The 144,179-nt window shown below is 40.1% G+C and overlaps 1 protein-coding gene and 1 long non-coding RNA gene across 3 annotated transcripts; one reads left to right on the top strand and one right to left on the bottom strand.

Moving 5' to 3' along the window:
• Positions 1-67,967: 67,967 nt before the first annotated feature.
• Positions 67,968-143,838, bottom strand: STIM2 (stromal interaction molecule 2). 2 transcript variants are annotated; one of them, XM_063309706.1, is made up of 13 exons: positions 143,542-143,838; positions 104,862-104,992; positions 89,316-89,430; positions 81,863-81,974; positions 80,529-80,644; positions 78,607-78,784; positions 77,992-78,169; positions 77,186-77,353; positions 75,811-75,911; positions 73,390-73,563; positions 73,325-73,347; positions 71,020-71,254; positions 67,968-69,367 (listed from the first exon to the last, which is right to left on the bottom strand). In XM_063309706.1, the coding sequence occupies exons 1-13, from the start codon at positions 143,792-143,794 to the stop codon at positions 68,887-68,889; spliced, it is 2,265 nt and encodes a 754-aa protein (XP_063165776.1). In that variant the 5' UTR covers positions 143,795-143,838; the 3' UTR covers positions 67,968-68,886. The 2 variants fall into 2 exon arrangements, with proteins under 2 accessions (XP_063165776.1, XP_063165775.1); XM_063309705.1 differs by having other exon boundaries at positions 73,325-73,563.
• LOC134501770 (uncharacterized) lies at positions 78,100-79,390 on the top strand. Its single transcript, XR_010068386.1, has 3 exons — positions 78,100-78,176; positions 78,627-78,747; positions 79,226-79,390. It is a non-coding gene; the product is annotated as an uncharacterized LOC134501770 (long non-coding RNA).
• Positions 143,839-144,179: the final 341 nt, after the last annotated feature.

Below are 144,179 nucleotides of genomic sequence, written 5' to 3'. Positions count from 1 at the left end.
AATGGAGAGGGAAGTAGGTGAACCAGCACTGGAGAGCATTCCTGTGCTTCCCGCTGTAGGTACCTGGAATCTCCATTTAGAGGAATGATGGATTTCTGAGTACATCCATATTCCAGAGTAAGCTGGTACAAACTCCCCTGAATGCATGAATAGGGCTATAGGGAAGGATGCATGTGTCATCCTTTGGAGTATGTGAGGACAGAAAATAAATATCACAAATAAATAGTGTTGTCATGTCTTCTTCCTTAGAGACTCATCCATTCTTTCATCAAGGTTATCTCCACATTGAAAACTTCCAGATGATCCCTCCACCAACAATTTCATGTGGATTTTTAAAAGCAAAGGAAACTCCCTTGAGGATACAAGAGAACACTGGAAAAAATACAGTATATCCCAAAGACATCTCTTGGCTGAGTTCACACAACATGCTCAACCATCTCACTTAACCTATCAGCAGATATATTTGCAGACGTGCTAAGCACAGCTAGTTTCAACTTGCCAGCTTTTCTTTTTTTGAGGTAGCCTAAGGGTCAAATCCAGTCTGCTTAACTGATTTATAGTTCAGTGTATTGAGTTACCCCCAAGAAATGGGTTAATTCAGTAACTAGTTTGTGTGTGTGAATCAGCCCTGGTGGCCATTCAGGAAGAACCAGGGCTACAATTATATGATGCTCTCAAAATGCATTTTGGCAAGGTGACCCAGGACAATACCTTGTTTGATGATCCTGATTCATTAGAGAGGATCAAGAGGCTGCATTACTGCAATTCAGCCTCCAGCCTAGATCATCCAGAAGGTGAATCCAGGATAGAAACCAGACAGGAGCAGATCCATATCCTAAGGAAGCATGCTCGCTGATCTAACAAAAGGTCAATAAGGCATGGACCCTATTTCTGTCCTACTTGATCAACCACGCTGAATTGCTCTTCTGTGCCAGTTGTTTGTGAGCATTAGACACAGGCAATAAGCAGAGCAGGAAACTAATTGAGCACAGCCTGAGGTACCATCCTAATTACAGTTATGCTGAAAAGCTATTCCTGGGTCTAGCTTCATTCAGCTGCACATCCAGTGGCAGTTTCAACTCTACAGCTCAGTTATGCAGATGGGGTAAAATGAGGCATTGCTAATACAGCAGCAGGCTGCCAATTTGAAGTATTTGCTTACTTTAAATTGGCATCATGCTGCTGTTTGAACAATGAATCTGATTTTAACTTACCTGCATATCTCTGATTCTAATACCAAGCCAGGTATTAGAAAACTGTCCAGGTCTTCTTTCTCTCCCCCACCTCGCTTTGCTTATTGACTTTGCACAATTGGTAATGCACAAAAGAATAAATGGAAGCACCAATATCTTATCACTACTTGTTGCTCATTTTAATTTGGGGATCACTTGGTATTGAGAAAAGAACGAATTATCTTCTGAAGCACAGATGTTTGGACCATTTCCTATTTCTTGCTTCTGCAATTTTGTAGGTTCAGTCTCCAAATAATTCAATTTCCTCTCCCCTTTTGAGAACAATTTCCTGTTATGAACAGGACTTTGCTTTTTTAAGCCAGCATCTTTCTAGAATGATTTCCATTTTTGTACCACCTAATAGGGCAACTCATCACAAATGATAACAGTTTATTCCATATTTCCCTGACAGCAACTTTTATGTCAATGGTTATCATTTTCTAAGTATCCTTGGGGAGATTTGTTGGGGGTGGGGGAACATCAGAAGTTCCTCACCATGTTTAATAATTGCTTATTTGTGTGATAGTCCACCAGGAGCTCACAAAGTTCATGCTTTGGTGCTTTGCTTTAGAAATCCATGCTGTAACTGAGAACTGTAAACTTCCCAAGCAAATATGAAGTTTGAGTAACATCTGAACAAGCCATGAGGTGGCTATTTAGCAATATTATTTGATCCAATCATGTAGGAAGAATTTCCCTAACCTGTACCTCTCATGACAGCAGGTGACAATTGTAAATTGGAACTGAAAATGGGCCAAGAATTTTCAGGCAACTTTTTTCAACTATTCAGAAACAAGATAAAATTTAATAGGGATGTAAGATATGGGTTGCAGAACTTTACCTGCAGAGAGAAAGAAAACCGCCTCTCCTGTGTTTTAATGGTTGCCCTGACTTTTGCAGCCCACAGATGGTAATCCTAAACTTTTCTGATTAGGAATTTAACATTTACCTACTCTATCTTTGTTTTATAATTTAGCAAAAGATGGTTCCATGGGCACTGTGGGTGGTAGTGTTAGTCCATAAAGTTACAAGGAATCATATGAGTGCAAAATGGTTTTTGGTTGAACTGCTGCCTTTTCAATCTTGGAACTTCAAAGTTTCATACACTCAGGACAGCCTCAAGAACAAGATGGCCATTTCAATATTCAAGTAGGAAGCTTTGTATACATTTGTGTACCAAAAAAAGGCAATTCAGACCACCATGAGCAGCTACAAAATGCAAGAACCCCCCCCCCAGCCTAATATAAGAATGTTAGCAAAGTTCACATGCCTCCTTAAAAGCAATAGGAAAGCACCTCTACTTTTGGAGGAAAATAGAAGTACCCATGAAGATCAAGTACCTTTGATCTTCAAGTACACACACACAAACATGCACAAATGCACAGAGAGAAAGACAGGATTATATGGGGAAACATTCAGGCACTAGTGTTAGACACAGCTTTTGATGGACAAGCTACATTACCTTGGAATTTTGAAATGAACATTTCTCTTATGGAACAGTAAAATGACCCATACCAAGTACATCCTGAAATGGACAATCACCTGAATCCAATCTGATGCCCTGAAATCAATGGGCCACATATTGAAACATGGTAATAAATGTGCCTGAAATATGAGTTAATCCTCTAAGCACGTCTATGAATATTTCCATGCATCCTGTAGGGAATAAGGAAGATGACCTTGTCAGAGATATGCAAGAACCATTACCTAGGTAAAAAATATTTTTAAGCCCTGGGAAATAAATTAATATTCAGAAACAGCTCAGGCAGAAACCTCGGTGATTTGCTGGGATATAAGAAGGGAGGGAGGTACAGCACAGTCAGACTTGCAAGATTCTCTTCTTATAGCCAATCTCAATAAAGTACTTCTAGCCTTCCTGTGGAGTTAATTTCCTTGTCTGGTCTACCTAATGGGACTGACACTCCCATATCATCTTGTCAAACAAGTTAGAAGCCAGCCCATGTTTATTTTATTTATTATTTATTATTCAAATTTTGTTACTGCCCATCTCCCCCAAAAGAGGGACTCTGGGCGGTTCATCTGCCAATCTGAAAACACTACAGAATTGGGAAATGGGATCAGGTGAGAATTCTTTCCAATGGACCTGAAAACAATGGCCATTTTCTAGTTCTGTGAAGCCGCAGAGTTTCAGAGCATCAAGCAAAAAGAGAGCTATGCTGTGATTTCAGGTACATCACCATTAAACAGGGCTGATGTTGTGGAATCAAACAGGTCCAGAGTTGATTGGGAACTGGTGCAAAACTCCCACAAAGGAATGCTTAAAATCATCTGAAAGTAGTGATAATGTCATCTTCAGCCAAGATGATTCTTCAAGGCCTAGCTTGAGATATTGAGTGTAAGAAAGGATTCCCTCCTTACCAACTAAGCAAGTGAAGTGAACAGAAATAGGGGGGAAACAACCTATTTGGAATTACTGCTTACTGTGATCCAAAAATACAGTTAGGCACTAATTGACTGATGAAAGTCAATTAAAAGGAGAGAAAGAAAAGGCTGTCCTCTCAAATCTTCTAGTCTATAAAGGCAAAATCAAATGGGGAAAAATGCTACCAGGTAAAAGATTTCCATGTATGCTAATTCAGAAGTATCATTATACATTCCCTGGGGAGGCTGGGAGAATCCTTAAACAAGAACATAACAAAGTTGTATTAACAGCAACTATATCTACAGGCTTATTACATTTATAGACATGTATTCATCATATCAATTTTGCACACTCCAGCATCACTGAATCTTCAGCTCCAGCTATACATTATTAATGCCACCAAGTGAATTTAGAGTTGGTTGAAATGCAGAAGCAACTAATGAAAAATGCAACATAGCCTTCCTAGAAACATTCTGAGAGATTCAAAATGAAGGGTCAGTAAGTGCTTCCAGAAAGTGGAAGGATAATATCACTCCCCTTTCAGTGAATCCCCTTCTCTACTGTCATAAGTACTGATGGTGAGCAGGAGGGGGCCCCTATCTGGGGGGAAAACACATGCGTAGTTTAGAGGCTTTGAACTTTCCTTCAAAGAAACTCAGAGCAGACCTGCCTTGAGTTTTGGGTTTATCTGTGTGGGTTTCCCACGCTCCTTCAGTCTGGCAGGATTCTATCTTCTAGAGCATTCAATAAACACTAGAGACCAACTCACTGTCTCGGGGTGGTACTTTGCTCTAAGTTAAGACATCTACTGGTTTAACATTACTTTTAGAAACTCTTATTATTTTATTGGTCTGATCCACAAAACTATTATTTAGTAGTCTGATTGGAGGTTGAAGCATTAGCTGAATGTATGAGTGTTCCTGTTGTAATGAATCACTGGTTCAGATTATTATAATAAGGTTTAGTTTATTTTTATTTATTTATTTTATTTATCATATTTTTATCACCCCCCATCTCCCTCATACAGGGGACTCTGGGCGGTTAGTTTGTTGAAGGTAAAGTTCTTTTCAAAAGCATTACTATTCCCTCATAGTTTTTTGTTCGTTTGTTTGTTTGGTTGGTTTTACTCTAACCTCCCTTTCCACCTCTCCATTTCCCACTAGCATTTCCCCAACCCATAATTTTACACTGAAGTAAAACCATCAGTGCTTTACAGAAAACTGTAACACAACATCTAAGGGCTCCTGATGGTGAACTTTCTCCGTAATAGATCTGTGAGCCACAGTTGATTCCATCCTTCTCCTGTCCTCCCCCAAGTCCCATCCTCATGTTTTATGGAGTAATTTAGTCAGGTTTTGTGTTGTTTTTGTTTTGCAGACACAACTTCTGTCCTTCTGCAGCATCTCAAAGCTTTGCAATTTACTTTACTGCAAGGCCACCTATTTGATCCAAAGCATCCAGAATTCAAGATTCTACCAGTTTCAATGCACGAATCTAATATAATCCATTCCAGATATAATGAAGATGAAACTTACCTAAGAATCAGGGGAAACAGAATCCAATGAACAGAATCCAATCAGTACTTGGGAAATAAATGGAGGACGATAAGAATCAGAAATACAGAGGACCATGAAAAACAAGAAGGAGCAGGGAATATTTTCAAGATACAAATAACCTCCCCACCCACCCATCCACGTAAGGCCCTGCTGGAACAATTTCTCAAACATATTAGTCTGAACCAGTGAGATGATGATTTCTCAAACATTTATTTCCACAATTTTCTTCCAGTCCCCAGCATTTTTCTGTATTTGTTTAAATTTAATTTTAAAGGCAAAGTCATTCCCAGGCTGGGTTGGAAAGACAGAAACGGTAACGTGGAAAATGCAAAGAAACTGAAGCAGCCAAATGAAACTTTTAAAACAGATCCCTAATTATTTATGGAACCAAAAAAAATTGGTGGGGAGAAATGGGGTGGGGAGAAATGGAGTCCTAGCAAAGGAAAAAAAAAAATCAGGTCCAGTGCATTTATGGTACAATTTTCATGGGCACTTTGCAAGCTTGAAAAAAGATGCATCTGAAATGCTTTGGGAGTGATGAATTTTTCCCCATTCCCTCCCATTTTTGATCTTTGGTATTTATGGCCTGCCTTCCTTTTTTGTTTCCATTCATTCATATAAAGCAGAATGAACCATCTAATTCTTCTTACAAGCCTTGTAATAGGACATGACAAACTCTCTGTTCTCGATTCCCTTCTCCCAGCTCCCCTCTTGACCTTGCTGACTGTTTCTTCTGCTCTAGATAAGTTCTTAAGTTTTTCTCAACATGCTATCTCTTTGGGCTTTGTAGATTTGGCCTTCCCCATCTTGCAAAGGAGAAGTATTTTTAAAACATTTATGTTTTGCCTCCAGCGCCAGAAGGATGGCAGGGAAGTTCTCACTTGGATGATCAGACCCCTATAGTACCGGACCTTTGGCACAGGGCAGGCAGAGAATTTTGCCCACAGATGCCTGTTTGTCATCTTCAAATAAGATGCAGCATGACAAAAGGAAAAACATCACTTTGAAGTTTTGCCAACTCTGATAAACCTTGGCTACTGTGGCTTTAGAAGCTATGCAAACAGAGAGAAAATTTCCCAAAGCGGCTATCAAAAAATAGATAAATAAAACAGGAGAACAGCTTTTAAGGTACACAAATAATTGCTATCCTCTTATTTTCTTCTAGCAGACATAGGGATGAAGTTACGAGTGGGCATCTCCCAGTGTGAGACTTTGCTCCCTGTTCTCCTCTATCAGATTTTCCAGAGTCAGAGCAAAGTACATAAAACTCACATCCCCTTGAGAAGGGAGGACAGGTCCCATTTATTACTGGTGACATGAAAAAGTGTCTTGAGAAAAGAAAACCAAAATAGCAACATAAAAGTAGAGCAACATTAACAGCATGATCCTTTGTTAGGAGCTTTAAGAGTTTCAGTAGGATTCAGAAGGAACAAAATATCACTGAAACACATTTTATGATGTCTAAATTATCATAACAAGAACTTCGTGCCTGCAGTTGAGGCCAGTTACTGGGCACCCTGCAAAGCTGAAAAAATACACACACTGTAGCTTCTTCCTACACAAATACTTTTGGAAACCTTTCAGACTGAAACTAAATCAGAGAACAATCAAAGTTTCCTATCTGAAATCATATTAAGAGTTGGGTGGTTGTTGGGTTTTTTGTCTTCAACATGTCTTTTAGAAAATTGTGAATATAATTCAACGCACACATCCTAAAAACATACTTATCAATTCATAATCATCTACATAACATTAATTTTATTGTTTCCAACTTAAATAAACACTAATCAGTTCAATACACACGGGGATAGAGGACATATAACACTTTTCAAACTTTCTAAGAGAAACCCTTGCACATGTTCCAAGGGAAGGATTGTCATGACATCTACTTTATAGACATTGATCTTTTATTTAAAGGCATCCTGTGTCCAATTAAAATCCATCTTAAAGTTAAGGAACCATCAGGTGGAAGTGAAATGGCCATTAAATTGTCCATCAACTGTTGGAATTGAACAGAAGTTTGAACCAAGGTTCCCTGACAGGCGTCTTTCTAAAAGTGTACATGTACATATAAATTAGCATGTGGAACTTTTATTTAGTTCATTTAGTTTATTGTTATGATCAAGAGACCAGCCTATTGCCCAAAGGTTATGCAAAACGGTGTCCTTGTTAGGAGTGCCTATGTAGTGATCTAATCTAAGGATCACAGATAGGCCCTTCTTGTCGAGCTTCTTGAGCTGAGAATGAGATCTAGTCCTAGAACAGAAGTGGGAACCTGTAGTATTCCCAACACTGCTGAACTACAACTCCCAGCATCCCTAGGACTGCTAAAAGCTTTAATTCCACAGTATCTAGAGTACAACAGGTTGCTTCCCACTATACCACAGCATAATTCACAAAAATGCGTTGAAATATCAGTAGAGTACTAAGTAGGAGCTAACATTTGATCATTATACCTATCTTTGCCCCTTAATATATATATTTTTTAAAGAATGGCAATCTTATATCAAGCAGTTAAGAAATATACTGCAGACTAGCACTTTGCAGAGCAGCCATGAAGGCCTTGGAAAAGATATTCAAATGCCGTGATGTGTCTATACCTACAAAGATCAGAATCATGCAAACAATGGCATTCCTTTCACTATGGAAGTGAAAGTTGGACTTCAAAGAAGCAGGATAGGAAGAGTACTGACGCCTCTGAACTTTGGTGTTCAGACCACCAAGAAAACAAACCGATGGATCATCAAACAAATCAACCCAGAGTTCTCAACTGAGGCACAAATGACTAGGTTCAAATTATCCTACTTCAGACACCTTATGCAAAGACCCAGATCTCTGAAAAAGGCTCTAATGCTGGGAAAGGTGGAAGAAAAGAGGAGAAGAGGATGACCAACAGCAAGGTGGATGGACTCAGTTATAGTGGCAATGAGTGCACTGTTGGGAGACTTGAAATAACAGGTTAGAGATAGATTGTCATGGAGAAGGTCTATCTAGGTTGTTTCTAGAAGTCAAAAATGACTGAATGGCACATAATCAAATCATAATCAATCTTACATGGCCAAGGTTTTAGTAGGGAGACTACCACACGATGGTCAGACTGTTAGCCTGGTCCATATAGAAGATGAGTATTTCTGATTAGTTGCCAGGCTGTTCAAATTGCTGGAATTGAATTATGAAGTTGTGCTGTTATTATGGAAATAATGTCATTGTGACAGGTATAGGGAGCAGTGAGCAACAGCCATTCCAGACTGGTTAGTTCCTCAAAAGATGTGCAGTCATCAAGGAACCTAAAAATGAGACCTCAAAACTCTGGGCCAGCTTAGGGTTTCAACATACCAGTCAAACTTTCAGGTCATAGGAGATGTCCAGGTGTCGAGCGAAGGCCATAAAACCATACTATTCCCAATCTTAATTCAGCAAGCTTGGCCAGGGATATAAACTATTACTAATAAAACTTGAAACACACACAAAGGTTATATTCCTCCCCTCTACCTTAATAGGTATTGCAACCATAGCAGCTGCTTAAAACAGAAAATGAAACCAAAAGGGTTCTACACCTTCTTTCCTCCCTGGCTAGCCTTCCAGAGTTTTTATACTTCTTTCAGCAAATCTGGAGGCGTTGCCTCTCTCGCACACACCCCCAGTCTCAGTGACACAAAACTACAAATATGTCCTCTGGTGCTTCTAAGACCACATAACTGGCCTGCAAGTTTATAGGCCTTTAGCTAAGCCTTTGAGCTTGCATTAAAAGAAACACACACAAACAACCCATAGTGGGCCAATAAACCTACTCAAAACATTTACAAGCTGTGCTTCATCCAAGCAGCCAACAAGGGGTTTTGACAAATGTCATATAATATGATAAGAAGGTTTGGTCTGGCAATAACTTTGCACAGCTGTATTTTAAAAAGAAATGAAATGCTTTCAAATACTGCTTTCCTTGAAAAGCTTTTATTGCCATCCTAGCAATTCTGTAACCCTTAGAATTGTCTTTATTATCCAAGAGTTGGGACCTATAAAAATGCTACTAGCAATCACCACTGTGCTTGTTCTTATCCTTGTGCAATGCAGTGTTTTCTGTATATGAGACAGAATGGACTTTTTTTTTTTTGCTCTCTCCATTATGAAACAAAGATAACAGTTTGAAGAACTGTCACCATCAATTATTACTGGAAGTGTATTTTTACTGGTCATGACTGGTGGGCCATAGGATTAGCCCTGCAGTTTCACATCAAGACCTACCTTAGTCCAGCATTTTGTTTCTCATGCTGGTCAAGCAGATGCCTTTGAGGTGTTCATATGTTGGAGATGGAGACCGGCCTCCTCCCACTGTTGTTCCCCTGCAACTGGTATTTGGAGTTATATTGTTCCCATCCCCAAGGTATTATGGAGTCTTCCAGACTGATATTCTTCAGACTTGTCCATAATTAATTTATCCAATCCTCTTTTAAAGCCACCCAAAGTATAGGCTATCACCACAACTTCCATGGGTTAGTTATGTGTTGTGGGAAGAGGGATTTAATTTTTTCTCATTCTCAAACTCCTTCTAATCAGTTTAATTAGATAGCTTTTGGTCCTAGTTTTTGAGAGAGGGAGAACAACTTCTGGCCATCTGCTGTTTCCATACCATAATACTTTTATCCATTCAATCATATCTCCCTTCAGTTCCCTCTTTCCTAAGCTAAAAAGTCCCAAACTTTCTAGCCGTTTTTTTCCCCCTAAGAAGTAGGTTTGAGAGCCTTTGACTAAATGATAACCTGAAAGAAAAACATGTTCGTATGGTGTGCGTGTGTGTGTTTTTTCCATTGTAATTGTAGCCAAGTTCACAATTTGTATCTGAAATTTGAATTTATTTTATTTTACTAAATTTATTATGGCTGCCCACTCCAAAAGACTCGAGGTAGCTTACGATATCCAAATATGCAATTAAAACAGTTGAAAACATGAATTTCCACTGAATGTGATAATGTCCTTCTATACCTCCATTTGGTCTCAGTCTCTTTCTCTCAAATACACCCAGAGACAGAGAGACACATGAACCATTTGTCAAATGAACACTGGCACGTCAGGGCAGCGCAAAAATGAACCCTTTGGTGATTCCAATGCAGAACTATTGTTGTTTATTAAGAAAAAGGGGGGAAAAAGAATTACTTTTCAAATCATTTTTGGAATGCTTGGTTTCATGTACAGCAACAGATGTAACTATTTTAATAATTGGTCTGTTCTTGATCCTGCAGTAGCATATCTTTCACGCTGCAGCTGATCTTGGGGAAAATGTTTATCTTTCATAAAGTTGTGTCTCTGATTCCATTCATAGGTTACCTAACCTTCTCTTTCTCCTCTCAACTTTCTCACATAGTGTAATGGTACAAGGGAAAGACCTTGGGAGACTGGGCGAAGAGACACTGCCAAGGGAAGCATCAGGCCAGGCCAGGCCAGGCCAGGCAAGACCAGGCAAGGCAGATAAGAGAGGGCATAGCCCACATCTGGATAGTGGGCAGCGCAAGAGGCTCAAAAGGGACCCTCCCTAGTTTCTCTGGCTGTAAAGGAAACGGGGGGCGGCGGGGAGAGAATTGTACTCTCAGACTTTCAAGATTCTGTCAATATTGTAATAAAGCAGAATTAGCTCATCCAGTTGTGATTCCTGTCTGGTTTACCCCATGAGGCCAACACACACTATAGATAGCCTTTTCCCATCTCATATATCTGTGGTAGACAGACTTACCATCACCATATCTTTCTCACAGACTGACAAAATGTGATCACCCAATTTTACATTGCTCTGCCTATCACACTCCCAAACTCCCAGCCTTGATGTAATGGGATGTAAGAATAACCTTGTGAGACAGGAGGAAGAGACGGAGCCTTTTGGTCAGACAAGAGATACCTCAGCCCACAGAAGGAATGGGGGTGGGGAAAGCATCTCAGAAGGGACCCTCCCTAGGTCTCTGGAAAGTAAAGGCAAGGGAGGGGAGAAGTGCTTTCAGACTTGCAAGATTGTAGACTTACTGTAACTCTACAATAAGGGTAGTATTAGTACTCATGGTTTTGGTTTCCTGTCTGGACTACCTGCCCTTTCATCTCACATTTCTCCCAGCTACCTTTCCTCCTTTTGCATGTGAACTTCAGACTGTGGAAGTAGCTGTGGGTCTCCCCACATTCTGTTGTCTATGTAATTAGAGATATAGGGGACCCCGTTCAGAGCCTTATTCCAGGGCCAATCAGCTGGAGAAGAATATGGAAAACCCATCATCAAAATCACTCTCTCCACAGGCTGAATTATGCTAACGAAAGTTGAGGATGCAGTGAAATTGTTGCAAGAGCTCAGACTATAGCTGGGAGAAAAATTCAGGGAGGGGTTGCACAAGGATACACATCTAGAGATCTCCTAGAGGATCTCGATTTCCCAAGGATTGTTCCTTAGCAGACTAGAAGGAGAGAAGAACTAAGTCCCCAAAATAGATCTTACAAAAGGTTTGCAGTTGGAGGATCACGCCTGATTGAATAACAATGTACTTTCTGCAGCAAACAATGGGAACAGCAAGGATTTTCTCCTCCTCCCCCAGGGCAAAAACAAGAAAGGTTGGTGGCAACAGCTGTCTATTTATTCAGAGCCTGTAGAATGAAGAGAGAACTGCAGTGGTTTAATTTCTTAATACTGCAGCTTCTGTCACTAAGTAGTGGGTACAACAGAAGCTGGCAAGCTTCTTTCTATGTTAGGTAAAGGAGAGAAAAGGGTTTCAACTTATTTTGGAAGGTGACTCCAGGAAGAGAGCCCTTAAATGCTACCAAAAGGAGGATGCTGTGCAGACTTTTCTGTCTTTTCTTCTTAACAGTAAGGAGATACAGAGGAAGAAGTGATGGGGAAGAACATAAGGGGTAGAAAGAGGGAATGATGCTGGTGTTCCCTTCATAAAATCCCAGGTGTAATATTATAATGGAATGTGAGAATGACCTTGGAAGATGGGGGGAAGAGATGCTGCCTAAGGAATGATCAGATAAAAGGGGGAGGAGCCCACAACTGCATAACGGTCAGAGAAAGAAACTTAGAAAGGATCTGCCCTAACTGATCAGGCTGTAAAAAGAGACATTGGGAGATCTGTACTTTCAGATTTGCAAGATTCTGTTAATGTAGCCTAACAATAAAGTAGAAGTAGCTCATCTGGTCATGTTTCCTGTCTGGTTTACCTGTGGGGGGGAGGGCTGACAAACATAGCAAACCTCTCCCCAGAATGATACCAAGTTACTGAATGAAGTGATGGAGGAATAAGTCACTGCTTTGAGATGCAGTGTTGCTGTCTAGTGTGGAAAGCTGGACCTGAAGTATTTCTGTTGCAGTGGATCCCTAGCAAGGATGTCAAACCATAGCTTGGCAAGAGATCTGGAGTACTCCAATACCTCATGGAAGTGAGCTGGGTAGTTTAAAGATGGAGGTTCAGATCTGGTTCAGAGAAGCTTCAATTTCCTCCTCGACTGTCTATTGACTTTTACTTAAAAAGCAATCACTCCAAGCATTCTTCCATAGCTCATATCCTATAGCTCCTATACTATATAACTGCATAGTAAAGGAGGAATAAGTACCAATAATAAAGGAATGAGAAATGAAGACAAATCCCACAGAAATTCATCTCAACATTATCATGCTAATCTGGTGAGGGTGTCTGCTGAGATTTTCTTAAGGATGTCCTCTATTTATTGCTTTGGTCAGACTTTGGCCAATATCTGTAGACTACAGGCTTGTAACTGAGGCAGTTGCTTGCCATCACAATTTCAAAGCTTTCCTTGAAGTGATGTGGAAGATGCACCGTGTAGAGAATACAGAGCCAATGAAGACACTCAAGAGCATTGCAGAGGCGGGAAATGCTTAGCTGTTGAATTAATTTAACAGTTGCACAAAGATTTTGCTTATATGCTGCCCTAGTGCAGAATTTTAAAATATACTGAGAAAGGAGGAGGCTTGTTATAAAGGCTGATTCCGTTGGGGATATTATCTAGATTTCTATTCTCCACACCCCTCCCAAATAGAAGTGACTGAACTGATTTAAAAAATTGACTTGAATCTTGGTAAACAACACATCTGGAGAAAAAATTATTGGGTGAGAGATTCTTTGGGTTCTGGGTGGGATATTCATTTGGGGAAAGGAATGGATCTTATAATACTTTGCTCACAATAGAATTGGTTTGCTGAATCGATCTAATGGATATTGAATTGATTTGAAGAAAATAAATGTATTACGTGCAAATTAATTAGAGAGATTTGGGTGGAGAATTATTGGCTTTAGGTGATACTCAAGTTCTAGGAATAGTTTCTAAATTTCCCCTACAGCATTAGCACATTGACATTTTATCCTAACTTTCTGATCATAGAATCAATGCTCTGAATTTTTAAGGATCTATCAGCACTTAGGTTCAGCCTTCAATCTACATCTCTTTAAGATTAAAGGGTCTATTCAGTGTTTGTGCCCAAAGCCCCAGCATATCATAAGTGTCTCACCAATCTGTCAAACATAACCAAAATGAGATTTTTGGAAAGATGACAGAATCAATATCTGATGAGAACTTCCTGCTTTTTTCCTTTACAGAGACAGGGAAGACAATTGGAACTTGTTAGATGCAAGAATAGGGACAAAGATATAATCTCCATCTTTTTCCTAAATAGAGATACCTTTGCCTACCCATGCCAGTAACTGAACTAAATAATTTTGCTCCATTGTAAGTACTTTGTTGATACAGATAAAATGAATAGTTTAGGAGAATTTATTTTAGAAGTTGTGTCCACGTTTCATTTTCATAATCAAACAAGAGTCTTCCTGAAAAGTCATCAGACAGATTTCATATTGTCTCTTTGACAGGGTAAACCCACAATCTTGAGATGTTCCAAACACCCCAAAACTTATGAAAGAACAGCATCCATTAATAAAAATGCCCAACATTGCAATATTTTTTCAGATGATTGTATGGTTCATGTCTTTTCTTTTTAATCTTCTTGCCCTATATGATGAGAAAGCTGGTTTAAATATTTGAATTCAGAAAGAGCAATAGCCATCTAATAAATTGGGAAGTGAAGCTGACAGGAAAATCCTGTTGGTAAGTTTTTACTGTATGGCAGGTTTATGAAATGCTACCTTTCCATCATAAAATAATGACTTGCTCTAAAAAAAATTTCATGGAACATATACAACTGGAAAAACTCACCAACCCAAACACAGGCTACTGGTCATATATCAGCCCACTAAAGATCAATAAGCTTTCTGTTTTCATTACCAGCCTGAACTACAACAATCCTGCTCCAGGCCAGACACTGCACATGGCTGGTTGTCCTGTTTTATGGCTGCAGTTGCTCTTAAGTAATTGGCATAGCTGCTCTAATGCAGAGAAAAAGCCCAAAGAAACTCCTTCGAATATCTGAGATTAGTAGCCTCTTACAGGTAGCATAATGCGTTGTTTGTAGCTAGGCTCTTTTGCTGGCTGGAATCTTGTCAAAAGGGGCAAAGGAGAAGAGAAGGTCACAAGTCCACCGAGATTGTCAGAGTCTCAACAAGGCCAACATGGTTTTTAACCAACCCATGCACCTGCTTTTTCTCTGTTCTTTGCATTGATCATATGTATTGTTAATAGAGCTATAAGCTTGCTTCTTGGATAAGCAAAATCACCGTATCTGTTGACTATTATGAAGATTATATTTTCCTTACGGGCCATTGATGACTGATACCTTACACCCTCTTTGGTGAAGATGAAACCAACAATCCCATCCCCCTACTCTCATTTCCCATTTCCCTGTGGAAAGGTGGAACACAAACTGCTTGAAAGAGGAAAAGCAAAAGCCAAATAGGTTCAGTATGATGCTGCTGCAAAAAGTATCTCTCCTTCTTCCAAGAAAATGAAAAAAGAAGGGGCATCCTACTGGGGGTAAATAAACCTTTTGGAGGACCCATCTTCCCAATTAATTCATTCAAAGCTGACCTTGTTTGCTCTAGATGATGCTATCAAACAGCAAAATTTGACAAAATGTGTAGCGACTTAGTGTTGCTTTCCAACTGCTTCTGCTACCACTGCACACATTCCAGGCAAGAAAGACTGAGATGGAAGCACCATTAATGCTGTGAAGATTTGTCAGAAGTCTCAGTTCCTTAAAGTAACTTCTGTCTTCCCCCTATTGACAAGAAGAGAGTCCAAGAAATATATCCATGAAATTAGCACAGATGTATTTTCTTTTCTTTTCTTTTCTTTGCAGGCCTGTTTAAGTCAGACAATAGGCTGATTCTGACAAATTAGGATGAGCAAGCCAATGAGAGTGGGAGAAATCTCAAATGCCAATTTGAAAAAAAAGTTTTGACTTGGCCCAGCTTATTTTGGAAAGTGTTTTGCCAAGCACAACAGTCAATTAGTTCGCGGACAATACAGTCTACATTTTCTGGAATGTGTTGGGCCCAATAAAAATATTTTGTATTGGCACTTGGGATTCCTCCTTCTCTGTTTGTTTACTTCAGCAGCTGCCCTCCTTTTCATTATAAAGCTAAGATGAGCCCAGCGCATAACAACAGTCTGTAAATTGCATCAAAATGGCTCAAGGTTTTTATTTGAAATTCCTCGGTTTCAACTAAAATATGAGCAAGCAATTATATGCAAGGAGACCCAGCAAAACAATATAAATCAAATAGATAATGCTATGCATAGACAAAAGTATTGCCTGAAGCATCACGAAGAACACAATGTTTCTCTCACCTTCAATCCTCTGGAGAAGTTTCTCAGACTTCTGTCTCAAGGACCAAAGGACCTTTTGCTAATTCACACCCACTAAGGGCAGCAATAACTAAACTGGAGCTACCCTAATGAGGGCAGAAATATTCTTGCCATCTCACAAAGACACGGGCATCCTTAGGAAATGTAACAAGCAAGGACTGGAATGTGCCAAACATTTGCAATGAACAACGACAAAATCCTTACCATCTGTAGCTTACCAAGGACAAACTGCAATATACATTCATTGCCTTCAGCAAGGACATCTTAGTATGTTTGGAATTAGGTCGTCTGGGGGCCCCACAAAGCAGGCAGGCAAGCTTACTCGTGTTTTACTCTATTCCCTTCAACCCCTGAAAAGGAGCTCCAGTTTTCCTGTCCACAAAGATAGAGGGTTCTTTCAGAGCAACAGACTCATGTCCTCCCTCTGGCATTCTTCTAGATCATCTTCACTCAGTGGATAATTCTGCCACCCTTTGCCATGGATGCAACTGCATAATTTGGTCTACTGCATGCACAGAAGTCAGGAAAAAAAAGTGTTTCTGTGGCAGAGTGCTGGAAAGTGTTTGGCCCGAGAGATCGGAAAACACACACACCAGGCATTTCTATTAAAATAAATGTATTTACAGAAAGCTTCTTACATAAACATATTTACAAGCTTATGCATTCACACATGCTCAGAGAGGAAGGGTGTATAGAAAGGAAAATGAAACTAACAAGCCCAGGCAAGCTGCCCTCCTGGCAAATCAGGAGCTTTACCTTATATGGTCATGCCTTTTCACACCCAAAACTAAGGATACTTAGTTTGACCTGTTCACCCTGCCAGAGTGATTTGTTACCATAGTAACCTTAATTCCTCTACAGCCAAATTTCTTGCAGAAAAAAACAAATACCAACGGTTTCCAACTCACTGAACAAGGTGGCAGTTTCACTCTTGCATGATCCACAAGGCCATTATAAGACCACAAGTGTGCTATGATTGATTTGGGCCAAGAAGGAACTCTACTTCTGGTGCCCCTTCTCCTGAAAAAGTACACTAGGTATACAAAATAATCAGAAAAGTAGAAAATGCCAGCCTAATTACAAACTACAGATAAAACAATCCTGCCTTCTCAACACAATTTGCTTGAACAAGAGCCAAAATGTTGATACTGGCAAGGCCACTTTTGTATTCATTTGTTTACTTGATTCTTTAGTTTTAGAAGATTTCAAAATGAATACAGAGTACTACAACAATAACAGCATTAAACTAATCCATCCAAGAAGTAAGACTAAAGGAACAAAATTAAAATGAGAAGGAAAAAAGAAAAAGAAAAAAGAAGACTGCCCCTCCAACATAAAATTCTGAACAAAATGTAACAAATTCTAGTACTAAAGGATCAGGGTTAGGGTTGAAACTATCTAACATATATGTTGAAAGTATAGACAGTCACTGGTTTACAAAAAAAAAATGTCATGTAATACTATATTATAATCAGATGAAAAAGAAAAAAAGGCCTAATGATAGCATATTTGTGTTCATATTAGCAAATGAGGAAATGTTGCAGCCATATCATCTTCTTTCAGAGATTTACGGCTCATTCTTAATAATTTTCTTCTCAGCCATTTAAAATAAACTGTTCAGATTCAAAGTATTCACTTCTTCTTTGAACACCCAGGAAGGCAACAGATAACCACAGGTTCTCTCATCATGGCAAAGTGTTTTACTGGAGGTTCTTCTCATTAAAAAAAAAAACTATTTTCAAAATGCAAGAAAAGTTGTTAAATTCTCCACAACAGTCACTCTCTCTCTAATAATATTGTCACAAAATTAATTAACTCAAACGTCATTCTCTTGTCAAAGCAGGTGCTCTACAGAAGAGTCCTCAAGCATTGCTGTGTGTTTTGATTTTTAAAAAGTGCTCAAAAGGGAAGCAATCTTTTTTTTCTTTCCCCCAGAACATCACTTTCACAGTAGAACGGAATGAAATGAAGACTCCCAAATGCACGGTTATGACCTTGAGAAAGCAAAATCCTTCTTTATTTTCTGAGTGTGTTTTACCACGTTCATTTGGTACATTCTCAGCTTCTCTAAACATGGGGTAGCTTTTACAATGATAATAAAGACTTGAAACAGATGCTGATGGCATCTGCTTGCAATCTCTACAATATGTTCAGAATCTACAGATGGGAGTGGCGGGATTGCCCAAAAAAGTTTCACTTGTCTTCTTACAGCCTTGCCAATCAGTTCACAAAAGTTACCCATCTGCAAAACACACATTATTCAGAAGAGAGGCTGTCCTCTTCCAAAGATCGCCGATTGAACTGCTGGTCTTGCCAATATGGTTACTCTAGACATTTAACAAGAGGCAGAGGTGACATCCAGAAAGCAATTAGATGCAAAGTGACATTAATGTTTGAACTCAGTGGCCTAATTGATCAACTCCATGACTTTATCTTCCGATACCTGGGTCTCAGGTACAGAAGTATAGGATCTTCTGAAATATAATTGTGGGCCTCCTCAAAACTTGCTTGTTTCTCTCAAAATTCCTAGTATGCTTTATCTGGGCTAGAATCTCCAGATGCCCCCAGTTTTTTTTGTTGTTGTTGTTAACTGGTGGTCATATTCAGCACCATATTTAGTACATATGGTACAATACGATGCCAATGATCATTGGGGGAATTTGAGAACTCAACACAACAATGTTGCCTTGGGCATTACAAGTGATAGTTTCTTAAATCCAGTGCTAGACAGAAAAACAATGGTCAGTCTAAATTAATGGGTTTTTTTTAATACTTGTTCTACCAGCCTCCTATCTTTAAATCCTTTCCTATCCTGTCTATTGTATCATCAGGTGTTTAGCACAAGCTTCAAGGAATCCCTTCCCTAACCCTCACAGAGATAAATGGGAAGCTAAAATAAATGAATCCAGTTGCCAAGAGTTCTACAACCTCACTTCCTTCTTCCTTTTCAATAAATCTGATTAATAAGATTCTGGGAGAATGTAGCTTTCTTGACCACGAGCAATTTGACTGAATATATTGAATTGTGAAATGTGTTGCAGTTGTAAGAAGGATAACATTCAGCGAAACGTGAGGGCCCTAATTCCCCAGAAATTATCTCCTTCAAGATATCTGGAACCACACAGAGTACAGTTTTCTTACTTATGTTGCTAGAATGGTAAAGTCAAAGGCATTCCATGCTGCACTGAGCCATTTAGTGGAAGATATTATTCAAAAAAGGTGGGTGATTTTGAAACCTTTCAGAACCCTGTGAATATTCAAAAGGCCTTTACTCCCCCGCATCCTTTTTGATGTCTTAATTATTAGTCCTGCACCAGATTGAATGGGGGAGGATAAGTGAGTGTCTATACAGTGCCTGTGTTTCTGAACAATAATTTTTACCCCATCGATATTTATTTTCTTAAAAATCAAGCTGCGACAAACACTACGCAGCTCTCTGCATAATCAAATGAGTGGCAATTCTACAGTCAACCGGCCATAATTCTTAAACCCAAGCTATATAAACATTTATCTTAGTCAGGCTTTTTCTAGTCTGGGACTTCTGTTCCTTGGGGCATGGTTTATGCTCACCTGTTCTCTTTTCTCCGAATTTTATTACTCCTTCCATTTCAAATAGCCCGCTATTGCAACCCTGAAACCACTTGTAAATCCTGTTGATTTCAGTGGGATTTATATGTTCACAAGTCATTTGAGGATTGCAGCTTTTATTTCTACCAAGGGACTTGGATTTATGAGAGAGAAGGGGTGTTCCCCCTCATGAATAGGCAGGAACAGAAAAGTAAAGCTCATAAAAATGAAGTTATGGAAAGAGAATGCCAGCTCACAATAGAACATAAGCTGAAAAATAGTTGATAAATGAGACCTGAATACAAGGAGGGCCAACAGAGGTAGTTACAGAAGACATTCAAAAACTAGGAGTTTGATGGTGCCACACAGGGCACACAAACATGAAAGAAAGGTTGAAAAATTAGAAGTTAAGGTTCTAGCTTCCCTCGGGAAGACCTCCCTCTGATGCTTAAGTATAGAATAAACAACCAGGAATGCAACGGTTCAGTGAGACAGTACGAGCCATAAGGGCCTGAAACAATTCCTAAATGACGGAATTACCCATCAGGCTTTAGTTCTCACTAGGCAGTCTGCATAGCTCGGATCTTGTGAACTCTATAAGTCTGGCACAGAAAACTGAAAAAAACAGCTTCTTCTGTTTTCCTCAACTAATTCTCTGCCCTAGGCATCAAGGTATGAGAGGACCTCTTGAATAAAGCAGAGGTACAGTATGCTGAAGAAATGCACAGAGAGACAGTATTCAGAGAAATAGACACAGCCCTTGCTCAGAGTGAGGCACAAACCATCACAAAGCCCAGTTTCAACAATTGTTACTTCTTTTAGCCTTGCCTGAAATGACAGCCCCAAGCATTGTGATAAGAAGGGTTTGGCAGAAACAGCCACAAAGAGATTGTAGAATTCTTGCAATGAAGAGCCGAAGAAGAAGTAGCTACAGTAATAAGAATGTATGTAGTTCAGAGATGGACTGTTGAGTTGTTGTTGCTCTCTGAGCTTGCTTTCTTACAGACATTTCATTATCAGGCTAGGTAGCATCATTAGTGCATGGGAGAGTGAAGTTTACTAGTTGTTTATAAATAGTAGCTTGCCCTGCCAGTCTTGGTTGGGCTGTGGTTTTGCTTTAAATAATTCTTTGGTGGTTTTGCTTTAAATAATTCTTTGGTGGAGAACAAATTTGCTTAGCCTACATACAAATTTCTCCCCTTTGCATGCCTTCTGAAGAATAACCAGATTCAGAGAACATCAAGAACCCAATGAGCAATAGCTAGTTTGGAGGGGATGGTGGGAAGAGGCAGAGGAAGAGAGAGAGATTTGAATGGTCAAGGAAAGAGGACCTTACAAAAACCACAATACATGGCAGAAACCCCAAATAAAGAAAGACTGTGGGATCTGACCACTGGGGTGATAAGCTTCAGTGTGAAACTGTACCCAGTGTTGCTACTAGGAATGGACAATCATCCTAAGTCCAGAGCCTGGGAGATTCAAATTTAATGCCACTTTTTTTTAAAAAAAAAAAATCAGCATAAGGAGAACAGAAGGGTCAAGTGTCCACATGGAGGACGACAAAGAGTGTCTTATGTAAAACACCTTCAAACCTGCCCACGTTGTGTACACTGTGGGGGCCTAGGGATCTGAGAGGACATATTTCAGATTCCTCCCCACCTTCCTATGGAACTATTGTGACCTAAAAAAAGATCCAGAGCTGCTGTACAATAGGGCTAAGATCTTGTTATCTGCATACCATATGGAAGGAAAAGAAGGAAGAGTTGCATATTGGTGATTTCTGAAGTCCTGATGGGGTGAAGACCTTTTCAATTGGAGTTTCCTCCCCAGGGGTCCAAAAACAGGGAAACTGAGTCTCTAAATGTGCAATCATCACAGATATTCTAAGAACCTTTAAGATGGCAGCATAGGATCTCAGGTCTATGAGCTCTTAACAGGTCTGCCTCTCAGCAACTGCCTGGGCTGTGATGGAAGAAGGAACTGAAGCTGTGGAGGATGCCAGATTGAGGACATCTGAATGACAGAAGACTATGTAGAACAGCAGTTTCCTCCTTCAATGACATTAATCAGCACAGTTCCCAAGCATAAATAGGAAATCAGGGCAGGCAGAACTCATTTACTTGCAGTGATTTTTTTTAATGCTTAAAATAAACATAGTTATTAATTGTGGAGATCAAACAGAAATGAAAAGAAATGCCCAGTGGTCTAGGGCATTTGGATTAGATTGTTGGACTGCTAGGAAGCCCTAGATAAACAGCACTTTCTTTACAGCTTACCACAACTGTGCACAATTACTTTTATTGTTGTATGCAAAACAAGGAAGTTATTTATTATCTCAGCAGCGCCAATGTTAAATGAACCACCGGAATCGAATGGGGAACTGCCATTGAGAGCAGCCCAAAACAGAAAGGGGAATGTTTCTTTCTTTCTATGAAGACCTGCATACAAAAATTCAGATGAAAGCAGAGAGGGTCCTCCACCTTGTTCTGGAAGGATATAGAAGCCAACAAACCAAATTTCAGATTGTACGCTCCATGATATGCAGCAGATTAAACTTCAATCTGTCATTTCAAAGAAAAGCTAGGGGGAATCCCTAATTCAGAGTGCAGTCTTGAGAGATCTACAGAGAAGGATCTCATGGAGAGCAATGTAGAATAGTGTCTGCTACTCACCATGCCCAGCTTCCTTAGGGCAGGCAAAATTCCATCCATCTGTAATCTCTGAAACAACTTTCTTTGGGTCTCATTTCCAACTGGAAAGCTGAGCAGTACAACGGATCCAGTTCAGACTTAAGTACTCATACAGTTCAGTTGCAGCGGCACCCCTTTATGATCTAATAAAGCACTGCGCTGTGAAGAAAGTTCTCCCCTGCCATCGTAGAGAATGAGCCCAAGGATGAAAATGAGATTTCTGCCAGGGAAATTACAAAGAAGTGATCTCTTCCCTGTGGATTAATGTTTCCTGGCTTGGCTCTTCACACAAAGGTTACAACTATTTATGTTGTAAGCAGGCCCTGCATAATAATTAGAGGGAGGCCATACACTCTAAATCACGCTACTTGTTAGCCTTGCAATGCAGACATCATTTTTAATCCATGCATTCTTAATGTCAACAATAGCTACTTGAGACTGTCATCGAAATGTTTAATTTTCAGTTGCCACCCCCCAAAAGTAGCTCAACAGACATATTTTGTTCACTGATTACTGTTGTAGATTAGGCCCTCTAGCTCTTGTTTTTACTTTGTTGCTGTGTACTTGGAGAGTCACACGTAGTTCAAATCATTCTTGTGGCCTTGCAATTGTAAAGAGCAGCCCTGCTTTCTCAAGCACAGATAATAAAATCTTCCTGCAATCCATCAGCATTCACAATCTCAGCATGGGTTCGGGGATCTGTTAGAGAAACATCATCCATATTTGGCTGGTAAGAGTTTCTATGAATAGTATATTAAGAACTATATTTAAAAACCACTAAGAGGCCAGGTAGGCATAGAATGCAACTAGCCAGGGACAGGGAAGAGTAAACCTTTCTAGGTTAGAACTAAAATTAGGTGTTAGTTCAGTTCTTGACTGGTTCAAAAGACCTTAAATGTGAAAGCGGTAGATACAGCCAAGTACAAAATTGGTCAACTATAACGCTCAAAACCCTTTGGATTAGAGAAGGTCATGATGCTTTTAGAGCACGTTTATAATTAGACTAATATCAGTCTTCCATGTGGCTTGGCCTTCCCAACCCCACAGAGAGATGAGAAACAATTTAGAAGAATACATCCTTCAGCCTTAGCAAAATTTTAGACAACGGAACGTAACTCAAGGTCTCGTGCATTTTCTAAAAACTTGTCCAATAATCAATCCGGTACATTTCCTTTGGTCTCTTGCTGTGTTTGCAAAGATGTGCAGCTTTTAAAAACAGCATGAATTGAGAACACAGGGAACGGATTATTTCCTCTATCATTTATTCATATGTTTTTGCACAAGGTTAATTCAGTGATTCCGCCTCTCTCTCTCTCCTTCCTTCCTTCCTTTCCTCCCTTCTTTCCTTCATGCATGCATGCATGCATGCATGCACACAGAGGCATAGGAGTATACAGACACTGCCAGCAAAATAAAACACAGTTACTTTATGGAAATATTTTAAGATTATATTGGAAAGCTGCATCCTCCCTCTTGATGGATTTTTTTCTTAATTTCCATCAATGGTATTATCCATGGTATTTTCAGAATAAAGTCTGATAAAAACAGGATCCTACGGACAGTAAATGCCACCACATGCCATCTAGACCCGTGTCCCTCCTGGCTAGTAAAAGCAGGCCAGGAGGTCACATGTGGTTGGGTCCATGCGATGGTTAATACATCCTTGGGAGAGGGGGTGTTTCTGGCAGCCTTTAAAGAGGCGTTGGTACACCCCCTCCTCAAGAAGCCATTGCTGGACCCTACTGATCTGGACAATTTTCGTCCAGTCTCCCACCTCCCCTTTTTGGGGAAGGTGGTTGAGAAAGTGGTGGCTTTGCAGCTCCAGAGGATTCTGGAGGAAACGGATTATCTAGACCCCTTTCAGTCAGGTTTCAGGCCCAGTTATGGGATGGAAACGGCATTGATCTCACTTAAGGATGATCTGTGGTGGGAGCGGGATGGAGGCAGTGCATCCATCCTCGCTCTCCTTGATCTCTCAGCGACTTTCGATACCATCAACCATGATATCCTTTTGGGGAGGCTCAGGGAGTTGGGGGTGGGCGGCATAGTCTTACGCTGGTTCACCTCCTTCCTCCAGGGCCGATCCCAGTCGGTGTTGATAGGGGAGGAGAGATCGGCCCCGCGGCCCCTTCTTTGTGGGGTGCCACAGGGATCAGTACTCTCTCCTCTCCTTTTTAACATCTACATGAAACCACTGGGTGAGATCATCCGTCACCATGGGATGAGGTATCATCAGTATGCTGATGGTACTCAATTGTATATCTCCATCCCGGGTGAAATAAGTGATGCCGTGACCACCCTCTCCGAGTGTCTGGGGGCTGTGCGGGCCTGGATGGGGAACAGGCTTCAACTGAACGCTGGTAAGACTGAGTGGCTGTGGGTTAATGGTTCTTCTGTATCCAGGACATTAACTTCTCTTGTTCTGGATGGGGTTGCACTGCCCCAGACAGACCTGGTGCGTAACTTGGGGGTCCTCCTGGACACACGGCTCCTGCTCGAAGAGCAGGTGGCAGCCGTGGCCAGGAAAGCCTTTGTGCAGCTACGTGCTGTGCACCAGTTATGCCCCTTCCTGGACCAGGAGGCCCTTCGAACAGTCACTCATGCCTTTGTTATCTCTCAGATAGACTACTGCAATGTGCTCTACATGGGGCTACCCTTGAAAAGTATCCAGAAGCTTCAGCTGGTCCAGAATGCAGCTGCACGAGCTGTTTTTGGTGCCCCCAGAAGGGCACATGTAACACCACTGCTGCGCGAGCTGCATTGGGTACCAGTTTGCTTCCGGGTCCAATTCAAGGTGTTGGTTATCACCTTTAAAGCCCTACATGGCATGGGACCAGGTTACCTGAGGGACCGCCTCTTCCCCATTACATCAACCCATCCCACCCAATCGTGCAGAGAGGGCATGCTACAGACCCCATCTGTAAAAGAATTTCATCTGACGGGGTCCAGGAAGCAGGCCTTCTCCACAGTAGCTCTCTTCCTGTAGAACATGCTGCCCCCGGAGGTGAGATTGGCCCCATCGCTCCTGGCCTTTTGGCGGAGTCTGAAGACCTAGTTCTGCCGCCTCGCTTGGGGTGGAGAGGGGAATAGAGTTACACGGGGATGGTTGTTATAGACCACTCCTCCTGTTTTAGATCTTTCATCGCTTGGATTTTTATTCTTTATTTTTATTCCTATTTATAGTATTTTTATTGTGTTTTATTATTCTGATGGTTTTAATCATTTGTTGTAAACCGCCCAGAGGCCTCCGACGGGAGGATATGAGCGGGGATAAATTAGATAAATAAATAAATAAATAAAAAACAGTGAAATGATCAAAATAACACATGCTAGTAGAAATAGAAGCCATCAAGGAAAAATAGAGATCTGAGCCAAAACAAAGCTCTGAATGTCTTTAAACAGGAAGGAGTGTCTTCAAAGATGTTTCTGCTGAGTATTGCTCTCCAAGATTCATGGTCTCATAGTCCCCAGGCCTACTGGTTAGTCAGGGCATCCTGGGAAATACTAATGAAGAGAAAAAACAACCCATTTAAAAGATGACCATATGGATCTTTCAGAAGAAGGTCTGAAACAGCCTCCTAACTTTCTTCTCCAGGGCCCCATCTCATCTGAGCAACCAAATGGCACAATATATGGCCATGTTTGGCGATACTCACTGCAAAAGAGCTCATCTACTGTATTAGTCAAGTCTGGCTCCAACTCTGTTATCTCATACCTGTAGCATCATTTATTGTCTGCCAAAAGTTGCCCTCTGTCCTATGTTGGTACCTTCAAGTCCTTCCTTGTCATGGGAAAAGGACTTCAAGCAAGAAGATACCTCCCCCCACAAGAGGTAAAATGGAATAGGGGGTGCAGTGGTCTAGTTTGCAATGACAAGTACATGACTTTAGCCAAATATGAGCCAAGGGAAATACACTTACATAATTAAATGCAGGGAAAGTGTAAGCTTTTATTGTCAAAGCAGATTGCTAATAAGGAATTAGAACAAAACATATTATTGCTTCCCCATCCCAGACTCAAAAATTCAAAAAAGGGGTTGGGAACTAACAACAAGATTTCTAATAGTGATAGTTAACTTGCTGCTCATGATACAGATGATAGAGCAGGAGTAGGACAGAAACAAGAAATATTATGATCCTGACAGTATTGTATGCTCAAGCCAATATGTTTGTCATGTTCACTGATTCAATGTAGTTTATACATCATAACGTTTCACATGCCATGGCGCTGACGCGCATTTCTGTTTGGGAGGGAACTGCTGTGAAACCTTGTACCAAGCTCTGTATCTATGTTCATTTCAATGGAATGTGTTTGGGTTATGTGCTCTGTTCGAGGACTTTTCCCACAGACCATCAGAAGCTGTTAGGAGCACCTGGGATTGTGAGCTTGGGAAGATTCTACGGGCGGAGGGATCTCATTTGTACTGAGGGTTTTTAGTTTGCATTTGGCACACTTTTATCATTCTCAGCTTTATGTAATGAATGCCTGTTCTAAAACACTCTCAGACTCATGAGCGGGAATGCAAAACGCCCCCCCCCCTCGTGGCGGATCACAGCAGCCAAGGGGGCAGCTGATGCTGTGGAGGTATTCTGCTTCCCGGGAGAGGCTGAAGATGACTCTAAGGAGCCGGTGGGCAATGCCAGCCACCTGCCATGAAGAGAGCCTGCGGGCAGGTGGCGAAGGATGGGTTTTACCAAGCTCCTACAGCAGAGAGAGCTTCACGTGCGGGGGTTGGAAGGGCTGCAATTGCCACGCTGCACCCTAGTTTGGCACATTTAGAAGGCTTGCCCGATTGATACCAAGACTTTGCAGATGTCTTTGGGGAAATGGAAGCAGATCAGCAACCCCCACATCAGAAAACTGACTGTGCAATAGAGTTGGTTCCCAACACTCAATTGCCCAAGCCAAAAATTTATCCAATGACTCAGAAGGAGCTTGAGGCATTACAGGACTTTATTGACAAAAATCTGTCAAGGGGACTTATTGAACCTGCTAATTCCCCAGTTGGGGCCCCTGTGCTATTCCAGGAAAAGGTGGCAGGCTTCGACTCTGTACGGACTATCAGGGGTTAAATTCCATCTCAATTTGCAAAAAGTACCCTCTTCCGCTCATGAAGGACATGTTAGCTCACTTGTCTAAGGGCAAGATTTTCTCCAAGCTCCAAGCCTATTTCCATATCCGCATACGAGCTGGGGATGAGTGGAAAACCACTTTTAATTGTCCACTGGGTTCATTTCAGTACAAAGTCCTCCCTTTTGGGTTGGCAGGGGTGCCCGGAGTCTTCATGCAATTGATTAATGAAGTATTACATGATCATCTGTTTAAAGGGGTCCTGGTTTATTTAGACGATGTTCTCATTTACACTGAAACCGAGGAGGAACACGAACGCCTCCTCAAACAGGTGTTAAGCAAGCTTAGAGATGCCAAACTCTATGCCAAGCTTTCCAAATGTGAGTTTCACAAGACCCAACTTGACTATCTAGGCTATAGGGTGTCTGACAAGGGCATTGAAATGGACCCTGCAAAAATTCAGGCAATTTTAAGTTGGGAACGTCCCCGCACCCAGAGGCAATTGCAAAGTTTCCTCAGGTTCACTAATTACTATTGCCGATTTATCCAGGGGTTCGCTGAGATTGCTTTGCCCCTCACTGATTTACTACATACCAAGGGCTTGGGGGAGAAACGCAAAGTAAAAAACCCTGGGGCAGTGCTGAATTGGACGCCTGAATGCCAGGCAGCATTTGAGAAGTTAAAAACCCTCTTCACTGCTGAGCCTATTCTACAGCACCCCGATCTTGCATGCCCCTTTGTGGTCCAAGTTGATGCTTCTGACTCCTCAGTGGGGGCTATATCGTTACAGAGAGATTCTGAAAATCACTTGAAACCCTGTGCTGCATCACAGGAATTTGGAAGCCCTCCGCACCCCCCGGCGTCTCAGTCCTAAACAAATTTGCTGGGCTCAATTTTTCAGTCGCTTTAACTTCCAGTTAAAATTTATTCCGGGAAAGAAAAACTTTCTGGCCGATGCTTTGTCATGTTTACCTCAGGACCTTGGCCACATGGCAGATGTGGTTGGGACTGTTCTAACTGAACCCCAACTGGGCTTAGTTGTTGTCACCCAGAGCCAGACCCGTGCGCAGGCATCCCCGCCCCCAGCCCAGTCTGGGAAGTGGAAGGTGCAAGTTCTTTGCCAATTACAGAAAGACTTTCTCCGGGAGCTGAAATCTGACACTTGGTTGCTAGCTAATAAAGACACTGTTTCTTTTGAAAACAGTCTGGCATGGGTGCAACACCGCCTTTATATACCCGAAACTTTACGACCTGACATTTTACAGCATTCCCATGATGATAAACTTGCTGGGCTTTTTGGTTTTGTTAAAACATTGCATTTGGTTCGTCATCAATTCTGGTGGCCCACCTTGAGATGCGATGTAAAAGACTATGTGGCTTCCTGTCCTGTTTGTGCAATGTCAAAGCGAAAAGGGGTGAAACCGCAGGGGCTTCTGCAGCCTGTGGCCAGCCTGTCCCATCCCTGGGATGAGATTTCTATGGATTTCATTGTGGATCTTCCTCCCAGTCAGAAGAAAACTGTCATTTGGGTTGTAAAAGATTTTTTTTCCAAACAAGAACATTTCATTCCATGTGCATCCATCCCGTCAGCCCTGCAATTGGCGCGCCTATTTCTCATCCACATCTACCATCTCCACGGTAGCCCCTCCCATTTGGTCAGTGACCGCAGGACACAGTTTACTTCCCAGTTTTGAAAATCATTTTTAAAATTGATTGGCACCAAACAGGCGCTGTCCACCTCATCCCATCCTGAGACTGACGGATCTACAGAGATGTTGAACTCCGCCCTTGAACAATTTCTTAGAGCAACCACCTTTTCGTGTGGTTTCTGGTTGGGAGTTTGTTCCCATCCCTGAGCTGCCACAACCCCCTCCCCAAACATGTTCTGCCTCTGACTGGGCTGTTAAGCTTGCTGATTCCTGGCCGGTGATTCAACAGGCTTTGGCTGATGCCCAGGCTGCTTACAACTTTCAAGCCGATAAGCGTCGTTCTTTGCAACACAATTTCAAGATTGGGGATCAAGTGTATCTCTCTACCAAATTCATCAAGTCCCCACAACCCTCTAAAAAACTTGCTCCCAAGTTCATTGGTCCTTTCCCTATTGTTGGTCGTATCAATCCAGTTACTGTTAAGTTGGACTTGCCTCACAATTTGAAATGTTTGCACCCTGTTTTCCATTGCAGCTTGTTCAAGCCTGTCCACCACTCCTCCCGCTGGCATCCCCAACCTCCTCCTCCTGCTCTGACCATGATTGACGGCCAACAGAACTTTGAGGTCAAGGAGGTTGTTGATTCTCACAAGCTTCATGGCACCCTCCAGTATCTGGTCCAATGGAAACACTTTCCTCATCCTGAATGGGTGTCTGCTCGCCACGTTAACACTCCTGATTTAATTCGCCATTTCCACTTGGCATACCCTTTGAAGCCTGCTGCTTAGTGTTTTCTTTCTTTTGGGGGGGCAGTATGTCATGTTCACTGTTTCAATGTGCACTGTACATCGTAACGTTTCACATGCCATGGCGCTGATGCGCGTTTCTGTTTGGGAGGGAGCTGCTGTGAAACCTTGTACCAAGCTCTGTATCTATGTTCATTTCAATGGAATGTGTTTCGGTTATGTGCTCTGTTCGAGGACTTTTCCCGCAGACCATTAGAAGTCGTTAGGAGCACCTGGGATTGTGAGCCTGGGAAGATTCTATGGGGGGAGGGATCTCATTTGTATCGAGGGTTTTTAGTTTGCATTTGGCGCACTTTTATCATTCTCAGCTTTCTTTGTGATCCTGCATACTATTCTCTAATAAATCAGATATCTTTGCATTCCTGCTCATGAGTCTGAGAGTGTTTTAGAATAGGCATTCATTACAATGTTACCTTTACTGTCCTTCTGCCCACCCTGAAGCTCTGTAGACCAAACCACTCCATGGCCCTGAGCAAGAATATTTGCTGCCATAAACTCTGCGAAGTGCCAGAAGATTAAAATCTGAAGTAAGCAAATATTTAATTTATACTGTGGAAGTTTTACTTCAGCTTGTCACAACATTCTCACATCTACTGTTTTCCATTCTCTGCTGATATCAGAGAATAAGCCTCCTTTCTTTCCACCATAGAGATACCATTTACAGTTACACAGAAAGCTGGATGTGTACTGATATTGATCTGTGGTTGATCCCCTTGCCCCCCAACCCCAGAAAAACTTGATTCTCTTCTTTGAGCAAAACCTACATCTTTACTTAGTTTTTCCTTTTCAACTTCCCTCCTCATAAATGTATCCAATAACACTTGGACACAAGATCATCATAAACCATTTCAAATAAGATAAATGTCTATAGTGAAGAAAGTCAGAAAGATTCTCAGGTTCAGCAGAATGCCTTTTCAAAGTCTGCAAACCTCTCTGGGAGAGATTAGAATGAAAGTTGTTACAGAAGCAAATTAAATAGATCTCAAACTACAGATGTAATAAAAGCAGCTGATGGGGAAAAAGAACATAATGCCAAGAAAACTTTTTCTGAGCAGTTATGTGCTGAAGGATTATAATGAGAATGATAAACAGTACAAGATGTGCTCTATACAAAACCTTTTTTTGTTTAGTTCTTTAAACTAGTATCAAGTTTCTTCCCATAGTTAGACTTTCTTCTGGAGTAGAGAAGTGATGTTTGATGTATTTTAAACTTTTCCTACCAACAAGCCTTAATTATACTATTTGTGTTTGATTCTCACATACAGCTTCTACTGTATGTTTTAATAGAGCTTTTCATTCTTCAAAGTATTCTAAGCAAAACCCGAGTTCTACAGAGTCTTGGATTCAACTTCTTACAGTTTGTTTGTACCAATGTGTTGGTGGAGAACTTTCCCAAAACCAGAACGCTTTCAGGATTTCATTTATTCAGAGCACTCAGAAGATGATTGCAATAACTGCTAATACTAAGGTGACAAATGCTTGGTTCCCTAAGTGAGACCCCTTCAAGGATGACTTGGTCATTCTATTCCAAGGCTAGCAAACAGTTTGTTCACTAGTGTACACTTCCCTTTTCCTTGTAGGTTGACAAATATTCCCTACGAAGTAAAGGAGGACCTTGAGTTATAGCTAATTGCCCATTCCTGACTAATAATCCCAATGTCAGGAGTAAAAAGTTCTCCTCCCTTGTGTCCAGGATTGATCTCCTAGAGTTTTGTTGCAATAAATCATTGGATTTTTCCTAGGGAAATCTTATATTCTATGATGCATGGAACATACAGGCCTAGAACATGCAGACTTTCCAGTGGAAAAAGGCAGAGCGAAACTTAATTAACCCCATTGAACATTTTTTTCCTGTAGCAAGGGGCCCTTTTCCCTTTAACTCCACAGGAGAGCATTGTTATGATTAATAGCCCCAGACAGAGGTAATGGCTTACACTGCTTATAATAAGAAACTATATACTGTAGTTAGCTGAGGTATCTTGACATCTTGTTCCTGCCTAGCTGTCACTTCAGAATTTGACCCAAGCTGAGGAAGGCATCCTCCTAATCTGCTAAAGAATTTCTGCAGTTTTCTTGAAGGGTTGAAAGGCTGTTTACAAACCTTGCTAAAGTAATGCAGGAGTTAGAGTTGCTCCTGCATTCATAGATATATGTTGAGGCTTGTAATGGGTATGTCCAGCTCATTAATTTCTGCAGATTAACTCTCTCTTGTAATGTAAAATAGCTTCCCTTGAGTGTTAAATGGCCTAGCATCTGAAGTCAGAATGAGCAGATGTGTAGATAAGAGCTTTCCTAACAATTATGCTCTCTTTGTACTTTAACATGGGGGAAAAAAATGCATGTTTGCACATCCAGGGTCACCAGCCCCACTAAGGATATTGTCTACATAATAGGATGGAAATTGGAAGTTTCCCCAGATTCCAAATACCTGCACAGTTTATTGTCCTCTCACAACTAAATGGGTAGTTGACTAAAGTATAGTTATTATCTATTATACCTCATGCAAAAGATAGGTGTCCTTGAAGTTATATACCAACAATTGGGAGGCATCATTAAATAAACACACTACAACTTCCTGACTCAGATAATTGTTTTATGCAAAAGAAAAACCAGTCAGTGCTAATAAACAAAGAATATTAAAGAACTGTGCAACACAAACCACCAGGGCTGAATATCAGCACTACGTAATCTATCTTCCCTTTGTAGGACATTCTTTCAACCCTTAAAGCATGAACAAGAAAAAGCTACCTAAACACTTTTTTAAACAGCCTGCTTATCTCAAGAACACAGTTTTGAACATCGGCATAGTGCGGGGATACCTGACAATGGATGAAGATTTTTATGCCCTGAATTTTATTGGTTCTCACCTAGGAAGATTCTAATGTCCTTGCCATCGAGACAACACACCGTAGAAATTAAGATTTGCAGAGTCCAGGCCAGAAGCAGAGCTACTGTCATCATCCCTTCCCTTCCCTTCCATAGACCAATGACCAAGTTCCAAACACAATGGCACAACAAATTCTCTTGGAGGGACAGTCTGGTGATGTGCCCTGAGCCACTGTAGTCCTGGGACAGATATCTTCAGATTCATTCATTTCCTTGGTATGTCTCAGCTGATTCCTTTTAGCAAGGAAGAGCCTTTTTTTTTTTTAATACATCACCCTCCCTTCTCTGGTTCCCTTTCCTCTTCAGATACCTGATGATCAGTCATATGGTCAGAATGTCTTGGAAAAAGAGTTGCCATTCTAACTAGGAAAAAAAAAAACCATCTACAGGTTGTTTTATTTACTTATTCATTACTACTATCCTAAAATAATCAGATTGCCAGACTGTTATTAAAATTCAGCCAAAGTATGCTATGGAAGTCATGCAGAGATAATAAAACTTAATTAAGTTCAAGAAAACCCCACATCAGCATGGCCCAGAGAGGGAATAAAACATTCAGGTGTTCTCCAGAAAGTTCTGTTACTGGAATGGTAGAATTGCACGTGCCTAATACTTATAATATGCATTACGCAAAGACCTAGCTCTCTAGAGAAGGCTCTAATGCTGGGAAAGATGGAAGGAAAGACAAGAAGAGGACAACCAGCAGCAAGGTGGATGGACTCAGTTACAGTGGCAATAGATGGAGCGTTGGAAGACCTGAAGGACCAGGTTGGGGACAAATTGTCATGGAGAAAATCTATGTGGTCACTAGGAGTCGCAAACAACTTGATGACACATAATCAATCAGTACTTGTAATCAACGAAGTTTAATTAAAGTGCTATTAATTAAAATAATTACTCAATATTTACCCCATCTATTTTTATTTAATTATCTTATCAATTATAGGCATAGTTCTATGCAATCTCTCTCAGAACTAAGCTTCATGGAGTTTGTTAGGAATTATTCCCAAATAAATATGTATCAGATTGCAACCTGAAGGTCATAGACCTCATCATTTCATCATTGATCGTTTCTTCCTATAGGGCAGGTTTACATAAGATCTAATAACAGGATCTTCCTAAAATTATTTTACAATAGAAGCTCCATGTTCATGCCAGAGTTAATTTAATGCCTTTTCTTTTTTTTTCTTTTTAGTCAATACAGTTTTCTAAATGGCTTTGTTTTGTCTTTAAAAGGAGGAAGCTAAAGTTCCCTTAATGAAATGGAATGTGCAGTATTAAAACTATATGGATTTGCAATTGGAAATCAAGTGACTTTGATATAGTCATTCAGCTGGGTGCTAAAATCCCATTTACTTAAGGAGACACTGCTGTTCAATAATGTAGTGAGTTTAGAACAAGAACGTAATTTTCAGTTGTCTGTCCAGTTTCAGGGTGTAATTCCTGAAGAGAAAAAAGCCAAAATTGAGCCAGAGTTCCTGCTAAATACATATTTAATTACTTTACAAGTTTAGTTTAGTTTAGTTTAGTTTAGTTTAGTTTAGTTTAGTTTAGTTTAGTTTAGTTTAGTTTAGTTTAGTACAGGGCTGTTTACCTATTTGGTGAAGCTATGCAAGTTGCAAAATTTCCTTATGTTGGTCTTGAAGCTCCCCCAACTGGTTTAAAGAAAAACTTGCTGTTACTGAATAATTATGAGGTTTAACTAAGTCTACAGGAAGAAAATAATGCAAGAAACATAATAATTGAAGTAAAACAAGAACAAAAAGAGGCTGAAAGTATTTCTATCAAGACCAAGAAAAAAGATTGTGCAATACGATCTGTCAACTAGTTTGGGGTGTGTGTGTGTGTGTGTGTGTGTGGTACATACATACTTGCACTAAGAGTTGCACTTGACCTTTCAATGGTGTGCTGGGGCCACAGTCAAAGAAGAGGGTGGATTCAGGACAAAAATTAAATTTGATTTGATTTAAATGCAAGTCATTCAGTTCAAATGTGATTACTTCCCATGTATTTAATCATGGGCCCATTTAAAATCACAGTTCATCTATATTTGGAGGAGCCCAGATGATGAATTTTTAGGGGAAACTATGAGAGAACAATTCCAAATGTATCAAATTTTCAGCCTAATTTTAACTTTGCTGCCAGTACTACAATGGGCCATAATCAATATAATTCATCAGAGAGAGAAAGAAAGAGAAAGAGAGGAAAAGTACATGAAGCTACATCCTAGTATGAAAATAGAGTATTTCTTCTCTTTACAACTATTATTTACATTTCCACCCTAAAGTACAACAACCAATTAGAAGAAGCTGCAATTCAGCTTTTATGGCTTCATTGAAAGCAGCAGGAGTTGCACTTTTCAAAACTCCAAACATTGCTTAAAAAAGAATTAATTGAGGCTTGCATTTCTCTTAATTGCTTGGTGCCTGAACTAGGTCAGGTACAGAAAAAGCATGCATACATTTTTCATCTGAATGCAAGTCTACCCAATTCACTCTTTTAGACAATACAGGACAGGAATCAAAAGACAGATTAATAATCAGAATTTTCCAAATTCTGTAATGCCGTTCTCCATGTACAGTATTAAAAATGTATCTATTAGGGATAGTGCAACAACACTGCAAATATTAGTGAAAATGCATTATTCCAGCAGCGCATTATTTGAGGGGAAATTATTTACAAAAATCAATGTCTTAGAAGGAATTGTGCCTCAAGCTTGAAAAAATGAAAAATGGAATGAAACTTCAGTTGCCACCTCATTTAAGACAGAGGTGAGGAACTTTTTGGTGGCTGAAAGAGCACTTACATTTGAAGAGGGCTAGAGGGCTGCAGTGGGCTAGGTAGTGAAGCAAATGGGTAGGGTTTAGAAATTTACTTTAAAGCCTTTGGGGAAAAAATGCGTTACATCTACACTGCCATTTCTGTTTCTTGCTTCAAAATGGTGGGAAACGATATCTCAATATTTTAGCAATTATGGTTAAAAAGTTTGGGGAGCCATAAAAATGGGGGGGGGTTTCAGTTTTCCTTGATTTAAGATCTAAGGGTGCATAGAGCTACATTGCTTCTAGACCCTCAGTTAAGTTCTAAATACCTCACACCTTGTTCCTAAGCATTGCACAGACTGGTTATGCAGTATGTTATATTGATTATATGCGACATGGTTTAGACGTTACATCGATTGCAAGCCTTTGAAGATGGAATCCATCTGAGTAGAATCCATCTATGCCTGCAGTAATCCAGCCTGTGCTGCAGGGTTGAGTCCCAGGGCTTTGTGCTATCTTCCCACCCCCTTTTTTGTGTCCCCCAAAATCTTCCCTGACAACAAACGCCAAAAATTAGTGGCCTGGTTTCCTGCCATTCTGAGGAGGGGAACCCACAAAAACTGTTTTGTACACAATACAATAGGCTACAAAACTGTTTTGTACTACAATAGGCTTCATATAATTTAGAAAACAGAAAAGAAAAAAGGTACAAAATCATGTCCCTGTCCATAGGAGTATGATACAGTTTCACTCATTTTGCAAAGGGACTTGCCTTCTACCGTGGGACTTGCCTTCCCCAAAATATGGAGCCCAGGCATCTCTGCTCAATTGGCAGAGTAAAGAGAAGTTCAAAAGGGAGAAGGAAGTTGGGCTATAGAGCAGAAAGCTGCCTTTTCAAGAGGAAGCTGTAATCTTCCATGAAGAGAAGAATTTCAAATATTTGGAATGTAGCTTAGCTTTCTCAGTATTATTTGGCCAAGAAAGGCCTAGACAGCTATAACTCAACCAGCTCTGGGGGAATACTGTTAAAAGCTTGAGAAGGTCTTGTTGTCGAAATCACAAATCCATTTATCTATGGAATAAGAGGATAGAAGAAGAATTAAGAAGACTCAGACCAGTATTCAGAAGAGCTGATTTTGATGAACTCTGATTATTTGAAATGACTTGAAAGAGAAAAAGGTCCGAGAAGTTTGGGAATTTCTACAAAATAAGATATGGAAGGGGCAATCAGAAACAATTCCTACAAGAAGAAAAAATGGAGAAAACTAAAGAGGCCAGAGGGAATATACACAGAGCTCTCTGAAATGCTGAAGAAAAAAGGAGACATGGATAGGAAATGGAAAGGGGTGGGGGGACATAACGGAAGGAGAATACAAGACAGTCTCAGGAAAACCTGGGTCAGAAAGGCTAATCCTCAGGATGACCTGAGGCTTGAGAGCCATACCCAAAATAAGAAATAACAGGTTCTTTGGATTTGTTAGAGACAGGAAGAAAGCCAGGGTTGATCTGTCAGAAGGAGCAAATGGTGAATTGGGAACAGGCAATGGTGAGATGGCAGAGCTTCTTAACTCCTATTTGGCATCTGCCTTCTCTCAGAAAAGAAATGGAGCACCAACTGGTCACTGCTAGCCACTGGGGAAATGTGAGATTTTCAGCTGATGATGGACAAGAAACAGGTAAAAGGGAATTTAGCTAATTTAATCTCAGCTTCTCTGACAGCTTACTAAACCGAATGTGATCCTCTTCCAAGTGCAATTCTCTTACAGAATTCTCTTCAGCGCCATTTACTGAGGTGAATGGGAAGAATTAAAGGAATTCCAGTCGCTGAACTATTATCAGTTTAGAACTAATGTACCCCTGTGTACATTGGGACAGAGAAATTAATCCTCTAATACATTTTCAATGAGCTGCTGAAAAGGCAATTGTGAAGTTTGTGGTTACACAACAGTCTCTTGAATCGCTGTTGAACTGGGAAGCAATTCCATAGACAGCTGAGTCCAGTTCTAAGCAGTACAGTCCAAAAAAGACAGTGCCAAATTTGAGGGGAGGGGTGTACCAAGATAGTGATGGGTCTTGAGAAGAGCTCTGGAGCCTCTGAAGAACTGCTAAAGGATCTGGGTATGTTTAGCCGACAGAAGAAATGTCTGAGAGCAGAAGTGATGGAAGTCTTCAAATATCTGAAGGGCTGCCTCATAGAAGAGAGTTGTTCTTATTCTCTGTGGTCCCAGAGGACAATGGATTAAAATTACAAGGAAAGAGGTTCTGACCAGGTATCAGGAGAACATTCCTCACTGTACAAGCTACAGTGGAACAGGCTAAAGTGAAGGGCTGAGATCTACTTTGTTGGAAGTCTTCCAACAGAGATTGGATGGACATCTGTCAGAGATGCTGTCTAGAAGATCTTGTGCTGAGGAAGGAATTGAACTAGATGGCCTCTGAGATATCTGCCAACTCTATGATTCTACCTGGGAAATGGCTCAGTCTTCAGGGAAGACTTAGCAAGCTAACTGGCAATGAAAGCAAGTGGGGAGATCAATCATTGAGCAACAACAAGAGAAAAGAAACTGCTCAATTGACATTGCCTCTAAAGCATCTGACTCTGCAGTAAAATGCAGAGAAAAACCTCCCATAAACTCAAAGCGGGGGGAGACTAATTGCTTGAGACCACCTCAATGGGAAACTAATCATATTCAATATTTAATACTGTTCTTATTCCCCTCTAGGTATTTAGAGCTCCCTGACTTATCTCAATGGATCTTCCTTTATCAATACAGTGTAGGATTACAGAGGATAGCATGGAGGTCCAAATCAATAGGGACATTAAAGGTGTTAATGAAGAACAGACTTATTGTCAGACTATTAGAGCATTTGGAATTCAAGAGGTTGTGACATTCTGAAAAGCTACCCAGGAGGGTTCATTTTTCCAAAGCTGGGTTACAGCATGGCAGGCAACCTCTGTGAATACATGTTTTCCAAGACTGAATCTCCTTGGAAACTACTGTCCATCATTCATCAAATAGATTGGTTTTAAAGAGCCTTACAAATTGGAAAAAATAGGTGTATACACACACGCGCACACACACATGTCTTGAGAATGACAAGAGAATAGGAGGAGAATAGAAAGAGCATGAGAAGCTGGAGAAATACCAGGGAGAGAGAGAGGATGTGGAAAGTGAAAGCCAAAGTGGTCCCAGTGGTGGTAGGGGCACTTGGGGCTGTGACCCCCAAGCTGGGAGAGGGGCTCCAGCAGATCCCAGGAGCAGCATCAGAGCTCTCTGTCCAGAAGAGTGCAGTGCAAGGAACAGCTAAGATTCTGCGCAGAACCCTCAAACTCAAAGGCCGCTGGTAGAGGACCCAAGGTTGAGGAAGGCACGTACCACCCATAGGAGTGAGAAGGGGACTTTTTTTTAACAAATATATACCACCCCCCTCCAGGAAAAAGCCCTGTGTGCACATACCTATGCATTTCAGGGAAAATCAAAGTGAAGAAACCTACTCTAAAACCAAATTACTTTTGTTGCTGGATATAACTTTTAAGAACAGTAAAAAAAATTATGAAACCAACAAAGCATTTACATAGTCAGAATTCATTCCAGAAAAGAATCATCTTCTTAATCTGATGGCACAGACCTTGTCAAACTTGCCTTAACCAAAAGGAATTGGTGTGTGATGGAAACTCTGCCAACTCGCCCTAAGAAAGCAAGACTTAACCCACAACTCACTGATAAAAGTGGTCTGGAAGTTTCCTATCCCAGTTCTCAAGATTCTGTACTCTAACCTTGAATTCTTAGCAGTATAACTCATTAAAGAAAGTTGGTGAGAATCTTGCTTCCTTCATCATGCTCTGCGGTTCAGGGGTATGACAAAGCCCAATGAAATCCCACTGCTATATTTTCATATTTCCCTATCCATGCTTTCCTTTGGGGGCTGCCTGTGTGAGATTACATGTCCACAGCCCATCCAAACTTGCCACCAGTAACTTCACTGGAGACCTGTTCACTATTGACAGTTGGTTGAAATGTTGTATTTAAGTAGCAATGTGTATCATAATTTGTATGCTCCAGTGAAGTGGTTTGAACTATGGTTTTATTTTTGTGAATCAGCGGATTGGCTGAGAACATGGGGAGGCTGAAGATGGCCACTTAGTGGAACTCCACCAACCATTGGTGGGCTACAGACCACAGCTGGAAAATCACTGTTCTCTCCCCCATTGTCTGGCCCATTTTTACTGAGCCCAAACCTAGCTCAGTAGGTTTGGGCTCAGTAATTTCTCTTAATTTGTCTCAGATCTGCAGGCTCTTCAAAGTAGGGGAGAAAAGTGCTTATCAGCTTCTTGAAGGAAATCCAACAATTTTCTAGTTGCTGTAGGCCCGTCATCTGAAATTTCCTTAAGAAAAGCTAACTCTGCAAGGCCCATGAAAGCAATCTGCCAACACTTTTTGGGTTCAATTTAATTTGCCCTGTTGGATCTTTTACAACAGCAACAGCAGAAACCATGATTCACTTTCCCTTTTGATTGCTAAACAGGAATGTCCTTTTCAGGATAATCCTGACTGTGACACAGGATAAGAATGCCTGAAGCATTAAGCCAGCCACCTAATAATAACAAAAGACCCTTCATTAGAGACGCATCCACCAATAAGGGAAATGTAGAATAGTTACCATCATTACAAATTATTGAAATGGATACTTATGGTTTAGTAGCAGGTGTGCCTGCAACAGACTTATACTTAGCCTGCCCAAAAATTAATCCCCAACTTTAATGCACTGCTGCAGGCTCACTGAGTCAGCCGTATTTTCCTAAGTGACCTGATTCTTTAATTCTGTTATGAATATCTCCGGAATGGCTGTCCTTGCTTTACAGTTTCTGTGCTACTAACAGGGAGCCACAGGGCTCAGAAGGGGAAAAAATGTACTACGTCTCACAGGTCTTCCATTAGATTGTTTTCATCAATGTAATCAGAATGGATCACAGACACATTTGACTAATTTTCCATCACAAGCTCCCACTGGTGCTATGCTAGTTGCTATAGCTAACATTTAATTCCATTTTTTTTTCCTTTTGAGAGCTCAGAAAACCTCCTCAGGAGGAGGATGCACATAACATTTGAATTGCGTTTATGGCATAACATGCGTTCGAGCAATGGGACCCTACTTTGGAGACTACATGGCAGTTTTTAATGAGGAAAAGCCACTTAACTGTATACTGAAGATGCAGGTATAATCTCCAAGGACTCTGAAGCTAAGTCGCCATTAATCCAGTCTGAAAGGCTGTCATCCCTTGATTCAATTTGCTGTTTCAAACACTGAGCACTGTATATATGTATTGAGTGGGGATTGTTCACCATATGTTCAACAGCAGCATGGAAAACAATTGTGAAAGAAATAGCACCAGATACACCACAGAGTTAGGTTTCCTCCACACTTGGGTTTGGATCAATGTGGTTCAAACCCCAGCCTTGAACTACAGGTCGACCTCACTTAGCAACTGCCTCAGACAGTGACCATTAAAAGTTACAACAGTGATGAAAAGGTAACTTTGCGACCAATGCCCACATTTACGGCCTTTGTAGCACGTCTCTCTGTCATGTGTTCACCATTACTGTCAGTGTGTGTGTGTTCCCCTGTGCCTAACCCATTTTTTCTTCCCCACCCCCACAAAGCTGCTTTCCTCTGCAGCCTGTCCCTAAAAACTGCTAACGGCAATTTAGCAAGCTCAGCTCTGTGACCTTAATTAGTAGGCTGGCCATATTTCCTTGAGACAAAAACAGGACATTGGGATGGCAAAATGGGTCAGGGTTAAACTTAGGTAATATTCCGTATTCATGAAAAAGTAAGATGATAAAAAATGTTTTGAAGAGTTTTTAAGGTCCATTTGCTGGTCCTTAAACAGATTACTGTTTATATAAAAAGATGTTTGTTTTCATTAAAATGAAGAAGTTTTATTACATGAACATATTGAGCTAATAATTATTCTTCGGTGACAGAACTCATACAAAAATTTAGGTAGATGTAGAGGGGGACTGTATTTCACCACCATCGTACCATGAATATTTCTCCGATGAAGTAATCTTACGCAGCAAATTTCGGTCTTCCAATACCTTATCATAAAACTTCTCACACTCCATGACACAATTTTGTTTTACAACTAACATAGCCCTCATTGTCTCAACACTTCATCTAGATTTCTCCTTTGACCACATACTGTTCAAAACAGAAAATATTCTCTCAACAGCTGTACTTCCTTGGAAGACCAAGAATAAACTCCACAATAGTACAAAAGTCTTGAAAGTCTAGGCATTTTTCGCTCATTTCTGAAAAAATCTGTACCTGTCTATCAGATACAGAAAGGTTTTCTGCATTCCATGTATCCAACTGCCTCACAATTGTAGATTTTATGAGGCTCCACTGATTGAATACATGAGTTTCTTTTCTTTCTGTGTGTGTGATGAGTTCCTTGCTCAGGCTGTCCTGTATTTCTTTCCATTCAGGTGTCTTCCTTAGTAGCACCCACTTGAACTTCTCAGTGTTTCCTATACTGCACTTCCACCTGTTGATATACCCTAAGCTGCTTTCATAGAGATTCTCAACTACCTCAAGAAACTTAGCCTCATTAATTTCTCCTGAATCTACTAACATTTTCAGTTGTTTTTTGACATCATTAGTTACAAACACTTCAATCAAAGCAAATATTTGTAGCCCGGGGTTGAACTGTGGAGTCCTTGGTGCTCTCTGAGCCTTGTTGTTTTCTTGCAGACATTTCATTGCCAGACTAGGCAACATCTTCAGTGCGAAGAGGGAGTGGGCCTTGCTGTCAATTTATATACTGTGGCTTGCCCTGCTTGTGTTGGTGGAGGTGTTGATCTCTCCTTGGGAGTCCCTTGATTGGGCTGTTGTTTGCTGCTTGGTTGATTGCCTGAGTTAATAATTCCTTGATTAGGGTGTATTGTGCTGTTTGATGGTTCATCTGGTGTTAATCCTAGTGTTGATTTTTGCATATCTGGGTGTTGATTGCTGGCAAGGAGGGGTTCTGGTCTTTTGGCTTTTCCACTGTCTCTTTTGAATGGTACGTAAATGTTGTTTACTTCTATGTATCTGTTGATGGCTGCTTTGTCTGAGTGCCAGGCTTCCAGGAATTCTCTGGCGTTTTTGGATTTGGCTTAGTTTAGGATGCTCACAGTTTCCCAGTTGAAACTATGGTTGAGTCTGTCCATGTGTTGTGAGATTAACAAACACTTCATTTTCTGGACTCTAAATTGTTTACAAAATTTTCAATGTTTACGGCTACTTCTGTAGCTGAAATATTATCTTTTTCAATCAAACTACTGTACGTTTGGAACATAGGCACTTGATCTCTTGCAAATGACAACCACAATTTCAAACAGGGGTCTTCAACCCATTTTTGCAACATAACAGGGCATTTTTCTTGAGAAAGAAAATAAGAAGTAAGCCAATCAAACATGCTTAAAATTCTGTCAATTGATGGACCCAAGGACAAAAATCTTGTATTTCCATGCTCTAACAATTTAGCATAATTGTTTCCTGCAAAGTCACAAAAGTTTTTCAGTTCTTCAACTCCAACCGTGTATATATGGAAGTATTTGTATACTTTCACTCAAAACATTCGATATCAATTGGTAAACAGTCAACAGCACACTTGAGACAATTGTGTATAATGTGTGCCCCACAACCAATACTGATAATTGGCCTCTTCCGTTCAGTTTTAAGTTTTCACCACAGATTATTTTTGCCAAGTCTTTTGCAACCACCAAAATTGGTGTTTGTGTTATCTGCACAGAAAGCAACAATTTTGATTTGTAAAGCAAATTTGTCAATTACTTCCTTCGACACAGCACACTGTGGATCAGATGTTTCACCAGGTAAGGAAACAAAGTCTATAATTTTGTCTTGAACACCACAATTTGGCAAAAAGTATCGCACAACGATTGGAAAAAGTTTGATGTCTTCTTTGTTTGATGCATCTAGACTGACTGTAATGCCTTTCGTTTTATTCAAATCCTCTATTACTTTGCCCAATATGTATGGGGATAAAATGTTGGTAATTATAGCCTCTGATTTGGTATGTGCTGAGGAAAATTTTGGTTCATAAATTTGCTTTACCAATGTCGACAAGCAATCATTTGCGCGAAAACTTTGGCCATGACGCACAGTATGATAAGCAAAAACAGCTTCACTTGCTGCAATTTTATCACTTTCACTATCGCGTCTCATAAACGAACTGATGTTTTTAAATGAAGCCAGAGTCCTTTCAGCATCCTTATGTTTCTGGCTACGTAGATGTTGGTTGATGTCATGTCTACCTCCATAAGCAATGGAAAAATGGATATTACAATGTTGACATACCACTTTTGTTCCATCACTGCACAGTTTGTCCAGTTTAATAACTTTGAACTCCTTCTGGAGATCATCATTAAAACTGAAACACATTCGCCTCTTTGTCTTTGGCATTGCAAGGGTAGACTTCAAGATATAAAAAATGTGTGAGTCCGGTCCACGCTGGGTACAAGGCAGGGCTCGAGTCCGGTCCACGCTGGGTACAAGGCAGGGCTCGAGTCCGGTCCACGCTGGGTACAAGGCAGGGCTCGAGTCCGGTCCACGCTGGGTACAAGGCAGGGCTCGAGTCCGGTCCACGCTGGGTACAAGGCAGGGCTCGAGTCCGGTCCACGCTGGATACAAGGCAGGGCTCGAGTCCGGTCCACGCTGGGTACAAGGCAGGGCTCGAGTCCGGTCCACGCTGGGTACAAGGCAGGGCTTGAGTCCGGTCCACGCTGGGTACAAGGCAGGGCTTGAGTCAGCAGGGCAGGACTGGAAGCAGTGGGCAGAGAAGGTGCAGGAAGGCAGGCTTGGGCGGACAGCTAGTTCAGCAGGTCAGGACTGGAAGTGGCGGTGGGCAGCAAAGGCGCAGGAAGGCAGGCTTGTCTGGTGGTCTGGCTGTGCAAGGCTGGGAAGGTCTTCCTGGTTCTGGATTCAACTGGAGTCAAGAGGCCGAGGTCTGGAAGTTGAACCTGAAGAACGGCTGTCCCCGTTCCTCTTTTTTCCGTCCTTTTACTCTTTTTCCTTCGCACTGTTTGGAGATAGCAGCCAATGGGCTTGCTTTCTTTTCGGCACTCTTCCCAACTGTCAAGCTGAGCTTTGTTGCAATTGTTCTGCTATTGCTGCAGAGCTCAGCGTTTTTCCCGCCCTTGCTGCAAAACTCAGACCAGATTCTAACAACAATGGCTCCAACTTTTTTTTAAAAATGGCACAAAATGGACATTTATATTAAAATGACGGGACGGTCGGGAAATGTTAAAAAAACAGGACTGTCCCGTTCAAAATGGTACATACAGTCAGCCTATTAATTAGTCAGCTGGCAACTGCTGGATATAACTGGCAAGACTTCAAGACTTGAATCAGTTTTACACTTTCAGCTTTTGTTTGCCTCCTAAGCAGTTCGCATTCCTTTCCATGTGTATTCCCCATTGTGTGCCCGCTTACTCTCTTGTAATCCCTTCCTCTCCAATGAATGTAAATGCAAACATTAACTCCCTTCCTGCTAATTATCCCAGTGCTAATTATCCCAGAGCATTCCAAAGGGTAGGAAAATGGGGGGAAAAAAGGAAAGCTGAAGTAAAATTTTAAGCACAGTCACAGTCATGTGATTTTCCACTTAGCGACTGCGGTGCTGGTCCCAATTGTGGTCGCCAAATGAGGACTACTTGTAATTATACTTATTCAGCTTAACCTACCTTATGAAGGTAGTTTGTCATGAAGATAAAATGAGTTAACTCCCATTCTCCCAACTCCCAATAAGCTCCCTCAGCTCTTTAGGGGCACAAAGAGATCTAGAAACAAGTGAGCCACCTGTTTCAGACAGGAGGTGCTATTCAGATCCTTAACTGGCAAACTGCAGGGGCCCTTCTATTAAAATGGTGACATCCCTGTGGCTGAATATTTTTGGCGGACATCTTCATCATTTGCAGGACTGGGAGCGGGGACTTAAGAGTCATAAGAACATTTCATTTCCCAGAGGACTTTCACTCCTGTTTTGCATTTTTCAGTCAAAAAAATCATGCCGCTCAGATCTGGCTATTTTGTTGCTAAGTTTCAGTGCTGTGTTCGAAAGCTGCTTTGGAAGTTGCAAATGAGGTGTTGGATGGGTTCCTTGTGATACACTCTGATCTAGTTAATTATCAGAAACAGACTGATTAACCATAGGACAAATCTCAACCTGGCTTTCCCAATTCCTAAACATGGTACCTTCAGATATGTTGGGTAACTACCATCTTCTAGTTATAAGGGTCCCTTTTTTGGGGGGAGATGGGCGGTGATAAAATTTGAAAAATAAATTTAAATAAATTTAAAATATAATCCACCACAATTTAGGAGCATGAGGTTGGGAAAGTCTCTCTCAATTAAAGTAGAATAACAAGCAGGGCATTGATACAACCTGAAGCAAAAATATGCAATAATTGCTAGGCAACCAGTTCACATGTCCAGTTGCAAAATCTGTAATTAACAAGCCAGCTGGCCCAGGCACATACACAGTCGTGGACTGGATGGATGCCTTCACAATTTATCCACAGTAAAATGGTATTAGAAATATATCGCCATTTGTAGAATTCAAGTTGTGGTCAAGGAGAATTCAGAGTTCAGAACTGAGACTTGGGCTTCAGAGCAGTCTAGGAGAACAGGTCTATTTTCCAAACCAATGAACTGAGGTCCAAGCCAAATTGTATTGTTGGTGTATACAACCTTCTTTGCAACCATTGTCATTCTGAAATGCTGTCCTTCTGGCAAGGATAAAGAAGACAAAAGATGGGACGTGTCTCCATTACTAAAGCAACTATGACAGTAATCTCTTGAACTGAAAAACACATATCGGGGCCCTGCAGGCCATTGTTTTCCATAGGATTCGCATTTTGATGCAACTTGCGCACAAAGGGAGCAATATCATGTTTGCCTCGGCAACAGCATTCTATATTTTCTTGCTCCTGGACCCCACTCTGCATTCTTTCCCTGACAGAGTCACAAAATTAAATCATCAATAGTCCAAAAATCATCCCTTTCACAACCAGGCAACATTCATGAAACAATGCAGTACATAAAAACCAATACATACCAGAAATAGAAAGAAACAAGGACATGGAAAAGTGTACCATCACCTGGGCAGAAGAAAAATAAACTTGACTTTATATCTTAATGGAATTCCACTAAATCTGCTGCTTCATGCATTGTCTTGAAGTGTTTGCATGGAAAGGTATAATGAGTGGCGTTGGTGTAAACTAATTTTCCTTTTCTTATCTTGTGCTTTTATTTGACTTATTTCTTATTCCCTTTCTGTGCTCTGCATACCATTGCTTACCCTGAAAGGAAACAGTGTGATGGCTACTTATGGGTACTAACCCTGCCCAGCCCACTAAAAGGGTTATAGTAACTCACAAAGAGAGGTAAGGGCTGGCCAGTTTTCCAAGGAAGTCAAAAGTCAAAGCGGTGATTGTTATTGGTGCTGCCTGAAGCAAATCTCTCCACTTTCTGTACTGTCACCTTACTCTCCTTCATTGGCATGATTCAGGTATAATGTGGCCAGATTCACAAATTAAGGTCTATAAGCCTGGGATAAGCAATGAGTCTGCAGATTCCTTACTTGCTGCACTCGCTGTCCTCTTCTCTCTGGCAGAGAGATCCTGGCTTAAAAAGAAGCTCTGCTAATTTACACCAAGAACCTTGGTGTAAAACAAAGTAGGATGCTCTCTGTGGTTAAGGAAGTAATGTTAACTCTAACTAAAGGAGACTTTGGTTAGCTCTCTTTCAAAGCCATCCTCTCTTAAAACCCTAGTATGTTAAAACTTGCAAGACCTTGGCCTGATATGCATCACTATAACAATTTGGGCAGGTAACTATGGACTGCATTGGGAATGGTATGGATCCCACTGTAAGGGTATTGGCACATCCAACATTTAACCTTATGCCTATTGCTGCCAGTCCTGACTAACTAGCAGGATTAACCCAATCATACCAACCCAATTTCACAAAGACTCTTCTAAACAGATAAGCAGGGTAGTAAGATGCTCAATTATAAAAGTAACTGAATTCCTACACAAAAAAGTTGGTACAGCTAGAGCTACATAATAGACCTATCCAGGGTTTGAAGTTGATCACTGTCTCTTGAATTGGTCTTGTTTGCCCAGCAAGTTAGCCAGGAACTGCAGGAACGATCAAGAGCCAAGAGCAAGCAGAAATGCCCCAAAACAAGATCATGGGGCATTTAGCTAAGCTGTTTGCGGTGACAGTGATTTTGACTGATAGCTGTGTCTGTTCAAGCCAGTGAGGAACAGAACATGAAGGTGTTTCATGTGGGAACAATTAGTATTAGAATTTATCTAAATAGGGGAGAATGAGGAAGGATGCAGCACATTCCTTTTACAGTAGAAGGTCTTCTGTATTTGCAATGGGAAGTTGACCAGGGCATCATTCAAAGGAGGTCAGAAATGATGCATTCCAATTCAGCAGATATTTGAAATATACTTCATACAGAGATCTTTCCAGATTTCCAGGAGATTACTTTCATTAGATCATTAATTATTTTATTAGTTGAGGGGTGGGCAAGTAAGAAGTTTTTCAAGATCCAGCAGTACTTGATGTCACACCAGCAAAAAATTTCCTTTTGTGAAAATGATCACAAAGGAGACATGACACAAGAAGACAGCATTTGGTACAGGGAGACAGCACCAGAAAAGCAGGAATTATCCAGCAATTGAGCAACTGTTGCATGAGGCTTAGAGTAAGACAGCTTTGACCACTTTGATTGGATTATGAGCTCTTAGCCAACTTGGGTTTGCCCTTGTTAAAGATACACTGAATTTTAGAGACACAATTCATCTTTCTCCAATTTCAGTGGTGAGGGAACAGGTTCATTCTGTCATCTTACTTTCACTTTCTCAGTTTGAAAACTTGGATGTTGTACTGGTATGTGGGAATGACCTTGGGAGACAGGAGGGAGAGCCACAGACAGACAACCAGCATGTAAAAGACATCTCAGCCATAGACAGGGGGATAGTGTGGGAGGCGTTTCAGAAGAGACCTTCCCTAGTTTTCCAGAGAGTAAAAGGAAAGGAGGGGAGAAATACTTTCAGTCTTGCAGGATTCTGTGAATGTAACCTTACAATAAAAATAGAGTTAGTACTCACAGTTGTCCTTCTTGTATGGACCTCGAAGGGCTGATAGATACTTAACTTGATGCATCTTTGCCTCTGTAACTCTTATTCTATTCCATTTGCAAGAGAGAAGGAAATTACACAGTCCATAATTGGATAATTAACAAATATGCTTTTCTCAGTACCTATGCACTGAGTACATCAGTTTGTGGAGTCCTTGGTGCTCACTGACCTTGGTTGTTTGCTTACAGACATTTCATTACCCAACTAGGTAACTTCATTAGTGCTAGTGAGGGTGGGGCTGCTCCCTGTTTATATACAGCAGCTTGCCCTGCCAGTGTTGGTGGAGGTGTGGTTTTCTCCTTGGTAGTTCCTCGATTAGGGTATCGTTTTCTGCTTGATTGTTTGCCTGGTGTTAATCCCTGCTTATCTGGGTGTTGGCTGCTGGAGAGGATGGGTTCTGGTCTTTTTGTTTCCTTCTTAGCTTTACTCTACATCAGTTTATCATCTTCTCCCTAGCCCTGACCACTTTTGAATGTCCCCGGTCTCTACCTACTTGCCACTGGGTCAGCTCAAGGTCATCTAAGGGACACCAGCCATCTAAACACTTCTACTGCACAGAAGTCAGAGCACTTCCAATATTCTTGTTTGGAGAGGCAAGTCAGTCCTTCACAGACATGCTTTTGCATTGTGTGTTCCATTCCAGGCCTCCTGCATTTAATGTGGCAGAGGCTCTTTGCAGGTACACATGGCTCTTGAACGTCAGGGAGAAATTCAATGACTGAAGCCTCCTGTATGAAAAATAAACTCCTACTGGAGAAAACTAATGTATCAGGGAGAATACACTAGATTTTTTCCCCCTGCCAACTACTTTCCTATTTTGTGTAATTGCTTCAGACAGAAAAGCACCCAGCCATACAGGCTCTAAGATATAACCTGTAATAGGTTTACATCATTATGGCTATAGTTTTACTTTGACACAAACTATTTATCTTGGGAAGTACATCAAACCAAAATGATGACAGAGACTGACCTTACTCCAAGTTCCAATTTGTTGTACATTATTGGTCCTGTATTATTTTGGTGTTAGGGAAAGGGAGTTTGTTGGGCATCCACATCATTACATAACTGAACTCCATGGACATTCTAGATCCCTTAAAACTTGCATGACGCCAAACCCTGCAAGTCTGGCAAACTCAGGAAACAAGAACTACTTGGCTTTTTAGAAAGATCTTTATTGCTAGTAGGGCAATGTGACAGAATCTTGAAAGCAGTTGTCCCATTCAGCTTGCATAGCCTAATTAAGGCAGAGTTGCTCCAAGTCTCTTTCCCCACTCCCCCTAAATCTCTTTCCACCCCCCATTTTTTTTGGAATGATCCTGTTTCTTCCATTGTTTTCCCAGAGTGTTAGACATTCCATCACACATAGGAGCGAGAACGCACCAGCTCAAATGTAATAAATACTTATTACCCTCCAGATATGCTGGATTTCAATTCCATAATCTCCAGACAGCAAGACATTGCTATACCCCTTTGACTCAAAGTCAATTCATGCTCAGTTGCGCACGTGTAAGGGATTTTGAAATGCTGGCAGTATCGTGTCTGGGCCCATGTATCTGGGAACTCACACACACCCAGGTTCTTTGTGCAAGTAAGAAGTACTCTTTTTTCATGTAGCATCTCTATGCTCTACACCATCTGGCTGGGAGAGAATGCTATGGGTAACCACCTCTAAGAAGATCAGAGTCTCTCAGTAGCAGCCTTTCTCTGTGGAAGAGCTTACCTTCTGAAGGCAGGATGGCTCCAACTCTTTTATTCTTTTATTCTCAGGTCTCTGAGAGCGAGTTGGAAGACAGCACGAGACTTTAGAAGATTTTTAGTATCTCAATATTATGGATGTCCTTACTATACTTTTGTAAGCCACCTAGAGTTGTTTGAGTAGGTGGCACCCAAATAATTGTAAATAAATAAATAAGTATTACATAGGGAGTATAAAAGTTCACAAGAATTAAGAAGGAGCTTGAATTTTAATGGATGAATACCAGGGATTTTAGGAGTAATAAACTGCTTCCATACTGTTACAAGATGTTAAGGGTTTGTGTGTCAAGTGAATTAGAACCATCATGGCAAAATAATCATTTCCAGAATTGGTGTACTAAATGCACGACTATTGAGGACGCTGATTTAAGTATACAGGAACTCAAGCAGGAATGTGAACAGATTGTTATAGAAGAGAACTTGATGAGAATAGAAGACATTGACTGAAACATTCAGGAGCGTGAGCAAGTTGCAGGAGGAGGTCTAAATGGAAGAGTTCGAAGGATGGAAGAAGACAGATAAAAGCAGGATATTCTGCATGGATTAGATTTAGACAAAGTGCTGCCCTTAATCATAGGAGAAACATGCTTGTCGGAAGAGGTGGACAGAAGGATAAAATTGTTTTGACAAAGAATCCCAAACCTTCTTCTGGAAACCTAATGAAATCCAAAGCAAAATGTAAACAGTTGTGAGAGGTACATAACCAAAAACGAACAAGCAAAAGCAGAACCCTGTCGTCAGAGTGCCAAAACTCTGCTGTAGGTTGAGCATGGATAGAAACATGGTCAGCAGAAGGAACATCTCAGGTAGTAACAAAAGAAAAATGGGAAAGCACCCACTGCTTGCATTTTTTCCCCACTAGTCTGGGTCTTTTAACCAGATACCTGCAGAAGAGTTCCTTACAGTCTGGACTATTGTGGTTGAAAGAGATGTTGTGGTTTAAAGTGTTGAATCCACATGGTCAGGTATCCATCCATCTCCAGAGATGAGTGGGCAACATTTGGCCCCTCTCTCTCTCTCCGCCAAACATCACGTCTCAGGGTTGCCATGGCAGTGAATTAAATTCAGGGACACCAAAGTGAGATAGAAAACCAATGAATCAAATAAAATAAGAGTAAATTAGGCCAGAAGGAGGGTGGTTGGCTGCATCCCCTTCCAGAAAGATTGCAACACAGGCTAGCGTTATTTAGGGATAAAGATTTTTTTCAAAGATTTTAAAAAAATCATTAGCTCATTTGGAAAAGGGTTGGAGGGAAAAGGAAAGGGGGAGAAAATCTCAGGGAAAAGGGAGACATCAAGAAGCTTATAGATGACACTGGAGGTCTGGTTTGCAGCTAGGGAACGGAAAACAAGGGACAGTCAGTCAAGATACTTTCAAGGTCAAGTGAGATGCCTGAATCGGTTAATTCAATTACGTGAATTCAGCATATATGTATATGTTTTATTTCCCAGTAATTAGTGTGGATAGATAGATCTGTCTTAAAAGGAATCTGGGCAAATGCATAGCCAATCTATGTTGAAACGGCAGATCTCTGAATACCAGCATCTTAAGAAGGAGCTAAAGAGGGTGGACATGTCCCATATCGAAACCTCCAGAGACATCTACTATATTGGCCACTTTGAAAAGGAGAATGAAGGGCTGTCCATTAAGATACAGAACGATAAGGATGCATTGTGTGCACCTAAACCAGCTTTGCAAATGTTAAGCCCTTAAAACCTCCGCTGAGCTTTTTTTGAATCAGCTAAACTCAGCATCTTCAAAAGCAGACACAATCCACCATCTGCGCTGAAGCTTTTGGGTTACAAGAAACATGCATTCCTGATGAGGCTATATATCCAAGCATGGATATAAACCATTTTGCCATAAACCAAATCCCTTTAGTTTGTAGCAAAATGTGCTAGGCGAGGAACCAGCAGCAATTAATTTCTAAACGCACGTCACACAAATACCCTTTCTGCTACATAAGCAATTGCAGGGTACAAGAAAATACATGCTGCAAAATGCAGCATTAACACAATTCAGTTATTATATTGACACAATTTGCTTGCCTGTTTAATTAGCCTATAGGTCAGTGGATCCAAGATTACAAGGTCGCAGAATCAATCCCCAGTACTGCACATGGATATAGATTTGTGTTTTCCCTCTTAATTACATTAAGGGTAATTAACAAGGAAGAATATACCTTCTGTTCATGTATGTTTTGCATGTAAAAATCATGATCTCTCTGGGTTAGAGAGTTATCTTTTATAACTGATCTGCAATATGTTTGGAATTTCAATAGAAAAATCAACTTATGTAAATAAGATAATTTCCACTTTCAAAAGGAATAAGTAGTTCACACACATATTATCACAATTTTAATTTTCTCTGCCTGCTAGTGAATATAAAGGCAAATTTCTCATCAGTGGCACGTGGAAGTCAAAATGCTAGTCTTTACTCTTCTATTTTGCTTCAGGCACAACAGTTACTGACTCAAATCATAAGCATGTCAAGACAAATGCAAGAGCAAAGGAACTTTTTATAGAGAAATGAATGCAGTACATTTTAATCAACTGGGAACATCTACCAGAAGAAAATAGCTCAAGAGGGCACTGAACCAAACAATTACCCCCCCAAAAAAGACATTTTGGCTTATGCAAGAAGAAAAACAACTTAGTTAGCATGCAAGCATCCTACTACACAGACCAATATGTTAGTTGCACCAGGCAGGGTTGTCCTCAGGGCACGGTCAGAAATTCAGATGGCAATGGTCTGATGGAAACAGGCAGAGCTCCAACTACACCATTATGGCCATCATCTTGGCATTTTTGACCATACTTTGTGGTCACACTGCCAAAATGTCAAGGAAAGACAGGAAGTAGTCAATTTAACACCATAAAGTTTTGTAGCATTTAACCATGAGAAGTTATCAGCTTTCACAAATGATAGTTGGCTTCCTGAATTGTATGAAATATCCTAACTCTTTGGGAATGCAAAAATGGTGTAATGGTATGTGGAAATGCCCTTGGGAGCTGGAAGAAGACCCTCATCGTTAGGCAACAGTCTGATAAGGGGGGAAAGCCTGGGAAGCATTTCAGAAGGGACCCTTCCTAGTTTTCCAGAGACTAAAAAGAGAGAGGGGAGAAATACTTTCAGTCCTACTAGATTTTGTTAATGTAACCTTAATGTAGGATTAGTTCATCTGGGTGTGCTTCTTGTCTGGACTACCTGGCAAGGCTGACAAATGGTGAAGTAAGAGATGATAAACAGTAAAAATATTGACCATTAAAAAAAACCTGTTGTCATAAAAGATATCCTTGCACAGGGGCCATGATGAACATACACAGTGTAATAAGCCTTAAACAGTCTGGAAGAGATGGTGCTAACATGTCTAATGAATTGTAGCTCAGCTGTTTTGCAATGAAATCAGTCTTTGTAATTCATTTGTCAAAGATAACCAATTTGCCACAGAGTGTCCTGGGGAACTGAAAAGGTTGCCTGGCTAGTGTTTGGATATTGCCACTTCTGGAAACACAAAGAAAAGGATTTGTGTCCAGATTTTGTTTTCTACAGACATGTCCAATGCTTTTGTCCAATGTGTAATGGGTGCTGTGACAGATGATGGTATATACAACATTCAAAGATGGATAGATGTGTGCTCTTCTGACATGGTAATGGTCTTTTTTGGATCTGTAATGACATCGTTAGAGTAGATATGAGAGCAGAGCTGGCATCTAGAATTGCTGCAAGGCTAGATTGCAAATCAATACTTTAGGTTTTTGTTTTTTTTAAAAAAAAAACTTGGTACACACAACATGCACATGGGACACAGGTTTTCCATAAAAAGGAACCTGAAAAGGGTAAGGATCAAGCTATTTCCAACCCATGTGTGGGGTTGTAACAACTGCATTTTAGGCAAAAAAAAAAATCAATAGATGTGTTTTCCTCCCTGTGCAGAACTTTTTCTGCAAGTAGCAGCACTTAGCGGACCTTGCAAGCTAAGCCAGATGTGGCCTGGTTAATATCCAGATGGGAAACCATCAGGGCATGCTAAGGCTATAGGTTAGACTGGGAAGCTGGAAAAACATCCTGGAAGAAAGCAATTGCAATTTAGTCCAATGTTTCCAAGAAAGCTATACGGATATGCCCATGAAGTCATCTGAGATCCAGCTTGACTTGAAGGAGTCTTTACTATTTTTTCCTACCAAAAGAACTCAAGGATGAATCCGCAGAACTTCCAGGGAAATCTCTCAACTGGGTAGCATGCAACCCCCAGACATACCTCACTTGAGCAAGATAATACAACGTTTAATGCTGCACAAAGCTCAGGGCCGCAACTAGGGTCTGTGTCACCCGGGGCAAACATGGATTCCACGCCCATTTTGGCACCCCCCAGCGCGGCACCCGGGGCACATGCCCCGCTTGCCCCCCCCCCCCAGCTGCGGCCCTGACAAAGCTTATCCTTTATGCTTGAACTACTCAGACAAGAATTCACAGTATAGTAGATTCACACACAGAGATTTCCATAATGATTCCAACAGAAGAGCATCGCTGTGGCTCAGGGTTGAATTGTGCAGTCCTTGGTGCTCCCTGAGCTTAGTTGTTTGCTTGCAGATGTTTCATTACCCAACTAGGTAACATCATCATCATCAAACAATCAAGCTCAGGGAGCACCAAGGGTTCCTCATTTCCATAATGAATTACCATGAGCAGAAAAGTTTAAAGTGAGGCATGCAAAACTTATGGGCAAGATCAAGCAAGTTCCTGCTTCAGTCCCGATTACACTAATGGTTGTGTCAGGTGGAGTTCTACAAAGGAGCTTCTTTTCTTACAGGCCATGTAGGAGGCCAGTGATGTTTTCATCTATGTAAATCTGTACTTTGGAAAGCGATGTGGAAATGGGAGACAATTAAAGTGACATGGTATGTTAAATCAATCTGACAAGGTCTAAACGGCTCAAGGGAAGACCAGGCCAGCCTGTCAAAACAAAACGTATTTGTTCTAAATCAAACCAGCTCTAACACTTCAAAAGAAACTCATGACTTAGCCGTTGTTTCCTATCAAGATATGACACATCAATTCCATCTGCCACTTTCAGACCTTTTCAGAGGCTAAAAAATTGAGATGTTTCCCAGATCAATGAAGAAAACCATCATATCCAAAATATTCATATTCAGTATTATTTCCCTGAGAAACCCTAAAGGTAGCAGCTCAGTTCTCATGATCTGAATGGCCAAGTCATCCACTGTCCGCTTCTGTTCCCTTCCAGAATGTCACTTACCACTCCACTCCCTTCAAAGGGAGAGATTTGGGAGATTTTGTCTGTTTTTTGTAAGGCTGCAATGGTGTAATAAGGACTGGTGTCACTGTGAGCAAGTGTGAGTTGAGGGGAGTCATGCACATCCCCACCCATTTCTGCCCTTTTTTCACACACTGTACAGCTAAAGGAAGAAATGTAAACCGAAAGGACCACCGACAGTCTCCTCTATGACTTCTCAATTGCAGATGTCAGAAGAGTAAGTAGTGCAGAGACTACAGACTCATGTCCAAGAGGTCTTCTGGGTGTAATTCAAGGTGCTGCTCATCACCTATGAAGCCCTACGTGGCATTGGGCCAGGTTATTTACAGGACCATCTGCTTCCAACCATTTCTGCTAATCTCACTAGATCCAGTAGGATGGACATACTCCAGGTCCCTTCTTTGAAGCAGTGTCATTTAACTGGACCCAGGATCTGTGCCTTTTGTCACAGTGCCTGCCTTGTGGAGCACCATTCCTCCTGAGGTTTGGATGACCTCAACCCTGCAGGTGTCCCAAAAAAGCTCTAAAAACCTTGGTTATTCCCTCAGGCATTAGGCTGGATTTTAGATGTATGGTTCTAGGCTGTAATGACCTTGAGGAGCTTGGCTCCATCGTGTTAACATTATTTTTGTGGTTATTTTTGAGTTTTGGGGTTTGATGGTAATGGTTTTAATTATTGCTAGCCACTCAGAATTGTAGAAAAGAGCTGGGCAGCCATATAAATTGTGCAAATAGATACTATATTTTAACAAACTTGGAGGTTTTTTTACTGTTCATCGATCTTCTGCATTAGGTCCACATTCAATCAAAGCAAGAAAAAGAGATCAAGGTAGCAGTACTCTTCCCATTACCTACTATGCACATTTTGGCAACCAGAAAGAGATTTGCAACTTTTTTCAAGCTCAAGTTTTCGTTTTTAACTTCTTACTCTGAAATAAGACTGTGTTATCATTCCATAATTTCATTCCTTAGATTTAAGCTGAGAATTTATAAACTTTCTTTATAGCAGGCCCTGAAAACGTGGGAAAAAAATTATGGCCAACTTCATATTGGAAATGTAAGGAAAAAAAGGGCTTATATTTGTTTTTAAAAAAAATTGTAACTCGTCTAACAAACAGTTGGCTGTTATATGTCTCCACATTTGCATCCTTTCATCTGCACCTTTTTTGTCCATAATAAAGCCTAAAAGCCCTCTATTATTTTAGTTGCCAGACAGTAATTTATAAATGCTTTTCTTTCTGACTTTATGGGAAGTACAATGTCTCTGTGTAAAGATATATTTTTATATATCTTTAATGAGAATTAATTGAAAATGAGAAACAATTGGAATGTTCTTATTTTCACTGTGATTTTTAGAAACATTCGAAAAGACAATTGGGACAACTGGTGGCTCCTGAAACTTAAGAGTCTATGTATATACACCATTCTCACACACGGAAACACACAAGGAGGCCTACACACCTTTCTCTCCCTCCTTGACACAAAAACACCAAAAAAGACAACCAAACAGGATGAAGATGGATAAAGGGAAATGTACTGGGAAGGAAAGAGAAAGCCGGGGGTAATACTGACTGGAGGTGAGATGAGCAAAAGAGATAAATGGACATGAAGAAAACATTTAGGAGTTTAAGAAAGGGTTAAATTCACCAGGCAAGCAGTTCTTCAAGGCATTCCATGCTCTGCAGCAAAGATGTTCTTTCCCCTGTGTATTTTTAATCACCAAATATAAGACCTTACCCTCATCTATGGATAATTCGGGGGGGGGGGCAGTTCCTATCAAGGAATTGCAGCATATATAGTATATATGAGGTGGAAGGATGAGAGATTACAGCAAGAAGATAAAAGTAATGACTAGATACAGTAAGTACCTTCAGTTACAAAAAAAAAAAAGCCCCAATATACATTTCATGCATAGTGTTTCTAAGAAAAGAAAGGTGAATCTTGTATGTTTGTGGTAAAAGATAAATTCAGAATCAACTCCAAATTAGCCTTCACTCCAATCAGAGTGCCTGCCACTTATATCCTAATGTGGTATTTAATATAATCAAAGGTGTACATGTCTACAGTTCTCAAGCTTATTTATTTTTAAGATCGCCAAAAGAAAACGAGCACTTTGAGAGCAGTTTTGAACTATTGGCTTACAAATGGAGTAGAGTAATAGAGAGGAAGCAATCACAATTAAGCATCAATGCCTCAAAAGCAACATTTCATACTAGCAATTTCCCAAAATTGCTGGGGAGTCAGATCTGTCCAACCTGATTTCCAAACTTTCTTTTTCACCTTGGCACTGAAAGATATGACTTTCATTTTAGGTTCTACAAACAGCAAGTGTGGAACAAGGAACTACCTTTCACAAAGGCCATCATAATTGTTTTGCTCCAGGCAAGTGAACGTGCTTATGCTAACAGAATGCAATTCCTATTTGAGACTTCTTCCTAGCGCTGACCAATATTGGAAAACAAAAACAAACCAACCTCTTCGTACTGAAGCTATAATTTGGAAGCTTCCTAATACTGATGATCAACCTGGAATTTTAAGTTCCAACGTACGGTGAAAATATCCAGTTCTGTGTTTTAGGAAGGGGTTTATCCAAAGCTGTGTCTAATTAACACAACTGTAATGATTTTTATGGCAGATTTATAGAATACTATGATGAAGATGTCTCATATTTGTGTAGGCTCAACTGCTTTTTCATCATCCCCAAATCTGCTTTTCCTCACATAAGGTTCTCTCATTTCTTCTTTTCACAAACTATCTCCATTATGGGTATGAGTTAGGTCATGTCTCCTTTGAGCTCACTCCAAGTAACTTCAATGAAGACATCCATGTAGTTTTCTTAGCAGCAATACAGAAGTGGCTTGGCATTGCCTTCTGGGACATTACTTCAACTTCCCAGCCTAACATACAGCTCTGGGATATTCTGGAGGTCTCCCATAAAAGAGAGATGCACCAAACCCCACCATCCTAGTTTCCAATCCCAGACAAGGACAACAGCAAAATGGCATTCTGACTTGCAGAGAAATGTCAAAAGACTGCAATGTCTAAGGCAAGTACGAAACTAACAAGAAACCACCGTGCATGAGAAGACTTCCTTTAGATCTGGGTAGACAATCTGTAAAGCGCACTCCACCTTAGATCACCAAATCAGTAACAAAGAGATTGTTAATTTCATGCTCCTTTGTGATCTCCAACCTTAAACAGGATGACCAGGATTATGGGAAACAAGCTTTCTTTCCTCCCAGAAATCCTTCTGGAAAGATCACTGGGAACAAGGTTGGTCGGGTTTCCTTCTTCCTGTAACTCAGCGAACCTGCTTACTTGCTTTCCCCTCAGCCCATCTCAAAATCATCACGACTGAAAAACCAGTTTAACTCTACACTGATACTAAATATAGTATCAAAGGCATACTAGTACATTTCAAAGGCATATTTGTACATCCTAAAGATGCTCACTAATTTTTCTTTGTAATTACTCAGCTTCTAGACAAGTGTCTTGTGTATTATTCCCCATAATCACAATTTTAATAAATGTTAACAAGAGATGCTTAAGCCAAGCCAGAATGGAATGTAGAACATAGGCTTGTTTCTTAAATGAGCACAGCGCATCTCAAGCCAACATTAGGGATATCTCGTTAGCAAACAGACTGAATGGAAATAGGCAGGCTGAATAAAAAAATTCTCTTCCCATCAGCCAGGAAATAAGTTGGGAATTTACATCCCTTTAATTGTTGGTTTTAGTAGATGGCAGCACTAGCTGACCTTGGCTGATTCAGAAGCTTAGCAGGGTTGGTACATGGAGGGAGGGGGGGTGCTAGACTGGGAAATTTAAAAAAAAATCCAAAAGGTATCCGTGGCAACCATCATGGACGCAGTCATCGGGAATTAAGTTCAACTTGCAACCATTTTAGTAACACGGGGAATCTTTTTTTTTTAATACCAAAATCTTGCACAGTCTCATATAAGAACATTTGAAATGTTGTGTAGCCTCAAAGAAATCTCATGACATTTAGGCAGTCTTCTGTGAAATTGAGGATTTCATACCAGTTTTTTTTAAGGGCCTGTACTCTTGTGCTGACCCCGGCTTAATCCGTTTCTTAAATGGTAGCGCTGACTCACTTGTTTTGATGCTGTTTGCTTTCACAGCTGCTAGAGCGGGTTTGAAGGCCCGTGCCCATGAAGAATGGGAGGGATACCCATGCACACTAAATTCATCTTAAGCTTCCTTTTTTGCAAAAAAAATGAGTACTATCTCCTACATCCTGCCTTGCTATTTCTATCTCTTGCTGATAAATCTGACACTGGTGGGAAAGAGGTGATAAAGAAGTGAAGGAACAGGAGGGGTGGAATCATGATCTTATGTGAAATTTTGCATCCCTGAATTCTTGGGAATCCATTCGATGGGACAATTCTGCCACCTAGGGGACAAACGCATGAAGTAATCTAAACTCTTCCTAGGCAGTTGCTTTCTTTTCCACTAAAAATTGCGGAGAGGATTTTGAATGCCAGGCCATTAGAGGAAATCAAGTTATGATTATATTAATCTTTGCAGTCAAACTATATGACTATAAATAATGTATTGCACGTTAAGAAAGTCAGAGCGTACAACTGTCAGGACTTCTTGAACTCACTAGGGTAATTAAATCCTCAGCTAATAGCAACTGTGCCCGGCAAGACACAGCATTTCAGAAAAATATACATTTGTGCACATGAGAATCAGTCAAACTTGGTCGTCTAGATTAGTACTCAGATATACATTGCCCCTGTAGTTCCACTGTTTATGTTTAATTTGATTTATCCTTCTATAAAAGCACAAACAGATATGCAGATGATACCACTTTGATGGCTGAAAGCGAAGAGGAACTGAGGAGCCTTATGATGAAGGTGAAAGAAGAAAGTGCAAAAGCTGGCTTGCAGCTAAACCTCAAAAAAACCAGGTTATGGCAACCAGCTTGATTGATAACTGGCAAATAGAGGGAGAAAATGTAGAAGCAGTGAAAGACTTTGTATTTCTAGGTGCGAAGATTACTGCAGATGCTGACTGCAGTCAGGAAATCAGAAGACGCTTAATCCTTGGGAGAAGAGCAATGACCAATCTTGATAAAATAGTTAAGAGCAGAGACATCACACTGACAACAAAGGTCCGCATGGTTAAAGCAATGGTGTTCCCCGTAGTAACATATGGCTGCGAGAGCTGGACCATAAGGAAGGCTGAGCGAAGGAAGATCGATGCTTTTGAACTGTGGTGTTGGAGGAAAATTCTGAGTGCCTTGGACTGCCAGAAGATCAAACCAATCCATCCTCCAGGAAATAAAGCCAGACTGCTCACTTGAGGGAATGATATTAAAGGCAAAACTGAAATACTTTGGCCACATAATGAGAAGACAGGACACCCTGGAGAAGATGCTGATGCTGGGGAGAGTGGAGGGCAAAAGGAAGAGGGGCCGACCAAGGGCAAGGTGGATGGATGATATTCTAGAGGTGACGGACTCGTCCCTGGGGGAGCTGGGGGTGGTGACGACCGACAGGAGGCTCTGGCGTGGGCTGGTCCATGAAGTCACGAAGAGTCGGAAGCGACTGAATGAATAAACAACAACAAAAAAAGCACAAAGCATTCCACACACTCCATGATAAAGAATTTTACACTGAATGCTAAATTATGTCTGCAGGTACACATTTACAAATAATTACTATAACTCCACTGAGTAAGACATGGACTACACTTTCCCTTCTATAAATGAACATTTTGATTTCTGTATCATGTAGCATAGATTGTCACCTGGAAGGCATCTCTAAAAGAAGACTGAACATGTGAGCGAATGCTCTTCAGATGAAGCCATCTGCGAGAATTATTTTTATTCAAACTCAGTAAAAAAACAGCCCTGAATCTCCCATTTAGCAATGGAATGTCTCTGTTCTTTAAGCAACATGTCCTCAGTGTTTCCCTGACAATATTGAAGGGTGAGAGGCATCTTTAAATAATGACGTTAACATACATTTTTCAGAACTGAGGTCCAATCAATCTGTATGGAGAATTAGCGTGTCCAACAAGCTTCCATGCTATGTTCCTTATGGAACAAATTTTCTAAGCTCCAGTTCTTGAATTCTGCCACATGATAGCTTTATGCACCATGAATTTGTTTAATTCCCTTACAAAGCCATAACAGTTTATTGCCACTATTACCTTCTACGATCACGAAATCAGAGTTTACAAATAAGGTGTGAAAAAGCAATTCTTGTGCCCTGAATCTCTTACTATTAGATCTCTTACTTCATTGGATACCTCTGAGTTTTTATAAGATTAAGGAAAAAATCCCTTGTCATCTTCTCCACATAGCCCTTAGTGCTTGCCTCAATTCTAATACAGAAACATTGGAAACAACACTTGCAAAGTCCAAGGCAAATTTGAAATAGCTTGCCACTTTTGCTGCATTAACCAAGGTTCTGCACTAAATGCCATTCCTAAATAACAAGCTGATTTTTATTAAAAAGGCATGCTGATTGAGTTGTCGTTGCAATCGCGTAAGCTTCTTTCGTTCAATTACTGAATTCTCAAAATCTCTGTGTTGTGATGGAGCACCTATTCTTCCAGCATTCAGAGTAGCATGAGGGCTCCGCATACAGCTTTATAGGTTTCCTGTTTGTACACTTTTCCATATCTATCTAATCTTTATTAAGAATTGTTATTATGATAGTAAAATCTAATACAAACTAAGCTTAAAGAAAGAAAAGAGAATAAAGAGAAAGGATAAAAAGTACAAGAAAAAAGAAAGAAAAAGGAAAAAAATAAGAATATAAAGAGAAAATAAATAAATATATAAAGAAGTGACTTCATCACAAGCATAAACTAATTCAGTAACTCTTCACCCTCTTTAAAGTTACTAACATTTCTCTCTTCATCTCATATCCCATCTCCTATCTATAAACAAACCCATAAAACATCATCTTTTCAATCCTGTTGTCAGCAGAAAGTTCATAAAGGGTAACCAGAAGTAACAAGATATCTTATTTTAACCTTGATCAAATAAACCAACTTTATATTCCTTCTTTTTACTTCTAACAGTCTTAATCTAGTTCATTAAAATATTGTAGGATTTGATTTATCTTAATTTCTTCTCTGTCCCATCCCACAGAGTTCTTCAGGACTTTAACAAGCCTCTTTTGTAAATCCAGTAGGAAAAAATTATCCAGGTCACTCTCTTGGTTTGTCAGTTGTATTTCACTTTTAAATTTTAAACCCTCAGCCAGTTTCTTTTGTAGATTCAGTGAAATATCCTTTTCTAAATCATTCTCTTGGCCTGTCACTTGTAAGTCCACTTTTGATACCACCTCTATCTTGTCAGATAAAATTTGTTCTACATCTGACACTTCTTCAGTAACATCTTTTGGACATAGTCTATCCATAGAAGCAGACATCACTACTGACATCGTTGATATTGTGGCAACTATTTTCTGATTCCATTCTTCAAAAGTCTCCTTCAGTATTTTGGTCTAGCGGTTAAGGTGCTGGGCTAGAAACTGGGAGACGGTGAGCTCTAGTCCGGCCTCAGGCATGAAAGCCGGCTGGGTGACCTTGGGCCAGTCCCTCTCCCTCAGCCCAAGAGCCAATCAGGCATGGTACGAGAGTTCTAGTCCCGCCTTAGGCCTGAAAGCCAGCTGGCTGACCTTGGGCCAGTCACTCTCTCTCAGCCCAACCCACCTCACAGGGTGGTTGTTGTGGGGAAAATAGGAGGAGGAAGGAGTTATTTATAAAAATAATAAAGGCTGGATAAAATTAAATAAATAAATAAAAAGTTTTGCACCATCTTGCAGGTTGGTATATATTTCCTCTACCTAAAATCTTTAATCCCCTCTAGTGTCCAATTTTTGAAATCATAAAATTATTTATCTATATCTTGTAAAAAACCAAAACAGGATCTGTTTCCCACAAGAAGCTGTCTGTACTTGATAATTAATTCCAAATTCTTATTGTAAAAGTTTCAATATTTCAATTTTATCTGGACCCTTAGTCCCTTTGTAACTTTCTAAGATTAAAATCTTATTTAGCTTTTTGCTGTTTATTTCAGACTCTTTAAATTCCTGGATACAAATACATATGGTGATGCAAAGAATTATAAAAATTAACATTCAGATGAAACTGGAACTTCCCTTGTTAGGACTTACGGACACTCAACCAGAGAAGGCTCATGGAAGGGTTTTTATATGCTAACTGCAGCAAGGCTATTATAGGCACAAAGATGGAAGACTACAGAAATGCCAATAGAGGAGGAATGGATTGTGAAGATGGCTGAATTGACTTGTTTGATTAAGGAGGGAACTACAACTACTTTTATAAAAGACTGGAAACACTTTATAGACTTTTTGCTGAAAATGGATAAAAATGAACTGCCGATTTTGGGTTTTATTGATTAAAAAGTTTGTTTATGGGAAGAAGGGAACTATAATATGCAGTTTGGGAAGGTGGAGATGGTAATGGCTACATTTGTAACCGCTGCAAAGAAGATTGGAAGTTGTGTCTTTAGTTATCTTTCTTTTTCTTGCTTTTTTGTTATTCCTCACTCTTTTACCCTTTCATAATCTTCCTCTTTCTCTTTCTACATTTCTGTAGTTTTTTAAATCTTTGTATAATGTTCTTTTAATAAAAAGTATTCATAAAAAAAGATAATGTGATGGGAGGCAGATACTTGTTTTACATGTGCCAAGGTAAATTATGGCATATATGTGAGATGGGAATATAAGTACATTATTTTAAAAGTTGCTATACCTTTACAAGATGATTAAAAAAAAAAAAGATACAGCAACATTCCACTTGATATGGTCACCTACCAGAGGTGTAGAAAGGCTACTGCTGAGAATTTTGGTAGCTGAAGTCCACACATCTGGAGGGTACCAGGCAAAGGCTGAATTTGGGGAAGAATGTATTGGGTAATTAGGAAGAGGAAGAAAGGGAAAACATAAAGGACATCTTGTGGATCCTTTAATTTACCTTCTAATGTTCCTCCAGACTGGGAGAAGACACACCCAACTGCAGTTTCTCTGATTTGCACATGTGCAGACACAATTGCCATGCCATCTGCTTCCATCCATACCACAGAGGTCTGCACAAATGGAAAGTAACAAAGATGACATAACTGGAAAAAGAAAAAAACTCCACCTGGTCCAAACCCTGATCTGAAGATTTAAACGTTTTCAACTCTTCAAACATGGTTAAGAACTGCTTTATCATGGAGACTAGGGAAAGGGAGCAATCTGCAACATTTTGATAAATCTTCCAAGCAGCTTACCTATCAGCAAGATAGAAGGACTGGCACTGAACACACAGGACACATTTCAGGAAGAAAGCTGTGTTAGTCTATGGTAGCAAAAAAAAAAAAAAAAAACAGGCATTCAGGAGACTGAATTACTCACCCAACAAAATCAATAGACTAATCAATAGAAACAGATATATCCCCAGGGAGGACGTATCAAAACACAGGCCACAGAAACAGAACAACAGAACATCGCTGGCATCACCTACAGTTCACAGCTCAAACCACTCAAAAAAATAATTAATAAACTACAGCCCATACTGTACTTTCTCAGGATCTGGGTGGCAGGCCCATAGCTGCATAAAGACAACCACCCAGCCTGAAGCAGATTCTCACAAGCAACAACAGGGCAATGACGCCAACCTGGGAATCAGACCTTACACAAACCCGGGTGTCTACTTTGCCCCCACGATTACACCAGCAGCAACATCACAGTCCCCAACAAGTACACACACAAGATGAGAGATGCTTCCTATGCTCTTCCTACAAATTGATATATACCATCATCTGCCAGCAATGCCCCTTTGGGTTCTATATATGACAAAGGGGATAAACTTTGCACAAAAGGGTTAATGGACACAAGTTTGACACTGGGACTCAAAACAAGGACAGAGTAATATCAGAGCATTTCAACCTTCCAGGGCACTCCATTGAAGACCTCATACAGGTGGTCGTTTGGTGACTGCCTCGTTTAGCCACCATTTGCAGTTATGATGATGATGGAAAAGTGACGTTACGACCAATCCTGACATTTATGACCTTCGCAGGTCTGTAAAGCAAAGGAAAGCTGAAGTAAGATCATAAACACAGTTGTGGTTTTGCTTAGCGACCACTTCACTTAATGACTGTGGTTGCTAAATGGGGACCTGTAATTTTTTTGGCATAACAGCACTACTGAGCAAGAAATTGCTGAATTCACTTACAGCAAAAGGTTTCAGTTGATCTCAGAAGGTCTCAAAAAATACAATTGTTGACTGATAAGGCACTGTCACTGTCTCATATCTAGCCTGCATAACCAACTTGTTTTCCCTTCCCTTCCCCCATCCCCATTTAAATCGATTATCACTTTAACCAATCTAGGCATCACAAAAGCTCATGCTTTTTAATAATATTAGTTAGCCAAAAGGGATGCTATGAGACTTTTTTTTTTCCAGGAAACATTTGAATCTCTAATTACTAAATGGCACAATGCAAGCTTTGGGACTAGGACCACCTCAACAAGCAAACATTTCTTCCAAATCATTGTTTTACTAAAGAAGAAGTAATTTTGCAACATTCACTTACCTGAAGTTCTTGAGCAGCTTTACATACTTCTGCTTCTAAAAGGTACCATTATTTTTGCTGAATAAAAATGAGGATGGGTTTAAACGACGAGCCAATATGGCAGTGGATAAATAAAGCAATGATTCTGAAGGCAGGAACCCAGCATCTCTGATATTCTTTAGTTATTTTCAGGTGTCCCTCTCAGCTTGAAATAAAGGCATGGCTGCTTTAAGTCCATTAAAGCACCCACAACTTTTTCAGACTGAAACAGGCTGGCTGCTTTAATGGAATGAATTGCAGAGAGATGCTATGCTCCTGCAAGGTCCAAAACACTTGCTTTGAATCATTTATTTTTTTAATCGTGTGCAGAGATTTACTACCCACTGTTTGCTTTTTTTTTTTGGTGAGGGAAAACTCCTTTTGTTAGTAAGGGGTTAATTTAAACATCAAGATAAAAGGTTGCTGAACATACAGCTGGCTCCTATCTTTCACCTCAGCTTTAACTTCTAAAATGACACCATACTGTAGCAGCCCATGCTTGTTTGAAATTAGCCAAGCAATGTTTTATTCAGTTGTGTTGACAGCTGACTCCAACATTACATTAAAACTAGCAGCATAAAGTCGTGCAAAATATCAAACACAAAGAGATGGGTCAGAACTCATGTTAACCAGCTAACTGGTACATCTCAAGATATCTTGCATGCCTCAATGAGTCCTTATTACAATGCTGGTAGTACTGTTACGTGACATCACTTCATTGCATTTTATCATCTGGAATCAAGATAGCACAGCTAGTGGGTGAATCCTATTTCATGCCCAACTGTGGTTTAGCACCATCTGAGTATCTTCTGGGCTTCTGCCTGCCCTTCAAATGAGAACTGCAGGCCCCAGATTCAAGCAGCACTTTGGTGGAGAAAAACATAAAAGCCTCATGTTAGGCTTGAATAGTAGTAACTGAATCAACAAGGTAAAAGGGAAGGTAGGGAAGTACATGGGGGCTTTACTTCTATAGGACACATTGTCCCAAGCTACATGCAGCTCCTCAGTGCCCCGAGGCTGCCCTGCCAAATTTCAGTGGCAAAACAGCCAAAGCTCAACTGCGTTTTTTTCCCTTCAGAAGTCAACCCCCAACCCCCAAAAGGGATACTTCATTTTGTTTCATTTCTGGATTTTACGGGTGCAAATGGGAGGCTAGAACCCTTTTGAGCCCAAGCCTTCACTCCCCAGGTTGAAAAATACCCTGAAATAATATGATTTGGGCTTATTTGAGGGGATGGAGAAACGATTTGATAATAGTTTGCCTTCTGGAAGCTTCTCACTCATTCACATCCTTAAAACCCCAATAAAAGGGGCCAGAACATTTCTGCCCCGTTCCTTCTAGGGAGGCCACTGTTGCAGCTGGTATGCTGGGAGTTGCGCCCTGAACCCTAAAAACGTGGCCCAGCATTGGTGTAGCAGCCAACTACGGTTCACACGGCATCTAAATGCTATCAGTAGAGCACTTTAAGGCAAGAGGTTTGGGATTGTTTCCATGCAGCACTTCCAATTAACAATGCTTAGGAATGCCCGGCCCTCCTGTCTCATTTGACTATTGGCCCTGCTGATGTCCAGGACTATTTGGAGGGGCGCAGCACTCTTCGTCATCTCTGCTGCACAAGAGAGCTGTATGTCCCCAAGAGAAAGAATGAGATGAAGAGAATATGCACAGCACAGCAAGTAACAGTGATATATACTATGACATGTAACAACAAAAACCCAAAAGTTTGAGCTGGAAAAGGGAACATCTATGATCTGAACAAGTCATTGCACAATAGGATTTTCAATTTATTATCTTTGCCACAGTACAAATATTCACAAATCAATCATCCTTTCACTGTCAAAGTATGTAAACAAGCGCCCACATTTGCCCCTATCCCAGGTTTAAGTTTGTGAATGTCTCAGAAAGTCCTTCGTGGTCAAGGATTGACATTTTATCATTAGGGTGTGGAGTCAGGGGCCCCATCTATTGATACATCTTTCCTACCCAGACCGCCTGTGCAATGCCATAAAATCACAGTGAAAGCCCTGGATAATCATGATCTTTACAACAGGACCCAATCCATTAGGTTAATAAATGCATTTAAATGAGGCTCCAGTTCCAGAAATTAACGGTTAGAAATGCTAGCTTCTACATAAAAACAACCTAAAAACAACAGTGAACCAACCCATCTCTTCCTTTATTTTACAAGTTTAAACAGTTTCACTTGCAAAGATACTTTCCAGTCAGGAAAACAGTAGTGCAATTTAAGTAGTTATACTTCATTCAAAAGTTACTTAAGTCCAGTACACAATGCCACAGCTTCTATGGAAAGATAAGAAGATGCTCTGGTAAACAAGGGAAGAAAAATTGGCAAGCCCATGCAGGCTCACAAGTCCGTTAAAGCTTGTGTTAAAGTGTTGCTTTTTTTTTTTTTTTTAATTTTTAAAGAAGTTTTATATATAAACTAAAAAAAAAAAAAAGCAGAAATAAATAGACAAATGACTGTAAACTGTCTTGAAACTGAACGTTTCTCACTGACAGCTGATGCAAGTTGACTTTAAAACAGAAAAAGAGTTGACCTAAGACGTTTTCTTGCTGTGGCACACAAGCCTAGAAAACTCGGACGACTACATTCTTAATTTAAATAATAATAATGACCACAGAGTCAAATGATGCCGTTGGTGAATGCTTCCTCCGGCAGCCTTACTTCGATTTCTTCTTGAAAAGGCTCTTGATTTTGGATGGTTTTTTGTTGCGCTCTCCGTTCTGACAGAGGTCTTGTGAAATGCTACTTATCCGGGGGACGGGAGCAGGTTCGTGCCCGGCTCTGCTTTTGCTGCTGGTGGATGAACATGAGGTGTGCCGAGGCTTGGGGACAGGAACGCTGCTGGAGAGCTGGTTCATGCTGCAGGACTTCTCCAGAATGCCATTGTACACCTTGCTTGCAGGACTAAAAATCATACTTTTAGTTTCTGTCAGCCCAACACAGTCTGGAGAACCCCTGGAAATATCAGCTGTTAGGGAGGAAGAGTCTCCAGTAGATGACTGTTCTAAGGAGAGGTCCTCCCGGGATATTTTTTGAGGTGACAGGGGTTGATATATTTCAAGGCTTGAAGGGGGCGATTGTTTCCTTCCAACTGAAGAATTGAAGGAGTCGCATTCAGAACCTGTATCCTGAACTTCCCTACAACACAGAGGAAACAGAGTTAGAAGGGATCAAGCTAGTCTACTCAATCACTCAAGTCCATTCAATAGGCAAAGTAAGTTTTATATACCTCATTCAAGACTCCACAGAGCCTAGAAATAAATACACTCTAATGGAAGTCATAGTATGCATTTGCAGCAAAAGACAAAGCAAAAAAAAAAAATCCTCTTCTGACTCACTATCTTCATATGTCTCTTTCCTACCCATCCATGTTAGCAACCATCCTTAAAATGAGGTATTTTCCCCTCTGGTTTACATAAAAAGGAATGCCTCTACAATTTTGCTTCCTTAAATACCTGCATGTATTATAAAAGAGCATGTATGTATGTCTGCAATTCTCAATTAAGTTAAATGTTATATAGGACTGCAGCCTCAACTGAGAATAATTATTTGAATCAATGATAACCATATAAATAAATATAAGAATTCATCTCGTTCCATTGCCAGGATCAAATGACATACTTTTTTCTTTTCAAAATTATATATGGAAACATTTATTTAATCCTTTTGATTAAAAATAAATGTTTAGAAATAGGAACTGCTTTTCTGATGCAAACTACTTCAACACTGATCCAACACCATACTCACAAAACTCTACAAATTACAGAAATTGGTCGATAAAGAGGTCAGAAAAATTTTGACGACACACATTTTCAAGCAAGTTTGCAACCCCCAAACACATCATTACCTTGCAGATCCCGCCCTTTTCTGGATTTTGCAAGTGACTCACGAATTGCATACAAAATGTGTATAATGTAAAAGAAAGATGCACATATTGTGCACGTTATGTAAGGAAACAATACGTGCAAAAATCTTCCTTACCATCCCCATATCTCATTTTAAGGCTTCAAACCTTAGGGAGGGAAGGTGACTGCCTAGAGGAGTGGCAGACAACAATTCCCATAAGCCCCAGCTGGCACAGCTGATGGCATACAATCACAGGAGTGGTATTTCGACTGACATGGAAGTCACTAGATAGTATTTTAGATAGACCTAAAATATTAAGATGGCTCCAGGAAACGGAAAGTCCCTTGCGTTGGGTGTATCAGTGATGATTTCACCTCCACCGCAACAGCCTGAACACTGGCAATTCTTTTGTGATTCATGGCACAGAAATCTACCTGCCTGCTACAGCAGGAGTATCTCTAAGAGCCCTGACATTCGTAGCCAGTAATCCTTGGTTTGATATAGAAAGCCCTACAGACATTAGATCTATATTTATAAGGCCTCACTAGGTGGCAGCACATAGCCAATCTTGTGTAATCTAGAAAGCTATGCAGGTCCTGGTTAGTACTTGGATGGAAGTCTATGTGGGAGTCCCAGGAACCAGACTAGGAAGGTTTTTTTAAAAAAAAAATCTCCCAAGAAGGTAATAATGAATCATTTCTCTATTATTCCATGAAAGCTTCATGGATATGTCCACATAACTCAAGAGGCGTCCAACTCTACTCAAATACAAGCTCACTTTTACATCTAAGAGAATTTCAATGTCTATGCTCATCACAGTCTTTCAGCTCTAAAGCAAAAATATATTCCTTCTTTGTGCTAAATTTTGGAGTGGATGGAGCACAGAGATCGTTCTCCAAACCTGTTTTAATGAAGGCTATACATGAATGTATCAACAGTCATACCATTGCTTGTCAGCGGTGAAGTAAATGGCCTCCTCCTCCTCTTCGGTACGGTACGCAGCAGGGCAACTGGACACCGAAAGGATGTCTGGGTCTGCAGAGTGCAAAGTAGCTTGCGTATGCGCAGCGAGTTGTGTTTGTGCTGTATGTTGCGACTGAGGTGATGATGGCACAACATTGCGCCTGGAGCGACACATGCTGCTACTCCTTGCTAAGGTGCTGGTTTTCACAACAGACCCTGAGAACAACAGAACCAATGGATTCAGAAGTAATTCCTCATTCTAGCTTCCCAGCCAAACCATCACCCTGCTTCAGGAGGACTGAAAAACTCTCTGAAAATCCTTTTTGTTTTCTTTTTTCATCTCAACTATTATACTTAAAATGTATCAGCAAATGAGACAGACAAGGCAAGAGTGAAACTGAGCTCTACTTGATGGCCTTCCACGGTAGGTTTTGTTACTGCCTAATAGAGAAGGCCACCTGACTCAACTATTTAACAGGAACCAATACAGTCCCACTGAATGTTTTGAGTTTCATTGGAAAACAGGAATTTTATTTACATCTGCTATAAAGGTACAGATTGAAACTTTACTTGGCTTAAAAGGTAAGGGGTGGGAAAATGTATTTTCACACAGGCTAAGATAAACACAAGTCCTAGATCGGAAGAAAATAAAATGAAATACATAGAACAAATCCAGTATCCTTTTATTTGAAGCAATACATAACTCAGGGATAAAGAACATGTTGCTGAGCGATTTAATTCAGAGGGCAATTCAGCAACATGTAGAAGACCAGAGGCCTAGGGAATCCTAAAAAAATAAAACAGAAACCAAGACATCTTCAGAATTGAAACCACACTGCGTGAAATGGCTGACTGGATGATTAGGGCTCAATGCAAATAGATTTAAAGACTGTGGTGTGCTTAGAAGCCTAATCACAGTTACTTCTATTATAGTAACAACAATAACAAATAGCAACTACTGCTCCATGAGATGTAAAATAAGGCAGATCATTTTCTAGTGCTGCAGGTACAAACATCTATTGCAAAGCTTCCCTCAGAACTTCCATAGCTTTCACAAAATGGCAGAGGAATGGCAAAGAGGAGTGTCAGGATGCTCTCTGTAGCACTCACAACCACCACCAAAATTCTCAATGGACAGTAGAAAGAGGAAGCATCTCATTTTCCAGTCTGAATAGAATGGGGTAGAAAATGTTACAGCCCAATTAACTGAAGTGCAGCCTTGGGGGAAACCGGACTGCTTTTAAAGCACAATCATTTTTGGCCCTCCCTTCCTCCATTCACCCGTGGGGAAGACGGCTTCCCCTCCAGAAAAAGAGAAGCACGACAGAATCAGTGGGCATAAAACTCTCCTCCTTTGCAATACGGCTTTTTAAAAGCCTTAAAGCTTTTAAAAGGGTCAAAGCTTTTGAAAAGGGTTAAAGATTCTCCCTTTGGATAAAACTCTGATTCTTCAGGCTTATTAAGCAAGTCAGGAAGCAGGTTTCCGTTGGGGCTTCCAAAATGCAGCATTTCCTTTTTCTTCTCCCGAAACAAAGAAAAGAAAGCTTGACCCAAAAAGACAAAACTTGGAGGGAGCTAACAGGAGGAATAGCTGCTCGCACACTAAAGAGCACACAGTCAACAATCTCTTGCTTGGGGCTTTTCCTTGAGAGAAAAGGAAGGATGGGGAGAAGGAGGAAACAGCCTTTCAAAACAGAGATGGGGAAATGTGTCCAGATTCCAATACCTTTGAGTTGATATTTAACTACAAGTACTTCCAGCTGAAGCTAACACGTTCAGTGCCGGGTGTGATGAAAGTTGTAGCATCCAACGTTGCCTATTCCAACTCTAAGCAAACTAGAATAGAGTTATTGCTGAAACTGACTCTTTCACTTCACAATGCAAAGTGTAATTATAAGCATGTGAACAAAAATGCCAGTGTTAAAAGTGCACACACAATGTAAATGACAAACCCCTGCAAGAGATGCAAAGGGTGAACAAAAAGTACGTTAGGAGGGAAGTGCAAAATGTGCATGTAAAATTGCTACTGATTAGAAAGAACTAAACAGTTGGGCATTTTCATAAATACCTAAATCCAAAATCCTTTTGTCTTCCATGAAATATCTCTTATTCCACCTGGTTTGGTGAACTCAACTGCTACTCCAAGAATCTTTGTCCTACTGACCTTCATACATCCCTCTGATCCTCTTTACGTATTTGAATTTGTGTATTTCATATTTCTAGTCTTTAGCCATAACTGTGTGTATCCCCAGTCGTCAATCTCACATGAGATATCCCACCACGTACCATGAAACTGGGAAACAATTGGAGGAGTATCTTCATCAAGGTCATCTACTCCCCCTGCAATTGGATATGGTGGAATGGAAACTCGTGGCATTACCACCCAACTGTGATCAGAATAGAGGGATGAAGTCAGACTTGGTAGTCCTGAGTTGTGTGCTATTTGGAAGCCACAGATCTTCTCAATCTGCTGCCATCGATAGAGTCGTTCTCTCAAACAGGTGGTTAATTCGGAAAGTGCTTTCCTGGGAAGATGTGAGAAATTAAAACAAGCTATTCTGTGCCACCCATCCTCAAGAGCAACGCCATGTAAAATTCCAATAGTATAACTGAGAAATTATAAAGGTATCCATTATTCTATTCAGTGCCAGTCCAGGAAAGAACTCAGCTGACAGAAACACTGAAGCTGGCCAAAGGCTTTCCTGGCCACAGCTTCTACCCACTGCCCCAGCAGGCACTGTGGGTCCAGAAGAAACCTAGGTTGTGCACTAACTCCTTCAAGGGAAGCGTTTTCCTATGAAGAGGAAGTCCTCGAGTTATGACAGTAATTGGGACTGAAATTTCTGTCACTAAGCAATGCGGTCATTAGGCAAAACATCACGTGACTGCATCACTTAGCAACAGCAATCTCAGCACTCCCCGTTGCCATTGTTAATCAAATCCCATCGGTCGTTATGCAAGGATCCACCCCAAGCCAAGCCATTCCTAGCTCAGTCTCTCCCCAGCCTTGGTAAGGTAAGGGACTGCCTCCTCTTGAACATCCCCCACCCGCCTATCTCCCACGCATCTCTGCCCTTTGGGCTGCCCTGCAGTGGCGCTCCTTGGCGGCAGCACTGGAGCTGAAGTAGAGGCTCAGGGCCTTCAGCAGTCTTAGCCACCCACCACCACACCTGGGCCTCAACTTCAGCCCTAAGCCGCCACTGCCGAAGAGTGCTGCCTCGAGCCAGCCACCCAGCACAAAGCCCCCACCACCCTGCACTTTGCAGGCTCTGCCGCACCCAGCTGACCTTCACCGCCTTCTTCCTCCCACTGTGACAAGGTGCGCCCAGCCTGGCCCCATGCGAGGCAGTACTGGCTGAGCCAGACCTTCTGCCCGAGGCTGCTTGCCCTGTTCTCCAAATAGCACGCCCCGTTCTCGCAATGCTTCAGAAGGCCTCAGGCTTTCTGAGGCCTTCTGAAGCATTGTGAGAACGGTGTGCTGCCGTTCTCCAAATAGCACACCATTCTCCAATTAGCACTCTTGGAAAGAAGGCCTGGCGGGGCCAGCAGCTGCCTCGCATGGGGCCAGGCCAGGCACCCTTCGAGAACCGCGGGAGGAAGATGGCTAAGGTCAGCTGGGTGCAGCAGGGGCTGCGAAGTGCAGGGCAGCGGGATCTTTGTGCTGTGGAGGCTGGCTGTGGTGCAGGCTTGAGGCAGCACTCCTCGGGGACGGCGCTGGGGCTGAAGTAGAGGGCTGGGGGCAAAGGTGACTGGCTGAGACTACTGAAGGTCCCAGGCCTCTACTTCAGCCCCAGCTGTGCCATGAGGAGTCCCGCTATGCAGCGTGGCCAAAAGGACAGAGATGGGAAGGGGGAGATGGGGGGGGGGTGGAAGCACCCCTGCGATCCTAAGTGTGTGTGGGCTGCCAAGTGCCTGAATTCTGATCATGTGACCACGGGGGCGCTGCAACGGCTGTAACTTCAGGGACCGAGCATAAGTAGCACTAATTTGGCATCACCATAACTTCAAACAGTTGCTGAACAAACGGTTGTACCTTGACAACTACCTGTAGAACATCCATAGCACCTCAAGGTTTATGAAACAGCAGCCGCACAGGCTGGTTTGGATTTAGTTGCAGCCTGTGCTACCTGATCTATTCCCTGACATTGCTGTAGGCATCACATCAGAGCTTCCTAATATCTCCTGCTTGGCCAGGGTCAAGAGGTAAAACTGGGTATCACCAGCATATTGATGATGCCTAACCCTAAGGCAATGGATGATCTCCAAACCTTGTTGCAGATCATCTACAAGAATAATCAATGCGGTCACCATCCCATGTCCAACTGGAAAGGATCCAGTTAATCCATCTTATCCAAGCCACTGTTAAGCAGAAGCCCACCTGCCTTCTCTACAACCTTACTAACAAAATAGGTTGAAGGGTGAACTATAATTTTCCAGGAAGGCCAGATCCAGGAATGTTTATTTTAAGAAGGTGAAGCACCACTGCCTCCTTAAGGGCTGGAGGTATTATCCCCTGTAACAACACAACGACCATCCTAGATCCATGCTGTTGTGCCCATTCTAGCATCTAATATTACCCAGAACAGACAAGATCTAATTTGTAGGTAGCTCTAGTCATCCTACAGACAATCCTGCCACTTCCTCAAGCATCACCGACTTGAAGGAATTCCTTCAAATTATTTTGAATTTTGAATTTAAAACGTGTGAGCCCCATTAAAAATCAAGCATTCTGTAACCAATACAAAGGGCATCATACCCACTCAATGTCTTACTTTGCTTCCAGAATCTTATGGTCCACTTCATCAAGTGAAGAGCTGTGTGCAACATGTAATGTTCCAAATACAGTATTTCTCTTCTTTTTAATCTTTTCTGCCTAAAATCAAGCATTACAGGAATTCAATACATTCCCTTCTCATGGTCAGTATCCAGAGAGACATTCTGCCTTAGCTGCATCTTCAAAATAGAACAAATATGTTCTCAAAGCTCTCCACTTCTGACACTAGAGATAGACTATGGGATGCTGGTCTGAGACCACAGTTCAATGAGATCTGCAGATCATCTCCAGTTACCAGTAACAGAGACACGCTGCTGCAGCATGGGCTAATAGCAAGACTGAAACCTCATTTGATAAGTCAGCTCTCTGCCATGTCCATTTCAAGGAACCCACCACTTTTACACTATCATTTCAACAGCTAACTACTACCAAGGCCGAGATGGCTGCTGTTACCACAGCTGCCCTGTAGAAGTAGGCGAGGTTAGGCTTGCATAACCATATAAGTTCTTGGAAGCTGCTTCACAAATACACAAGTCTTCCTACCCAGTAGCCTTGGATGGCGAATGTCAGCAGCTTATATGGCATTTTATTATTTAAATCACACTCTTCTGTGTAGATAAAACCTCCCAACAGACCCAAAAATGTTTTGTTTTGTTTTTTTCTAAATCCACCTCCTGGAATAAACTCTGTTTAAAAGAATGACTTGAGTCTGTGGCCTTCAGTGTTGCTATCACAACCTTTTAAGGCAGAGGCAAAACTAATAACACTTAGAACATTAATATAATAAATTCACGAAAACCTGGTCTCACAGAGAGGCTAGCAGAGAGGCTGTTAGAATCCCAGGGACAGCTACTGAGGGTTCAGCTCTTCAAAACAGAGGTACAGCCCCAGGAAGGGGGGACAGGAATGCAGCATTCCAGAATTCAAAGGGTTATCTTGTTTTTCCACACCATTTGAAACCGATTTGGGATTCAGGAGCAAAGTTCCATTCTCCCGCTGGAAAATTTGAAACTCTCCTGAACCATGCCATCCCTGCAGCATTTCAGCAGGTTCTGCCAAATGGCTGGCACACTGAGGCATCCCAAGAGAGGCATTCTGGAAAGGTCGCCTTCAGGGCCAGCACACTTCAGACTGATTCCAGTTGGGGAGGATTAATTTCTAGAACCTGCTGCAGCATTCCCAGAACAGAATGGTCCAGAAAAGGCTCAGCATGGATTAAAGGAGAAATGGAACATTCTGGAGCTCTCAAGAAAGTTTCATCCCAGAACCACAGAGCTATAGTCCTGCGTTCTGGGAAGATGATCACCAGCAACCAAATCCACAGGCTTCATTTTCCCCCCTTCTGATCTGAATAATCCAGGCATGTACCTTACCTCTTCCTTGGCAATTGCGAGCTGCATTTCTGCATTTTGTCTCTTAATGTTGTAGTACTGGACTTCTACTTCATGTGTTAGCTGGAGCCATTTCTGCAGTGCATCTGGAACAGACCAATTACTTCGCAATTCAAACTCTTTCTCAGCCTTTTTTAAGGCCGTGCGGACCTAGGGGTCAAGAGAAAAACGCAAATGCATTAAGGCGCTAAATCTCATAAATGCTTTGGCCCGCTAAACATTTTGCTTGTGACAACATCTGAAAGAGCCAATGGCTTGTTGAATATTTATAAGTAAGGCTATGATACTGGGGTAATTAATGGTTAATTAATTAAAACATCTGAAAGAAATGCCTTCAGTTAATCAAACAGAAGACAAGTCTAGTTCTTGTTTCACTTTGGTGCCCAGGCAGCCTGTAAACTTTCCAGGGTCTCTATTTCCACAGATCAAATTACCTAGCTTCAACTTCTCATTTCTGAAATATCTTTCAGAAACTGACCTCAATTTGCCTCACTGATTTACAATTTCATTTGTCCCTTACTTTATTGTTTATTTATCTAAAATATAATGAAAAGACACATTTAGGTGAAGATCGGACCCAAATCCTGATCGTATCCTTCTATTCTGCCCCCAAAAGCCACAGCAGGGCAGCCCTTTATCACAGAAATGTACAGTGATGCTGCTGTTAGATCTATCGTTCAAGTCTCTTTTGTAAGTACAAGATTTCTTAAAAAGGAAGCTTTGCAGATATATCACGTGCCACTGAATCCAGATGGAAACTGAAACGTAGAATGTAAATTTGAAAATACCTGCACAAGCTCCTCTTCTGCATATTTAAGTCTACTGAGTTCACATTCAGCTCCTTCCCTTAACTCTCTTAGCCGGCAGGCTTCTCGTTTTGCATCGCTGATTTCATCCATCATCTTGCGCTCTAAGTTCTGCTTTTCTACAGCAACTGTTCGATTCTCTTCCTGTGCTTTTTCAAGCCTTCGGGGTAAACATTTTTTAAAGCACAAATTAACTGCAGTTGTCTAATTCACTACATGGTTCAATTAACTGGGCAAACACAAGTTATTCTAAGGTATTGTTCTATATCACATAAATGTGGATGTGGAACAGTGAAAGATTAATAACCTGTTGACAAATCAGTTGAGTTTTATTCTGAAATTATCCTAAGTCAGGCCAGGAGCATTTGGCTTTGCCAAACATGTCAAATTTCCCCTTTCACGGGAAGTTTAATACAGAGAGAATGAATAGCTTCACGGTTAAGTCTTGTGGCCATACCATTTCAGCCATGGGTAGAGTAAAGGGCAGCTGGAAGCCACTACTTTCTCAGCTTTGGGGCCTGTCACATTTTGTAATGATAACTTTATAAAATTTCTGGACACACTAATGGACTACATAATCCCAGCTTTTTCAAATACCTTTCTTGTAATTCACAAAGGCTCTGTTCTGCCGTCTGAAGGCTTTCCAAATCTTTCATCATTTTGGTAATGTGCTCTTTTGAAGTCTTGTTCTGTGTATATGCAAACCAACAACCTCCGACCCCAATCACTATGGAGACTGTGAGGATGAAATCTTTCATCCAATTGTGGGGTGGGCCTAGAAAATGCAGTTATATATTAGGTTAGCCTGGAGTGTTAAAACCTATTTCAGCATTATTCGACTAAATAAAAGAGAGCCACTCCTGTCCTCCTCTGGCAAGGACTTAAGAAAGATTTTGGAAGTGCTCGGTTCTATTTTACTGAAAGTACATATTATTCAGACATTACCTGTGGTATAGTTTATGAACCTGACTTGTTTCTACTAACGACAGTAAAAATGACCAGACTTTAGGCTCTGATGGCCTACTAAGCTGTAGTCAATTAATTGAAAGGGGAAACAGAAGCTCACAACCTCAAGGTGGCTAGCAGAGTATGGGAGAAGAAAGAATTAAGCAAGTCTAACAGTATTTAACATAGTTAAGTACTGTATCTGAACCCAGCCATTATTCTTACCCAGATATTCTGAAAACATTCCTCTTGAAAATTATTCCCCATACAGATTTACTACAGTAACAACAAGCCAGATTGCGCAGTGCTTCAGATTCAATTCCAGAGAGTTACTTTGAAGCAAACTGTTGAAGCAGCTGTATCTGTTTCCAGGACTGTATGGCAACTCATCACGGCAATATAGAAAAGGACACAGCTGCTTTAATGAGCTGCCAGCAAGCCAGGTGGCAGCGTCAGTTCTCTTATGCATTCTGAAGCAATATTTTGGACCTGAGTCGAAAGCACTGCCCAGCCGTAATACAAATTTCATTATTTTTTAAAAAGAATATTAAAAACCTAGCAGCATGAGCACAGACTTTGAAAACATATCCCCTTCCACTAATCATTATTTAGCCTGAACAGTTCTGAATCAACTTTGAGAATTCTTACTCGATTTTACAGTCTCTTTCACAGGATTCAACCTAGTCCTAAAGTGCTTTACTTAATAGCCTGTATCCAAAGAACCAAGTACACTGAGCAAATTGAGAGCTGCGTTTTATAAGCTGTGGTCTGCCACACATGGAAAACCACTTCTGAAATTAAAAGATTCCCAAAATAATCTCACGGTATGCTGTTTTAGCTTGCTTAAAGAACAAATATCCAGCTGGGCAGTGTAAGTCTAAAGTAGTCTTGCAAAACGAATCTAAAAAAACTAAACACCGAGAAATAGTTACTAGCCCAAAATATATATCCACATCTATTTCAATCATTTGTGACTCAACATTTTTTTTTAAAAGTAAAACTTCCATGCTTGGCTCTGGGAAGCAATTAATAATCACCCCAGGAGATTTCACAAGTGCCTGACCTAGGTTATATTTGAATACCAGAGTCTTAAGCTGCTATATGCAAATGCAACATGGCATCCAAGCTGAGGCAGAGATGAGGAGAACTTCACATATGGCTAAGCTAAAGTGATTTTCTAAGATTTTTAACAACTGACTTTTCCTAACAGAGATAACTGGATCCAGATGTTTCTTCTACGCATGGACTTTATATAGCACATAAAGTCGGCAAAAAGTCCACAGGTAGGAAGTTTTATTGCTACAACAACTAGTAATTTCAACTCTGGTCACAGAGAGATGTTGGGCATTTGATGTAATGTTCACATCTTCCCTTCTGCTTTGTATTTTCTCCCCCTCTCTGACACAAATATACACAACGGACAGAAATTCATTCACACAGACACTAAATAATAGTACTGTTGTATATACCGTTATACTCTGAAATATAAAAATTAGAGAAACACAAAAAGTATAATTCTGCTGGTAGTTACAAATAATGTTTGTTTTGGTGGAAGAGAGTAAAAATGTACTCACGTGTAAGAGGTCCAAATAAAACCACATCCAAGGCCTTCAGCTGAAGTTTCTGCCTGTGGCTCCGATCAATAATTTTCAACTGAGAGATCATAAAGGCCGGTTCATTAACTGCTATCCTGTGCACAATCAAGTAAAGATTTTAAGAATGCTGTCCTGAAAAGAACTATTAAGGGCATAACTAAAATGCATATTGTGTCAAGTTCAATAATCTACAATCACAGAGACACTGTTTTTCCATTTACCAATTTCATAGATTACATATTCCGAGATGATAATATGCCTCTAATATACTAAGGTAATTATACAAAAATGTTAACATGATGACTGGAACACTCGTGCATTCATTCAATTACGACTCATAAGCTTCTGCTTATAAATCTATTTTAATGAAGCGTAGCGTTCAGTACAGAGAAAAAGTTGTGAATGGAATTTCCCGAGCGTTTCTACATTTTAAAATCACAGTAACTTCAATTCCCCCCCAGTGCCCCCTTATGTGCCCCTCCTTCTCGTGCCAGCAGATGGCTGTAACAGTTCTTCACAGATGACCTTGGTGCGAACAGCAGCTAGCCCAAACAAGATGATTCACACTCCAACCATGCTCCCACTCCCTGCTGGCCAACTCGCAGGTTGACACAGGTTGCTGCAAGATGGATGCGAGTCTGATAAGATGTTCTGGGAACATTTGATCGGGGAACATGACAGTTAATCTGTGAGATTTGTGCAGCAGGTTAAAGATCATACTACAAAATGGATGGATACTCTAATAATTTTATTTCACCAGCAGCAGCAGCAGCATCACAAGCAGTAATGTGCTAACAGCAAAGGCTCCATCTCCAAAAAGCTAAGCTTGCCATGTTTGTGTGTCCATTGACAGTAGTAATACTGAATATGTGCAAGGAAATCATTTTGTCCCTTAAATCCCTCTATACCAAATACAGTTTACAGTGTTCCTATTCAAGAACAGTGACTGCTGTTACTCAAGAGATGTATAGATTGTCTTAAAGTATAATTTTGGGAAGCACTTAAAAATAATGGACCTAAGTGCCATATCATCACATATAATCCTTACACAAATAATTGCTTCATGTAAATGCAATCCTGCACTAAAGAAAAGAATTTGTGAACAATATTTTCACATAATAAATATTTAAATTGCTTTGGCATTCATATATTTCACTGTCCATGTTCGGTGCATACTGGAAGCATGATACTGCAAAGAGAAAAAGTATGTGTGTTTCACAGAAGATGTTTTGTTCCTCTCTCAAAAATAATCCTCAGAATTGACCATAAGAAGGTACAACTTGTACAGAAATTAACTGGGTTGAAAAAATCACCTTGGCAATGTTGTTCCTTTGACATTATTTTCTCTGAAATTCTTCTCATACTGAGGAAGTTCAACAAACTCCACCAACCACTGAAGCGTCTCTTCTTGTGTCCAGTTGTGGACTACAACAAATGTAAACAAATGTTATTTTGCACAGGCCTGATTCTCAAGAATTAAATCAACAGTACAAATAAAAAGCAAAAAGTACTTTATTGGCAAGTTTGCAGTTCTCATCATGTGCTCATCAGAATGAAGATTACCAAAAGATTATAAACAAGTAATTCTTTAAAATATTCCTTTATTAAAAATTCCATGGCGTATTTGAAACATAAAATCTTGTGACCTATAAAATGTACTCAGAGCTTTTGATCCCTGCCATCCTCTTCTACAGAACTTGGCATCAGAACTGATCTGAGATCTTTTCTCACACGTAATGGAGTCAACGTATTTACTTTGGAATCCCATACATTTGCGTATGATACCAAAGGAAGATGATGAGAATGAGAAGTGAGAAAACAAAGAAACAAAAGCAATATAGAGATATTGAAATACAATAATCTGTGGTATTTAATCCAAATGCACTGTTATCTGCTACCGACTTACATAGCAAATTGATGGAAGTCATACGTACGGAAGAAGGTAAGAGGTTCTTCCTTTTACTGACCTACAACGCTATTCATGCTGCTAGTTTGAATGGTTTAAGAGTCTTTGTGTTCCAGTACACAAATAACAAGAAAGCATTATTACATTAATATAGGAGAAACCATCACCTTGGCCTTGGCTGGCAGTTTTAGGAGTTGCATGGTAGTATCATTACAAACCCAAAACATCCTTTCTGGGTTACAAAGAATTCTCTTGGCATGCCAAAATGCTTCATTACAGTAGCCAGACATTTTTCAGACATCCTTAACTAAGGACAGCAATTGATATCGTTTTAAGACTGCAATGCTTAATTGAACTATGGAAGTTTTAATGTATGTATACTATGAGACTGTCTTCAGAAGTATGAATAGGTAGATACAAATATTTGTAATAAATAAGTAATAATTAAAGTAACATTGCTTTGAGAACCTGTATAGGATTCTCAGGGTTAAAATCAGAGAGATACATGCAGTAATCACCCATGCATTCTTGGCTCTGTTTTTGTTATTTATGTATAGCTTGCATTGGTTCACTATAATTTTCTTCCAGACACAACTACTATGGGCTTCAATACATTAATTTTATTGTATTGATAAATACTCTTCTTAATGTCACCACATGCATTCCTTATACATCCATCCATACAAACACTGAACAATCACTTTTTTCCTCTACTTTGTCTTGACATCTATCCATATCATCTAAGACAATAACTTTTTTTCCCCCAGATCACATTCAATCAGAACTTTGTGCAATTTTCTCCAAGTTTATTGGAATGTGACACATGCAGCTATCTCCAATGTATGAATTTGTACTGCTTCTGCAACAGTGTAGAAGATACCAATTTATACTTTATGGTATATATTTTAGCCCTGCCTCTTCACTCCCAAACACGTATTCATCAGCTCAACTTAGAAGATCAAACCACCTTCATTTAGTTCTATTACACCTTTTCCCTTTCTTATACTCTCTCTCACACACACACACACACACACACACACACACACACAGGTCTGTTTTTCTTTCTTTCATTTCACTTGTTGATCCATATTCTTTGTCATATACTCCTTTGACATTCCAGGTGGCAATCTTCCATATACCATGGCCATCAACAGAATGGGCTGCCCTTGAGTTATACAAATTTTATATCTCTAAAGATTACACATGTACTGATAAATATTGCCAACCAATGCACTTTGTCTAATGTTTGCTCCTGCGCTGTTCTTTTTGTTGTACTTTATTACCCATTTTTATATTTTTAATGTTTTGTTGATATACTATTTAATTTTTAAAAAAATTATGAATGATTAGTTTGTCAATATGTGGCCCACCAGGAGCTGAAACTAAAGGTAAAGTACAGAAATCCTTGTCCTGTGATATAAGCCATTATTCATTGTTCTCAAGAGCACCATCTACTAAGAACATTGATATCTGAGCATAATTGGACAGCCAAATATTAACAGCACAATTTATCAGTGGTGCACATTTACTACCAAGGACACAGTGGAGTGTTGATAGAGTATTCTGCACTGGCCGTAGGTGCTATGTACCACAAATTTCCTGCTTCACCTCAGACAGCTGCTTTGGAGCCACTGGAAGGGACCACCATTTCTGGCTGTCACAAGAGTAGAAGCTATGATGGAGAAAAGTTAAGGTAAGATAGAGCTGGAGAGAGAAAATGAATTCCTGTTGAAAAGTAGCAGACCAAGGAAGAAGAATAAGAGAGATGAGATGCAGGTGCCAAAACAGCCCCAAAATAATTACTATTAGGAATGGACAACATGTGGCAATTTGGGAATGGAAAATTCCAGATAAATCTGGAAGGTTCTGTTCACCACTGGATCATGCAAACCATTTTAGACTATGTCATTTTGGGGTTGGTTTGCCAATTTCCAAAAGCCAATTCCCCAAGACCAAAGTTTTCCAGAAGATTCTACTTATGATTTTCTAAAAACTGTTTTTACTGTAAAGCATGCTGAGATGCTTCAATATAGGAAACAATATGGTGGACCTCACAAGGATTTCCCAGCAAGAAAAGCAGCATGAACACCGAACTGCTATGCCATACAATTAAAAAAAAAAAAGGGGGGGAGAACAATAAATAAATTAAATAAATAAAAATGTCAAGGATATCACTTTGTGCCACAGAATCTAGATGTGTAAGACTTTAGAAAAAATAGCATTATTTTAGGGCAACTGATATGCAGCTACTGATTTCAGCCTCATTGGAGCTGAATAATGGCATATTAATTAGTTATAATAGTTAATTATAAAATAACTAATTATAACTATAAATAAACTAAGATGAAAGTGAAAGCTCATTCTGGGATCTGATCATTCAGTTAAACCTCTACTTATTTTTCTGGTTAGAATTCTGGGGCAAGTAAGAGTTTAAAAAAAATCCTTCTGAACTGAAGTCAGTCATGCGAAGCAATTTAGTGGAAGTTATAAAATTTTGCGCCTTTCTGCAACAGAGAGGGTTCTGTTCACCCTAGAATTGATTTCCTGTGGAATCTGGCTGAAGATTTTGCAAGGATTAACAATGTTAATTTTGCTGAGACGCTAATCCTGCTACAGAACTCTTTCAAGCAGAGACACAGAGCTGTCAGACCAACAAATTCCTTTAGAAAGCCTCGACTCCATCCCTGCAATGATAAACCGGGGTGTGCAATCCACAGAAATGGTATCAAGACAGTTCCAATGGACATGCCTGATCATGATCACAAGAGGGATGTGCGCTTGTGAGTGTATGCAGCCATGCTTATACCGCCGAAGTATGTGTTTTCAAGTCTAACAGAATACGCACTCTTCAATGAAAAAGATACTAATTAAGATGGACAGTGAAGCTCCCTATCTGTAGCATATTTCACCATATTGTTTCTTTGTAAAGCCTACCAGAAAATGGCAACGTCAGATCCCTATTTAGCTACAAGAATTAGTTGCTAACCTTGGCCAAGTTTCTCAGAGCATTCTCTTTATGCAAACCCATTTCCCTTTCTCATCTTTCCCATGCAGTGCCCCTGCATCCCTAACGCTTTGAAAGAATTCTCCAACCTTCTGAAGCAGGTATGGTGTGTAGGCATGGAAACTAAACGTGGGAGGAAAAGTTTCCCCAATACTAGCATTTCTTTGAGTGTGAACACTTAGCTGGATACCCTCTTTCTAAACTCTTGCTGTACTGCTGAAATCTAGGAAAGAAAAGGGGAAAAAGGCCCATCCAAGAGAAATAAAGAAGGAAGAGGATTCTGAAACTGCACTAATTAACAGCATTATCGCTCCTGATGTGCCCAGTGCAGTCCCCAGCAGCTTTATTATTAACTTCAGTCCTAGAGTCTGCACGCTGTCGGAGCTAATTTTTTTCCCCTGAGATTTCTTTTCTTCTTCACTACTGACCTACTCTTTTGAGTTTCTTTGGGGAAAGGCAGGTTACAAACATAGCACACAAATAAAGTGGATCTATGGAATAAAACTTGGAATGCTGAAAGCCCCCTCCATCGTTATTCTGTGTGGGTTATTACTGCCTTCTTAATAAATGCAACTTTAACTTAGAAATCCTACAAGAGATGGTAAAGTCTTGTTGGTTAAACATAAAAGTTAAATGGTTGTCTTGGCATAAGTTATCAGAGAAGAGACCCACCATGCTGTTGTCTTTCTAGATAGGGTTCACCTGGTGCTTAATTGGCCTGTGACTTTGGCCACAAATTCCTTTTATGAAAGTTCAAGGAATATGATGTTATTAGCACAATCATTTACACAAGCATTTTAAAACAAATTTATGTCATGCCAATAGACCCTTTAATATATAGCAGTGAATAAAAGTTAAGGGAAGCGGGGAAGGAAAACCCAGCACATACTTTTAATCTCTAAAACCAGGAAGTCAAACATTACAAGCTAAGGAAGTCTCTTTTCTACTATCCTATTTTGCACAGCCCAAAACAAAATATGGACTTGTTTTGCAAAGGGTGACAGTGAATGTATACAAATGTAGCAGCTCAATTATATTCATAGAAAATAAATAACTGACATGACATGCTTTCAGCACCCCAGGGGAAATTGTTTACAGATCAAGTTTGCAAGTTAATACTTGAAAGCAAAACTAGAGGTTAATTAAGTCCATCTAGTCATAATGACTTGGTAATTTTTATGGATGTCTGTACAACAAGATCCATTTAGAGAACAAAAGTAAATACAATCTAAATAATAAATGGTTTGCCTACAATGAGACAGAAGTTTTTACACATGAAATACATTACAGGACAGAATTAAAACCTGTACATTTATTTCAACCACATGTAGTAACACCAACAACAGGAATACTACCTACAAAACCACTATCTCATAGTCTGGAATAGTCATATTCCAGTAATATTAATTACAGAATATTGATTACAGAAACTAAGCAATCTGAATACTTTCAAATATATACTAGCTGGGATCAGTTGGGAACTATCTGGAGATAGTTTTGGCATCCCAAAGCAGCTGCTTTCTTATGTGACTTTAATTTAATTAATAGCACAACCCAGTTTTTGCCACAGAGAAAAATTCACAATTAATTATTCAGCAACGGAGATGGTCCTATTGATTAAGACGGCCAACGTAATGGTCAAGTAAGAGGATTCAAACGGAATAAACCACGTGCTGCAAGTGTATACTTCCACTCATCCTCTGCTTAGAAATGTCAAACTCATGAAGTTTCATCTCATGCTCAGAGGGCTTCAAATGCACTAATTAGCTAGGTTAGCCACAATAGCAGTTTGTTTTGTCCTAGCAGCAATTGAACTGTTCAAAGCTGAGGTAATTTCACTTCTATGTTACAGTTCATCCCACTGAATTGCTCAGTCTTGAGGGGAAAGGCCCCAAAGAAGTCTTCCTTTATATTGGGTGGCAGATTCTACTGCCTAGGCTTTCCAAAATCTGCTCTTCCCTCAAGTTTCATATTTATTTTCCTTTGGACACTAAAGGGGCAAATAGCTGTCTTCATTTGTCCCAGTTTAGGATATCCTTTATCATAAATGTACTTCCCTCATCCATCCTGGAGAAGAGATTTTCAAAGCCCCAAAGCTTCTGTTGTTGAGGTTCTGGTGGCTTAAAAGTGGTGACACCATGCTCCTATACTGTATTTTCTATCAGGATAATAAGGAAGCAACTCATAGATCCACTGTTTTTGGGGTTCTTGGGAATACATAATTTCGCTAACTTGCAGATATGCGCCCAAATGTAACTAAAACAGTTGCGCAATCCAAAGCAGATTGGTTCCAGGTCATCAGTGGAGTGAAAGAAGGCTGTATGTGCTCTCTTTTTTTCAACCTATATGCTGACTGTATATTGAGGGAGGCTGAACTGGAAGAAGATAAGCATGGTTTTAAAACTGGAGAAAGAAACTTTAATAACCAGTTCTATGCTGATGACCCTACTCTAGTAGCCATTCCTTCTTTATTTTTTGCATCCTTAGTAAAAAGTAAGATATTCTGACTGAACAATTCCAGTCCATTTGATGCCTAAGATGTCAATGTATTGTTGATTTATCTTCCACCATGTTGAGCTTTCCCAGGTTCATGCTTCTTACATTCCATGTTCCCACTGAAAATTCTGTCTTTGCAGCTTCTGATTTTCTTTTCCTGCATTGCGGCATCAGCAACTAGATGTCCCGAAGGCTTTAATCTAGCCATGTCATAAACACCATTAGTACCCTTCAGCTCTTTCTCAGCAGCATGTTGAATGCCATCTGACCTGAGGGGCCCATCATCTAGCACTGTATCGTCAATCACTTTATCATGTCTATTCATGTGGTCTTCTTGATAAAATACAGGAATAATTTACTATTTCCTTCTGCCATGCAGTATGAAATACTGTTTGCCACTGTCACTCAAGTGATCACTGCCTCCAGCACCTTCCTGTATCGCTGCTGCCCAATATAGGTGCCTGCTTGCTTTAGCTGGCAGCTGGAATGACCTTCATGTTTTGGGTGACCCTGCTGGGTTTATATACACTCTCAGGATTCTTTATTCATCCCCTCTCCCCCCCAGGAATGCTACTTCCACAATAAGGTGGCAGATGTTTACCAAACCAACCAATAAACAAGGCAAAAACAAGAAGTATTGACAGGTAAGACCTTCAATATTTAAACAGCTGAGAAATGATTAGGAAAATATCTCTATGTAGACCAATTACCCTAAAATCTGTATTTTTAATGAGCTGTAGAGAGAACACTGACTTTGTTAAATATCACAAACCACATTACAAATTGTCTTGAACTGCACAAATTTCAGTAAGTGAGAATGCAAAAAACTGCCTGAAATATAATACTTATGAATATGGGCTATTTAAAGTTGCTTTCCTAAACTGTTTCAAGGATTGTTGAAATAATGTACTTAAAGAACACTTGATATTCACAACTGCAAACAGAAATTGCAAAAATTCCAGGTGTTATCCCTATTGGTTCAAGAGAAATTGTGATTTAGTTCTATATTAACTCTGACTTGCATTTCCAAAATTTGATTCTACAATTACCTCCTTCTATTTACTTCCAAATGCCTGAAACACCTTTTTATAGTATACTGTCAAGCACTTAAGTCAAGACTCTAGCTCAAAAGCTCATCATTTCACAAAGCATCCAGGCCTAAATCCAGGAAACATTTATTTTCTTTTAAAAGATTAATTTATATTTATTAGATAGATAGATATAGATATAGATAGATATAGATATAGATATAGATAGGCTTTACACGTTTTAGCTTTTATTTTCTTTCTCCCCCTAGTTTTTATTACACTGAGGCAGAGGAATGGATAAAAAAGAAAAATGCACAGAATGAATGCCTTACCCTCTGATGTTTTCCACCGTTTCCACAAATCTTCAATGGTGATGTGCTTGTCTTCTCTGTGCAGGTGGCTGTGTTTATTAGATGCATCTTTATATTTCATATCTTCTCTGATAAACTAAGAAAAGAAAATTGTTGCATGAAGTACATTAGGTCTGGTGAGTTGTGACAACCAAAACCAGTGGTGCTCAAATATTCACTTCCAGGTTCAGCCAAGTAATTTTCTTGTGTATCTAGTCATTATTCTTAATCCCTCAATTAGAGAGTCATTACAATTAAGAAAAATAGCATTAATCCCTAAGTAAGGATGGACAAGATCACTACAAAATGTTACTTCTATCATTTATTTATTTTATTTATTATTCTAATTTCTATCACCGCCCATCTCCCCCAGAAAAGGGGAAATCATTTCTTTCTTTCAGGCAAGATACAACTCATCAATACTTCTCTACGTCAACATGCTACAAATACAATACCAATAGTGAAGAGAGGCCAAAAAAAAAAAAAGAGGAGAAACTAACTGGAATATTGGCTGAAGCAACCATAACAACAGTTCCCATGATCTATACAAACCCACACTTCTCAGTCATGGTGACCCAGGCAATTCAATTCAACATCCTATATACTAATTACTCTATTCAGTAAAACCACCAAGAAGTTAGACCTATACAGAGCAGCCAACGGTCTAAGAAGAATTTTAGAGCAGGCAAGGGGAAAAAAAAGTAGACACAGCCAAAAACATTATGTGACCCCCAGCATTCCCTATTTTGCTAATCTAGGGTTGTTGACTTAAACTGAAATCTATTGTGGAGATCACTCCTGCAATAACTACATGTGTTCAATACATCTGTACTTGTGCATATAGATGAAATTGTCAGGCTTCTTCAAGTCAAGCTTGATGGATGGTGACTTCATGGACATGCCCATGTAGAATATGAAATTAATCTCTCATTGCCTTCTTCCTGGGTGATTTTTTCAATTTCTCGGTCTAGCCTACAGCCCTGGGATTCCCTGGTTGTCTCCCACCCTATCTAAGCAGGCCAAAGGTCTGCTTAGCTTCCTAACCCAAACAAGATTGCCCAATTTTGCTGTGCTTTGCATGTTTGTGGGTGTCGGTATAATATACATGTGCCAGAAACGACACTCAAAAAAAGGGAAGAACTGAGACAAAAAAAATACACTGATTGAATGACCACATTAAAATAAGCGGCCTGTAAAAAAAGGCACTTTGTTTACAAAATTCACCGCTTCCTCCTTCTCAATATACCCACCTTGCTTCATACACCACTCTTTCACCAGACAAAGATAAGAGAACAGGTTGGGTGTCAAGCAAAGGGGAAGAGAAACAACAAAAACAAACGTGTAAGAGACAAGAAGCAGCAGCAGCTGGATAGATCAGAAAAAGGAAGAAATGTATCCCTATTCAGATGCTACTAGTTGGAAATAATAATAATAATAATTATTATTATTATTAATATGCCGCCCAACTCCCAGCAACTCTAAATTGATGAACGACCATTTCCTTTCAACTCAAGGCCCATCTTCAAAGGCATCCAAACCGCAGTCAGTTGCATCTCCTACCCACTACTTTGCTTTCAACAATTGATTCTATGCTTCTGAGAGGCTAAGAACCCCTCTCCATTCAGAGTAATTATCTGGAGTGGGGGAAGCCCCTCCTCCTAGGATGGAGCATTAAGCTTCCAGAAGAGGGTCCAGGAGTGGGAGATGTTACTGTTTCAGTATTCTGTACCTGAATCTCTGAAAGCGATCGGCAATAAAGCTGGCATTCTTCTAAAAGTTGGCAATAAAGTTTTACAAGAACAAGCGCAGACTTGCAAAGGTATGTGGCAATTATAAAGCTGTGGCTAACATGCTCCAAACAGTAAACTCTATCCATCACCAGATTACCAATTTCAGTTTGGTTCATCATCTGATTCTTCAGGTGTACAGGTATTTCAGAGAACACTCCAGTATTACATTTTACACCTGCACTGCATGCATGGACACATATACTTACACAAAGAAGTCGCAGAAACCCCTAGCAACACAAACAGCTCTTCCTTCAGAAAATTTAAGAGGCAGTCACAACATTTCCAATATGATGTACTGAATTTTTGCAGCAGTGAAATGAAATATATATATATATATATATATATATATATATATATATATGCAGAATAGGTTTTATTTTGCACGTGCTGGTGCAAATGATAGAATGTATTGCTATTTTTCCATATAAATTGTCTGCAAATAATATTACCATCTGACATCATGTAGTCAACCCTATCACTCATTTTAGAGTATTGGTGGAGTCATCACAAACTCCGTTTTTCAAAAAGCAATTTTTCAAATCTAATTTAACCCATGAAGAGTAGATACTATAATGGAGAGAAAAAACAGCTCTCCTTTTCTGTATCTCCGTGATAGCAAAGATAGATCACTGAACACTGCCATGTTAAACGTTTTCCAGTATCAAACATTTAAACATATCAAAAATAGCTACCTGAGAGTAAGTCCCTCTGAGCTCAGAGGCATTTACATTATAACAGAGGTCTATAGGAGTGATTATCGTTATACAGAGCTATACATATTTCAGTAACTGCTTAAACTGACATTTCATCTCATGTCATCTGAATCTTTTTCACGTTTTTCAGCCTGAAAACAATGTCAGTTGCAGCTCACAGGAAGTCACTGAAGATATGAAGTCAACAAACCAATTCTGCAATTTCTACCAGCATCCCTTTTATATTTTCATCATAAATTATTGCAGTTTCTATTTTAAACGATCTCTTGTAACTTTTCATGCCGTACTTTAAATGTCCAATGGGACTTACAATAATGTAAAGAATAATAAACTGAATTAGAGGGAAAAAATGAACAAACAAAAGTACAGAGAAACCAGCAAAGGACGTAAAAGCTATGTTAACGCAATCCAGGAAGTCAACATCTGGACAAACAAAACTGCCTTCATCTAGCACTGATGTAAATCCTGATGATGAGCAAGTCTCTGTGGGGAAGCCTGTACTACCACAGATGGAATGCTAGGCCTAAAAATGTCTTCCTCTTGGTTGCCATCAATCAGTCTTACAAAGCAGGGGTAGGTTTATAAAGAAAGAACCCTCTCAACAGGAGGGAGAACAAGCTCTTTTATTTGTGCTCAGCAACATATGAGTATAATACAATGGCTTATAAATTGAAAAGATTAATTGGAAGCTGACAAATGTTTAATGAAGCATAGGTCATACTAGCTCAAAACAGCAGATCAGGTTAGTTGTTCCCTATGCCTAGACAGCACAAAATCAGGGATGATCCAGTCAACTCAGAAATGGCCATTTCCAAAATACTCCCAGACACGTTGTATACATCGTAGCCCAACCCCTTGCGAAGCAAGCATAGGGCCAAGGAGAACAAAAGCAGAGGGTCCTAAAGAAATGAAACTTCACAAAGACAGCCAGGTAATTTGGCTCTATAGAAATAATGGTATAAAAATATTCTTAGGAATGATGGAACCAGTTTCCAAGATTTTTCACACCCACCATAAAATTATAGCTAAATACACTAATTAAAACCTCAATTAGATCTTTATATATAATCTGATACAACCAATTAATTTTATAAGAACAAACTTAAAATAAGAATTACTGAATCCTGCCCCCCCCCAAAAAAAATAGTACTTGCACATTACTTTTAAAACAGGAAGAATACTTTCCCTTCCTGCATTCAAGGTCCAGTTATTGGCCTTCTATCCTCAAACGAGATTTCAGAATGCTTTCCAGGGTCTCGGTCCTTTTAACAGCTACTCCAGCAGCTGCAGCATCCCTCAGCTCCATCTGCGGTTTCTTCAACTCGCAGCACGACATCCAATGAATCGTTAAGTCCCAAAGCCAGCAAGAAACATGAATAGCACTGTGCTGGGAAGGATTACAAAGGACAAACCCTAAACTGCTGGGACAGTGCAGTATTTGAAGAAATGGGAAAAATCTACTTCTAGATTTCTCAAACAGAGACCTAGCTAGGGTTGACTGATACAGGAGGGGTTTCCATTCTTTAAATCTAGGATTTTCACCTGTACTATAATAACCGTTAAGTACACTTCCTTTTATTCAAAACATCCTTGTTTTCATTTGGCAAGCCTGTTCTTTTGGCAAGTACTTTTTTTAAAAAAAGGGAGGGGAACTAGGATTCTCAGAAGCCCCTGAGAATACAACATTCAAGAGATTCAGCACCGCTTGAAAACACGGAAGTGTGAAAACCCTTCAAAGACAGAAACATACCCTTGTCTACCCAAAAGAGAGACAACCCTGAATTTAAAACAATCCCGCATAAAAGTAAGATCACACAGGAAAAAAGTATATGAATACAGACAAAAATGTGATATACCGCTCACAGCGAGGAATCCCAACGCCAACTGAAACCAACCCTGAACACATTTTCTCCCACCAACTGTTTGCACAAGTGACCCATTTAAATATGTGTATGTGCATATATGTATCTGTATAAACGCATTCAGTTACAAGGAATACAGAACACTTCTAATTCAAACTGGAAAAGCTGCTTCAGGACAGGTGTGAGTGTGCACACGGCACACGTCAGCATTTCCTTAAGGAAGATGTATCTTGTCCTGGGCTGCATGGCCCTAGGAATATATGCCATTTAGGTACAGAGGCATCAATGGTGCCTATACACGATGGTACTTCAAAGTTTGTGAACCCCTTTGAATTTTCAATATTTCTGTACGTATATGATCTAAAATGTGACCTGTTCTCCACATAAGTCCTAAAACCAGATGAAGAGAACCCAATTAAACAAATCAGTCAAAAACATTATATATACTTGTTCATTTATTTATTGAGGAAACCAAGCTCTTGTGATGAGAAATTATAATGCATGTCATTCATCCAGGTTGCTGCCATTCCTTTGAATCAATAGTTGGGAAAACAGCATAAATGAGAAAGGGAAAAGGCCTTGGACCAAACTGCACTGATCAATACAAACTAGGATCTTTTTTTACATATGCCAGTCACAGCTGCAAAGGGTGTGTACTTTTCTGCCAACGCTGCAAGGTAACACACCTGCCAGAGTAATTTTAAGTAGTAACCATCCTCAAGGGTAATAAAACAGAACCTTCAACACACTCCTTGCAAATCACACCGCTGATAATGTCACTTGCACCTGGTTCAACTTGGGCACCATTTTTAATGAAGCATAAATAAAAGATGCTCTTATCAGTTTGATTTTTACCCCTTTAGGTTAATTTCTTGGTCCAGGTAGTAACATTGCAGGTATGAAGCAAGATGGTGATTAGCATGAACTTCTTCAAGCATTCTGCTTTCCTGCCTTTTCTGTTGTTCAAAATGCATTACAACTAGTCCTTGCTTAATGACCATTCATTCAGCAACAGTTCAAAGTTACACTGGTGCCAAACGAATGGTAGTTACCACCAGTCCTTGAAGTTACGGACTTTCAGTGCCCCTGGGGTCATGTGATCAAATTTCGGACGCCTGGCAGTCCGCGTGCACTTACGACCACAGGGGCGCTTCAATTGCCCCCACCCACCTATCTCCCCTCATCTCTTCCCTTTTGGCTGCCCTGCATTCTGCCACCTCCCCCTGCTGCCCCCAGCTGACTTTCACCGTCTTACTCCTCCCACTGCTGCCAAGGCAGCTGCTGGTCCTTTGTGCGGCCTTCCCCGGGTGAACCTTATCAGCAGTGGAAGAAGACAGCAAAGGTCAGCTGGGGGCAACGGGGAGGCAGCAGCAGCAGGGGAGTGCAGGGTGACCAAACAGGCAAAGATGTGGGGAGAAAGGTGGGGGGGGGAGGTGAAGCAGAGATGGCAGGGCAGGAAAAGCATAAGGTCCTGGCCTAATAATGGCACAATCCTGGCCTAACAACTGCAACCAAGACTACCAGAACTGCCGTCACTAAGCAGTGCAGTCACATGATGTTTCGTCTAATGACTACACCGCTGAGCAATGGAAATTGCAAAAGGGAATCCCAGAACATCTCACTGTCCTCATGCAAAACCTATATACTGGTGAGGAAGGCACAATAGGGACAGAGTTATCACTCAAGGCACAAACGACCAGGCTCAAATTATCCTACCTCAGGCATGTTATGCAAAGACCTAGCTCTCTGGAAAAGGCTCTAATGCTGGGAAAGACAGAAGGAAAAGGAAGAAGTGGACAAAGAGCAAGAAGGTGGGTGGACTCAGTTACAGTAGCAACAGTCGCATCACTGGAAGACCTGAAGGACCAAGTTAGGATAGACTGTCATAATGAAAATCTGTCTTTGTGGTTACTAAGAGCTGACACCAACTTGATGGCACATACTCAGCTTGTAATAGATTGGAGGCACTTGAATGGAATCTTGAAACAGAACTACCAAAAGAGCAGTTGTTAGGGCTCTCAGCTTCCCTCAGAGAAGATGGAACTGAGTGGTCTAACACCTCCAACCAGCCTCCCCTTCAGCTTCTTCAGCCCCCTAATTTACCACTTTTACAGAAAATAAGACAATGCAGAGAGAAAACTGGGAGAGGCTGTTCTCCCAAGGAGACTCAGCTAAGCAATGTCTTCTCACAATTCAAATAGTTATCTTTGGGTTTGAGCAACTGGTTTCCATTATAAGAATCTGGACTCGTTAAAAAGTGACTTTGAGGCTTCTGCATGAAAGCACTCTGAAAGACTCTGCTTTTATTGGAGACCATGTGACAGGCCCACTTAAGCAACATTTCCTGGGAAACAAAGCTAAGTGACTACAGAGGCTAATAAAGGTGGTTGACTTTACATAAAATCCATTCAAAGGAAATGACTTTACATAAAATCCATTCAAAGGAAATGATCTCACCAAACACACCTTGTAAAAAGACCGGCTGTGCTTCATATATCCCTGAACTGCCTCAATTCAAGTCCCTGGGTCTCAAAAAGAGCAAGTATATTTATTGTATCTGTATTATAGGGTTTTATAGTTTTATATTTTTACCTGTCTTTTATTGTAAACCGCCCAGAGTCCCTTTTGGGAGATGGGCGGTGATAAATTTGATTAATAAATAAATAATAAATAAACAAACTGTAGCTTCCCTGGGACAACTCCTCTACTTCAACAAAAACAGGCAGATCTGTATGTGCCAAAGTGGCTTCCAGGTTTGCCTAGATGCAAATAAATTTTACTGACCTCAAAGCAACCTACTATTCCTCTTAGGCTGCTAAAATGAAACTCTACCTTCCTAATTTCCAAATTTTCCCTGTCAAACCTTTCATGGCGGAAAATCAATCCCTGTTTCATTCTGTCTCTTCTTGATTGCACAGCCCTCTAAACAATGTGCCTGGTGCTGGCTATCCCTCTTCATGTTTGCCCTTGACAACGCAAGGTCCTGGGGTCAACCTAACAGGCAAAATAAGCCCAAGGCCCATACAGTTGAAGTATCCGCACCTTTGAACCTATCTACAAAGAATCCTGAATGACTCCCATCTACCCTATCCTGAAGAAATCTCCTGGCATAGAACATGGCTTCTTACTTGTCACTTCTCCCGTCCGACTAGATCTTTCTGGGCTGCCCAGTTCTGCACCTCTATTTGCACTGTTTGCCTCTCCTTGGATCTGACAATGTTTACATATTTCTCTTCTTTTTAGCCTTATACTTTTTTTCATTTTTATTTGTTTTATTTGTATGTGGCTGCTGGCCTTATGGTCATAACAAAGCTTTGAGCAGAAATGAAATGTGAAGTGCTATCTTGAAAGAGGCAGTCAATTGCTTTATTCGGATCCACACATTCGTAATAATCAGCACACTGTAAATCTCTATGTCGCATATTTGGATTACACCATCTAGCTGGTCCTATTTCAATCTACTTGCCAGCTACGACCGAGCAGTGAAATTATCTTGGCCACTCTGTGGATGATCTCTAAAATAAAGCTTAGTGAATCTTCCCCTGCTGTTTTGCTGGTCCTCCTAGTATCAAAGGCCATTATCAACCACACAATTATTTTAGGTCACCTCTCTTGGATGGAGATGGGAAGCAATAGATTAAGATACTTGGTTTTTTTTCTTAGTAGGCAATTCACAAGGTACCTGCACTGCAGAAGAAATAATAATCAATTATCAGTGCCGCAACAACTATCCTGAATGATTTACATGATTGTCCTCATGCTGAAAGATGACAATGCACATAGATTTGGGATGGAGTGCCAGTCTGTTGATGCACACCAGTTTCTTTCTTTTTAACTGAATAATGAGAGCAGCAGAAATCACAAATGGGTGCTTGAGAAATTCACTTAGTGACACTAACAGACTGAATTTTTGTGGATAACCCTTCCCCTTAAATACTATTCATCAAATTTATATATGGCCACCTGTCCTGACAAGCAGGAACCACGCCGAGATGAGGAATAGGTCTCTAGTGTTTTATTACTGCTACAGTAGACAGAAAATCCTACCAAACTGAGGAACCATGGGAAAACCCCGACAGATAAACCCCAAAAGTCAAGGCGGGTCTGTTCTGTGTCTCTTTGAATGACAGCTCAAATTCTCTAAACTACGCATGTGTTTTCCCCCCTGAATAGGGGCCCCCTCCTGCTCACCATCAGTGCTCATGACACCACCCATCTGATGAAAAAGTAACTCTAGGCGGCATACAATAAAACTATAAAAATTAACATACATACAACAATTATTATTCAGGAAAAAAATGAAAAATCACAATTAAAGGCTGAGAGAGGGCAGCAGACGTCAACAACAATGGAGCACCTCAGTACCCCACCAGTCACCTGGGGCCCCCAGGCCTGATGGCATAACCAGGTTTTGAGGGACTTCTGGAAAAGCAACAGGGATGGAGCCAGCCTCACTTTGGGGGGGGGGGAGATATTCCATAAGGTGGGCATCAAGGCAGAGAAGGCTACCCCCTGGGTCCCACCAAGTGTAGCTCCCTAGCAGATGGGACCTGTAGCATGCCTCTTCTGCTGGATATGATGGGACGGGCAGATATAATTGAGGAGAGGCGGTCCCTCAAAGACATTCCCCTAACAACCCACATGAACAAAAACAACACACTAATGTGAGGACAGGCCATCCGTGGCTCCTGTTCTCTCCACCATCTCGCCTTTCATTTTTTTAGATCTGGAAAAAGAATTTTTTTTTAAAGATCTGAAGGGACTTGTAGATTTAAAGTCTGCATGTCCACTCAGATCTAAAACAGCGTTACTGATTTAAAATCCTTTTCCCTATTGCAGACTGTTGTATCAACTTTAGCACTTCCTGGGCAGAAGCGACATTTCTACATTTACAAATGCTGCTGTACACTCAGGTCTCTATAACTGAGACTGGCTAAGATGCGGGAAATTTGGCTTGTCTCTTCCCAAACCACTGCAGTGGGCTCCGATGTGGTTTTAGATACAATCAATACCTGTCACATATTTCTATCAGTGGAACATGTGCTGTAGAAGAGCATTAAAAGTGAAACCCCTTGCAGTCCAGGAAAATGGAGACATTCTGACATTAGGACATACCGCAAAAATTGGAATCAAAGTTTACCAACTTAAAAACCCTTTGCAAAACTGGAATACAATGCATTTCTGAGTATTTGGGATCTATGACTATACTTCCCATAAGTTTCAAATGATATTGAAACTTATTTACAATGATAGAAATATATAACAGGTATTGCTTACTGAATCAAAATATTTTCTTCAACAGGAAATAAAAGAAGTTAATATAGTTCAAAAATTTAACGTGAAAAGTTCAGACAAAAATATCAGTTTAAATCTGAATAGTACTGCTGCAGGAGTACTGCCAGTTTACTGAGATTTCCAAATGGGACCTGGATTATGAAAGATACTTTTTGGCTGCATGTATTAGCTGTTTTTTTCTTATTAAAATGTGCATATATTAAAATGTATATTAGAATGAACATATGCCCATGCTTGCCTTTACCAGCAGTAGCTCTTCCATCTTGAGGCAAGGACTGGCAAGCAAAGAACCTGTTTCTCAATACCGGAGACGAAACGCATACATGCACACATCTTAAAGTAATTAGAAAAGCCCTTCTAATGCCAAATAATCCAATCCCTCATACGTAGATATCTGAAACTGTGCAGCCGGGTAATGAAATGATGGGGGGAAAAGAAAAACAGCCGCTGCATTCACACCACCACTTCAAATCTGCTTTAGCACAGAGCCTTTTCCTAGTATGAAGGAGGAGATGGGCTCAGTCGTGATGCCTCGTTATACAAGCTGCCCGCAGCAAAGAGGAGCAGAAGCAGCTGAGCAATTCACACTTTCCTCTTCATTCTCTGTTGCATTCAGCCAGGGCAAGGCACTCAGTAGCCCAAGCAACATTCATACCATCTGCAATCATCTGTACGTTTGCCACGCTGGAGTTAAACCGTAGCATCTCAGGGGCAACCGAATAAACTGAGAATTTAAAGCTACAGCAAAAGCTTTGAAAGACAGGGTGTCGGCCGAGCAGGAGCTGAAAATCCAAGATGAAGATTCTCTCCCCCTGCTTCTCTAGTAATTTTCACGGAAGCTTACTAAATATAGAAGTCACTTGCTGTCCTGGCCAAGGTTGAATGCCACTATCGGAGCCCAGCAATTAGGTAGCAGAAAGCGCATACTGGAGTAAGTAAATTGCCCATGATCAAAAGCGCAGAAGAGCACACAAACAGAGCAGGGGGTGGGGGGACAGGAAGCAAGACCTGTAAATGCAAACAGGACTCAGGATATAAATCAGGATTGTGAACATCGACGGCTGATATTCCAAAAACCAAGGTAATAGGTCAGCAGGAATAAAAAAAAAAAAAGCAATGGCTGATTCCAGCAGTCAGGTCTCATCTTTGAGATGTATTTCTAACCTGTGATTTTCCTGCCTGCCACTCTTCCATTCCACTTAGTTCAGTTTCAACCATTGCAGGAAGTCTGCTTCTTCCTTTTTTTCCTCCCCACAGCTAGAATTTTGGGTCCTAACTCAGATTGTCAACCTGCATACATCTTTACTCTGAGAGAGGGAAGGGAATGCTCCATTACTCCAGGATGGCCCAGACCCTTCCCATTTTGCACCAGAGAGAGGCCAACTGGCATCTTGCTCAGCTGTTCTTACAATTGCTATTTTAAGATTAGCTACCAATTGACACTTCCTCCTTCAATTCAATCCATTCCAGCCAGAGCCGGAACTTTCCCAGTGATCATCACTTGTTCTTTGAAAAAGCATCTTCTAGAATGGCCCGACTCCTTTTCTCAAATTCAGCTGAAACACTCTGATTCAAGGCTAAGAGCACACTCATACTGCAAATGTGTCTGTTAAGCTAAAACACGGGATTACTAGGCACTTATTTTGGCACTAGACCGCATGTCATTATGATTACATAGAGACACTGCTTCCTTCTGGAAATAAATTACCGTTATATTTTGTGGTGAGACGCTATATTCTGTAATGTGACAACCTTTTTCTCAACAGAGGAAATCTACCGAAAAGTAACTAGATTTTTTAGGAGTAATTTCCAACCACTCCCAGTATAAAAACTGAACACGATTTTAAAGGATGTTCATTATTAATTGTTCCAGGCATTCATTAACTGAACAGGAAGCAGCTTTTGGAAAACGGGTTAATTTCTTCTGACAGAGTTTCCTTCCTTACATAAAACTGTACATCCCACATTAAAAAAAAACATACTTTACTTTCTCTTTGTATAATGCGTAAAATATTATAACTGCAGGTGATGAAGGAAGAGAAAAGGTATGATCACAGACCCACCAATATACTTGAATTCCTTGAAATCTATAATTGCCCAGAGTCGCTGGGAATCAAGTGGCATATGAATTTAATAAATCATCATAATCATCAGAGAGAAGACAGTGGTATCCTCCAGTGACAGACTAACACTCTCCAAAGGACCCCATCACTACGGAGTATTTCATTCCCCATCTTAAGAAAAAAGTATTGACTGCAGTTCTGTCATGGTTCCTATGTAGTCACATCTCAAAACAACTTACAAATAAAAAAAATGTCATCAAAATACAATGATAAAACACAGTAAAAGAAAAAATATAAAAATGTATTTATTAAAAAACAGGGAGGGAAGAAAAAAGAAAAAACAAGCCAATGAAAACTATTCATCAATAATACTCACACAGGAAAAATGCTAAAAGATGAAACAGTAGGTACTTCACAGATTGCAGCAGGGAAAATATTTCAGAAAGCAGAAGCCATCAATGAAAATGCCTCATGGTAGGTAACCACAAAGTGACATTCTGTCAATTTTGGCAAACACAGCAGGATCTCCTGTGATGGGATCACATTTCCTAAGAAGGAGCTGGTTATGGAGGAGCAGGTAAAAGCCATGGCTGGGGGAGCTTTCTCCAGTTTTGGTGGTGTACTAATTACTGTCCCACATGGACCAAGTACCTTTGCCACCACAGGTCTGGATTTTTGCAATGTCCAGATGCTTCAGCTGGTAGAGAATGCAGTGGCCAGACAACTAGTGGGGCCAAATTCAAAGTGCTGGTTATCACCTAGAAAGTCCTTTACAGATGAGCTTTACATCAAGGACCACCTCACCCCACTTGACGACACCCATTCTGTGAGGACATCTAAAAAGGGTCGGCTTTGGCATGAGCATAAACCGAAACACATTTTCTCACAAGTTTGTATCCTGTTCCTATTTTAGTGCATTCTACATTTTTCTATGTACAGTATTTAATTATTAAGATGATGATGATGACGACAACGGACGAGGAGGAGGAGGAGGAAGAGGAGTTTGAACCATGCTACTAAACATGTTTGGTAACAATACTCCAGTCAATAGTATCAAAAGACCGGACTTCTGGTAGGAATATGGCGATCTGAACAGCGCTGCTTGCACTCTCCGCGGGCAGAACTGACAACGTGGCAGTTTTTTGTGGGCTCAGGCAGGTTTTCCCTGAAGCCCTGGAGCGTTTTCATGGATAGAAATTGCTTACATCATCCCATCTGTCCTCCGGAACGATGTCTTGCAGCCAGAGGATTGCAAACAGCATGCGCGATAATCTGGTAAGAGACGCCGGGAGGCTGGCACGTCACCATTTCCAAGCCACGCAGTAGCCTTAAAGGGACACTAAGACCTGCCACCCCATTTCTAAATCACTCGATTTTTTTTTTTTTTTTAAGTTTATGTATGCTAAGAGAGGCTTTCTACAGCAAGGAAAAGCGATCTTTCTTGGTGCTTATCGTTAGTTTTGGGATTAATTTTTTAAATCGTTTTTAAGTTTTGGCTTGTTTCCCATCTAAATACTAAGGAGGATTGAGAATAAATAATTGCGTCCTTGCTATTATTTCTGTACTGAATTTGAAAATTTTAATATTTTCCTACAGTTGAATCTGCTGTTTTGAATCTTCAGCTATATGTTGCCACTTTCCCTGGGAGCTGCTTGTTAGCACCCTTTCACTTGTATCACCATGTTTCAGAAATTTTCCATTAAGTCTTATTTTCGCTAGTCAAGTATCTAGGGGGCACCATAATCTACTGCCTGAAACATGGAGGATTTCAAGCAGACTTCTCAGAGTTCCATTGTGAGCTTAAACAGATTTTTAAACAGATTTTTTTTTTTCATTCCTGTCAAGCTATTATGCAAGATATTCAGGATACTGTAGAAAACACCAGCTTTAAAATACATCATCTGGCTGGGGATGTCATGGAAGAGGTTGAGGAGCTCAACGAAAGGAATGTTTCTACTGACAGCGAGATTGAGGCTTTTGCTGACGACAACCAGATTGTGGAACTGAAGGAATTAAAGGGAGAGTTTGAATTGCAAACCATAAACCGAATTGCTTTCCTGATGGAAAGTTATGGGAAGGAAGAGGTTTTTTTCTATGGGAGGTTTTCTGCTAAGAAGTCGGAGTTTTTAAGGCGGGCAATTGAGCTGTTTGATGTTTTTTTATGAAAAATGGGTTGTGTGTAATGTGGAGATATGAGAATGCTTTGGTATATTTTGAAGTGAGGTAAGGATTTAAGAATGTTCATTTGGATTGCTTTTAAGGCTTGTTTGACTTCATACTCTTTTTTAATGACTCGGATTAAGGTTAATAAGGTATAAACAATAACTGCTTGGTTTTAGGTTTAATAGAATTAAGATTGTATTAATTGCAGTATTATTAGTTGTAAGAGCAGACAATTCACATGTTTTTTAGTTTGATCTTTATTATAGTGGACAGAAATGTATAGAAAAGTGGTAGGAAGGAAATAATTAACTAAGTGTTTTTTTGGGAGGGAAGTTGATTAGGAGAGAGAGGGAGAGGGAGAGGGAGAGGGGGAGGGAGAGGGGGAGGGAGAGGGGGAGGGAGGGAGAGAGAGAGAGATTTTAATATAAGGGGAAGGAGCAATTGTATTTAGTTATTTTTACAATGTGCTAATGGAAAGATTTATAGAAATAATGTCATGAGTAAGGATGGCGAGCAGGGGGCTCCCTTCCAGACTGTCAAGCGCATGCGTAGCACTGAGGAATTGGTCAGCCATTCAAAGAGACACAGATCGGGACCGCCTTAACCTTTGGGGTTTATCTGTCTGGGTTTTTCCCACGCTTCTTCAGTTTGTTAGGATTCCTGTTACGTACTAGCAATAAACATTAGAGACCAGTTCCCTGTCTCAGCGTGTTTCCTGGCTGTTAGGACAAATAATGTGGTTTTGGTTTGATATAGAGTAAGGGATTATGGAAATTGCTATATATTCTTGCTGTTAAAAGTCAGAAGTCATCTCTTAATGTAATCTTTAAACTTTTTTTTTTCTTGTATTTTCACACCTTTTTAGTTTTTTCTTTTTGTAGGGTTTTTTTTTTTGCTTTTTTGTAGTTTTTATCTTTGCTTTAAATCTAATAAAATTCTTATAAAAATAGTATCAAAAGACCATTAAGGATGAGTGAGACGATTCATTTTTCTGTCTTGCCACTTTTTAAGCTTTTCCCATCTTTATTAAATTGAACTAATGTCGAAGAAAAATAGCTTTTAAAAAGCTAGCATCAGAGCCACCAATGAAACAGAAAATGCACATTACACATAACGCATTAAAAATATTTGAAGGTCTCAGATTTAATTAATTTGATTGATATAATCCTTCCTCACTATAGAGTGGCAGATCTTCTACAAATAAAAAATCCTGCAGAATGGTGACCTGCTAAAAGATCCATATGCCATAGCCTTGCTTTTCTCCCATTCTTGTACATGTATAGAAAATAAAGTCACAGCTGGTTTTACTTTACAATTTGGATTCCAACCTCACACACTGATTGTCTTTCAGTATAAAAAGCTACTCTTTTAGCAGAAATAACTATGCAATGCTATCCAATGCACTGCACAAGTTAATTTCAAGATTTATCTTAAATCTGTTCTGTACTCCCGGTATAGTTTTTATCTTTGCTTTAAATCTAATAAAATTCTTATAAAAAATAGTATCAAATGCTACAAAATGTCAAGTAAAGATTTCTTCTAATTCATCTGCCAGGATGATGTGAAGTAGCACAGCTGTACGTATACATGGGATCTTTCATTTTTAAACATAACATTAAAAGTAACATATGTCCATACCAACCTCATCACTTTCTTCTACTTCAATGCCACCATCTTTGTCATCATCCATCTGTTTATGAATTGTACAGAGAGCTTCCAGACTGTATTTATCCTCCTCAGTAAAACATGGTGGGCTCAGTAAATGGCAAAAATCTAAAAGATAGAAAAGCAGAAACAACTCTTACTCTTTAAGGCTTTCAAACTGAAACAATGGAAGTGAAACACTATTATTGAGGTACCTACTACACTTAATTTTAATAATCTGCTATCTTAGCTTGGATGTCAAACTTTCATATCTAAATGCTTAGCCCCCAACCGATCCTGTGTCAAAACTGGACTGGAACGGAAAGGTTGCCATTCTATCTTGAAAGAGTCAGGAAAGGGTAATTTTACAATTCATATATTCAGTTGCAACACATCCAGGGTCTACATATATGGTAACTTTTGTGACCTCCCTGGCTGAGTCTTTTGATTTTACTCTGCCCTCTACATAGTTTGTCATTCCGTATCACGTTAAAAACTGAAAAATGTTTGAGGTGCATTCAACTTCATCTAAGTCAAGGCTCATATCTTTTCCTGATCCCCACTGAAACTTAGTGAAACATATCTCAGCATTGATTTTACTTTTGAGTAATATAATTAATCAAAAGTCTGCTTAAGCATTACACGGGGAGGTATCACTGATTCCTTAGTAACCTTTTAATTCCAGAAGAAGGGACAAATGATAAAGATGGATGCCACTTTTGTCTGATCTGACTGTTTTCTAATCTGCACACATCTTCATTCAACCACAAATGCCACCATTCCCTTTCTCCCTCATATCAGTTCCTTGGTGTTACTGAACTTTCTCAAAACTGCATCTCCTCAAATCCCTCATCTTTTCACTTCATTTATCTCTTCCACTATCTGACGCTTGCCCCATACTTCATTATCAACATCACACAAAAAAAGTCACTTATCTGCAATTTTCCTCCACTCCACCCCTTCTCTTTCCCCTTATTTGAACCAGTATGTACTCAACAGAAGCCCCCATTTCACTTATACTGCTAATGACTATAACCTTTGCTTAAAGTGGCAAATGCCTAACTTTTATTGTACAATTAATTCTCAATTAACAATTTACTGTCATACGTACCCTTCATGCTATTACCTTTTGGAGTAAGCAGTATTACACAAAGACCATAAAGAGAGTGAGAAGTAGTAACCATATTCCTGTATGGTTTTAAATGTGGTCATGGATGTTTTAAACTGTTTCTATTTATATTCTATGTAAACTACTGACAGTCATTTTGGTTATGACAGGGTAGAAATATGTTTGATAAACAAACAGAATTAAGACATGCAAAATAAGAAAGAAAAGAGAAAACAAAAGGAAATTTACTTTACGTCATCACCATTCACTATTCTTCTCCATGCCTTTCTAGCATTGCAAACAATTTTGGTTCGGCCACATCCACACACTGATTCATACACTGCCTTTCAGCCTTTATGTTGATTGCTTTCTTTTTTGACAATTCCATAATTCCATTAATTACAGCATTCTTGGCTTTCCCTTCCTCTCAACCCATTCACCTTTCCTTCATAGATTTGTTTTGTAAGTTGACCTTCATTTCAATTCTCTCCAAATGACCAAACCACCTAAATATACTTATTTGGCGCTGGTCATTCACTTGTGCATTCAATTCACATCCATTCATCAGTGACTCATTCCCTTCTGGGGCAGTATCCCACAAGTGCAACCAAAGCCAATTTTGCTCCAACCACATTTATGCTATTCATTGCAAATGAGGATCTAATCTATCTAGTAAACCAACACGGTCTTGCTCACATCCCACCAGCTAGAAGTACATGCAACATGCTGGCACACTCAGGATATACAATTTATTACTTGAGAGTAATCTTCATTTCTTATTTCTAATTCATGAAAACCAGGATACATAATCTTTTCAGTAGCATGTAGCAATTCAAAAGATCCTTCAAAAATGGACATTTACTTATTTATTAGTACAAACTTTTGAATACCATCCATATTGCAAGGACTCCAAGTGATTTACAACAGTGAAATATATTAAATATGAAAACAAAACCACCCTCTATTGCTAAATAAAACGATCGTCCAAACTAAAAACCACAGTCAACAATAAAAATATCCCCAAATTAAAAGATAGTCTATCAGTACCTCTAATGCTGAAATTCCTAGCAAAATAGTTTTGAAACCTTTTGAAAAGACAGCACAGTGGGGATCAAACATACTTCAGGAATAAGCTGTTCCATAATGTCAGTATCTGCTGTGATAAGTCATCTGCATCACTTCAAAGGAAAACTCATCACATAAACTAATTATCAGAAATTTCAAATGAAGATATATAATAAATAATACATACTTTGCTCTTGGCAAAAGACAAATCATCAAAGAGACAGAGGTGGCATCGGAGAGGATATCTGTTTCATATGAGGTGCAGGAGATGGTAGAACTGCTTGGCTTGGGTCCACTTCCCTTTTTCCAAAAACCATTCACCATTTGCGAAGACATGAGAAACTTCTAATATTGTCCTAACCACAATCACACATTGTCGTCTTTAATTCTGAATGAAGTTAAGTTTTGCCCTGAGAAACCTCCTTCCCCCCACCTTTTTATTTGTCAATGAATTTCAGTATAGTTTTAAGATGAAAGATGGCATTTATGAATCAGCAAACTGAGTCCTTAAGCAAAAGTTATCATATGCAATGTGCCAGAATGAATTAACATTCTATTCCATGTAATTACACACCTCTGAGGACCCTTGATTCATTTTCTATTTCTAAATAGTGCAGAATGTTTACTAGCACAGTGTATCAACATCTCGTCTGTGATTTTAGAGGGCAGATTTAAAAATAAAAATCCTTATGCAATACATGGAATCAATATCACTTTTTTCCACTGTACCTTTCAAAGGCATTCAAAAAGTCTCTCCAATGACTCAGATTTCACTGATTTCTTGCAGAGCAAGATTCCAAGATACTTTGTAGATTAGCTAAATTTTGTTTGTTAGCTATCAAAATGCATGAATTGTTATTTTCTACCTCAGATACAAAGATGGATACAAAACAAATTAAAATCTCCAACTAAAAGCTAAACTATATGAAGATACAATAATTGGTTGGTATTCCAGCTACCCTCCTTCTTCAAGAAAGACAACATAGAAGCATGTTCTATTGAAATCAAGGCTAAACTACTGTTAATATCTTGCAAAACTTCATCGGCTCCAAGATGTTTCTTGAGGAAACTACAAACATGTTCACATTATTATTTTTATTTCATTTTCATCATTTTATTGCTAATTTATTAGTTTGCTTCCAGACTGAACTCAAAGTGCTGGTTTGATTTTAAAACACTCAACAGCTTTGGACTGGACTCCCAGAGATTCCTATAGAAGTTCACCCACTAATTAATTCATAGCTCAGAGGTTCATTTTCCAGGTGTCCCTGCATTCTGAACATACATAGGCTGTCCTCAGATTATAGAAGTCCTTTCCCATACATGTTTACCCACCAAAAAAACCCAAAACCCTTCTGTTCTCTGATGCCATTCAAAGTTCTGACTGTTTTTCAGGAAGTCTCCTATATTTGCTTTATAAATACCAGTTTCTCTGCCATTATTTATGCCACTGTATTTTAATTTTGTGGGTGTTGTTTATATCATAAATTGCTTGGAAGCTAGTATGCAAAAGGCATGGTAAGGTGAAAAAACCTACAAATAATATAGGAAAATCAAGAAAATGTTATAAATAAAGTCTAGTCTTTAGCCTTATCTTCACTTTTAAAATAGCAAAACTCACAGAACTGGAATTTCAGGAATGGGAAAATTCCCTGGCCTTATCCTTGAAGAACCACAGTACAATAACTACACTATACAATTAAGACATGAACTTAAAATGCGCACCATTTCATGCGGGTTACTGTAATTTCCCCAGTTTTCATTTAAAACCATTAGCCCCAGTTCATTTCTAATCAGGTACTGGAAAGATCTCTGTTTACTCTGTATGAAGTTCTAGAGAAGAGAAGAGAAGAAAAGAGAAGAGAAGAGAAGAGAAAACTGTGTCAGTTCCCTGGAGAACACTTGATACTTTTTCACAGATCAAGTTCCTGAAGGCGTCAAGAGGAAGGATAACAGTACAGTAACCCTGATTGAAAATTAGAGGCAAGCCATTTTGCGAGAAATTAAAAAACAGCCTAGCCAGAAACACGTTGTGTGCATATCTAAATTTATTTTTGACTACAATTAATGCGATCTATTAACTACTAGTGCTACCACTACTTCTACTAAGCTTACTGCTATCACTAGAATTCTATTCTGTTCTCAGGTGTAACTGGAAGTAAAAATCCTACCAAATACAAGGAGCTGGGGGAATTTAGAACAATACCATCTTAAGGTGCCAATCATGTTAAAAATTAGCTTATAATAACTACTTCCTAAGAACCTTCTGGAATAAAATTTGTTCAGTTTCTGTCTAAAGGAAAGAAGGAACAGTGACAGGGGACTTTCTATCTCTAGTCCAGGCTTATGAGTCTCCCAAATGTATAGAGTTGGCACAGAATGCTGGTGTTAAAGCAGTTAACACAACTAATTGTGTTAAAGGAGTATAGGGTCTAATAAGTTTCATAAAAAGAAATCTTAGGATTCTAAAATCCAAGGACAGAGGAAGGATAGATGATGGATGAAAGAAAGATTTTCGACATCATGACCCACCCACCCCAAATAACTGGCAACCATCCATATTAGCCTATCCATGCAGGAAACCTGCTAATCTTGAAAAAACAGAGAATGGAGAGGCAGCCTGGAAGCTGGTGGTCAACCACTAAAAAAGACATGAAATTGCGGACAGAACAAACAGAAAGCCATTAAGAAAATGACCAAAATGGTGCTTTTGACTGGTGTCTCAGAACAGTTGAAGGAAAATCTACAGGGTTGCCGCTGAGGCAAGTTTTAGAGAAAGCAAGGGGTTGGAGCTGATTTAAAGAGATGTAAGAAGAAGCAAGTGACAACTGAAAGAATGAAAGTGAAAGTGAGAAGCCAATGGGAACAGAAGAATGGAGAACAGGATGCACTAATATATCTGAACTGGTGAGGCACACAGACAAACTGGTGACAAATCAAAGTGGTGGCTCCTGATCTGGGTAAAAGTTGCTAGGAGAAGAGTCAAGAAAACCGTCCTCCACCTGAGTCACTTCAAGTCTAGGCAAACACAAGTAAGTACATTTATTGTTAACCACCTGTCGTAACATAGAGTGTGCCATAAACCATAAACAATACCATAAACAGTAAACAATAAAATAACAGCAATCTATGGAAATACAACCATCCAGGAAATGTGAAGAATCAGGCAAGTGAAAGCCTCATTCCAGAAGCCAGGTGACTGGATTACCGGAGGCCCTGGCCTAAGTTTGCTATTGGTAAACGCCAGGTCTGTGTGTAATAAAATCATGTTACTCAATGACCTAGTCACACACACGCAAGCAGACCTTCCTCGTCTTACTGAAATCTCGTTCAGCAAGGTTAGCGGTGTCACCCTTCCCTGGGAAAAGAGGCCTTGCACTGGCTACGAAAAGGCTTCTGGATATAGTTCACAATGCTGTTTTCGACCTTTAAAGCCCTACATGGTTTGGTACCCAGGTACCTGAAGGGCTATCTATTTCCGGTGGGTTCCATCCCTCCAGTGAGCACACCTCAGGGTGGGATGCTGAAGTTCTTCCCCCATATGAAAGCTGAGGGGAAATTAGGATCATCTTGTTTTTCAGCCCTGGCCCTTATCCACCAGAAATACAGATCACTCCATAGCAGTTGACTTGAGGGAAAACTAAAGAAAGGACATTTAGCTATTATCTACTGAGGATTTCTATATTTTTTTATTTCTATTTCTACAATTTTTTTATTATAGTGATTTATTAATGGATTTCATACTTTTAAGAATTATTTTTTTCTGCATTATTTCTATATTACTTTTATTGTTATTTTGGTTTTTACTATATACTGCCATAACTCCATGTTGAATGTGGTGGCACTGTCATGAAGAAAAAAAGAGGGCAGTGTACTATATAAGGTTTAAATTGGAATAGGCATAATAAAGAAACAGGGTATTTTTTAAATTTGCAACATCATTCTAAGATGGAAATATCAGACGGAGTTGAGCAAATGGCAAAACAAAGCAAAAGGAAGGAAGGAGCAGGACTTCTGGTAGATTAAATCAGATTTCACAAACCTTGATCTAGTCTAAGAAATACTAATTCCAAAAAGCTCCCTTGGAAACAATTAGTCCCAAGTTACATTGTTTTAATTTACCACAGTTGTTAAAGAAGGTCATACGCACTCAAGAGAATTTGTCCTAACATCCAACCAAAACTACTACCTGGATTTGCTCTGGTATTCAACAGGGAAGCTAGTAAGTCAGTACAATAATATGTTTTCTACAATGGCAGCTGGACATTCCGATTTAATTGCACTAGTATAATTTATATAGCAAAATTCTTTTTTAAAAAAATGTTCCTTGGAATTAAGGCTGGAACCTCAAATAATTTTTATCCCCTTGGGTCAGAATCTTCCTTAGAAAATATATTCTTTCTTAAACTAATGTATGGCTGCGCAAAAGCTATATAAAATAGGGAACTATATTCTCTGTATTTTTTGTAAGAACTTCCCATCTGTTTCCCTAGATGTGAACTATAAAACTGAATAATGGGTCAGTTCATACATCAGATTTATCCAGTCATCTGTGTATGATTAATCAATTTCTCCAGAAAGGCAGCATGATTCATGGCAGAGGAAGGTACATATCTGTGGGACAAGGGTAGCTGGAAAAATCTAGGGTTACTTGCCCTGCGAATGCACAGAATGTGACTGGTGAAGTGTTTGACTGTGGGACAAGGGTGGCTGGAAAAATCTAGGGTTACTTGCCCTGAGAATGCACAGAATGTGACTGGTGAAGTGTTTGACTTAAAAGCAAAGTGCATGGGAAGCCAGAAACATCTCTTACTAAAAAAAAGCCAGAGTGGGCTTCTGGAGGATGAAATGGCAGACTGAAGCTGGCTCCAGAAGGCAGACCCAATGACTGCGGAAGAACGAAGAACTGGCAAGCAGACCAGCTCTTCAATAATTCCTCTCCATAGAAGGAGAGGATTTGAGATCACCCACAAGTGCTTCGGACAGCTGCTCCCCACAAGGAGACCACAAGAGAGAGGTCTCCAGTGGGTTTAGAACTCTGGGAGATGAGGGAATAGCCAACTTGCTCAAATGGCGGTTGGCGCCTTTGAAAGGACACTAACTTCGCATACTTCCTTTCTAATAGCTTTTGGAAATTGCTTGTTAACTGCTTTTCAGCTGTCAGAACCTTTGGGTCAACAGGTTTTACAGCACCAGGAGAGTTTCCTTCAATCCTTAGCAAAAGAAGTTTTAAATACAAGTTTAAGGACTTAATAAAAAATTTGTGGGGAATAAACAGCAAAAGGATCAATAAAACTTTGATTTTAAAAAGTTACAAATGGACTAAAGGTCCAGATAAATTTTAAATAAGATATTGGGATTAATTATAAAGAATCCTTCCCATGGGAAAATGCTTTTGTTTTGAATTTAAAAAAATAAGATTTTTAAAAATTAGACACTACTGAAGACTACAATTAAAGGAGAAGAACACTTAACCTCAACTTACAGAATGAAGCAAAATATTCTAAGATGGGACATATTGAAGGGTAGAGTTGAAAGTGGATTTAAAAATGACAGGCTACACAAACAACATGTAACATATGTTACACTAGACATACAAAATAAACCTGCTGATGTCTTAATAATTAAAAGGGATGTACAAACAACAAACCAAGAGAGTGACCTGGATAATTTTCCTGTACTGAATTTACAAAAGAGTCTTATTAAAGTTTTGAAGAATCTTGTGAGAAGGACAAAGAAAAATTTTTAAAGAATCAAGTTCTATGACATTATTTGAATGGAATAAAAATTAAGATTATTAGAACCAAAAGGCAGGAATATAAAGTTGGTTTATTTGATCAAGGTTAAAATAGATATGTTATCTCTGGTAACCCTTGATGGACTTTTGCTGACACTAGGACTGAAATGATGCTTTATGGATTTGTTTATAGATAAGAGATGGGATATGGGAAGAAGAAATAATTTGTTGTATTTTAAGAGGAGATGATTAGTTACTAAAATTGTTTATACTTGTTTATGAGGAAGGTTGGAAGTCACTTCTTTATATTTTTTTCTTTTTCTTTACTATTATTTCTTTTCTATTTCTATTTCTTTTTCTATTTTTCCTTTTATCCTTCTTTTCTGCACTTTCTACTCTTCCTTTTTATTCTTCTTTTTTTCAGCTTGTATTAGTTTTTACTGTTATAATTATAATCTGTAATAAAATTACTATTAAAAAAAAACTAAAATAAGCCAGAGCAAACAGCATAATGATGTAAGGATTAGGAAACACAACTCAACAAAAATATGCTACCTGCTAGAGAAAATTAAATGCACAGGACTTAACAATATGCTGTTTTGTATATGCGCCAAGGTTTACTAAGCACTGAAAAGACAGTGATATTGACATTGGCATTAACCGTAACATCATCAAAGCTGTAAACTAGCAGCCATAAGGTGATAAACTTGTCCTGAATTGCTTGAAACCAGGGGCCAATATTCTTCCTATGCAGCAGGTGCTTTCCATTAAGGCATAAGCATCAGAGAGAAACAGAAAAAAAGACACCTCTAAATTACCAAATCTCTAAAAAATTTCAGCTATCTTAGCCTTGTGGCCTTGCAAGATTTGAGTCACCATTAAAGTAAAAAAAAATAATTATGATGCATGCAGGAAAATACACACACACACACACACAGAGAGACAGACAATTTGGAAGGGTTCTGCAGACACTATTTAGTAAAATAGTTGGCTACACACTAATCAGCAGAGCAGCCAAACAAAGCCATCCAGAGATATGGGACTACTAGCTGGAAGCAGGAATAAGCATAAAATGGCAATATTGAGACTTGAGACTTGGGGGTGGGGGGTGGGGAGAGGTTTGGAGACGCCAAATTTCTCCATTTCCAAGTTAGAAAGTCCACCACCTTGACAGCTTACAGGACCCTTGAGGGACGATAAATTGAATCACAATGAAACACACTTTCCTCCATTCAATTAACTCATACTCTTTGCCAGAAAGACTTTTTAAGTTGCAAAAGAAGGAGACTTAACAGCTTAAAATCTTAAACGCCACACAGAGGAAAACATTAATGCCAGTGTGTGCCCACTCGGGTTGTACAGAGAAGAATCGAAACCTTGTGCCTGTAGCTTCAGAGGGTAAATGGCCCAATCCTGTGGTTACAGCACTATGAAAGGGGGTAAGGGGATCTGTCTTCTCATCCCTCCACTCTCTTATTCCACTGTTTTCTGAAGATCTATTTCAATATCCTTCATATGCAGCACTAGCCTTAGCCTGGAATGCAGTCCATTCCAGGCAGACTGCAGCCCCCATTCTTAAACTGTGTGACCCCATTAACCCATTCCCAATCTCAAATAACATCATTACCCCCACCCCCAAAAAACCCCCACCAGACTCTGCTGTTTTACACAAGACCCGCAGCAGCGGTCCCAAACGGCATTGTCAAATCACGAAAAGCAAATACAAATTGCTCCATTAACCACCCCAACCCCAGGCTATGCCCAAATTACTCCCTACATCAAGACTGTACAGCTGTGCTGACCTCATGAGTCTGCATCTCCACACAGGACATGTTAAAAGGTTAAAAATCTCCTTTGATTGGATTTCCTGGACATGTCCATGGTGTTCTCTTGGCAATAATACAGAAATGGCTTGCCACTCCCATTTTGGGGCATGTTTCATTTTTTGATTTCTCAGTCGAACTTACAACTGGGAGACTGATCATCTTGATCGTCTCCAAATATTAACCAGGTGTGACTTTGCTTAGCTCTTTAAATTTAGCCAAAGCCAGCTAGCAGGTGCCATCTGTCTAGGCACAGGACATATATGAAACCAAACAAAGCTATACTCAAGCTGGCCAAATGAAACAGTGGTTCATGCGGTTAACTGTAACTATACTGTTACTATCAGTAACTATACTGATAATCCTACATATTCCCATGGGTAGCAACATTATATACCTCCAGGAGTCAAAACCAGGCCAAGAGAGGCTAATCATATTTTTAATAATTCAGTATTATTTATCAAATGATTAATAATGTTAACCAAATTAACATTATTTATCAACTTCATCAAATTATTAATCAAATACAAACATTAGTAAACTACTGCCACTGTTGGTTCTGATCACTTCAAAATGTACATATTTCTAAATTTAAAATGTTCTAATATGTGTGGTCACGTAAATCCCCATAATAGCTTGGGGGCCACCTTGCCCTAGCAGCTAGCATATTCTAGCAAAAGAGAAAAATCTCTTCTGCAAATGATTTCTTAAAGCAACTGGAAATGGCTGCAGTACGAAACACAGGAAATACAAACAAGGAAACAATATGTTCTTAGCTTCACAGGGTTTCCTCTAGACTAATGAAAGAGACAAGGACAGAACAAGATCTTAACTGACACACAAAGCATTATTTTCAAGTGCTTGGATAGAAATTTCTCAGCTGCAATACTTGTAAAACTAAAAAGGAGAGAAAGAGCACACCCAGTTTATTATGACTGGATGCTTAGTATGACGTGGGTACCATAAATACAAAATTACACCCTTTTGTTCCATCTGGTTCTAACTACCAGCCCAAGTTCTACCATAGCACAGAGGTAGATTCTTCTTTTATTCCCAAGGATTTTCCTGACCCAGTGAATGATTTCCTTATTTAAAAAAGCTATTACTAAAAAAACCAAAAAACCTTGAAAATTCGGATTTGCTGTACGACATAGAAACTCAGACTCACAGATTTTCTGGACATTTGTATTTTGGTGCCTCAAGCTTCTCGTGAAATTACAAAGACCTTCATTTCGGTACCATCTTGTTCTAAAAGGTAGCCTAGTAAGAATAAACTGCATGAAACCTAGGAACAGACAAGATGGGCTATCTGTTCATGAGCTCCCATAAATAATTGAGAAATCTTACATACTTTTACTTATTAGATCTGGGGGATAAAATAGCGGATTATGAGAAACACTGAGAGTATGGAAATTGTTCAGTGGGGAACTTTCAAAACAGCCTTCTGGACCCACCTCCAAATCTGGCTATCTTGATGGAACTGTTTTCCTTGGGAAGACCTTGAAAGAGCTGTGTCTTCCAATGGCTATAGCTCTTTCATGGTTTTGAGAAATGGTTCCAGAGGCACATTTCACTAACAAGTGCTACACATTGTCAAATAATGTGTATGACCCCCACTAAACATATACATACTGCTATACACACACACACACACACTGTATGCATGTATGTATGTGTATATATGTATATATACATACATACACACACAAACACACACATTCATACATACATACACATACACACCCCTTTAGAACTGAATTACCTAAAACCTTGGTAGGCCAAAAAAATCCATTTATTTTGTTTGGTAAGAATCCACAGGTTTTACTGTAACAAAAGTCTGTCTCATTGGAATCTACTGAGACACAGAGAAAATATCTCAACACGTTCTGGGCTTCGTTGTACACTTCCCAGAAACAAGCAATAGAGGGGTGGCTGAGGTCAGACCAGGAAACGGAGCTAATTGAAATCAGTAAAGGAACTGAAAAGGTAACAGAGGGTAGATGATCTCATGGAATTTACAACTCAGAAGAAGGAAGAGAACATTTTCCCAAAAGAAAGTAACACAGGAGCTAGGAAAGCCTTTCTAAAATATATTCCACAAATTTCTCTAATGCAGCCTTTCTCAACCTTCTGACCCGGGAGGAACCCTTGAAATATTTTCCAGGCCTCAGGGAACCCCTGCACATTCAGGCTCAAATATAGGACAGAAGTTACAAAAGTATTATATTTGTTTCATGTGTGGACCTGTTGTCCTAACAGCCAGGAACCACGCTGAGACAAGGAATAGGTCTCTAGTGTTTTATTACTGCTACATAACAGAAAATCCTAACAAACTGAAGAAGCGTGGGAAAACCCAGACATATAAACCCCAAAGGTTAAGGCGGGCCCAATCTGTGTCTCTTTGAATGGCCACCTAATTCCTCAGTACTACGCATGCGCTTTACAGCCTGGATGGGAGCCCCCTGCTCGCCATCCTCACTCATGACACCTGTATACATGCATTAACAGTGTTCTTAAACTAAAAGAATTAAAAGTACCTATTTAATGTGAAGTTGCCCAAATTTGAAATATTTTTTTAAATAAATCGTGATCTCCCAGGGAACCGCTAGTGACCTCTTGTGGAACCCTAAGGTTCCATGGAACCCTGGTTGAGAAACCCTGATCTAATGACATCTTCCTTACTTGTATAGTTTATCTTTCATTGGATTTATAGCCTGTCTCTCCAAGAAAACTCAAGCAACAAACACAGAATTCACTCCTCCAGTTTCATTCACCAACAAAACCCAAGTGAAATAGCTTGAGCTAAAAGTTAGTCATTGGAACCAAATCACACTGCGAGCTTCCATGACAGAGGGTACTTGAATCTCCCTGAACTGTCACTCCTACTGTAGTTTCTTTAGAAAAGATACTTGGATAAGGGGCTCTGATGAAGAGCACAGTGCTTGGCAGATCAATATGGGAGGACCCAGCCGTTCGAGCAGTCTGGCCTCAAGCCATTTAGGGCTTAGTAGGCTAACACTGGCATTCTGAATTGTGTCTGAAAAATGACTGGCAGCCACTGCAGATGGCAATGTGCTAACATAATATAATGGTATCAGTCATTCAAAGCTAGTAGTACAGCTGCTCTGTTTTGAAGTGAAGTTTCCGGACCATTTCCAGAGACAACTCCTCATGTAACATGCTGCAATAACTCAATTCAAACAGGAGGTTACCAGGCCATGAATAATTATTGGAAAGTTATCTCTGTCCAAAGTTGTAGCTCCTTGTGTTAGCTCATCCTGACAAAACCTCTGCAAAACTGTGATGCCATTTGAGCTTCTAACAACAATCCCTGATACTGGAATACTCCTACCTCATACAGTATAGTTTTAGTGGGAATGCAATGTCTTTTTGTCCAGGGTGAATACCACTGACAATTATTTAAAAAAAAAGATTACTGTGGTAAAGGGTCAAAATCAGCACACTACGTCTTCAGTTAGGCATATCTTACACACCAGCTCTGCTGGGGGACAATTTTTCTCCAAGGGACTACACCTTTCTTTGTTGTTTTTATATAATTCATCATTTAAATTCAGCAGATGCATGCTTATGGTGCTTCAGTCTTTGTTCTTGCTAAATACTGCTATCCTACTTAAAACTTCCTCAAGGAAATGTAAACACAGATACCTCCCTCTATTTTTGAGGTGTATCACCTTCCTATTACATAGATTCACTGATATTTTATCAACACAGGTGAAACTTCCAAATACAGCTATAAGCCACTGAGTGAAACTGTAATAATTTTAATGTTTTAATGTTTGATACAATTTGCCATGTCACTATGTCACTATGTCATAACTTTTGCTTGGACTTGAAAAAAAAACCTTAAAATTGAAAATCACAGGATTTAATCAGCAAGCATATAAATTATACAAATTAAGTTTTATACAAAAACAAAATATTCATTGTTCTTTTTTACAAACACCTTAATTGCTTTCTTACTGAATAAAGATTTAAGCAAATAAAATTTAAGAGACTGGTATCTACATTCCTTTTAATAATCCAGAACATATGACCTGATCTTTTGGACTGTCTCCCAAAAGTACTTATTAGTAACTCAGAGAAAGAGAGACCGGAATATATTTTCCCTTCTAAGACTATTGCTGACCTTCTGATAAAGAAAGAGAATGGAGGAAGATAAAAGTATGTTTCAAATTTTTTAGATAACAATTGTGATCTAATTGTGTAGGAACATAGAAGCTTTCGAATCTCATGATTTTTTTATTTAGACAAAACAAGATCATAGCAAAATTTCAAGGACAGATTCAGCCACCCATATACATCCTTACTAGCAAATTACTAAATTATAAAACTTCTCGGTTGAAAAACAGCTTCACTATACAGCTAGGTTGTTTTTAGAAATGGCCTGTGTGTTTTTCTAAACTAGTTCAAAAACAAACATAAAAAGCCTACTGTAGTAATGGGGATTCCACAGCTCACAGCTCTTGCATCCATCTCTTCAATCCTCAACCATTTCCAGTGGCAGATGGATGCCATGAAGAGCAGTTAAGTGAAAAAACTTCCACAGAAGCAAAAATAAAATAAAATAAGATTGGTATATGCTATACCTCTTAAAAGACATGCATCTGCATTATCTCCAGCTCTGGACGGGCTCCCATCAAAAGACTAGCATCCCTGCCTATGGGAGGCTTTTAAATCATTTTCATATGATTCATTCATACTTACTCATATGAATTATGCAAATTGAGAAAAACTCACATTTCCCTCTTTTGTATTATTTATCTAATCGCAACAGTGGCAAGGAATCCCATGCCCAATAATAACCAATAATAATATCATTCATCAGCTTCTGAATCTTATTGTAGTCCTTGTACTCTCAACTGTTTTACCATTAATAGAAAAGTGTAACACTCTTAGAATTAAGAAGCAGGTAGGGAACATTGTTAAGTTACACTGAACTTTGGCAATCTCAGCATAACAAAATGAAAAACCCATCTTCCATCGGCAGTTCCTATCTATTTTGTCAGCAGTAAGAGTGGTTAAAACCAGAAACAGCTTCATATTGCCTTCCCTCAACTCGAGATTTGCCTTCTGGAGCAAAGGAAGAATCACTTCTTCTTACATGGCAGTAATATCCATCAACTATAACCAATTCACTATATTCTCTTCCATATATTGAACAGAAGGAGTCAGGATATTTAGTCTACCAGCACCAACTCAAACTTATGGATTCACAGAAACTTAAGCTACTCAACAAATGAAGACTTCTACCACTCTACTTTTGCAGATTACAAAGTCCGCCATATAATTTCATCTGTGGTGGATATGCCCAAAGCTTAGAAATTTCTCAACCTGCTGTTTATACAAATGGATAAAACACGAAATCAAAATAAACATATATTCAGCTTTGTTTGGAATATTCACTGAAGATAATAAGATAAACTCTAAAGATATGGTCATTTAGATGTTGATAGCATATAAACCATTGGAAGCAGTTAGCTTTAATCACAGATGAGTGGTTAAATAAGCTGTGGTCTACGGCAACAGCAGAAAAATCAATCTACTGTTAAACCTTCCAACAAGTCAATATGAACCCTATTACTTTTTTGAGATAAGGCAAGATTTGATACTTCTCATATATAAAAAAAAATATGATAAAGAACTACCTGCTTGCTATATTTAGCTATGGAAAAAATATGTGCTATTTGCATAAAGTTCTAGAATTGGTAGATGTTTTACATTAGAGAGATTTTTATTATAAGTAAATCTTGACATTGATGAAGTCATATACGTTTTTGTATACAGTACTGTGAAGCCATTTTAATTTTCTTAAATAATTAAAAGAAGTTGTAGATTACAAACTACTGATTTTGTTTGTGCTCTCTCTTAACTCATTTCCCGCTTGCAGATTGCTAAAGACGGTAGACAAATAGTTCTATAAAGTTTTTAAAGTTTTAAGGAATTAATGCATGGATATAGATATGCTACAGCATTACTAAACAACCAAAGGAAGAGACTGTCTTTCAACAAGTTAATTCAACAAGTTAAGGATAAGCCTTTTTCAACAACAATTGATTCAATGCAACAGTTGGGTACATTTTATTGTAACAAAAAATGAACAATTGAAATTGACTAGATTGACTAGATTCACCCATCATCCTAAGTGAAATACAAATAAGCTACAGCTTTTGCAAGTTTTGTGAACTCAATCAAACAATGCAATGAATTCCGTGGGGCTTACTCTCGAAGCCTTGCAGGCTAAATAGAAGAATAGAAAATAAATATATTTTCTAACCGTTCTATCCAATAGTGATCAGGTTGGACAGTCTTCCTCTTTTTCTAAATGCATTGTTTCTTAAAATTAAATACCCAACAAATTAAAAAATACATAAATTAAATTAAATGACTTACTATTGCATAACAATATATGCAATGCAATTCTATATAAAGTTACATGAATGTAACTGTTCTTAATTTAGGTAGACATACAGAGAAGAATGCTGTGAATCAAACCTTAAATTATAATTAAATTTATTAATGTGCCTGTTCTTTGTCACTGCATATATTTATGTAATCTTTCTAGGTATGCTATATTTAAAATGCTTTTACTTAAGAAAGACATTGAACTTTAAGGTAGAAATAAAATAAGGAACACGTGCCTACATCACTGTCATGCATTAAAATTAAAGTAAATGAACTGAATATATTGTAACATATTTAAAGTCTTGAGAGAAAATTTAAGCCACCCCCTAAATTTTTGCTCCTACTGTTTTAAAAAATTAAATTTAATGTTTAGTCCACTGAATTATTTCATTACATATTTAAGAGTATTCCAGTGTACTTTTACAATAAACTTTTGAATTTAAATAGTACACTTACACTAAATTATGTGTATTTTATATATTCTCTCTAATCATACCTTTCAGTTCATTTTTTTTTTTTTTTTTGGCTATTTCGTATAATTCGTAAAACCCACAAACATGTATTTTATGAGACCTAGGAACTGTGCCTTTTCTGTGGTTGCCCTTATTCTCTAGAGTGATCTCTCCCCCCTCCAGATATCTGGCAGGCCCCCAGCTCTGCTCACCTTTAGGAAAGTTGTTAAGACTTGGCTCTTCACCCAGGCATTAACGACAGTTGAGTTAGAGTCCCCTTTCGATTGTTTTCTTAGGTTGTTTGATCACTATGTTGTATTTATATATTATATGTGTTTATTTTATTTATTTATTTAATTAATTAATTTTATATCACCGCCCATTTAATGTATATGGTGGGTTTTGATTTTTAATTTTTTTTAAAAAAATTATTTATTATTCCATTTATACACCACCCATTTCACTATAAAAGTGACTCTGGGCAGCTTACAAATAAAAGTTATAAAATCATTATAAAAACAGAAAAAGCACAAAAATAGAAGACGATAAAAGAGGGAAACTGAAAGGTGGAGAGAGTGTCTTTAAGCCATCAACCACCCAGTAAACCAACTATTTTGGGTTTACTGTTTGTTTGTTGTGCCGCACATTACCCAGAGTCATATTGTTTGAGTTGGGCAGCCTTATGCAGCTCAAAAACCAATAAACAAATAAATTTTACTTATTCATTAGTCGAAGTTTAATGAACCACAACATTAGTCATGTTCATCACTCTAAGTTTAATAAACCACATTAACGTTGTCTAGTTTTTTTTAAAAAGTTCTATTCATAATAATTCTAAATCAAACCCAATAAATCTGGTAAACAAAGTCAAAGTATTCCAGAAAACATTTCTGGTCTCAGTTTTTATTTTGTGCAATCTTTGTTCCAAATAGGCAGATTAAAGGGTCATCAGAGATAACCCAAAATGAGCAAAAAACAGAATTAGAGTCACTTGACTGCATTTTAAATTATCTTAATTCCACCCCAAAGCTGGACCACCCCAGAACAGAGAGATTATTCTGGCTTACAAAAAATTATTCTATCTATCTATCCATCTTTACTCCCAGATGATTAACGATGCCCTACTCAGAATTACAATATAACTATAAACTGGCAACTACAGTCCACTGGGAATGAATACACATTCATTATATATTATGTATATTCTGAACAGAAAACCTATTCCATTCCACTTTGGCCCATTAGCTTCATTCTTCTATATACAAACACAACTTATTTATTTTCAAACTACACAGTAACAAGGTAATCTTTTGACTAAAAAATTGCTACACATTATCAAAATACTAAAAAGCATAATGAATAGGAACATCCCATACATGAACGTCAACAAGGAAAGATGGTCCTCTATGTATACATTATTTCTTGATTTAAAATTAAAACAATGGAACAGAAATTATTTTTCCTCACATGTTGGGGACTGTATGATTGCTACATTAAAAAATGGCATATATTTCCAAAATATTAGTGGTATGTTACAGGCTTTGCATCGCTATTCTATACAGCATAGACAGGTCCTGTGGTGGTATATTTTTGAAAAAAGAAATGTTTAGTTTTGTATTATTCATTTCTTCCTGTAAAATTGTTTTTAAATAACTGCTCAGTCAACCCCAGAGTTTCTGGATTTCTGCAGCCAAAAAGAAAAAAAAATCAAATTGCAAATTGCCAAGAGGGTGTGCTGTATCTTCAAAGGCTTCCTCTTTTAGTAAAGATTCATTTTCATCCATGTCTTCAAAAATTACTTAACCACCAAGCAAATTATGTAATGAGAAGATAGACTGTTCTTGAAATCAATGTTTTCATATTTACTTGTTTATATATGCCAGAGTGTTCATGTTGACTGCTAGCTGCTCAGTATTAAAGGGGGAATCAAGACTGACATTGTCCTATGGAACTCTCTTGAGTTCCAAAGAATCTATTAAAATAGTGAATATAAAAGTTCCATAGTCAAGCTAAAAGTTTAAAGTGTCAGACAAATATGTTAGTTGTAGGGTGATGTTGAAAAATGAGCAATCTGGCTCATCATTGAATATATGCACAATTTTGGCTAAAATAATATATCATAACTCAATATTACTTCAGATAACATCAATCAAAATTGTTTCAGGAGTCAAGTAGTTACTCTAAACTTTCCTGAAGTTTTCCTAGATGTTCATTTTTGGCATCTCATTTATTTAAAAACATATGCTGGTACACTGATAATACCAGTCATAAATACACATAAACTTAGTTCTGTGATTAAAAAATCAGAGAACTGAGACAAGGAAGAGTTGTTGCTGACTCCAGGGGCAAGATTTCAAAATTTGTAGATATATCTGTTCTGCTAAGTAACTAGATGCTGGACAGCAACATAACATCACTGACAAAAGACAATTATCAATTCAAAATTCAGCACAAACTCAGAAACTGCAAGATTTGATTTGCAGGTGTGACAAAAAGAATTCGGTTTCAGTTTTAAAACCTGGGAGTACAATGAAATTCCTCCTGCAAATAGTTATACCTCTCCCACCTTTCAGACTTCACCACAGCCGCTGTTTCTCTAGGTTGTAAAAGAAGCGGGTAGAGGACAATAAACTGAAGCAGAATTCAGAATAAGACAGCATTGTTAGTGATTCCAGATGTGCTGTAGACATATCTGTTCTATTAAGGAACTAGATGCTGGACTGCACATAACGTAAGTGGCAAGAAGAGCTGATAATGCAGGTACACCCCAACCCAGAAAAAAAACTTAGCTGCAGTGACTGACATACTCCAATTAGCTCTTTCTAGGGCAACTGTTGAAGATGGTCCAGAAAGTAAAGTTCACCCAAATGCAGCCAACATGAACAGCAAGTCTTCCTTAGGGTCCTACATTATACCAATGTTGCCTTCTGAGCCATATCCATGATACTCAAGCATGCTGAAAATTCTAATTTACTCCTGAAGTCATGGAGTAAAGCCAGCATCACTATCAATTTCAGAATTCTCACCTGTGTATAGAATTTATGATGCAGACATAAACATTTGTGGGCCTCTAGACCCAAGGGGTCTAGACCCAAGGGACGCGGTGGCGCTGCGGGTTAAACCGCTGAGCCGTCGATCGGAAGGTCGGCGGTTCGAAACCGCGCGGCGGGGTGAGCTCCCGTTGCTCGTCCCAGCTTCTGCACACCAAGCAGTTCGAAAACATGCAAATGTGAGTAGATTAATTGGTACCGCTTCGGCGGGAAGGTAACGGCGTTCCGTGAGTCATGCTGGCCACATGACCCGGAAGTGTCTATGACAACGCCGGCTCCAAGGCTTAGAAACGGAGATGAGCACCGCCCCCTAGAGTCGGATTCGACTGGACTTTACGTCAAGGGAAACCTTTACCTTTACCTAGACCCAAGGGGAAATGCAGCCACTCTAATTCTGAACGATTCATGCATCTTCCCGCATTGTCTCCCCAAGGTTAGAAGGGATGAAGTGTACAAGAAGCAAGTAAACTAGAAAGCATTTTTCCATACATGCACAATTGAAGAAGGAAAATGTCAATAAAGGTTTTTTGTGAGATCAATTTAAGCTCTACTTTTAAGATCAGGAGTCAAAAAGTGAAGACTATGTAGATTAAATAGATGTAATCAAGTCAATGAGCCATCATGCATGCATGCATGCATGCAGAAATAAATAGGAAGGAATGACTACCACAGGAAGCAAAATGAAATTTCATCTGATCCAACTGGAAAACCTTTTTTTTTTCTTTCATAACTTTTTCTTGAAATAAATAGGTTTTTTCAGGTATGTAAATATTATTAATACTATGGCCAATTTCAAAGTGTCTGTTACAAACATCTGCCTAATTTTGCCTATTTTAACTTGTACAATTCACAGTACATGTTCCTCAGTTTCCAGTCTTGTCCTGCAACAATACATTGTGTGCCAACTACCTGAATAATCTCACCATCCCCAAAGTTGCCCCCCCACCCCCGCAAACTGAATTTATTTTCTCTTCTCTCAGTGTTACTTGTTGGCTGATTTCAGGACACTCCAAACAACAGTCATTTTTGTCCCGGGGGTATGAAATAGCACAATTACTCCATGTGGCATTAAAGTTTGTGAGTAATCTTTTAATGCAGTTTCCTGGAAGGTCTTTTGATTGCTATGTCACTTTTATCAATTGTTTTTAACAGAAATGTTACTTCAACGGTTGCAAAAATTTTGCAGCTCAGCCAAAATTAGCAAATGCATCTTAATGTTTTGTGTTGTTTTATATAACGATTATTCATTTGCTTTGACCCTAGTTATTCTTTTTCATTTACCAGCAACTTTTTTTCAAACTCATTTCTCTCGGAAACTCAATTTTCTAATGTGATGCTGTTATTACCATTACCATTACTATTTGTATTTTATAACAGAGCTCTCACAGTATAATAAAATCAGATTGAATTTGGAATAATTTGCACACTGGAGGAATAGTTTTTGGTGTGGGAGTCTATGTACAGTACGTGAGGATAATGAAACACAAATGATAAAGACTAATGTGTTATAGAAACTTTTGTTCTCTCTAGAAGAAATGCTGCCTTATCTCCATCCATGCTGCTGGCCAAAACTAAGGAAGTACACTTCAAAGTAATTCATAGGCGCTATCTGATCCCATAAATAGCATTAGGTTGGAGGGAAAACTATGGGTAGAATAATACAGATTTTTATATCTAGTGTCAATGCTCTTCCATTCAAAAATTATGGACAGAAATCTTTCATCTATGCAGCAGGATTATTCAAAAAGAGATAACTTGTTCCCCATGCTGGTTGAGTTGGTATCTGATGACCTGCACATAGCTTCAGCAGACAAACTGCCCTTTCTTCTGACAACCTTTCAAGTTATAGCTTATTTGTAGAAGAACATAGTGGGATATACAATCAATGTGGGATATAAGAGGGTATGGAATTTAGCCTTAGCTGAATGTTTAACCAACTTGCACAAACTGAGGAGAAATATTAATGACAGGGTATTTCTTCTTTAATATGATCAAAATTTTTGGTATATTTTAAAAGTGAAGCTGAGAATATTCAACCTCTTATAACCCATCGTGATATATATGGGGAATGTGTGTATGTGTGTTTTTATGGTATATAAGATATAAAGTATGTATAAGGTGGGTGTGGGTGTGGGTGTGTGTATATGGTATACATAAGGTCTACATTAGATATACATAAGGTATATATAAGGTTAGAAGGGACACGGTGGCGCTGCGGGTTAAACCGCTGAGCTGCTGAGCTTGCCGATCGGAAGGTCGGCGGTTCGAATCCGTGTGGCGGTGTGAGCTCCCGTTGCTAGTCCCAGCTCCTGCCAACCTAGCAGTTCGAAAACATGCAAATGGGAGTAGATTAATAGGCACCGCTTCAGCAGGCAGGTAACGGCGTTCCGCTCAGTCATGCCGGCCTCATGACCACGGAAGTGTCTATGGACAAACGCCGGCTCTTTGGCTTTGAAATGGAGATGAGCACCGTCCCCTAGAGTTGGACACGACTGGACTTAATGTCAAGGGAAACCTTTATCTTTACCTATATATAAGGTTAATATAATATTAATATAATATAATATAATATAATATAATATAATATAATATAATATAATATAATATAATATAATATAATATAATATAATATAATATAATATAATATATAATCTTTCACTGGCCTGAAGGCAACTTTTGATTTGATTTCCCAGAAGAAGCTATGGCAGACACTGTCTCCGCTAATCACCAGCTTCTGTGGTTAATTATAATGCAACACCAAGATACTACCATGCAAGTTAAATGTGACATCAATGGGGGTTTCATGTACCTTCTTATTCTTCCCCCTTCTTTATTCAACTTTTATGTTAACAGAATTGTTTGGGCCCTTTCTAAATGTGCGTTTCACTCCTCACTAAATCAGAGACTAATTTGCACTCTCCTCTATTCTGACTTGGCAGCTATTGTTTCCCACGCTGAATCTGGACTCCATCATAGCCGTCAGGCATGGCCTGAACATTGCCAACCCAATGCTGTGAAACAAACCAATGGCACTGGCATATGTGGAAATCAAAAGATTTCCCATCAGTGAAATAAAGGTATTCAAAAATCTAGGAGTCAATTTCCAACTGACCACAACCACCTCCTAGATACAACAAACGTCACAACCTGAGCTCAGTGAGCCGCTGGTGCCATCATTAGATTTTCCCGCTGCAAAGGAACACATCGCTGCTTGCAGCCATTAATATTTTCAGTACAAAAGTGCTGAGCTCCTGCTGTTCAGTACCCAGTTCTGTCCCAACTCTGATCATTCACACTTTGAAACCATCTAATCCAAACACATCAGGATCTTATTGTGGATCTTCCACTCACTCTAAATGCTACAGAGAGGCATCCAAGTTGCTAAACAGTGAATTAGTGGCCCAAGACACTTTGGCAGATAAGTTTACTTCCACATGGGAGAAGACCACTGTCAACGATCTGTCCTCCTGTGGCTTTTTGTTCACTGTTGAAGCCATGCAAGTATTTTAAACAGAGAAACATACAGTCTGATATACAGGATGACAGTTCTAAATTTGTATCTTACTGTCCTAAGGACCTCTTTGATAGTCCTTTCAACATTCCCCAATTATCTCCATTAAGAGTTACATTCTACCCCTGAGCTGCAGCCTTCCCTACATCCCTACATGATGGAAAGCACTGTTTTCACTTCAAATCTATTGGGAGCAGCAACAAAATCTAGAAGAATACCATTTGCAGTGCTGATGGGGCTCAGTTTCCTTTCACAGTGTTGTTACCGGCCACTTTTTAAAACTATGTTAACATAGACTCGCAAGATTCTATCTGAAGTATAGATTTCTTTTTTTTTTTTCTTTTTCTTTCTTTTTGCTGTAAAAATAATAACCACCTTTTGCAAGCAACTGACAATGAGCAGTGGATAAATCTGGAAGAACATTTCTCACATGGAAAATCAAGAGAAAAGAATTGACCCTGTCACCTACAGGCCTATAAGCTGCCTGCCCATAATCTTCAAGGTGGAATTATACGGAATTTAATATATCCTTATTTGAAAGGAAGTGTTTTTTCCAATGGAATGAAAAGGAGACTTGCAAAAATTCATGTGGCACAAAAGACCAGCTACTAATTGCTTTTTTTTTCTGACATTCACGTCCAACTCTTGGCGACTGCCTGGACAAGTTCCTGCAGTTTTCTTGGCAAGCTTTTTTTGGAAGTGGTTTGCCACTGTCTCCTTCCTAGGCCTTAGATAGCATTTGACTGGCCCAAGGTCACCCAGTTGGCTCAGTACCCAAGGTAGGATTAGAACTCTCAGTCTCCTGGTTTCTAGCCTGACGCCTTAACCACTACACCAAACTGGCTCTCTACTACATGACATGATGATCCTTAAAAAAAATTAAAAGAGAAGAAAAACAATGGCCTGGATAGACTATAAAAAGGCATTTGATTCCCTTTCCTATACTGTAGCTGTGTTAGAAAATGCATTGAAACTTTCGGAATAAAAAGACATATTACAATCTTCCTGGAAATGTTCATGACATCAGAGAACACCAACCTTATGGTAAACAGGGAAGATAAAATGAAAACAAGGCACATTCCAGGGATATTCACTGTCACCATTATTCTTTGTAATGGCAAAAATCAGGAAGAGGCTGGTAGGACCTTTTCAGACCAACAACTACTATGAAAAGATAGTGAAGTCAGTGCCAGCTCATGAACGCTTCTGCCTTTTAATAAAATCTGTTAGTCTTGAGAAGATCCTACCACACTCCTATCACAGACTAAAATAGCTTTCCTCTACAACGTATTTATATAGTGAATAATTCCACTTACAAGTTTCCCAAACAAAATCAACTCTGGGCAAAAACTCACAAAATAAAGCCCCAAAAGAAACCATTTGCTTTATATGGATGTTCTAAAATTATATGGTGGATCAAAAGCTGAAATTGGGTCTCTGATGGACACTGTCCACATAGTCAGTGAAAACATAGGAATTAAATTTGGCCTGGACAAATGTACTGGTTTGGCAATTAAAGGAGGCAAGATAGGCAAGTTAATGAATAGAAATACCATTAGACATGGGGCACCTTAATGAGAATACAAATATTTAGGATTAAGGGAAGCCTGGATTTATTGAATGACCAAGTTAAAAAGACTACTTTAAAATCTAGGCTAAATAATAGAAATATTGTTAAAGGAACAACTGCTTTGGCAGTCCCTTAATTAAATATATTACAGGGATAATTGGCTGGGCTCAAGTCTAAGTGGGCCATATTGATTGGAATACAAAGAAACTAATTACCATCACTCATGTACTTCACCCAAGAATGACATTCACAGTTTATACGTAATAGAAGACTACTGCAAGCAAACCAAAAGAAGAAAAACACAGTCTGAATTATTACATCAGGAAAAGCAGAAAGGTCCACTTATGGATATTTCAAGGAAAGTCTTTCAAAGGCAACAAATACTATATTGGAATACAAGAAGGGAGTAACTGAAAGCTGGATGAACACCTGCAAAGCAAATCACTCTAAAGGAAAAGCAGATCAAAATCCAACAGTTTTAGTTGAAATCTTGTACACTTCAAAAAAAAAAAAACCTGAGGGAATCATGGAAGCTTAAGAACTGTCAGAAGTTTGGCCCCAGAAGTCATAAAACCCCCTTCTGGACCTTTTCCTCTGTCATGGGTTGTAAAGGAGGGAGGGGGGAGACTTTGATTGATGTGAGTGAGAGCTGGAAACATCACAGAGCCAGCAAGAATTAGAAACTTCACAGACTCAGCAAGCTGACACCAGAATGCTGTGGCTAAAGTGTTATCTGCCAACGGGCAGTGAAGAATGTTGCTGAAGCCCATGTTGTAAAACCGAAGGCAGTTGTAAATATTCAATTTCAAACGAAGGCGGGGACCTGGGTCTGATAAAAGGATGGGGGGAATACAATTACTTGAGTCTTTAGATGCAGAAGGCGATGGTACTGTATCTTTCAATAAACAAAATACTTTACTGAGACCTGACTGGTCCCAGAGAGATTTCTTACTACTGGGATATATGAACCCACGTTCCTCACAAGAACAAGCCCTGAAAAACAATACCATCAAAGCCAAAATTAAACATAGTTCTGATAATGCCAAATCCCAATTATGTAAAATGAAGGATGAAATTGTAGATCATCTCATCAGCAGCTATGGTAAAATTGCTCAGACTATAAAAAGTGCAGCACCAAGGTTGTAGAAAATGTCAATTGGAGAAAATGACAATTGAGGTCAAAAGACTATGGAGAAAAACAGATTAGCATACCAAGTGTAACTAAAGCCCTTGGTGCAATATCAAAAGGATTCACCAAACAGGTCTACCAAGATATATAAACCTGGTTTTGAAACTCCTGTACTGTATGGTCCAGACTACCTACCTACATACATACATATGTGTCTATATTAACTTTGATCTAGACAGGGTTGGTTTGCCCCAGAAGAGCACGCTCCTAATTGTGAGTCCTCTTGGAGCTGTAATGTGCTTGTTTTAGCCTTTCCTGGAATTGGGGATGCTGAGAACAGCCACCCCTCTTCTCTCAATTGGATTATTGTACTTTTCTCTAAATGGAACTGCCCATAAAGATCAGCAGGAAACCTCAGCTGGTACGAAATATGGCTGCACATACATTCGCACATGAGTGATATTTGACACCTCTGCTATGGAGATGCATCAGTTGCCAGTTTGATAAAAGGACAGGGGAAATAAAATTACCTGAGTCAATTTCAGGTACTGGCCATTACCCTTAAAGCCCTAAATGGCTTGGGCCCTGGGTATCTTTGATACTATCTATTCCAAGTTGAATCTTCCCACCCAATGAATGGAAATAACGAATACCTGTTGAGAGTCCCCACACATCAGGAGTCCAATGAGATGGGGCTTTGAAGTGAGCATTCTGTGTGGGACCTCCCACACTAGCTTTGAGGGAGAAACATGATATTAATCTAATAATTTCCATGGCTTTTATTTTCAATTCTGTGTTGAGCTCTTTTAAGTAACAAAAAAGACTCATCTATCTTCACAGCAGATTTCAGCATTACAGTTTAGAACAAAATGCTAAGATGGAAATGTTCCATGCCACATTGACACAGCACCTGTGTTGACTGACAGGCCTCTATCCAGGAACAAACATAAAATAACACTTAAAAGTCCTGTTTAATAATATTTATACATACATCTAAGCCCTTAAAAATTGCATTGCAAGGACAATCAACTTTAACCATCACCCTTGCACTTTATTTCCTAGAGAGCCAGTTTGGTCTATTGGTTAAGGTGCTGAGCTAGAAACCAGGAGTCGGTAAGTTCTAGTCCCACCTTAGGCCTGAAAGCCAGCTGGGTGACCTCGGGCCAGTCACTCTCCCTCAGCCCAAGAGCCAGTCAGGCGTGGTATGAGAGTTCTAGTCCCGCCTTAGGCCTGAAAGCCGGCTGGGTGACCTCGGGCCAGTCACTCTCCCTCAGCCCAAGAGCCAATCAGGCGTGGTATGAGAGTTCTAGTCCCGCCTTAGGCCTGAAAGCCAGCTGGGTGACCTTGGGCCAGTCCCTCTCTCTCAGCCCAAGAGCCAATCAGGCGTGGTATGAGAGTTCTAGTCCTGCCTTAGGCATGAAAGCCGGCTGGGTGACCTCGGGCCAGTCACTCTCCCTCAGCCCAAGAGCCAGTCAGGCGTGGTATGAGAGTTCTAGTCCCGCCTTAGGCCTGAAAGCCGGCTGGGTGACCTCGGGCCAGTCACTCTCCCTCAGCCCAAGAGCCAATCAGGTGTGGTATGAGAGTTCTAGTCCCGCCTTAGGCCTGAAAGCCAGCTGGGTGACCTTGGGCCAGTCCCTCTCTCTCAGCCCAAGAGCCAGTCAGGCGTGGTATGAGAGTTCTAGTCCCGCCTTAGGCCTGAAAGCCGGCTGGGTGACCTCGGGCCAGTCACTCTCCCTCAGCCCAAGAGCCAATCAGGCGTGGTATGAGAGTTCTAGTCCCGCCTTAGGCCTGAAAGCCAGCTGGGTGACCTTGGGCCAGTCCCTCTCTCTCAGCCCAAGAGCCAGTCAGGCGTGGTATGAGAGTTCTAGTCCCGCCTTAGGCCTGAAAGCCGGCTGGGTGACCTCGGGCCAGTCACTCTCCCTCAGCCCAAGAGCCAATCAGGCGTGGTATGAGAGTTCTAGTCCCGCCTTAGGCCTGAAAGCCAGCTGGGTGACCTTGGGCCAGTCCCTCTCTCTCAGCCCAAGAGCCAGTCAGGCGTGGTATGAGAGTTCTAGTCCCGCCTTAGGCCTGAAAGCCGGCTGGGTGACCTTGGGCCAGTCACTCTCCCTCAGCCCAACTCACCCCCAGGGTTGTTGTTGTGGTGAAAAGAGGGGGAGGAAGGAGCATTAGGTATGTTCGCCACCTTGAGTTATTTAAAACAATAAAGGCGGGGAAAATAAATAAATAAATAGAATTAGAGATGTTAAGTTTCCAGCAATTTTGAAGCAATGGGGAAAAAAATCTTTTTTACACTGAATTTTGGGAAAGATGGGAAGATGTGCGAGATACATAAGTCACTGTGTTTGTTACTTTGCTTAATATACACAAGCAAAAAACTACAGTTTATTTACCAATGATTATCCGTGTATCAACTGAGTTTATTTTAAAATATTTTCAGCTTTGGTTACACAAGCTGGAAGTTGTGGTGTTTCCAGAGAATTAAAAACGATCCCCCTTGCCTCCCATTGTGAAGGCCCTTGCTTTTCAGAAGGCACACTAATATAAGAGCACCAAACAGAACGATGAGTGTGACTGAAAACTCAAACCAAGCTGTGACGCAGAAATCAGAGCCAAGTTATGGCACAGAAAGCAAGCAAGGCTAAAAATGAAAAGATGAACTTCTCTCTTTAGAAAGTGAAATAAAAAGGAATAATGTAAGCATGATTATACATTGGCCTGCCCAACAGAGGTACCCCATGTACTATTGCAAAAATATGGATCTCCACATTATTTCTTTTAATCAGCCCAGTCTTTATTGAAACACTTCAAAAACAGGCTTCCAGAACTCTCGGTCTATCATGGCTCCAGAAGCAGAATCAAAATGGGTTTTCCAGATTCACACATTACAGCAAATTCCATGACAGAGACAAGAGGTCATAATCATCACTCCTCCATATAAAAGAACTGCATGCAAATTAAATTTTGCACAAATCTTGGCAAACACACCCGATACAAACGCATGCAAAGATACCAAAGGCTAAGATTTCTACTTCGTACTCGTTGAATCCTTCCAGCTACATTTCTGAAGTCCCAGTTACTATGGAAATATCTGCAATACAAGCAGGCATTAAAATCCTTGCAGGCAAGCAACAGACTCTTACACAATAATCTGAAATACACGTCTGTGCAATTTGCTGGCTTTCAGGAAGCCTTCCTATAATTTCATTCTTTTTACTGTCAGGTGACACAAAGTCATAGTTAATTATTTAAAAGTACACAAGTGTTATGTAATCCCTTTTCTTTGACCACTGTGGGTATCGCATAGCTTGGTTTCTACAACAACCAACATTTCAGAATGGAAGACCTGTCGTTGTATATCAGATCCTGTCACCTACAGTGACAGACACCGTGAACCGGCTCCCCAACTTTCGGAGAGGGGCAACGTATCATTAAAAGTTCAAAATTCTTAGAGTTGCTTGACTCAGATTAGCAGTTAGAGCAATTCACATAAAACCATTACTTCTGCTTCAGTTGTTTTCAGATTTCTTTTTTCTTCAAAGAAAAGATTATAGCTAATGTGCCTTATGTTCATTCTACTGTTCTGATCACTTACATCATCACCCAGTTAAAGCTCTTTAATCTCCATCTGAAACCAACAATAAACACAGGAAACCAATATTCCCAGTTAGATACGAGAAATACGAAGAAAATATATGCATGTTGACCTATGCGTCTGGGTTGACATAGGCGTCTGGTTGACCTATGAGGAAATGGACACCTGCCACTGACTCAGAGTAACTGTAATAACTACCAGATTCTACATCTGTTCATAAATGTGTAGTCTATGGAAGCATTTAGGACAGCAGATTCAAAGCATGGGAGATAGCAAAAGCCATTAGTGTTCCTCAGTAACACAGCATCAGGAAAATGTTAAGCTGATGGAACTTTGCCCTCAGGATAAGTCCTTCACTTATCCAAAGCGTACAAACCAATCATGTATTTAAAAAGTAAGAGATTTTCTGTTTCTGCAAAAATAACATGCCAAAGACTTTCTTGACAATGTAAAAGCTTGGATTCTACCTTCCCGCTCATACAGACCAAAAATTCTCCTTTGGCTGAACAACTTATATATGTAAACTCACTACAACCTGGCCTGGAGCAAGAGAAGGATTGAGGAAACAGCTAATTTTTTTAAGGTTTTTTTTTAATCCGTTCAATCGTATCCAATTCCTGGAGACTGCCTGGACAGTCCCTGCAGTTTTCTTGGCAAGGTTGTTCGGAAGTGGTTTGCCATTGCCTCCTTCCCAGGGCTGAGAGAATATGACCGGCCCAAGGTCACCCAGCTGGCTTTGTGCCCAAGGCAGGACTAGAACTCTCGGTCTCACCGTTTCTAGCCTAGTATCTTAACCACTAGGCCAAACTGGCTAAGTACACGTTTTAAGGCTAATTAAGCTTTAATATAGAACTAAGAGATACTAAAATTTTAATGTTTGAGAATATATCACTTTTAATCTATATATTTTTAATATGTTCACTTATACATTGATTTAATCCTAGGAATATCATAAATTCATGCAAAATGAACAGCTCTCCCCTCCTACTCCAACCCCCAACCAGTAAAACTTTGCAAAAAATGACAATCAAATAATAGCTGTCAATTTTCATTAGTATCCACTATTTTCACTTGGATGTGATGACATCTTTGTCCACAATAACACAGATAAAAATTTGATTCCAATTTTCCCTTCCTAACCTCAGAGCTGAAGGGCTCTTCACATGAATAAACATAAATAACCACAAATACAACTAAGCTTTAGTTTGGGCAGAGGGATAAATTTATTTCCATTTCTTCATAATCTAGATTTTTTGGTTAAATATTAACATCTAGCAAGCAAGTCTACATTGCTGCATCATGAAAAACTGTACTTTTGAATCACAACATGCTGTTTTGTTAGAATTAAGATAAAAGTAACATTCTGAAACAACAGATTGCATTCTAGAGAAAATTTTCAAAAAAAAAAAAAAAAAGGAAAATGCAGTAGAAAAACTAGTTAGACCCACCAAGTCTAGCAAATATACCTCTGAATTAAAAGAAAAAGAAAGTTCATGCCCTGAACACTATACCTCTGATGCTTAAAAAACTAAATCAATTAAAGGAAACAATTAAAAGGGCACAGCCTTCAGTATGGCTAGTCAAAGGATCCATCCATGCAGCCACTTTAATATGGTTTGCTCTAGGACAAGCGAAGGTGCAAATATTGGGGGATTTCCCATTGGTGGGGAAAGCATCCACCACTCACACCCTCTAAAGCAAGCTGATCTTGAGGGAGGACCAACAGCATTTTAGCAGTGACTAAAGCAGCAGGTTCCGACATTTCTCAGAACCTTTACAGTTCGCTTTTAGGGAGATCCTGCCACTTTGTCTAGGGATACCACTGGGAAAAATGGTAGACCAGGACCTCTCAGAGAAGTTTTGGTCTATCATTTAAGAGAGGTCCTGGTCTCTCCTAGTGCTGATGCTGATGCTCTTCTCATGGTGTCAAGCCAGTCCACCAACCCAAACCAAAATGGCAAGGAAGGGAAGTCAGCAGGAACTGGAGGGGAGGAAGTATGCCTGCACCAACCAAAGGCACATAATAAGAGCTGGGCAGATGCCAGCTCATGCTGTGTCATCACCACAGTCGCTGCTGAAGTGTCATACATCATGCAAGGCCTGTCTCAGGAAACGATGGAAAGCACTGTTTTCACTTCAAATCAGAAAGACTCACATTCAGCTGGCCTCAGCTAGGGTCTAGGAATGAGAGGAAGGCTATGTCATGCAGATGTGTCCTTATGAAAAAGTTATGAAGCATCTGCAAGCTCTGGTTAGGGGGAGGTGCAGATGTGCTCAAAGGTTCTGCTGAACTTTCCAGCATCAATCAAATGAACTGCTGGGAAGTATCTCTGCACTGAGGAAAGCACTGTCCTCAACAGCAGTATATTCTAAAGCAGGACCCATGGCCTCCTGTACCCAAAGCTGTTTGGTTGGCTGCTCTGGAGTGTTAATGTTGATTGACACTATTCTATTACAACCATAGGCTAATAGGAGGACATTTTAAAAAAAACCCACCGAGACAATACCAACTTTAAATCAGCATGCTATTAGGCACAGAGCACAAACTGAGAGCAAGCTAATCGGATGGAATGACTCACTCACTGACAAGGCATAAAAACAATGGCCCAAAACTCGGCGACTTTTTCAGAAATTGCCAAAAGCTGATTTAATGGGGAAAAAAGATAATTTAAAACCCAACAGACCTGCCTGGCATATTCAGGATAATATACGTAATATATGACTAAGCCAGGTAACTCTAAGGCACAGCCAATACAGAAGAACACATTTTTCTGTCTCAACAAGCCATCAGGAAGGCACTTGGAAGATTCAGAGCTAAGAATGTGAGGGGTGCACAATTCTTCTTAGACTCTTCTGAGACTAAGACAATCAGAAACCATCCTCGCTCACTTCCCTTGGGAGTTCTTCCATGGTGTCGGAGGAAAAGTTTCACTCTAAAAAATGCCAGCGAAACCAAATATTCAGGAGAGAACCTGCATGACTAAAGCTTTTTCTGCAGTGATCTCCTCCAGATAGATTGGATGCTGTCTAGCAAAGTTAAAGGAACCAGGCCAGATAGAAAAGTATGAATTTCAGCCAGAAATTAAATAACCAGACCCAAGTTTCAAGCCTCAGTTGTACCCATCCCAAACTCCAAGGCAATACTGCAAATAAAGTTCTCAAAAACTGCAACAACTACCTTCAGTGGAGCCAAAAACTTTGCACCTGTGAACCTCAAAGCAACTGTGTTTTTTTGAAGGAGCACTTTACTTGTAGAAGGAATACCCATCACTTCTGGGCTGGAAAAATTGAAGTGGCAGCCCCATTCCTCTGAGCCCTCTTAGCTAAGTGTTCCACAGTCTCAAAGCATGAATGGCAACTCAAAAATGTATAAAGTCTTGGTCAACAGAATTTCAATTATTGGCCCTTTGTGTTTAACTGGCCTGTAGGAAAGACCAGAACCTTCAACTTTTGGCAATTAATACATAATTTCACTGAAGAGGCAAGTGCTTGTAACTGCCTCCTTAGACCAATTAGGGATATGGAAAGTACACCATTTTGATATATAAGTTCTAAGATGGTTCTACCACCAATTTTTTGAGGATTAAAGTTGAGGTTAGTACAGAAGCAGGCCCCAAGAACACCCATGTTTTACTCCTTCCTGGGTTGATATAATGCCAGATACATGGCTATAATATTTGCAGCTTACCCACTTGTAGAAATTACTTTATAGCTTCTGCATAGGAAGCAATATTTTCAATCCATGGTAGGCAACTCAAGCAAACTCCACAGCCTATCCCTGGCAACTGAGTCAAAAGCAGTTTTAATTTTAACACTGCAAAACAGACCCAACATGCTAAGAGGCATGCTATCTTATGAAGTCCTGTAAAACTAAACACTGTTAAAACTCTAAAACAGTTCTTGCTCACTGATCAGGAGAATAATTTCCTGTTTGGCTTAATCAAGCAGCTTTTAATTCAAATGGTTTGTATTTATTTTGCCAATAACAGTAAGCCAACCGGTCAATAATGAGGTAGGTCAATGTTTTCCCCTTTTTATAAGTATAAACAAAAGAATCTTGATGGATCAGGTCACGGACCATCTTAGTTCAGTCTGTCGTTGCTCGTAGCAGTGAACTAGAAATCCCTGGGGTCCAAACAAGCAGGAGATGAAGACAAGCCCCAACTGGTATTTGTAGACACGCTGCCCCCAAATCAGAGGTGATATTGAGTCTTAACAGGCCTCAAAGGACTTGTCCTCCATTAAATTATCCCAACCCCTCTTAAAGTTGGTGGCCATCATCACATTTTGTAATAATGAATTCTGCAAGTTAATTATGTGCTGCATGAAAAATAGAAAGAGATGTAATTATCACTAGGTCTTAATCCTTAGGAACACTCAAGGTTTGTGTGTGTGTGTGTGTGTGTTTGAAAGAAGATAATCCATGGGCCAAACTAGCTTTTGAATTCTAATTTAATTCTACATTAAAACAGAATTATTAATTTTACATGGGCATTCACATGGAGACTTCAGCTCACACATTCTTCCTCAGACATTGCCAGAATGAGTTTGAAAGTTCTTACTTTCCCATAACTTATCTGTCATATCATGTAGAGCAGCCTTTCTCAACTTTTTGGCCCTGGAGGAACCCTTGAAATATTATTCAGGCCTCAGGGAACCCCTGCACAATCAGGCTCAAATATATAAATTACTATATTTGTTTCATGTATAGGCTGGTGTGTGTGTGTGTGTATGTGTGTGTGTGTATATATATATATATATATATGCATGCATGCATGCATTTACAGTGTTCTTAAACTAAAAATAAAGAATAAAACTTACCTCTTTAATCTGAAGTTGCCTGAATTTGAAACAATTTTTCAAATAAATCGTGATCTCCCAGGGAACCCCTAGGGACCTCTTGCAGAACTCTGGGGCTCAATGGAACCCTGACTGAGAAACCCTGATTTAGAGTGATCTAAGTTGGATTCGTACACTTGTGCTAAGCTGCAACACAGTTTCTTTGATATTAGTACATTTTTGTAAACACAACACTGTGATTTATTAACTATGACAGATCCCAGACATGTCGCACACATTTGGAGAATATCCAGGGAATTCTGCAAAACATAGTTTCTAAACTTGGTATATTTTAAACTAATATTAATATCAACCAGTTTTTGGTTCATGTTACCCAGGAAGTTGTGATTAACAGAAGTAAAAACACTCTCAGCCACATAAGAGCATGCAAATATAAGGTACCTTGTTTCTACTCATATTACTTGTGCTAAACAATTATGTTGAAACTCAAAACACTGTTTAAAATTACCCTATTTTACAAAGACTATGAAAATATATCTAGAAAAATGTTAGATGTTATTATCCAGCAAGGCTCTTAATTTTAGATTTCTGCCATAGTACAAATCATTCTGGAAGGGGGAGCCACAAATATTTGACCATTTCATCATCAGCATATGTTACATTTATATAGATTGAAATATGTATTACACTATATCCAGGCTTCACTGCTAAAGACTGTCCTGTCCTACAGGTACTGGATAAAAGAAGCCAATTAGAAAAGCAACAATGGTCTCCATTAAGATCATTTAAATGACATCAAAGGGCTGGATGGTGATTGCTCAAAATGCCTTGAGTGACATCATTTTTCTATTGACCATCTTTGGTCCAAGCCCAAAGTGATCCTAGGGCATACTGTAAAAAGGACAAATAGCATTTATATTTGTCTATTTCACTTAATAGAGTACTACTTACTTGACACAGAGGCTTTGTATTCTAATGAAGTTGTCCCCCATCTCCCTAATTTTAAAATACGTATTATAAATATCCTGACAATGCAGAATACAGGCAGATTCTATCACCACAGTACCCACCCTGCAGGGGACAGGGGTGAGGCCTAGTGAATACAAAGCATGCCAACTCTGCAAAGTAGCCCAATATCATTACACCCATTTTGCTGGGAAGAGGAAGGAGTTCCTATATATGACAATCTGCAGTGTAGTCTGACTCTCAATGCCTATGTATGTATCTACAGACATACAGTATATATATTAAAGGAAAATGAAGACTACTGAATTATTCCCACGTATCCCAAAACAAGTAAGGTCCTATCACCAGCGCAGTCCTGAAGCAATGTATGGCTATTTTCAGAAAATAAGAATCTTGCCTAAATTTAACAAAGAAAAATAAAAAGGAACAAAAACTTGCACTAAAGAAAGGTAATAAGGATGCAAAAAAAAGTTTTTTTAAAAAGTCAACAAATTAAATGACAAAAAGGTTAAATACATCAAAAATAGGAATCCGGCTAAGGCAATGCCTGGACCACTGGACAAGAAGGAAACAAAAGGAGTTTTAAAATAGGAAAGGGGGGGCAGTGTACCAAAGCCAACTGAATCCTCTATTTTCGCTACAGAAGATATAGGGCAGGTACCAGTTTGTGAATTGGTGATTTTAGAAAGGGAGTTTGAGTGAAAACAAGATGCAGTTGTAAAATTTGCCAGAAAATTGAAAGTTGACAAGTTACTAGGTTGAAATGGAACACACCAGGGTGTTGTAAAAGACTGCAAATATGAAATTATTTATCTTTTAATAAAAATATGTGGCATGTCTTTAAGATCAGCTGTTGTACCAGAGGACTGGAAAGCAGCCAATGAATGCAACATCTTTTTTTTTTAAGGAATCAAGGCAGGATCCAGGAAATTACTGGCTTCTTATCTTAATGTTCACTCCACTAAATTGGTAAAAAGCATTATAGAACAAAGTGCTGGGATAAACTTACACAAAAACCAACTTCTGTAAAAATATGTTCTGACACTGACCGTGTTGACCAGAGCCTGTGAGCAGGATGATCCAACCAATTATGTTTTTGTCACCTTTAAAGGCTTTTAATGAACACCTCTTAGAAAACTTAACAATCAGGGAACAAGAAGAAAATTCTCTTGTTACTGGTAACTGATTAAAGTAGAAAAAAACCAATTAGAAATAAATGGATCGTTCTTGGAATGGGTGAATATACGCAGGGAAATTGTTCAGTGATGGATCAATACATTAATTTGTTCACACATGATCCGCAGCTAGGCAAAGATAACAATGCAAAAAAAAAAACATAGAAGAAGAGTAAATAGTTCCACCAGGACCTGTCTGATGTGGGAGAATGAGCATGTAAACAAATGCAAAGTAATGTACTTTGGGTAAAAATAATATAACTTCCTATGCATGCTGACGTGACAGTGGTTGATTTAAAAGGATTTTAAAGTGATGATAGACCAGGGTATATACGTGTCTAGCTACCACATCCCAGAAATGATCTTGTAAAGCTGGAAAAGGGGCAGGAACTGAAAGCAAAATGATGAAAGCTAAACAGTAAAGCATACGGTGGTGCTTCAGACAAATTTATTCCAGTATACAATAATCTACCTCATCAGCTCATGCTATGTCTTTAAAGTACCATAAAAGTACTAATTTTCCTGCAACAGACTATGGGGAAGACTTACAAAACTTAAGCCTTTTTCTCTTAGAAGGAAAAGCAAGTATACACTAAAAGGGGTCTAGCCCATTTACATGCTTAAAAATTAAAGCTATTAATCTCTTTCTTTGGACTGTCACCCATATTCGCTATCAGCTTATACGAGTTCCTGGTCAGCTTCCAATCAAGAATTCACCTCTAGCACTGGATGTTGTAGGAATATCTTTAGCACAACCTCAATATTTTGAAAAACCAAAACAACAACAACAACAAAAGCCTTGAGGCTTTTTTTTCCAGTATGAAATGTTTCATATACCTTCATCTTATGCATGGTAACAGCAGGTGGCAGCACTTAGCCTACCTTGGCTGATTTCAAAAAAATCTAAACCAGCTTGAACCTGGTTAGTGCCTGGATGGAAGACCATCAGGAAGTGCCAGGTCTGTAGGCTTAACAAGCTGGTTCCACACATACACCCAGAAGAAGGCATTTGAAAATAGCTTTCCTACTGTTGCCAAGAAAACAACTTGGATGGATCCCAGGACTCAAGCTTTGCTCCTTGGAGGCTCTGCCTCCCTTCCCTCTGAAAAAATTCCTGAAGTCGGTTGTGGCCGTAGCCCGGGGCTCAATCTTCATCTCCACCACCCTGGCGAATTTTCTATAAAAACAGTCCACATTCCACCTTCTCATTGGCAACACAAAAATGGTAAATCTACTTCCTGGGGTTGAATTCCACAGCCTTCCAGGGAGTCTTCCTGTTGATAATACATTACGAACCCTTCAGAGGACTGTTTATTTCATTCCAACTTACTCCACTCTGTAAAGACTCCCCCAAGATGCCAAGGCGAAGATGCCAAGCTGTGTGCATCGCCTTCTCTGGAGCACAACCACCGCTGAAGGCCCCCACAATTGCACCCAGCCACCAAAGGTGATGATGTTCACTGCCGGTCCCTCCCCCTCCCCCCCAATACACTCCTGTCGGGGAACATCTTCTGAAGATGCTGGTGGGAACTTCCATGGGTTCAGGAAGAGGGGAAGGCTTCGTGGGGAAGCGCCAGTTGCGCATTGCCCGTGATGCTGCTGCTCAGCACTGAGCCCCAACGGCGCAGGGTCCCCGAAACAGGAGCAGAATCCGGGCCAGGGCCCCGTGGCCCTCTTTGGCCAGAAAAGGCCTAAGCCGGGGGTGGGGGGGGACGGGGGGACGGGCGTGGGGAACGGCAAAAGCAGCAGCATCGCTAGAGGAAAAGAGCTGCTCGTCTGAAGGAAGGAAGAGAAGAAAATCGGCCAGGCGTCGTGCAGACCCCGCTTGCATAGCAGCATTCATTTCAATGCTGCAACCCAAAACAGGCATGCCCAGCCATGCAAAGGGCATTCCAGACGACGACACCGAAGGATTATCTCCCCCGCGCGTCTGTTTTTTGTTGCTGGTATTTTTAAACGAACCAGCCCGTGTTCTTCCACGCACCATTCGCGTCCCTTCCCCTCCCTTCTGCCCGCCTGGTCACCCACCCCGACGCACACACACGTGTCCAGTCATCCCTCGGGGAACAAGGACCACCGGGGACTCCCCTGAGACACCCTTTCCCACGTTACGCGGCGCCCCCCCCCGCCCGCCTCGCTGACCCGCAAACCCGCCTCCCCCGTCCGGGCCCCGCTCGCCGCGCATGACGTGGCAGCCGGCGCGGGCGCCTCCCCGCCTCCGCCGGCGGATGCACACGCCGCCGCGACACGTGTCCGCCGCCCCCCCGCGTCGCTTACCGGTCCCCAGCGGCCGCCTCTCCGCGGAAGCCTTCGCCGCGCCCTCGCCGCTGCCCCGCTTGTCTCCCGCGGGCGGCGGACAGCGCCCGGCCGGCGAGGCGGAGGCGGGCAGGGCGGCATCCGCCCGGGGCGCCGGCGGCGGCGGCGGCGGGAGCAGCAGCAGCAGCAGGAGCAGCAGCGGCGCCAGCGGCCAGAGGAGCCGCCTGGGCCGCTCGCCGCCGGCCGCGGGCGCCGGGGCGCCGGTGGGGCTCATCGGGGCGGCGGAGCCGGCAGCCTCCAGCTCCGCAATGGGCGCCCTCCCGGCGGAGCCCGCGAGCGCGCGCCCGCCGCCGCCCCGCCCCCCGGCCGCCCCGCCCCCGGCGGATGCATGCGGCGGTTGCCCCTCGCTCGCGCCGCGGCCGGGCAGCGCGCAGGCGCCGGCCGCCTCCAGCCGCCTCCAGCCGCGCCCGCGCCCCGCCCCACGCCTCAGGCATGCGCAGCCGGGCGAGCGACGCCGCGGCTCCCTCCCGCGCTGCCCGTAGTTCTGCCTGGTTGGTTTCGCGGAGGTCCGGAGCGCCGGCGGGGCGGCTCCGGCTTTGCCCCCGCGGGCGGCTGCCGGCCTCTGAGGCTGCACGGCTCGGGGCGGGGGCGGGTTATCG

The sequence above is a fragment of the Candoia aspera genome, chromosome 8 (assembly GCF_035149785.1).
Source record: "Candoia aspera isolate rCanAsp1 chromosome 8, rCanAsp1.hap2, whole genome shotgun sequence".
Taxonomy (NCBI): domain Eukaryota; kingdom Metazoa; phylum Chordata; class Lepidosauria; order Squamata; family Boidae; genus Candoia; species Candoia aspera.
Note: the sequence above shows the minus strand (reverse complement) of the source record. Positions and strands in the feature narration are given on the sequence as shown.

Coding starts and splice junctions, on each gene's coding strand:
- STIM2 (XM_063309705.1), bottom strand. CDS start 143,794: ATGAGCCCCACCGGCGCCCCGGCGCCCGCGGCCGGCGGCGAGCGGCCC. Junction 78,785..80,528: donor TTTATTTGGACCTCTTACAC/GTGAGTACATTT, acceptor TGCATTTTCTAG/GCCCACCCCACAATTGGATG. Junction 78,170..78,606: donor CTTTGTGAATTACAAGAAAG/GTATTTGAAAAA, acceptor TTTACCCCGAAG/GCTTGAAAAAGCACAGGAAG.